Source organism: Serinus canaria, chromosome 1 (genome assembly GCF_022539315.1).
Source record: "Serinus canaria isolate serCan28SL12 chromosome 1, serCan2020, whole genome shotgun sequence".
NCBI lineage: Eukaryota > Metazoa > Chordata > Aves > Passeriformes > Fringillidae > Serinus > Serinus canaria.
In genome coordinates this window covers 109848098-109976577 of record NC_066313.1, presented here as the reverse complement: position 1 = coordinate 109976577, position 128480 = coordinate 109848098, and the positions used below count along the sequence as shown (strand labels likewise).

General features: G+C 43.9%; 3 protein-coding genes and 1 long non-coding RNA gene across 5 annotated transcripts; 3 read left to right on the top strand and 1 right to left on the bottom strand.

Annotated features, from left to right (window-relative positions):
• The first annotated feature begins 9408 nt into the window (after window positions 1-9408).
• LOC127059802 (putative protein TPRXL) lies at window positions 9409-11492 on the top strand. The gene is made up of 2 exons (XM_050976773.1): window positions 9409-10325; window positions 11453-11492. The coding sequence occupies exons 1-2, from the start codon at window positions 9409-9411 to the stop codon at window positions 11490-11492; spliced, it is 957 nt and encodes a 318-aa protein (XP_050832730.1).
• A 6309-nt stretch (window positions 11493-17801) lies between these two features.
• LOC127060812 (uncharacterized) lies at window positions 17802-21803 on the top strand. The gene is made up of 5 exons (XR_007780151.1): window positions 17802-18005; window positions 18416-18528; window positions 20598-20790; window positions 21295-21432; window positions 21666-21803. It is a non-coding gene; the product is annotated as an uncharacterized LOC127060812 (long non-coding RNA).
• Window positions 21804-43886: 22083 nt separating this feature from the next.
• Window positions 43887-102623, top strand: ABCG1 (ATP binding cassette subfamily G member 1). 2 transcript variants are annotated; one of them, XM_009089572.4, is made up of 15 exons: window positions 43887-44001; window positions 46907-47150; window positions 80472-80589; window positions 81344-81476; window positions 82871-82921; window positions 84934-85079; window positions 85765-85888; window positions 87192-87306; window positions 88051-88199; window positions 88358-88459; window positions 89563-89731; window positions 90509-90609; window positions 92147-92305; window positions 94175-94293; window positions 95656-102623. In XM_009089572.4, the coding sequence occupies exons 1-15, from the start codon at window positions 43960-43962 to the stop codon at window positions 95882-95884; spliced, it is 2001 nt and encodes a 666-aa protein (XP_009087820.1). In that variant the 5' UTR covers window positions 43887-43959; the 3' UTR covers window positions 95885-102623. The 2 variants fall into 2 exon arrangements, with proteins under 2 accessions (XP_009087820.1, XP_018768970.1); XM_018913425.3 differs by lacking the exons at window positions 43887-44001; window positions 46907-47150 and adding an exon at window positions 72855-72981.
• A 7992-nt stretch (window positions 102624-110615) lies between these two features.
• Window positions 110616-114365, bottom strand: LOC103815885 (trefoil factor 1-like). The gene is made up of 4 exons (XM_009089748.4): window positions 114281-114365; window positions 113215-113361; window positions 111792-111941; window positions 110616-110847 (listed from the first exon to the last, which is right to left on the bottom strand). The coding sequence occupies exons 1-4, from the start codon at window positions 114360-114362 to the stop codon at window positions 110840-110842; spliced, it is 387 nt and encodes a 128-aa protein (XP_009087996.1). The 5' UTR covers window positions 114363-114365; the 3' UTR covers window positions 110616-110839.
• Window positions 114366-128480: the final 14115 nt, after the last annotated feature.

Here is a 128480-nt window from a genome sequence, read left to right as displayed (position 1 = left end):
TGCCATGCCTGGTATACTGAGCACTCATTACAGGTAATTAATTCTTTTTTTTTTTTCAAAGTGCACAAAGGTTGAAGCTGTTTTTCACTGTGAGAAAAAAAACCCCAACAAAACAGCTAGAAGCTTTCAATAACCCACATACTCATGGAATTACCTTTGTAATTAATTGTAATTTAATTTAAAAAATTAAATTTTTTAATGGCACTGACATTCTGTTGTGGTGCTGAGGATGGGCAGAGAGTGGGAGAGTCAGGCTGGGTATTTTTAGGGATGGAAATTTCTGTAACTCTGTATCCAGGCTGGATGGGGCTCTGAGCAGCCTTGTACTGGGAGGTGTCCCTGCCCGTGGCAGGGGGTTGGAGTGAGATGATCTTTAAGGTCCCTCCCAAAACAAATCATCCTGTGACTCTGTGTTGTGCACACCCTCAGGGTAGTGTGTGTTATAATGGATCCAATATTTATATTTGTATAATTACATGAGTCACCTATTATCTCATTTTCATATCTGCTCGCTGCTTTGAAGATGTTCATTATATTGTCATTTACCTGATTCATACCTTCATTTATTAACTGTTTCTAATGATAAATACCAGGGTTTAAGGTGTTTGAGGATAAATCCCAGATTCTTGCTGGGATAATTCTACAGAAGGCATACCTGTCCAGAAAAACAGGTGATAACTGCCTTGCTGCTGGTGAGCAAAATCTCAATTCTTTGTGAGAGAAAAATTGACTTGGTGGAAGAAAATTTGACCTAACATTGCAGGGTCAGCCCCTCTGCCTGAATGTTTAGCAGGGAGCAGCTCCATTGCCCTTGTGCTGTTTGTGCAGTTTATCCAACCCAGACTGGATTCCAAGGCTGTTCAAGCATGGAATATTTGGCTGCTGCACACAGTTGGTTAAAGCAAACATATAGAGGGAATTGTTGGGAGGAAATCACTTCTTTAGCACAGCAACCAATTGATGGTCAACATTCAGTCCTCAGCCAAAAGAGATCCCCACAGCACATTTTCTTCATGATGCTCTCATCTTCTATTTTGGTCCTGAATCTTTGAGATCTTGCACCTGTCATTGAGACAATGAAAACTGAATGATTGGAGCCTTTCCTTGCAGAAAAAAAAAACCCACCCAAAACCCAGAGAAAAGCTTCCACAAAAGCCTTCTCTGAATAAGAAGAGGTAACACACTCTCCCAGTGACATTTATGCTTCTGACAAAGTGTGGGCCAGGGAGAGAGATGATGCACTGAACCTTTGATCTGTCACAGTGCTTGACTTTTAACCCACTCCCTGGTTCCCCCCAAGACAAAGCTGCTTTAAAGGGATGAGCTCTAAGCAGTGTCATTTTAGCCAACTTTTGTCCCTGGCCTTGGGGCCCAGGAGCAGTCCACAGCTCCTATTTAGGGATAGTTGTGTTGAGGATGATATTTTGGCACCTCCTTTTCTTTTTCACTTCCCATTTCTAGAAGAAAACTGATTTTTTTTTTTTAATTTTTTTAAACCACAACAATTTGAAAAAGGTGGTGGAAGTCTGGAACCCTGATCTTGGCTGTGGTGGTATTTTTCACATTGTGTTGAAGCAAAAGTAATGATTTAATATGAAAAGGGTGGAGGTATAAGACAGCCTAAGATGGAGCAAGGTTTTCTTGCACAATCATTACCTAAAGCATATCAAAGAAAATGATCAACACAGAGGAGTCACTGGCAAAAAAATTCTCCATTGAAAGGTCTTTAACTATGTTTTTTTTTTCCCCTGAGAGAACAGACTATTGAAAAACAAAACCTGTTTACATGAAAAGAAAATCTCCCTGAGAAGTAGATTGTTTTCACTGGAATTATCATGGAAAACTTCTCACAACAGTTCTTCCCAAGATGCTGTTAATAAGTTTTACTATGCCTTTATAATTGTGTAATTTTGGATAACATTGTCATTTCACAGAGCTGGGAAATCAAAGTGTTTAAATTCAGATAAGAGTCAAAACCAGACTGTTCAGCCTTCATGCAACCAAAACTTGCCTTCAGACTGAAAATCCTTTTTTCACAGCACCTTGCAGCTCTTTGGAGAGTGGTGACATTTTGAATCTTGAGGTTAAGGTTCAGAGCCTTGAACCAACAGTGATTCCTGTGGCTCTCACACCTCCTGCTGCTTTTGTTAATGCTGAGCCCAAATAATTTTCAAAATTTTGTGGCTCACTTCTGTGGACTAAGGCTGGGAAGGGGGAAAAGTGATTTATAAAATACCCTTCTCAAAAACATCCTGAAACACCTGTGGCAAAAAGGGGCTCATTGAATAGATTCTTTGTTCCAATATCAATAGGTGAAACAAAATAATTGATCACAAGGGTGGTTACAGAGCATCAGAGTTGTGTTTATTGAAGTTTTACTGCTGACAACAATCCCTGGCTCATTGCTCTTGAATTCTACCCTGGAACCCACAGGTAATTTCTTTTTCTCACCTGTGGTCTGTGATTGATGTGGGTATTTGTTCTCTGACAGTGGGGTATTTTAATGTGTTCTTGCAGCAGAAGTTGTGTTGGGGATGCTGCTTCGTAGAGAGCTGGATTCCTTCTCTGCAGGAATCTTCTCTTCATTTTCCTGTCCAGAATTATGGAGACAGGGTTATATACACAGCTTTATTCCCTGGCAGAGGGAATGCAAAGTACAGAAAGAAGTACAGAAATGCAGTCACAGAAGCAGCATGAGCCTACATCAAGATTATCAGAGTTTTTCTGATTCTGGCCCTGGAGCTGCCTTGGCTGCTCCAGTCTGAGTTATCCCTCTGGGCAGTGCTGCTGGGTGGGGCAGCAGCATCCTCTGATGGTGCTGTGCTTTTGGTTTGGTGCCCTGCCCAAATGCAGAACTTCCTTCCCCCCCTTCCAAACTCTTCTCCTGCACAGAAATTCTCCCTATTTTTGTTACCCTTATTTCCAGAGCATTTTGACAAATCCATGATTTGGAATCCTTGGGGATTCCAAGCTATGCTGTGACCTGTGGGCATTGATTTGTTTCAGCTGCATCTCTGGTTCTTCATCTGTGCTGTTTGTCCTGGTGTTTTGTACTTGATTCCTCTTCCATTTGCTCTTTTCAGGATAATAAAATGCAAGGCTGGGAAGGAAAATGTGGGTTTCATTTAGGCAGAGCTAGTCAGAGCCCACTCATCACCTTTGGGGCTCAGCACCATGCCTTGTCAGTCCTCCACAAAAGAATTCTGCTTTGCCAACTGCAAACAGCAATAGTTCATGAAGCATTAAAAAGTATCTCAACAGCAACTCCAAATCCCCCAAATCTTGGAGGCAAATAGAGCTACTTTTGTCTCTTATTTATTTCCTTTTAATTTTTTTTTTAAGAAAAAACCATGACTTTCCTTAGCCTGCTTGGGCTGAGCTTTGGACCGTGTTAGAAGAAGGTTTTCAGTGTGGTTGATATGGGGGAAGGGACACTATTGGAACATGTTGAGTTGTTAAATTGCCAAGGCAATTGGTACTTTTTGAATACCCACTGCCAATACCATCTAATTTCCTTATATCTGATTAAACTTTAATGCTTCTCAGAAATATTTTTTTTTTACCCTGTAACATTTTAAACCCTCATGACCTGTAAGTTTTGAGTGCTCATTTAAAGGCAAACACTTGGAATGTTTTGGGGCTTTTGGGATTTATCATATCTGTGCTGTTTGAAATCACACCAAATTAGAAATGCACAAATCAGTTGAAAATAAGAGAGTTGTTGAAAAAACAAACCCCACATTCTGTCTGGCACTGAAATGACAAAAGCATGGAAGCACTTTTAGACATGGGAGAATCTTGTGATTTATGACTGATGAGAGAGTAAACATCAAATAAAAACCTACAGTTCTGAGTTCATATGTGATAGGCTGATACAGAAACAAATCCAGTGCTTTCCTCTGAATAATGCAGCTCAGGGGTGCTGAGCCCTGTGCAATCACAATCACACACTAAGGAATTACAGAGAAAATTCAGTAGTAGGGCACTTCTTACAGAAGTGTGGCTGTAAAAAATGCAGAATGGCAGCTGGAAATGTCACTGACCCAGAGCTAGTATAAAAATTGTAATATTATTGTTATTGTTATTAATAATAATAATGAAACTAAAGAAAATTGCAACAGCAATAACAGTAATAATAATCTTGAGTGATTGTAGAAGGCAGGAGGGTTTGAATGTCTGAAATCCATATGGTGAGCACACTTTGTGACAGTGCAGGCACGTCCTGTTTCTAAGGCTGTTTCATCCATCAGCATTTCCTTATGGGAACAGGTTGGCTGCAGAGCCCTGTTTGTGCTCTTCTAACACAAATATTAAAATTTTGGGGTTGTTCACTAATAATAAAACACGTTTTGATTTTTACCAATGACAGGCATGTGAACTTACAGACATTTTTACACACATGGGAAGTACAGTTCTTACCTAAAAACCTCATTTTTCCTTTACTCCTGACACCCACAGAGCAATGCACATCCTCACTGACAGTGCTGACATGTTTCTGGAAGTTCTTGGACTTTGGTGTAAGTTTGGTACTACTGCAGGAGAAAAAAAGGTGAAAGCAGCATTAATAATTTCCCCCAAATTGTGATTTCTACAAGAAATTCCATCTCTGACTCTCAAAATGACAAGTGAGAGTCTGGAAGTGCTTGGGGATGGCTGTCAGGAGGGAAAATTAGAAAACTGAGTGCCTCCGAATGGGTTATTTATTTTTCAGCTGTCACTGAGAATTTCTCCCCAACATTTGCTGCTTCTAATTCAAGTTGGCTGAGGGGCTTGGAAGCCCACAAGAATTTTGTTTTTCTCCACATTGTATTCTTTGATTTAATACCAGAGTCTGCCTTCACCAATTCAGCTGCCCTCTGTATTTCTTTTAGCTTCATCATTCTTTTTTTGTTTGTTTTGAGAAGTTAAACCCTTGGTAAACACAGGCTTTTAACAAGGTGTTTTTAAGCAGATGGAAATTAGAATCTAAAGAGAGGGTTTTTTTTTCAAAGTCCTGAGTCTTTGATCACCCCAAAGGAATGACAAGGTTTTTTGCAGGTGAACTACATGTCATTTCATCTTGTTATTTCCTTGTGTATCTTCCTTCCAACTCTAGGTGAAACCTGAGTTTCTTCAGCATCTTTTAAAAAGAAATGTAAGAATTAAGTGATCATTTAAATCTTGAGTTTAAAGGTTGGTGAGATGAGTCACAAGGAACTTAAAATATTTGAGAAGGGTCACCAGTTTCATACTGGAAAGACTCTTACATGTAAGGCATGTGGCAAAACTTGTTCTGTGTTTACCAGAAAGCAACTTTTACTGTAAAGTACACGACAAGCTGAATGAAAAGTCGGTTTTGGGGCATTGTCAAGGTGAAAGAAGAGAAGCTGTGGAATTGAGGCTGCCTAAAAGAAGAGCTTATCTGAGCCTCAGCCCTGGGACAGGCTCTAATGCAACACCCAGCCCCTCTGCTGGAGCTATTTCCTGAGGAAAAAAAAAAAAAAAAAAGATTTTTGGAGTTTTTTAAATGCAATGTGTCATTTGCATATGTATTTTAGTAAAAATGGACTTATGCTGCTAAATCTGAACTTGGTTTCTTCTTTTGGTTCATAAGAGACTCCACACAAGACTCTACTAAAAAAGACTTCACTAAGAACCAGTGGTGCTTCTAAGATACTAAGAATTTGACTTAATGGGCTTTGCAGCCAAGTTTCCATGGATGTCATTTCAGAGCAAATCCTGGTTAAGAAAGTGGGGAGTGGCATTTTCCACCCTGTACTCCACAGTTTGCAATCTCATTAAAGCTTATTTGCACCTGAGTTGGACCTGCAGAGGTCAGGGGAGGGGCTGAGGGTCAAAAACTGCCCTGGTGTGTGGAATTGTACCACCATAGTCCCCATGGTGGCATAATCTTATCTTATTAGAGATAAGAATCTCAAATTCTTATACCATGAGCAAGAATTAGAGACTGGGTTTGGTCTTATGGAATTCCAAAAGAAAGAAGTCTGACAACATTCACCTAAGGAGAATGGAAAATGTGATTTCAATTATTGATGCAAGCAGAAATAGCTTGTTTTTGATCTTGAAGAGTTCCAGTTAGATCTGTAAACAAGTGGTTGCTAAGAAAAGATCTGACTGAGTCAGGAGTTTTTACATCAAACAAGGCACAAAGCTGAAATTGCTGCCTCACACCAGAGAACAATACTCTTCAGTTAATTTCAAGGAATATTTCTGTCTTACTTTCCTGTCAGAGTGAAACCAAAATGAAACCAATTTTAGAAAACAGCTGCAGAAGCAAAATCTGGAATTTATGCAGTTATAGATGTGCCAAGTCTTGCAGGTCTATAAAAACTTGGGGAAAAAAAATTTAAAAAAAGGTAAAAAATGATCTTCCCTCTTCAGGCCTTACTCTGCCCACTCCACCCCATCCCACCCTGCTCAGGACAGCATTCCTCTCACATAGTGTGGCTGGAAAAAAAAATCTCATTGCAAATGATTTAATGAAGACTTTTAGCAGCATAAACCTCAGGCAGGGTAGGGTATTAAAAACATGGCAAAATGTAAATGTTTAAATCATTGATGAGCCCCAGGCACACAGAGGCAGGTTTGACATCACTGAGTTGAAGTTGTGACCCAGATTTGGTGACTGTCCATGGCAGCTGCCTGTCGTTAGGAGGAGTTTACCTGCTAAGGAAAATGGGGATAAACTCAGTTCAGAATGACAAGCCTGGTCATCCAGTATTTTCCACCTGCTTCATCCAGTATTTTCCACCTGGTCATCCTTATTTTCCTCCTGCAAAGGAGTAAAATAATGGAGATTTACAACCACTTCAGTCTCTCTGCAGTATTGCAGAAGCAATGACTGGCATCTGTTTGGTGCATTTCCAGCAATTTGTTGTTCTAATACAGTAAACATGGTGGTTAGAACTGAATATTTAAACATTTGCTCCCAAATAATTAATAATACAGGGAAATATGGAGGGAAAAAAGGTGGATCTACACATTAGGGCAAAACTTGTGGACCCAAGGCTTCTTTTCTTGGTTTAATTAAAAAGAAACTTTTGTAACTGTGTCATTTATTAAATGTTTTGTGTTTTATAGCTTTACTAGAATATATTTGCTTATTACTTCCTTAAAGCACCTTTTTTGCTCATGTTAAGTTTTGCATTGCCGCTAAGTCATGCATTGCCCTGCCCCAAGGCTGTTAAAATATTTTACTTATTGCATACCCTGAACAAAAAGAGTCTTCAGATGTGTTGCACTGCTCACTAAATTCTTCCTGTCTTTGACTCACCTTTGGCTCACCACTCAGGCCTTGCTCCATGAAGGAAAAGCAAGCATGCTTGAACAGAAAACTGGGATTTATTACAGAGCAGGTCAGGTGTGAGGTTTTCGTTGCGTTGGCTGCGGTCCCGACGTGCAGAGGCTGGGAGGTGACACTGGCAGCCTCGCCCCTCTTTAAATTCCCCAAGTGTTCCATTCAAAATGCCACTCTCAGCCCTGCAAGAGGGGGACACTCAGCATGGGCACTCAGAATTACCTCTGGCATTTCATCCTCTCCGTTCTCCTCTGTGAGTAAATATTAATTTGTTTGTTTATGGTCACTGTGCATTTAGAGGATGTCATTGAGAAGCATTCAAAATGATGATCAGGGAAGGGGGGCTGCTAAAAATAAATATAAATCTAATAATGTGCAATATTTACAGGGTTATGGTTTGTTTGTTTGGGGTTTTTTTTTTGTTTAGCTTGCATCCATTGGATTTCAGCAGATTTTTTAGTAGGGACATAAAGCTGTAAGTAGGTAAAAGAATGAGAGCAAAGTATTCAGGAAACTCATCTAAAAGATCAAACGTGCAGTGTCTGACCAGATTTTTTGAGTTTTTTTATCCCTAAGCTTGTTTATGAATGATGCATTTTGCCAATTTTTCTCCTCCAAAAGACTCTTTAGTAAAAAACACATAAAAAAGCATGGATTAGGTTGTGTGAACTGGGCTGTGTTCTCACTGCACTGCAAGGGATTAAAAAAAAAATCTAGAAATTCAGAGGGCTGCATTATTTTATTCTTAATGTCTGGTTTCAAGACATTGAGTTGCAGATGAACACAAGTTTCTTGACTGATCAATACCTGCTGTTAAAAATCTGGGAGATACAAGCACAGGATCAAGCACAATTCAAACTGTATTTGGGTGTCAAAAGATATCAGTCTGTAGGAAGAATTTTGAGAAATATGAATTGTAACATTACAAGTTACTATGTAGACATTAAAACAATATGAAAATACCACTTTGATTTTACAGGTGAATACAGTCAAAAGCAGTTAATTAATGTGGTCCTTAAGAATTTGATAGAGTTGCTCCAGTACACCCTGTCTAAGAATCCTCTAAATTTCATTCAGCCAAACCCAAAGATCCAGGATAATAATTAAGTGTTGCTAAGGAGTAAAATTGCAGTAAGGCAGAAGGATATGTCTGGGTTTTCAACAGGAACAAAGCCACTCTTCAAAATCAAAGCTGAATTACCAGATTAAGTAAATTAAATAAACTCAAATTAGCCTGGTTGTTTAATCACAATGATAAAAGGGTTTGATTTTCCTCTTAAAGAAACTTTGAGAGTGTTAGAAATGTTGTCACCTTCACATTTGGGAGCTACAGGAGTTACGATTTATTTGTAGTTAGAAATAGAGGTAAACACAGGAAGGCAATGAATTCTCATCAGAATTAATATGAATTAGAACATCAACAGAAAGATATCCTCAGAAAAATTGTTCTCTCCTGCCTGACAGAAAGTAATTAGGAAATAAATAAATGCCTTGCAAAGCAAAGAAATTGAAGCAATAAAATATGCACAAACAGGTAAGAAGAAAATTGTGCTGAAAAACTCATTCTGCTAATTTTTAATTTTCCTGTTAATTCTCTAGGAATTTTACTTTAGAGCAATCAGAGGATCACAGAATCATTTAGGATGGAAAAGACCTTTAGGGTCGAGTCCAGCCTTAAACCTAACACTGATGAGCCCACCACCTAACCCTTTCCTTGCTGTAAATAAAATAATATTTACAGGAATAAAAATGCATAGAAAATTGAAAAAAATATGTAGAATAGGAATAGAAAGGTAATATAAATCTCTACATTAATACAGAATCAAAGTATTGCCAAGAAATTGGTTAAGATCTCCTCAAATTTATGCAAGTGGAAAAGGAAGTAACAGAGATTTCATGGTAGTTGAGGAATAGCAAAGAATATGAAAGTGGAAATGAGGGAGGAAAGGAATAACAATGAAGATGAGACTGTTGAGTGAATTTTTCACATAAGTACACAGTTACACTTGGTAACTATTAAAGTGCTTCACAGAATTTCAGGGCAACAATCCATAATCCACATTTCTGAAGTTCTGGCAGGTACCCTGATGGCATTAGAGGAAAGAGACACAATGACTGCTACCTCTGAGAGCCCTCTGAATGTCTCGAGGAGCACAAACAACAGCAGCACAACTGGCCCAGCTGCAAACAGCTCAGATGGCTCCGTGGCAGAGCCTGAAACCTCAACAGCCCATTCCCTCCTGGGCACAACCTCGCTGTCCAACACGACGATAATGAGTGCAGAAGGGACGATGAGCACCACACCCACAACAAAAATGCAGGAAGGTGGCTCCTGGGGGGTGTCTGCCAAGAGCTCAGCATCCCCAACAGCAGGAACTGGCACCACCACTGCCCCCAGCATGGGCACAGAGACTGGCACTGCTTCCTCCCCACCTCTCAGCTCAGCCACAAGGAGCCACTCCTCCTCCTCCTCCTCCTCCTCCTCCTCCTCCTCTTCTCCTGGGGGCTCATCACCTGTGCCTCCCAGCCCACAGCAGAGCAGCACCAGCAGCACCACCGGGATGCCCTCGGCCACCACATCCCACCCACCCACGACCCTGGCGCTCTCTCCATCCTCCACTGCTCAGTTCTCAGCTGGGACAGAGACAAAGGGCCCAACCACCCTCAGGCCTGTGGCTTCCACCTCTCCTGCCTCTGGTACCATCGAGGCCAGGCCTTCACCCACAGCAGGCAGCAGCACGGGGACAGCAACACCTCAGCTCAGCTCCACAGCCCAGCCCCAAGGACAGCCCTCGGTGCAGGTGACGGCCACCTCACCTCCCACGGGGAGCCCCTCGCCCTCCACAGCCACGGCCTCTGCAGGCAGCAGGGCCACGACTCCTCCTGGAGAAGGGGAAAGTTCCACCATGAATCAGGGGGACAGAGCAACAACTGAGACCTCCCACTCCCTCCCAGCCACATCCCTGGTGTCCACGATGATGACGGTGGGTGGAGAAGGGAGGATGGACACTGCACCCACAACAATAATGTCAGAAAGGGCCTCACTGGTGACGTCTCCTAGGAGTGCTGCAGTGAGCCCATCATTCCCAACAGCAGGAACTGGCACCACCACTGCCCCAGAGAGTGGCACTGCTTCTTCCCTGTCCTTCAGCTCAACAGTGATGAGCCACTCATCCTCCTCCTCTCCTGAGGGCTCCCCAGCTGTGCCTGCCAGCCCACAGCAGAGCAGCACCAGCAGCACCACCGGGATGCCCTTGGCCACCACATCCCACCCATCCACTGCCCAGGAGTTCTCCACTGCTCCTGTGACAGATGTGGGGTCAGACACTGTGACAGCAGAGCAGGTGACACTCAGCCCAGCTCCCAGCACAGCCAGCACTAACCCAGTGGCTCCTGCCTCAGAAACCACTGCACCCAGCCATTCACCCACAGCAGGCAGCGGCACGGGGACAGCAACACCTCAGCTCAGCTCCACAGCCCTGCCCCAGGGACAGCCCTCGGTGCAGGTGACGGCCACCTCACCTCCCACGGGGAGCCCCTCGCCCTCCACAGCCACGGCCTCTGCAGGCAGCAGGGCCACGACTCCTTCTGGAGAAGGGGAAAGTTCCACCATGAACCAGGGGGACAGAACAACTGAGCCCACTGCCAACACCTCCCACTCCCTCCCCGCCACATCCCTGGCAACCCCATCCATGACAAACCTCAGCACATCAACATCTGTTAATCCTTCTTTTACTATGACTTGCTGTGAGTATTTTAACACATGATACTAAACTTATTTTGCTCTTTTTTTGGAAGAATTGAGCATAATTTTCTTTCATTACTGTTTTTTTTCCTTTTGTTTTGGTTTGGTTTTTTTGTTGTGTTTTTTTTGTTTGTTTGTTTGTTTTTTTTTTGTTGGAATTTGAGCTCTTTACAATGTCTTTTTTAAGCTGGGAATTGAGCCCAGGAATATGAATCCATACATCTATCTATTTTCTGAAAAGCTGCAGTTCCTGTCTGGAGTTGTTTTTGAAATCACAGACCTTGTGTTAGGCAGTGCCACAGGGGTAAAATGCTTTATAGTTATGCTGCCTAGGCCAAGTTATATCAATAGGAACTTTTATTGGTTTTTATTGGTTTTGTTGATTTTGGTCTTGAAATTTCCCTTTACAGAATACTAGAGGCAGTTCCTTCATTGGGAGAATCCAACTGAATTTTTTTTTTGCTAACTTGATTCTTACTTGTTTCAATACTAATTCTTTTCTAGTGCATCTTCAATTTTTTGCCAAAGGGCTATCTGCCCATATTGAAAAAATATGCAGTAATGAACCTTTCATCATTTTTCAATGGGATAAAAAAGCAAAGCAAAGATGGAAAAGAGGAGAATGCAGCCTTTTTGTACTCTGCACCCAAAAAACAAAGGCAGCATGACTTCCATTTTTAGAGCATAATAGAGAATTAATAGAGCATAGAGTATTCTTCAGAGGGGTCCCAGGGGTTAATCTGTCATTTATCTGGAGTCACAGTGCTCATGGAGTACAGTAGGAGATATGCACACACACAGTAAGGTACAGCTTGGTCTTTGACAGTGGCTCCATGGCCAAGGACAGCCCAGTGGCCAGTGGCTCCTCAGGGGTCACTCCTGGGCCTGGCACCACTCAATGTCTTTGTGGGTGACACTGACAGAGGGATTGAGGGCACCCTCAGCAAATTTGCACTGTGTGGGGCAGTTGGCACTGTGGAGGGAAGGGATGGCATCCAGAGGGACCTGGACAGGCTTCAGAGGTGGCTCCCTGGGCACAAACACAGGCTGGGCATGAACAGACTGAGAGCAGCTCTGAGAAGAAAGACTTGGGGCTTTTGGTGGAGGAAAAGCTTGGCATGGCTTAGCCCTGTGCCCCCACAGCCCAAACAGCCAAAGGTGTCCTGGGCTGCATCCAAAGCATGGTGGGCAGCAGGGGAGAGGGGGATTCTGCCCTCTGCCCTGCTCAGGTGAGACCCCACCTGCAGAGCTGCCTCCAGCCCCAGAGCTCTCAACATGAGAAGGATGTGGAGCTGCTGGAGGAGGTCCAGAAGAGGTCACAAAGATGCTCAGAGGGCTGGGGTATCTCTACAATGGAGACAAGCTGAAAGAGTTGGTGTTGTTCAGCCTGGAGAAAGCTCTGGGGAGACCTTAGAACTCCCTTCCTAGGGGAACCTACAAGAAGGACTTTGTGCAGGGGCACGTGACAGGACAAACAGCTTTTAACTGAAATAGGGTAGGGCTAGAGTAAATAATAGGGAGAAATTCTTCCCTATGAGGGTGGGGAGGCCCTGGCACAGGGTGCCCAGAGAAATTGTGGGTGCCCCATCCCCGGAGGTATTCAAGGCCAGGTTGGACATAGAGACTTGGAACAACCTGGTTTGGTGGAAGGTGTCCCTGTCCATGGCAGGGGGTGGAATGAGATGATTTTTAAGGTTCCTTCCAATTCATTCTGTGATTTTGTGATACAATTCTATGTTTCATATCTTTATAAAAACGTTGCAGAGACTTCAACATTTCCCTAGACTGTCAGTTTCCCATTAACACTTTGCCCCTTAAAGACACATCGACTGTAACTACGTGTTTCACAGGAATTTCCTTTTTGCTTTTCAGCTCCCATCACTCTGTCCATCCAGCTGCAGAAGGTGACCAGCAGAACGATCCAGTTCAGCTGGAAACCTCAAGGTGGCAGAGCAGACAGTCCTTACACAGTGAGGCTGCTGGGAGAACAGAGAGAGGAGAAGGAAGAGAGGATCCTAAATGAAACAAGCACTGCCTTTGAAAATCTGCTTTCTGCTCGACGGTACCAAATATCCGTGAATGTTTTAACTTGCTCTAAGAATGTCAGCACCTCCTTGACAGTTCAGACAGGTATTTCCTCTGGAATTTTTTCTTTTTCTGTTAGCAAACCAACACATTCATGGCCTGAACATGAAGCTCTTTTACAATGAGCATCTACCTAGACATGAATAAGCTACATATTTAAATGAATAGGCAAAAGAAGGTCAAACTTTCAGAAATTTAAAGTCAGACTGCAATTTTTTTCAAGGGGAAAAAGAGATCCAGAGCCTCACTTGTCCTCTTGCCAAATCCAAAACTTTCCTGAGCTAGAACCACAGTGGTTCAGTGTTCTAGCCTCTCCCAGCTCCATGTACTCCCAAGCCTTACTTAGCTGAGAAACCAGTTTTAAACAATAACTTCATTTTTCCTGGTTATTCTTTCATATGTTCACAGCTGCTGAAGTCTACAGTGGAACCACTAGGATTACCAATGAAGTTTTCAAGGATGAATATCAGAATAAATCAAGTACAGAATTTAAGGAGTTTGAAAAGAAGTTCATTATGGAGGTATTTTGCTATAAATTCTAAACTAAAATTTTTATTTTCTGATAAGCTTTTCCTAATGTAAATAATCATGACGACCTAGGTATAAATACTTTAAATGGGGGTGGGAAAGATTATGTGATGATTAGAAATGAAGCAGAAGTAATTTTTCACTTATCTTGTCTTCAGAGGCCCTGATTTAAATGAAATTCTGTCTGGAAGTTATAGATATTGTCCTACTGTGAGAGCTGCTTTTATTTGAATCATGGCTAGCATATTGCTATATGTTAAAGAAGAAGAACAGGTACTAACTTAAACCTTTGACCTTGCAGATAACAAAACATCTGCCACCAAAGATACAAGAATTAAAAAATGGAACAAAAATACGTATTGTAATTAACAGCATCAAGGAAGGCAGTGTGATTGTGATCTTTAAGATTGTGTTGGATGTTGGACAAAATATAACAAAATCAGAGATTTCAGATGCTTTTACCAAGGCCCTTAACAGGAGCACAGTATTTCAAGTTGATCTTAAAAACACTTCTGTAGAAGGTATGGATTTGTTCATCACTCTGAACTTAAGCAGTGGTGTGTGTTTTTCACTGATGGTAACGTGGTGAAATGGGATTTGGGTGGGGAAAGGCAAATGGTACTTGGTTTATCTCTTTTTCCAATACTGACTTAAATCTTTGTTCTTCTTGTGTTTTGCTCAACTCCACTGTAGCTTGGAATAGCTGTGAGGCAGGTTCAAATGACTGTGGCCCAAATGCTACCTGCACTGCTGAAGGAGCCACTTATTCCTGTCAATGCAACAAAGGATTCACTGATACAAGTCCTAAAGTTCCAGGGAGAATCTGTCACCAGGATCAACCTCCACGTAACTGCTTTATATAAATTAAAAAACCCAACCCAAACCTTAAAATAATTGCATATAATGTCTTTTCTGACCTTGACCCTCCTTAATTGTTCTATAATTACGTACACTGGCCTTGGAGGGATTGGATTTTGGGTGGTACCACACTTAAATATTTAGGCGCACAATAGAAGAATGTTTTCTGGGCTTGTTTTTTGAAAGCTGTTTATGAAAATAAGAAGCATAAACTTGGTGAACATCAAGATAAATTCTACTCACTGCCTCCAAATTTCTGTTTCACAGAACACACAACTACAGTCTCTCCAAAAACCAATACAACTGGATTTACAGGAACTGCATCTAATTCCGTTTTCACTACCACATTTACGTCAGCACCTTGCAGTAAGTAAATATTTGATACTGAATACTAGAATGAAAATTATCCAATTAGACACAATATTCTTGTTCATTGGTCATATATACTGTGAGGTAAAATTCCTGGATATAATTTTAGAAAGGGAAGCCTGATAAAATCACTGAAAATGCAAATGTCAATCAAGGCAGTTCCTACACCTTGGTAAAACTCTCCTGGACCCAGTAAATATTCACTGGGTGTCTGCTTACAGGCATAAACCACGGTGATAGGTGAGTTTTCTTAACCCTGCTATGAAGCACATCTAATAAATGCCTCTCTACTGCTCTGAACTTAGAATTTTCTGGTGGCATTTTAAAAATCCATCCTCCTGAGGATATCAGGATGAGTCAAATATCAATCCACTTCAGAATGCTCATGTTTTCCTCAATCAGCCTCATCAATTCTCTATTATCCAAAAGCAACATTTTACAACTCTGACCATTTACCACACTTTGCCTGCAGTTGCAAAGGCAAGGAGCAAGCAGAATGTCCCTCATTTGTGTTTTGGAACCATCAAACAAAGTACATTAATGTATGGTTTCTGTCTGTAGAGCAAGTGGTTCACTTCTGCTCTTTTGGGAGAATGAGGTGGAAAACTGAAATTAGCTCCGAAAAAACACACAAGAGTTTATATTGGTTTAATTAATATTTTTCCTTCAATAATAAATGTGTAGAATTACAGATGTGAAATGGGCTGCTCTCAGCTGTTTGAAACTTTCACACTTTGCAGGGACAGTGTCCATCGAAGTTTTGAATGTGACTGGAGAAGAAATAGAGCTCAGCTGGAGCAGCAGCAGCACAGGCAGCCTCTACAACATCTCTGTCAGGGATGGAAAGGAGATTCATACAAGAACTACAAATGAGACAGAAGATGTGATTAAAGACCTGCTTCCTGGCCATGTGTACACCATTTCTGTGGCACTGTCATCTTGTGCTGAGAACAATCCTGCTTCAGTCACTGTCCGAACAGGTACCTCCTCCATCACCCTGGCACCTTTTTAATTCATAGAAACTCACAGTGTCTCGTTGCCATATGATCTGGATTTGATCTCACACACTTTTATTCCTGCAAGTTGACTCATCCCCTTATTTGGATGGGACTGCTTGAATTCAACAGGAGTTTGCAAGAGTAAGAGCTTGCTCTGTAAAATTTCTGATCCTGTTGGATTATTGAACCAGATAATTCTGTACAGAAGTCAGGATATTTTGGTTGTAAATTTACCAGATAATATTCTGGTAGTGTGAAGTTTAGGTTCTACATGCTCTTGTGAATGCAGGCAGTCCTTAATTGTCATTGTTACCTATTTCATTTCATCCTTGGTTATAGACATTAAGGTAAACAGTTTAATTGTGTCTCTGTATTAAAACTGATGCTGCAGGAACATGACACATAATATCCCTCTAAACCAAGGTTTCTCCTTTTAAAACTCCCCATTGGCATCTCCCCCTTAGCCAATCCCTTTAGAAAAAACTTTTGGCACTAAACAAATTACCACTTGGCACTGCATCCTGCTGCTTCTCCATCACTGGAAGAGATCTAAAAGTCAGCCTGTCAAAGGAAGTCACTGGTTTATTTTGGCATGATCCACGTTTGATAAAACTGTGCTGTACTTTATCATTCTTTCCCAGTGGCTGATAAAGTGCTCAGGATTTCTTTTTATATAACTTGAAAGATCTAACTTGACTTTTGGCAATTGTTACTTTCTTCCAGCATTTCTTGACCTCTAAAACATAAATGTCCTTGTTGCAATCATTTCTTGAGTTCTCTGATGGATTGTGTGATTATTCTCAAAACCTTTCTAGGGCAATTATTTTGGCAGTGGACTGTGGGGTTCCTTCTGATGGACTTACCCTCTCTCTTAGTCTTTAGGACCACAAAGCCAAGGAATTCTTATCATTATTTCCATTGAAATATTTCAATTCTTCAGTTCACTGGTTTTCATTTATTACTTTCTCTATTCAAGAAAAATAAAAAATTGTTTCTTTTTGCAATCTGGAGCCATCTGCCCTACCAGAAAATGGTTTGTAAGCTGATTAAAAAGAACAATAAATACCAAGTCATCCATATTTCATGTGAAATTAAAGATTATTTTCAATTCTATGAGAATAGGGATAAAATCCAATGAGCTAACCACATAAAACTTGCAATACCAGCCTTTAATGGGTTTTGACCCTTCATAAATAATTCAGATATTAGCAAGTCCAGACCAGCATACTGAGGTTTTGAGACTCCATGATGGATATCTTTTTGCAAAATAAATTGCAAGTGAATTTAACTTCTGAAAACTTCATCTAGCTTACCTGAGTTGTACAAGCACGTAATAGCACAACCTATATCTTTAGCTCTCATAAGAAATCAGAGTTCTCAGTGCTATTTTAGTGAGCTCTCAAATACCACCTACCCACCCACCACCTGCCTCTCTTTTGATATGCTCCAATTTTATCATTTGCAATTCTAAGTTCTCACTGGGCCAAAGGAACTGCTGCTTGGGTGACTCCTTGGCCATAATTAAAGACTTTCACCTATTCCATACTTTTTTTTATTAGCATTAATAATGCATGCACAGAAGTGATTACCTTGATTTTTACCTTTATTTTGCAGATTCTCGCTCCTGTTTCGAAAGAACTGAGTTTTGTTTAGCACAAAGTACTGGCTGTTCTGACTTAAAAGGCATTGTGTGCTCCAGTAAGTTTATAAACCTCAACATTTGTTTATCCATAACTACAGGGTATTATTTCACAAGATAGTATCTCCCAGGAGTATTTTGCCATCTGCTTTATGATGTCAGTTCACACAGCATCTGAAGTTCACACTTCTTTGGTGAAGAAGCTGCCTCCATCAAACTTCAGTGTCAGCTTCCAGCTCTATTTTAGTCTGGACTTTTCTATGTAAAGCTTTCTTCTTTTGGCTCAGGGCTCATCCACCTACTCAGGAGAATTTAAACTCACTCAGAGCCTTGCAGAGTCTAACAGACTGGTGTTACTTCTGCTGGAATCAATGGGAGAGTGGCTGTTGAATTAGGGAGTGGGATGCACCCTAAATAATACAGGAATGGTGAACAATTCGTGAGGATTGTGATGGCTGACAAACTTGGAGAGAATCAGCTCTGAAGGTTCCAAAGCCAGCCACTGCATTAGATACACATTATACACTTCATTATTATTCATTATTATTATTATTATTATTATTATTATTATTATTATTATTATTATTATTATTATTATTATTATATTATTATTATCTGGTTTCATCAATTCATATTATAAGATAATAAAGTTATTATCTTATAATATATAAAAGATATAAAATTTTATAAACACAAATAAATTTATAATTTTAAAATTAAAATTAAAAAATTTAGAATATATAAATATATAAAATTTTATATGAGATATAAAATTATATCTTATAAGATTATAAAATATAATTCATATTATGGGATAATAAAGTCCAAAGACCAAGTTTGGAGGTAATCCTGGGATTCACCTAATTTTTTCTTCTTTTTTTTTTTATATTTTCCAGATAACGAAGCATTTGCCTGCAGAGTTCGGTTGAAAAACCAGATATTTAATAATACGCTTTATAACTCTGATAGTGAAAGCTATGTAACAGTGTCTGAAAGTCTCAGAGCAGAGGTAAGTTGATACAATCTTTTTTGTCAATGAATGAACTGCAGAAAGGCTTGTGATTAGCAGCCTTAGTCTCCTGCATTCATTGTTAAATCAGGTGAAAAAGAAAAAAGCAGTACAGGAAGCACCAAATCTGCCCAGGACAGAGAGCTTGTTGTCCAGTGAGGAGGGCTACATTCCCTAAGCCATCCTCAAATATAAGTTATTTAGTGAAAGGCACTTTAAAATTCTATTTTTGTAAGGAACATCCCGTTCTGTTTATTTTTTCCCACTTCACTAAACTTATGCCTGTGGAGACAAAAAAAGGGAGTTACTCAAAACCAGCATTTTAGCACAGATTTGGAAACATGAAAGCTTTGTAAGTGAGTACTGTAATTGGCAATACATGGATTATTGGCAATTCACCTCATGGAAATGGCTGCAGGATTGGGCAAAGTATCAAGGGGTCCATCTCAGGGGGAAAATGAGGAGAGAAAGTGGAAGCTTTGAGCCAGTAATGCTGACAGGCAGAAGCATCAGTCTGCCACTCAACTGTCTTTAGCAGCATGTTAAAAAAAAAACCCCTAATAATTTCAACACCTCTCAGGAATCCTGATGTATATCAACCTGCTGAAAAGGTAAATCTACTGTGAGATTGGGGTAGACTGCTTTAAATAGCTAACACAACTATTTTTAGTGTGATGATCTTACCCTTTAGCTAAGAAACTCCACAGATTTCAAAAGCAGTAATTAATTTGTTCTCACCACGCCAACTCAGAGGTAACCTTGTCTTATGACTGCTAACATCTCCACTTCATGGATAGAAAATTTATTTTAGTGGATGCAAAAAGTTTCTTCCAACCTGACTGAATGCAGCAGGAATTGCTTTACTGGCTTTTAATAAGCTTTTACCTCATGCAAAGTGTCAGCTTTTCTTCAAAAAAATGGCAAAATCAAAGAGAGGCTGTACTAACATGATTGAAAATATAGACAATTTCTCTATTGGATTTTTTTCCCCCAGTTTGAATGTTGAACTATTTCCTTTATATTCCACAGTACTTCCACTCTGTAGTTGTAGCTTTGAAATGTTACAGTTTTGCCTGCATAAGTCAGGTTTCCTATCTAGACTGCTCATCAAGTTGAGGAAAAGAAAATAACTTTTGAAGCCTCTGTCCAAAGAACTTAAAGGGATATAAAGTTTAGTGGGGGGTTTATCCCATAGAAAAGATGGAGGCAGAAAACTGAGCAGTGACTCAGATCAAGGTTTGTGATCATCTATGAAAAATAGTAATCTTTCGGACTTTTCAGGTAGAATACCATATTTATCCACAGGGAGAAGATAACTTCTCTCAGTGGGTGGAATCAAATGCCTAATTATCTGAAAAGATTAGTCCCGACAAAAACATTTCAACCAGTCTTACTTAAAAAAGGGGACTGCTTGTTCTTGCTTTGTATCCATATGAAAGCACTAAGCAAAGCTCCACTTTTGGAGATATCAGTGTAATTAATTTGATTTTGATTGATGTCACAGGAGTACACTTGGTTTATGCCAGAATGATTGAGAGGCAAATCACACCCTTGTCTCTCTTTGCAAAGGTATTCTGTTACGTCATGACTTTAAAAATCTGGTGACAAAAATAAATTTTAAACTTCTCACATGAAGTTCTGTGCTGGTAGTGTGTGCAGGACCATGCTTGAAGTTTAGTTGCAGATGTTAAAAAAAGTCAGAGGACACTGAGCATAACTTTAGAAATATTGGGTGCTCTTTGTAGATTCCAAATTTTGTATAGTCAAGGTCCCATATGGGTTTGTGGAGGAGGACAACTTGTTTAAATGCATTATTCATTGATAACTAGCTAAACAGATTGGAGCTTTGGAAGTCAAACTCAGATTTCACATTTTCAATCACAGACAATGCATCACTTTGGAATCCTCTTCCAATGGGTTTTTCATTTGTTATCCCAAAGCAATTGCCTTGAAAGAGTAGTAAGTGAGGAAAATTTCATACCTTAATAAATTTAGTGCAGGATATGTGTGCTCCTGCTCTGCCTCAGCTGACTGACAAGTGGAATAAATATCAATTTCCCCTTGCACAGGTTGTTGAAGCAATGCATGCTGAACTGGGGAATGCCCACTCTGATATTTTGGTGCTGGGGCTAAGACCTGGCAGTGTGATCGCTGATTTTCTCTTCCTGCTGCCAAAAGAAGAAGCCAGGGATGTGGGTGATATAAAGACACTCCTGAGTAATGTATTAAGGAGCAAGTTTGGGAACCAAAGTGAAGTGCAAAGTAAGTGATGCTGAAAGAGCTTCTCATTAATGGTGTGGGGATTAAAGGGTCAGATCTACTGCTGTTAAATTAAGATGATAAATTAACTTCTTTCTTTTAAGAAATGCAAATATTTCAGGTAATCTATTTAAACATTCACTGAGCATATAGTGATTTAATACAGATTATGGACCTATTTTAAAGAGCCATTACACATACCCAGTTCCAGACTCAAAGGATGGGTTCTCTTCACACTAAAGGATCTAAAGATTCTCAAGTTATACCATCCATCCAGCAAATCCTCAGAGCAGCTGTTATGGGTGTCACCAAGAGATCACAAGGACCCTCAGAAAAGATTTCTAGTTAACAAATCTTCACCACATACAGAAACATTTTCAGTATTATTCAAAATTTCAAAGCTGCCAAGCAGTTAAACACAGCTGTCACTTAGGGCTCCAGGATTTTTTACACCCACTTCTTTACTTTTTGTAGCTAACATTCCTAAAATGTGCTTTAAATTTCCAGCTCTGTCTGTTCAGTCATCAACTGACAACAGCTCCTCCTGGAGAGTAGCAGTGATTGTCCTTGGAGTTTTACTTGGAGTTGCATTACTGCTGATTCTGCTGGCAGTACTGTTTTACATCTATGTGAGGAGAAGATCAGGTAAATACTTGGTTGAACCCTCAGGACTCATCGGAATGGTTGTCTACAAGCAATTATAAGATAAACCATCAGTTGCGCTTCAATGTTTTGGGCAAGGCAGAAAATTAATATATTTATCTTATAATTCAATGTTAATTGTGCATAATAACTTAGGATAATTCCACCCTTTCCTTCCCAATGTCCATTGCCAAACTCCTGAGCTTCTAACACCTAATGAATCTTCCTTTAAACAGGTATGGAATTTTCCCCATTGTACACACGGTAGAGTGAGGAACAGAGAAACTTCTCTTCAGCCTATCCTCTATAGGTACTGCAATGACTCCTAACACTGGCAATCTAGAGAGAAAAGACCCAAACTACTCAATACTGTATTTAGGTGACACTGAAAACAGGGTGACTGAGCTGTGGCAGGTCACCTGAATGCTCAACTGAGCCCAGAGTCATCCTGTTGAGTTTTGTGCACTTGCCCGAGGGTGATTCACCTCCCCTGAGACTTTTATCACTGTATAAAATTAGATAGATAGATAGATAGATAGATAGATAGATAGATAGATAGATAGATAGATAGATAGATAGATAGATAGATAGATGCCTTTTTCTCTCCTGTGACTGCAGAATGAGCCCAGGGTAATTAGCATTCCAGCATATGCAGCTTGATTAGGAGTTTGGAGAAAAATGGGATACATCTTAGTTAGGAGTCTAGTGGACCAGAAACTTGATTTGGAGGCTTCTGAATTCAAGGTTTCTTTAATTGCTGGGCTATGAAGAAATAACTGTTTGCAAGTGTCAAATGTGTAGCATGCTAAATTCAGCTGTGCTTTCACAGCATAGTCTCAGAGGTGGGGAAGGCAAACATTGGGTCAGTTTGAGCCAGAAGTATTTCACTCACCTATTTTTGCCTGTCAAAAATGGTTGGCTGATCAAGGACATGCCATATACTGCAGTTTTTTCCTGCTCTTGATAATGCCCAAGTAGAGTCCAGTCCAGTAGAAGCAACTCCTGTGGCATTGGAGCAGACCTTGCTTCAGATTTCTTCTAATTGCTTTAGAACAATTACAAGAAATGCCCTTTACCTTTTCCCACCACTCTTCAGTTCTGGTGAAGTTACATTCTGTTTCTATTGTGGTGCAGTTTTTTCTGCTTGGAATGTGCTGAACAGATGGCAAAGGGGCAGTTTACTGCTCCACATATTTCCAGCAGGATTTATGAGTTTCATTTCACACAAGCTCTCCCTGTATCTGTATATTTTGCCAGTCTGCCTACATTTGGAATTCCTGTTGAGGCACTGAGTATTAACCCATGATGTTGAGGCCCTGGCTCACAGCCCCTGAACACCCCTGGTTTTTGGGGTTAGGTTGTGGTTATTTGGCACACATTAGAGCACATTGGTGCTAGAACTGCAGCACAAGCAGAGTGGAAGTGCACAAGCAGCTCTGCTCTGCTCCCTGTGCAGCCAGCATTCATTCTTCTCATCCCTCCTTCCCTGTGCTGTAACACAGATCCTGGCACAGCCCTGCTGAGGACCCTGTCTGGAACATTATTTTTAGTAGCAGGGACCTATGAAACAGGGTCTTGCATGCCTTGCTCTCCCTTTCCTTCCATGTAGGGTCAACTTGTCTATCCTGATTAAGATCTGGGGTGTGGAGTCACAGACACCTCACTGGTGGGAAGAGAGTGATTAGTATTTAGTTAAACTTATATTATGTGACTTTTAAATATAGCTAGCTCTGGTGTTCCACTCACTGAGTAGTCACTCAACAATGCATTCTGTTAGTAAATACAAGTTCTCCAGGGAGCTCTGCTGAAAATACAAAGAGTGCTCTTGCTTCTGTTAATACTCTTTTATTTCTTTTTTTTTTGAGGGATCTACTTTGAATAGTAAATCCTCATTGTCAGTAAACCTTTCTCATGTCCTTGTAAATAGTGTTAAATAGAGACCATGTACAGCAGGCTTGAACAATGCTGGGACTGTTCATGCAAAATGTATTTAATGTCTTTGGGGGAAAAAAAGTGGTATTTTAAAATATTTTCTCAAAGATGCTTTACAAATAAAATCTTTATTTTTACAATTGTGCATTCTGAAGGAATCTGCTGTTCTTGTTTTGTCATGTAATTCAGAGCCTCTTCTACCTGCAGGGGGGGAGAGGGTGGCCAGTGCAGTCAACGACAGAGTTAACCTTGGTATGATTACATGGAAGGATGATCTCCTGGGGCTAAATTAAACAAGAGAGAAGATCTACTGAATCTATCCTTTTTTACTTTCTACTTCAATAAAAATCCCCCTACCACAACAGTGTGGAGTCTAGACTTGGGAGGAACTCTCTGAAAATGAGAGCAGGAGAAACCAGAGCTCCCCTTTCCGCAGAGGAGCATTTGGGAATGTTCCCTAACAGCATTCAGAGGGGCTCCTCATGCATCTTCCCTTCTCAGAGAGAGGCAAGAAAGTGGCACAGAGAAATAAATGGCTGAGGATAAGACACTCCATTTACTGAGGCAGCTGGCTCCTGTTGGAATCAGTGGGATTTAAGCAATTCCCCCATTTTTGTGTGTCAGGATGTCTGTAACTGAAAAAGGGCATTTTGCCTGTTTCAGACTTGCTTCTTCCCCCCCTGGAACTATGATCTAGAAAAACCTGAGCTACCAATGCCTCCCTGCATGCTGTGATCAAGGCCAAGGTCTTAGGAAATGATGTGTTCTGTTCCTATTGCAACTGAAGAGATGACACTCAAGTCTTCAGCTGACTTTTTTAAACAATTCCATTTTCCCACAATTTATTATTCCAGCTGATGTCAATATCCAAAAGCTTTTTCTTCACAAGTATCGGAAAATCATGGTGCTCTGGAACCAGGACCATGGCCAGTTGTTGCACTGCATTCCCAAGGGCACGGGCAGTTTGGGACTGGATAAAGCCAAGCTTGGGAAGAGAAGGTTGTGCACTTGCCATCTTCTATCCAACTGAGATTATTTAGGCTGGGGAGATGCCATCTTCTATCCAACTGAGATTATTTAGGCTGGGGAGATGCCATCTTCTATTTAACTGAGATTATTTAGGCTGGGGAGTTGCCATCTATCTAACTGAGATTATTTAGGCTGTGCTAGGAATTTCCCTTAGTGCCTCTGTTAATGTAGATTCATGATGGAACAACACCTTGAAAGGAAGAAAGCAACAGGACAAGCTCTCAGACTTACCCAAGTAGGGCTGGGGAACACTGGGAATGCCAAGTCTGTCCTGCTGTCCCCCAGCCTGTGACAAGCCAGGTGCCAGAGGAACAGAAGGAACTGGGGATCAACACAGGGAAGCCACAGGGCCAGAAGTTCCCTCTGCAGGGAGCTGGATCTGCCATGTGCTGGAAGAAAGACTGGAGTGAGACACTAAAGGGTCTGAAGACACTCAAGTGACACAAACCAGCAACAAGAAGGGTCCAAGTCTCAAAAAGCAGAGCAATGTGCCTTCCCCAAATTTAGCTGCTTGCTTCCCTCTCCTCAAACAGCAAGGAAGGGCTGTAGGACTTCAGGACATCCCAAGCACAGAATGAACTATAGCCTAAGGAGTGTTTGTGTGCCCCCAGCACGGCCTGGGAAAAGAAGCTGGGGGATTTGGGACTGGCAGCTGGTGCACGGAAACAGGCATGAGCTGCTGAGACATCAGCCAGCCCCCTCCTCAGGCCCACATTCCCTGCACTGGACACTGCAGGGCTTTACCACTGGCTGTGGTTGGTCCTCATGATTGACTTTGGAATAAAAAAACCTGCTGACATCAGCTTCTAACTGTACTAGTGTGGAAAAAACCCCCCAGAAGCAGAAGTATTACTGTTGGTAATCCAAGTAGACCTGTGTCATTTTAGTCACTTTTATGGGAGCTGGGCTGTCCAAGGGCATTGCATTCTGGGAACCTAAATCAATAACATCCCTGTTTAGCTACCATTAATTAGATCAAGCTGGTGTATCTGCCTGCTGGAAAGCCAGTTTTCCCTTTCTGAGCAGATCCAGACTGTGCTGCTGCTGAAAAGGAGTTAAACTTTTTTTTTCATGTATACACACCCACCTGCCAATTGTTTCCAGCTAACTGGTTCTTTAAAGGACTCTGTTTCTGAACAGTTAAAAAAAATTAGGGCTGTGCTCAACTTCTGGTCAGAAAGCTTGCTGTGGAAAACTGGGATTTGTCCAGCTCGCATCCACTTTGCTGTCCCGTGGCCCCACTTAAAATTTGTCCTGAGAAACTGAAGGTCTTTTGAGCTGTAGGTTAAACCTGTCTCCATTCCTCTTGCTGTGGGGGACAAATTTATTTTTCTTGAATAGAGAAAGTAATAAATGAAATATTGAATATTTGTGAAATTGGGCTAGAAACTATAGCAACAATTGATGTTTTAATTAAGGGATATTTAAGCTGTTGTTGCTGGTGTTGTACATGCCCTGTTCTAATCTCTCATGATCCTGTGCTGGCAGCACAGGTTAGGCAGGATTAGAAACGACTCAAAATGATTTTAGGATGGCTTGGTCCTGTCAGTGGTTGAGGCATTTCCTACACCAACAGCGGACTCACAGAAGACAAGTTCAGCTTCGTTTTCTGCACTCCTGTGCTCTCCCAGTTTGGCTGAGTTGCTGCAGTGAGTCAGTGCAGCTGTGGGATCCCACAGCAGATGTGCACAGCCAACAAAAAAAATTATTTAATGGATTAATTGGAAAAGGGGATATGTGTGAGTGGGCTGACTTCAAAGCTATCTCACTGCCAGTTATTCCTTCTCAAATTTCAGCTTCATAAAGAAACTTTTTTTTTTTAAATTAAATTTGAGGCTGAATGATTAAAACACCACATCTGAGCCCCCATAAATCCTGTCAACACCTTGACTGGACATGGAAAACGCTCCATCCAGGAAGGTGTGGGATCTGAAAGAGCTGCACTGTGCAGCAGGAGCCAGCAGATAGCGCTCCCTGTGCCAGCATCAGCTGCTCCAAGACCTGTTTGCACCAAAATCTTCACTAATTCACCCATTTTTCGCTCAGCTATAGGGCAGCCTGGAAACTCACTTCCTTCCAATGGCTTAAGTGCACTTCAGTTCTCTCTTCAAGCCGTGCCTTCTTCCCCAGCACGTGAAATGCCCTGAGTTTGGGGAATTAATAACTTTAATTGCTCTGGAGAGGTGGCACAGAGCAAGGAGAGGTTGGGTACACCTTTGGAGCTGCACATCCTGCAGGTGACCCTGGGCACACCAGGGGAGCACATCCTGCAGGTGACCCTGGGCACACCAGGGGAGCTGCACATCCTGCAGGTGACCCCTGGACACACCAGGGGAGATGCACATCCTGCAGGTGATCTTGGACACATCTTTGGAGGTACACATCCTGCAGGTGACCCTGGGCACACCAGGGGAGCTGCACATCCTGCAGGTGTGACCCTGGCTGTGCCCTGGCAGCAGCTCTGTGGTGGCACAGGCATAAGGAGCTATGCAGGTCGCACATGCTCTTAGGCTCCTGGGGGAATTACAGTCAAAAAGGAAGGGATAAAGGTGTCTGTGGGAATCTCAGCACGATCCTACCTGTCTCTCTGAGCATCTAAATACTAGCCTAAAGCACAGCCCTGAACCCTCAAAAATACTTGAAGAAAAAGGGGTTTTTTGCTCCACAAACTCTTCTTCCACCTTTTTACATTTTGGGGGGTTTTTTGCATTCTGGTTTGGTGTGAGGTGAAATGAGGACATCACAACTCAAGCTGTTAGTCACCTGCCTCCCCCTGAGGCACTGATGTGGTTGTTGGACACTACCAAAGCCACCTCATCGTCACTGTGGTCAGATATTGACAGCAGCTCCTAAACTTTTATTTGTCTCATAGCTACAGTAAACTATTCAACTCATTAAAAGGTTAATTGCCTATGAAATACATGTGAAATCCTAATTTGATTTCTCATAATCAGAAACCTTAAGCAGCCTATGGGCTCTTTATTTTTTCAGTTGTTCCTTGTGAAGATTTTCACATTGGATTCAGGGAACCAACAATTTAAGTAAATGAATATTACAAAAAGATATAATTTCATGACCATGGCCAAATTATCTGTGAAGAAAATACCCCATGAATCAAAAATGTAATTAAACATTAGCTTTTGGTAATTAAAAAATGAGATATTTCAACTGTCACTTTTCTTCACTGTCAGGTCATTTCCCATGTCTCATTATTCCCCTTGTTTAAGGACAGGGATAGCTGCAGAGAGCAGCTATTGAGTATCACATACAAAAGGCTGAATAGTGTGCCATTAGTTATTAAACCCTAATTAATGTTTAAGGAAAAGATCATTTTTTTTTCTTCCCTTCTGCTGGATGGTGCCTAAATCTGTGCCTGGTACTCACTGAATCAATGCCTGGAATAGGGAAATAGGAGCATGGATGGGCAACAGATGCCAGCAGGAGGCCACCAGGAGGGTCACTGCTGTGGTGCTCAGCTACAGGACACATCTTAGGTTGTAAGATGTGGTTGGGGGTGTGTATTCTATCAACATCCGTGAGAGCTGGGGCAGTTCTCTGCTGTTCATGGGGCAGGTTTTTCTTTATCCCCACAGCCAATCCTCCCTCCAGGAGATCTCTGCTGTCCATGGCCAGGGAGTGTCCCTGCAGGGCTGATCAAATTCCACCATCCCATGGGAGATGCTCTGCCCAGGGGAGGAGCCAAGCATTCCTACCTGGATCCAATCTGCCCTGGGAACAGCCCAGCAGCCTTTGCCCCCTGCATTCCCAGAGGAGCAGCTTTCTGCTGCCCTGCATTCCCAGAGGGAGAGCAGGCCCATCTCCAGCAGCCCTGGAGCTGCAGAGGAAAACTCCCCCCTTGTGCAGGATCCCTGCTCCAGCAGAGCCACAGCTGGCACTGCAGGAGGGCTGAGCCCCCCTGGGATGGGACTGTGCCACCAGCCTGAGCCCTCCTGGGATGGGACTGTGCCACCACCCTGACCCACAGGGGGCCAGGGCATGCTCTGACTCTGGCAGTGACTTTTTTTTTTTTGTACTATTACATTTGTATTTTTAAATTTTCCTATTAAAGAACTATAGGGATAGTTCTATAGGGATAGAACTCCTATTCCCTATCTTTACCTAAGAAACCTTTAATTTCAAAATTATGACAATTCAGAGGAGGGGGTTTGCATTTTCCATTTCAGGGGAGGCTCCTGCTTTCCTTAGCAGACACCTGTCTGTTCAAACCAAGACATGACACAGGTGTTGTGCCATAACCCTCCAGCCATGGGCTAGTGAACAGCCCTAAAGTTCCAAAGGGATAGGCAGAACAATCTCTTGTCTCTCCTTTCTGTCTTTCCAGAAGAAATGGACTTGGGAGGAGCAGCTTATCCTTGGCCTGGGGGCTGCCACCCAGCAGGGCTACCCAGGAGGAAGGAGACCTTGCAGGAATCACAGCTTTGAGTTCTCCCAGGGATGCAGGGATGTGTTTGCTGTGGGTGTGATGCTGTGGCAGGGATGAAGCTTCTGTCTTGCCTTGGGCTGGCCTCTGCTGTCAAAAGAGAAAAATGAGCACCTCCAGGGCATGATTCATGTGCCCTGTGTTGTGTGTCTACTTCAGAGGAGATGAAATCTCCCAGAAATGGCTGTTTCTCTCCCTTGTATCTGAAGGAAGCATACAGCAACATGATCTACATCATAGCACAGCTTCAGCAGCTCAGAAAAAGATTCCTTTCCCACCCTCCATGACTTGGAAGAAGGTACCAGCTTTGTCTGTCATGCCAACACCTGGTGAGGAGGGTCAGCAGATCTGTGGCATTATAGGCATAGGCAGAACATTATTTTGTTTCATGAAGAAAGAGCAGGAGATTTTGCAAGCAAGGGAAGTTCAGCAGCAGCAATCAGGGAGGCTGTGGCTCTGCAGGTACACAGGTGGCACTAGAATTTTTCTCTGTTTTCCAGGATTTTGCCAAAAGGGTCTATTTACCCCTTCTTCTTTCATAACTGGTGTTTTTCCTCCCCTCTTTGTTTTGAGTATCACAGAATCACAGAATAATTTAGATTGGAAAAGACCTCTAAGGTTGTTGAGTCCTGCCTGTGCCCAATCCCACCTTGTCAACAAGCCCAGAGCACTGAGTGCCACATCAAGTTGTTCCTCAAACATCTCCAGGGATAGTGACTCTACCACCTCCTGAACAGCCCTGACCAACCCTTTCCATGAAGAAATTTCTCCTATTGAGCAGCCTGAACTTTCCTGGTTCAGCCTGAGGCCTCTTCCTCTAGTTCTAAATAACTGTATAAATGGGATGGCTCTGACTAACAAGATTTTGGTCTTGTGTGGGATAGGATATAGATCCTTTACATCCCATATCCATCTCACCATGCCTGCTGAATGCATCTTGACCTCAACAAACACACATTACAGAAAATGCACTATTGCACATGCCCTCATCCTCCTTGCATGCAGAGCTGCAGCCTGATCTTGTGTTTTGGCAAAGACTGAGCAACTCAGGAGGAGAGGGGAAGACAGAAAAAAAAAAAAAGATTAAAGCAAGGATAAGCTGAAAAATTGTTTAATGCCAAATTAGTGTGTGCTGGCTGAACTAAGAAAATTTAGGAGGGCTGTGACTGCTTCCCTCTTCATGGCAGGTCAGTGCCCAGGCTCCTACACAGAGCCCTGGGAGCAGCAAGAAAACAGGGATGTGCTGTGACTGAGAGCCTGACAGGAGACACCTGCTCTGATTCTCACTGCCAGCAACCTGCCTGCCTCAGACAAGCAGCTGGCAGCAGGGTGGCTCAGCTGATACTGAGATGGAAACCAGATAAACCCCTCCTCTTCCTTTTTTAAAATATATTTTGTCTAGGTACAAAGGTTTGTGGTTGGCCTGTTGCTAACAATGAGTGTCCTCATTTCTAGTAAGAAGTGCTGAAAAGAGAATAGATCTGCAGTTTTACGCCATGCTTGAAAATGCCCTTTTCTTTGAGTTGTTCAGTCTCATGCCAGGAACTGGTTCCTGCTTTGTTGTAACTACTCTGTACTCGGGTTGTCCTTAATGCCTTTTGCAACATGAGGGTGCAAAGGCATGTCAGGTATTTACAGTTCTCTCACAGGAAAATATGCTCTAGGCTGTCACTGCCAAAAAAAAACACCAAAAAAAACCACAAGCAAAAACTTTAGCAAAGGAAGCTCTTGGGTCACTGTAAAGAGGAATCTGATTTTGTTCAGCATGTGTAATGGTAGAAGTGACTGATATCCTAAATATGAGGAAACTGAGATTTCTGCTGTGTCCTGCAACTTGTGTTGCAATTGTCTCTGTCTTGTTCTCTTTTATTAAATGATATCTCCAAGGGTAGCCAGAAACAGTTGCCCTTTTCATTCTCTACATTGCACAATGCAGTCTGTAATTATTTCACTATGACTTTAATAGTTTTTCTTACGTTAAGGATATAATCATCACATATCATGATTTATTTATTCATTTATTTATTTAATTGACTACTCAGTTCTTAAAAGAGCTGAAAGAATTGAGGGACTTAAAAGAGAGTGAAATTGCTATTCAGTTTCGGAATTACCTCTGACACGGACTCAAGATTACAGAACTAGGTGTCATTTTTTCTAGGCCAAAAACATGCCATTGGAAAACTGCCAAATTCAAATGGCTCTGCAGGATCCTGCTTGATTTCCTGTCAGCTCAGACTGGCCAGGGAGGCTGCAGGTGTCAGCCTCCAATCTGCTTCAAATAGGATGGTGGGGAGCTCAACAGTGAAAAGTTCCCTGAGGATCCTTCCTTCCCTAACCCTCTTCTCCTCCTCCCCTTACCTTCCCAAATAAAGGCTCTACAAAACTGGAAGAGTATCTTGAATAAAATTATGCTAGAGATGTTTCCATTAGTCTCTGGGGCTGTCATAGCAATCTGGCCTGTCCTACTTAAAACAGGTGTCTGAGCAAAGTCTGAAGAACTGCTGTGAAAATTTGGGATGCCCCGTGTGTGCTCCTGCCCTTAACAGCACACCCTGCTGCCATGGAACATTTGTTACACCATGAGCACGTACATGACTGGCTGCAAGGAGATTCTCACCACAGGTGCTACATCTGGAAACTCCAGATGTCCACAGAGCATGCACAGGTGAGGTAGAAAGTCGATCTAAATGGTTCAAAACAGAAAAAGGAAAGAGAGATGTTTGCTGTCCATGCACTGTGCAGAGTGCACCTTGCTGGAAATAAAAGGAGAAAGATTTTTAGCTGTTGTCTGCAGCTGTCAGTGCTGAACCCACACTGGAATTTTAAAAAGTATTGATTTGGTAACTTTTAAAAATGTTGTGCTCAACACAGGGTAGCTGTGTATTTTCTGTCTTACTAGATCAGAAGCCAGTGGCTGCAGAGGCACCACTGATGCCAGTTCTTTTCAGAGGATAGAATAGAATTCTATTTACATTTATATTCTATTTCTTTTGTATTCCAGAATAGAATAGAATAGAATAGAATAGAATAGAATAGAATAGAATAGAATAGAATAGAATAGAATAGAATAGAATAGTTTGGGCTGAAAGGGACATTAAAGATCATCCAGTTCCAACCCCCTGCCGTGGCCAGGGCCACCTTCCTCCAGACCAGCTTGCTCAGATCCCCATCCAACCCAGCCTTGAGCACTTTGAGGGATGGGGCATGCACACCTTTATATGTGACTCAGCTACATTCTTGGGAGGTTTGAATTAGTATCCTGTCCTAATCTGTCCCACACTGTACAGTATCATAAAATAACATAAATAGTTTAGCAACAGGTAAAATAACATCCCTCAAGGCATTTATGACTGGGAAAGCTTCTAATGGGCATGTTTTGATTAAGATTGCACTGGAGGCACTGTTAGGCCTGAAGAGATTAAATATTTGAATCAGTGATTTGGAAGTAAATATAACTCCTCTGCTGATTAAGGTGTGTGACTTATGCAGAATGGTAAACAAAGAGGCAAGAACGGCTGCAATGCAACAATCTTGACTTCTTGATAAGCTTGACTCACTTTAGTGAAAAGTATTTAAGCAGCTGAGTGCCCAAATGCACTTTTAAGAATCAGGAATGAAGGCCATGAGTCCAGAACAGGAGGCTGAATCTCCCATCAGGAATGGATTCAGCAAAGGATTTGGCAGTGGGAGGAAAAGCAGGTCAGCCTGAGCTCCCCCACAGTTACATTGTGGCCAAAAAAGGTTAATGGGATGCTTGGATTAACAGTGCACTAGCAGGGCAGGAGATGTTAACTCTGAATATGGCATTAGTGGGATCAGCACTGAAATGCTACATCAGGTTTTGGCACTGATTGCTAAAAAGAAAGGCTGGGAAGGTGCTAAAAACGAGCTTCAAATGATTGGATGGCTGGAGAAACTGCCACAAAGGGAGCCCTGAAGGGTTCTGTGCATTTTGTTTGTACTAAAAAAACCCCCAAAAAACCCACAAGAACAAAAGACTGGACACAACTTCATTATGTCTTCGCTGTTATTATGAGGTATTTACCTTCTTGGGACCAGGAGAGGAAAAAGCATCAACCTGCAAAGGGCTTTTAAACCTGGTTAAACACACATGTAACCAATTAACTGGAAATTGGGGTAGGTATGTAAATACTCTACAGGCTATTTTATAGCAAATGACAAACTGGGGGGGGGGGGGGGGGGGGAAACTGTTAAAGATAATCTTGCACTCCTTTGATTTGATACCTTCACATAAAGCCAGGAGAGAGAAGAGAGCTGAACATTGCTGACCCACAGGGAGTAACTGCATGGCTGAAGGACTGTGGGGATTCCAGGGAGCAGATCAGCAGCTATGGCCAGGCGTGACCTGTGAGGGAGCGGGGCTGTGCTCGGTGCATGAGGCGCTGGGGCTGCCCTGCTGAGGGAGCGGAGTCGTTGCCGCGCTGCAGCGGGGCCGCTGCGGCGGGCCATGGCTGTGTGCGAAGTTGTGTGTCGGGAGTGTCTGGGCAGGGAGAGTTGTGCAGGAATTGTGGGAGCGCGAGTGCAGGGCTGGGGCAGGAGTTGGGGGCAAGCGACGGAGCGCGTGTCGGTGTTGTTCGGGGTGCGGGGCGTGAGGGGCAGGCGGGTGCGGTGTGATTGTGTGAGGGGTGGTGGGTGTGAGCAGGAGAGGCGGTGCGGGGTGGAGCGGGGTGTGTGCGGGTGGTACGGGGTGTGTCGGGGGCGGTGTGGGGGCATGGAGGTGTGTGTGAGGGTTGTTGTGTGTGTGTGGTGGGCTTGGAGGCAGGCGGTGAGGGCTGCGGTGGGGCTTGGAGGCGTTGTAGCAGTGAGAACATGGGAGCGGTGTGGGAATAGTGGGGGAGACGGGAGAAAGGGGAAGATGCCGTCAAAGCCGGGCCTTGGGGCGAGGCCTTGGGGCAGGAACGAGTAGCCCGGCTGAGGAAGGCGGAGCGGTGCCAATGCTTGGCTCAGAGTCTTGCGGCGCTGCTCCGACAGCTTTAGTCGTCCACGCGTTCGAAACCAACCTCTGCCAGCTTCTAAAGCTCCGCTACGGCTTGCGCCGCCCCGTGGGGTAGCCGCACCTTGGCCCAGCTGCGCAACATCGCCTCCTTTAGCGGTTGAGGGCAGCCTTGTGCAGTGTCCTCTACGTGCGGAGAGACAGAACTGAGAACGCCGTGGTTGAATGAGCCTTCAATCCACAGCACCGCCGACAATCTCAGCAATGCAACACTGCAAACCAGCTCTGTGCCCCGCCCAAGCGGGAGCCGAAACTCACGCGGCTCCTGCAGCGGACGGGCTCTTCCAATCTACCACTATGGGAGACAAAAATCTCCCTTTTTCTTACGGTTCATTCTTCTCTTACACTATCCTACTCATGCTTGCCTTTTCTCTTCTCCCTTTTGCTCCACTGCACACTCACACCTACCCCATGACACAAACCCACAGGCTCACAATCAAGACTGCAATCAAACCAGCATTTTTTTTCCACAAGAGCCTCTTCAAAGCTGTGTCCTTTACACTTTTATTTCCTTAGAATAAGAATTGACAAGAGCCATAAGACTTTTTGATGGTGATTCCAACCCCCCCACCCCCTTTTATTTCCCTTGATGATAAATAAACCAACAAAAAAACTGGGGCTGGGCAGAAAAAAACCCAACAAACATACTCCACAAGCCATCCAAACCACCTTGTGTTTTCAAATGCCAAAATCATCCTCTGTCCACCACAAATTTCTTTTGTTGGAGTTTTGTTCCAGCAAATCATTGCATGAAAATTTCACAGTGGGCAGTTTTTGCTCTCAGCTTGACTCTTTAGGAAGATTTCTCCTAAAATCTTTTCCAGAAAACTCCTTCAACTCTGCCCATACCAGCTTACATTAACAGCAATTTGCAAATTGGTCAGCCTGGGGTACAGTTTGAGTGAAAATTCCATCTAAAATATTTTACCTTTTACAGTTCTAACTTTCTTTTTCCCATCTGCCTCCTCCACTCTCTTGCTGCACTTTTCCCACGTGTTGTATCCCAGCACTGAAGTCCACTGTGGCCTTTGCATTTCCTGAGGCTGCAGCACTTCTACACATGAACCAGTTCTTGCAGAGACACTCGAGCTAGCAGTGCTGCACTAAAATGCACTTCAAATAAAGCCAGGACAGGGAAGAGAGCTGAACATTGCTGATTCCCACAGGGAGTAACTGCATGGCTGAAGGACTGCTGGGATTCCATGGAGCAGAGTAGCAGCTATGGCCAGCTATGACAGGTTTGTGACACATGCCAGTCCATCAGTGGCCAAATGTGCAGGAATTAGGAGCAGCTCATTGTGAAAGGCTTTCATGTCATTTCTGTGCACTGACCAAGGAAGTCAGGCACTGACTGAATTCCAGCTGAGATGTTTGTGACGGTGCCAAAGAATTTGCAGGATTCCAAGCTCACCACTCTCCAGCCTTTCTTGGCTGTGCCAGGGACTCCAAGGAGCTCATCTCTCCAAACTGACACACTGTCACTCCAATAACCAGGACAAATCTGAGTGTGGTGCAGGGCCTGCACTTTGGCTCCCTCCTGGGCAATGACTGCTCTGCCTCCTTGGGAACCTCCCTGCTGAGCAGGCACCTTGTGCAGAGGGAATCACACTGGAAAATCTCAAATCTTCTGTTCTTCTGCTGCCAGTCATTTCCAAAAACACCTGAAGCAGACAGGCTGGAAAAGCACTCCTTTTCTCCTCATGTGGAGCATCAGAGGGCCCATGTGCCAGGCACAGCCACTGGTCCAGCCAACTTGCAGAAGGTGGGGTCATTCAGAGTCTCCTGCCTTTTGCAGAAGAGCTGCACATAGGTGAAACTGGGGATTTCGTGAAGCTGTTCCACTTCACACAGGAAAAAAGAGGAAGTTGGTATTCACATTTTTCCCCAGTTGGCATTTAGCTGCATTTTCAAAGCAAAAAAAAAAAACCCAAACTGTGAGGGGAAAGACACACAAAGCTTTCCCCACAGAATACTAAACAGCAGTGACTCAGGCACTGTCCTGTCCCATCAGGCATGTTCTGGCAGCAGAGGAGTGACTGAATTTGAAATTTATTTATTTTCATCTCTATGGTGAGTAGTCAGGGGCAGGGTGCTGTGGGAGAGGTGCTGCTTGTAGCTTTTGGTGAGAAAAACATGAGTTTTGGTCATGGATGAGAATTGCCTTTGAAAAGAGCTTTCAGGTGCTAAGTCCAAGGTAAATCCTCCAGGCATCAATCTTTCTCTTTCAGGCATTTCCTTCTGCCTAACCTTTCCTGGTGATGTGTGTGTGTGTCCCTTTGCCAGGTGCTTGACTCTATCCCTTGGCAGTGCAGAGGGAGGCTGAGCTAAAGGATTTCAGGAGATTGGAGCCATGGCTTATTTCCACCTTGCCCTGCAAATTGAGGCTGCAGCATTTTCATCAGACTGCAAGAATATTTCCTTCTCCTAACCTGCTCCCAACAGATTTGCTGAAGGTTTCCCTTGGCTGTCACTGTGTGAGTGCTCTCACTTTGTCCCCTGTGCCCAGACCCTAAGGCTGCAGTCTGGGGAGGTACAGTCCAGGGAGATGGGGTGCCTGAAACCCAGCTATGATTTCCAGCCATGAGCGTGAGCCATGTGTGCACATTTCTGCTTGTAACCAGGGCAGCATGATTTGAGGGGCACTGCACTGGAGGAATGCAGAAAGATGTCCAAAATAGCCTCTGTGCTGGGGGCCTTTTCCCTAGAGCCCTTGTCTTCTTCCAGCATGAAGCAAAATCTGCTGGTTCTTCCTTCATGATAGCTGAGGGAAAGGCTGCAAGCGTGCTCTGTTTACATCTGTTGAAAGCAATGAGTTCACAGAAATTCTGCCTTGTCTCTGACAAAATAACTCCATGTGTTCAAGCAGGAAGCCTGGGAGTGTGTTTTCTTGCCTTCTCCTAGCACATCTTGGGATCAGCTGGCAACTGAGGGCTACTTAGATACAAAGTAATGAACCACCAGCTCTTGCAGAGCTCAGCTAAGCCCCTGATGCGCATTTCTTCCCACTGCTACCCCCATTCATTTTGCTTGTTCCAAAAAAAACTTAAAAAACAACCAAAATATTCAGAAAAACGAAACCCTTACATCATAGGCAAGGCTGTACCCTGCTGATTACCTGGAGTGCCACAGGCAGCAGCCACAGAAATGAACTGCAGCTGAACTGCTCAGACACAGCTTGCTGTTCTGCCTTTCAGTTTCTTGCCTGTGCATCTCTGGAGGGGGATGCTCCAGTAGCCAGATGTAAAAATGCAGATAAAATCCGGTGTGAAATGAGCATGGGAAACCTCTTGTGTTATTCCTGGAAGTGTCAGCTGAAGACAAATATGTGGAAGACACAGCTCAGGTGGCATCCATGTCTGTAGCACTGGCCATGGCAGTTCCACCTCAGTGTCTAGAGCCTTCCCCTGGGGACAGGGAAGCCAAGATGGATCCAGAATCCACCCCAAATCAAGGTCAATATTGAAGAAGGTAAGCCAGAATGTTCTTCTTCTGGAGATGCCCATTTCTTTCCAATCTCTCAGAGATCCTCCCTCTTTTGAAAGAGAATCCCCATGGTTAGCTCAGATAGCAATTTCCCAGGCAGCTAAAATTAGAGATGGATCCCACCCATGACACAGAGTATGCCTAACCTGAAAGGAATGACTGATTATGTTCTTCAGTATTCAATAGATCTGAAGGCAGATCTGTTTCAGCTGATTGATCCCATTCTTCTCAAATGGCATGATGGGAGTATTTCCAGTATGGACAGGGAAGCATTAATGTCATGTACAGAAAAACATGAAAAAAATCAGTGGGTTGAGGACTGTTGTTCCAATAAACAGGGGAGGGGAGCAACAGGAAGGACCAGAGCTATGAAATCAAATCTTCAGGGGAGGGTAACTTTGAAGTCAGAACCAAAGCATCCTCAGGGTATTCAGTATATTTTAACAAGCCTTTATTAAAAATATGTGCAATTATACCTTCCCCTCCTTTTTTTTTTTTTTTACAACCTGAAAAATGATAATTTGGCCAAACTGCCTTAGGTTTAGCAAAATGCATAACCCAAGTTATACCACAGACAGTTATTCAAATGATTACTATGAAATATGAGGGGAAAAAACTATGCCTCTCCTTACATTTTGGTCTCCAATATGATTTTTCCCTGTCTGCAGATTCTTTCCCCAGAAAACCCAAGACAATTTCAGGTCTAGGGCTGAGGTGAAACAGGATCCAGGGGGTTCTGATCAGATACAGCACAGGCCCTGCTCTTCCTGGGGTCACCTGCTGAGATGACCCTGTCTGGATGCCAGACACCCATCACAGCCACTCTGTCACTGTCCCTTCACAGGGGAGAGAAAATATAATGCTCATGATTTAAGGGCAGAGAGAGAGACCCCTCACTAAACACAATCATGGGTAAAACAGACTCACTTGGGGCTATTAATTGAATTAATTAATTGAATTTATTGCCAAGAAAACCAGAGCAGGAAAAGAACTAAAACCAGAGTTAAAACCCCCTCCTATCCTGGGCAGCTGTGCCTCGTCCCCCCTTGCGGCCGGGAGCCGGGAGCGGGGCTGTGCTCGGTGCATGAGGCGCTGGGGCTGCCCTGCTGAGGGAGCGGAGTCGTTGCCGCGCTGCAGCGGGGCCCCTGTGTGCGAAGTTGTGTGTCGGGAGTGTCTGGGCCGGGAGAGTTGTGCAGGAATTGTGGGAGCGCGAGTGCAGGGCTGGGGGCAAGCGGCGGAGCGCGTGTCGGTGTTGTTCGGGGTGCGGGGCGTGAGGGGCAGGCGGGTGCGGTGTGATTGTGTGAGGGGTGGTGGGTGTGAGCAGGAGAGGCGGTGCGGGGTGGAGCGGGGTGTGTGCGGGTGGTACGGGGTGTGTCGGGGGCGGTGTGGGGGCATGGAGGTGTGTGTGAGGGTTGTTGTGTGTGTGTGGTGGGCTTGGAGGCAGGCGGTGAGGGCTGCGGTGGGGCTTGGAGGCGTTGGGTGCCCCATGGCAATGGGGAAAACAGCAGCGAAGGCAGGCCTTGGGGCAGGAATGAGTAGGCCGGCTGAGAACAGCAGAGCAAACCGAATATTTGGCTCAGAGCCTTAGGACCTGTCGGAGAATATTCCGCCAAGCTCGGGTTCGAGTCCCTCGGTACCGCCCATACATCGCGCCCTCCTGGAGCGATTCTGCATCTTCTGCTGTGGACACTGTGAGATCAGAGCAGTCCATGGAACATCCGGCTGCACGCGTTACCGTTTGTGGTGTCGTCAGGTGCTTGCGGCCTACATCGAGAGCACGAGGAAGGCACACTTCGGTCAACCCACCATACTGCTATCAATCTCAGCAACGCAGCACTGCAAACCATCTGTGCTCTGCCCAAGTGGGAGCTGAATACACAAGTGAAACGTACATGGCTCCTGCTGAGGGCAGGCACTCCCAATCTCACATCACGGGAGACAAAACCTCCCTTTTCTTCAAATTACTCTTACACTCATCTACTTACTTCTTACCCCAACCTCCCCCCATCCTTTCCTTGAAATTTCCTCTTCTCTCTTATTCTCCACTGCACACTCACACCTACCACCTGACACAAACTCAGGGGCTTAGAATCACACTATCACTTTTTTCCTTAACCTCATCTTTCTGTTGTTCAAGCCTGTCTTCTTTCCACTTTAATTTCCCCTAGAATAAGAACTGACAAGAGCCACAAGACTTTTTGCTGGTCTGCCCCCCCAACAGTTTTATTTCCCTAGATGATAAATAAATCTACAGAAATAAAGGTCACAGGGCATCAGAAGACAGCAGACATACTCCACAAGCCATCCCAACCACCTACTGATTTCAAATGCCAAAATCATCCTCTCGCGGCGGAGCGCGGGTCGGTGTTGTTCGGGGTGAGGGGCAGGCGGGTGCGGTGTGGGCGTGTGAGGGGTGGTGGGTGTGAGCAGGAGAGGCGGTGCGGGGTGGAGCGGGATGTGTGCGGGTGGTACGGGGTGTGTCGGGGGTGGTGTGGGGCATGGAGGTGTGTGTGAGGGCTGTTGTGTGTGTGTGGTGGGCTTGGAGGCAGGCGGTGAGGGCTGCGGTGGGGCTTGGAGGCATTGGGTGGCGCAGGGCAATGGGGAAGACGGCAGCCAGGGTGGGCCTTGGGGCAGGAACGAGTAGCCCCGTCGAGGAAGATAGCGTGGACTGAAGGCGTGGCTCAGAGCCTTGAGATACCGCCCGAGAATTCTCGCTTCGCTGAGCGCAGGTTCGAATCTGGCGATCGTGCAAGTGCAGCCTAGATTCGACCCTGAACAAGGCACTTCAAGCGGCAGTGTGCGTCCTTACGACTCCGTGGGCGTGTGCTCAGAGCAGTCCATGCAACGCCCCGCGGCGTCGAGGCGGAGAACCTCCTGTGACAGCAGCTTGGGATGTGGCCGGGCGACAAAGTCGCGCTTGAGAAGGTACACTTGGGATGATGGAGCTACTGCTAATCTCCGCAACGCAAGACTGCAAAGGATTAGTGCTCTGTATGAGCGGGAGCTGTTACAAGGCAAATGAATGTGGCTCCTGCTGAGGACAGGCACTCCATTCACTTCATGGGAGACAAAATCTCCCTTTTCCTTAAATTCATTCTTCTCTTACACTAGTCTACTTTAGTTCTTATACCCCCCCACCCCCCTTCCTTTCCTTGAAATTTCCTTTCCTCTTCTCTCTTATTCTCCACTGAGCACTCACACCTACCACCTGACACAAACTCAGGCTCTGTCCACCACAAACTGTTGTTGCAGTTTTGTTCCAGCAAATCATTGCATGAGCCTTTGTCAGTGGGCACTTCCTTTTTACTCTCAGCTTGATTCTTTAAGAAGATTTATCCTGAAATCTTTTCCAGAAAACTCCTTCAACTCTGCCCATACCAGCTTACATTAACAGCAACTTGCAAATTGGTCAGCCTGGGGTACAGTTTGAGTGAGAACGCCATCTAAAATATTTTGCCTGTTACTGCTCTTTCTTTTTCCCATCTGCCTCCTCCACTCTCTTGCTGCACTTTTCCCACGTGTTGTATCCCAGCACTGAAGTCCACTGTGGCCTTTGCATTTCCTGAGGCTGCAGCACTTCTACACATGAACCAGTTCTTGCAGAGACACCCGAGCTAGCAGTGCTGCACTAAAATGCCTCCTGTTGCTCTGCTGAACATCTGCCCTCTCTTGCCATCGGTGCATTTCCACTTTTCCTTGCCCTTCCCAGTGCATTTCTGCTTGCAATGTTCTTTTTATTTCCTGTGGGCTGCACCAGTCTAGTGTCTGTAATGCTTATCCTGCTTTAAAGCCTGGAAGCTACTACTATTTCCTCATCTATTTTAGTAGTCAGGGTTTTGTCCGTGCCTGCCTGTCCTCACCTTCATTTGTAACTTCCCTTTTCTTTTTTTTTGTCCTGGATTTTTTTAAACACAGTTTTAACTCTCTCCTTTTTTTTCCCCTTCTTCTTTTTTCCCCCTTCACACAGAGTTGTATTCTTTCTATTTTTTGTCTGCAGGGACCAGGGGATCACCTGTAAAGTTAATGGAAGAGTTAATGAGGGAATGTAGGAATGCAGGAGAATGCTATTTTTAGCATGCTTCATCTTATGTAATAATTTTTTTTTCCCCTGTGTGGTATCAAAATAGATACCAAAATACTAAATAGACCTTGGTTTCTGATAAACCTGTTTTATGTGTCAGTGTTTTACAAGAAACCCCTTTAGGTACTGATACTGCAGCCACCATGATAAAAATAAATCCCAGGGATCTGGTCATTTACACTTGCCCAGGAAAAACTCTTGTGGAAGGCAGCACCTTGGTACCACAAACTTCTCATGGACAGAGCTGAAACTTGGTTTGTGCAGCAGATTTCAGGACTGGACATTTCAGTTCTGCTACAGCTTTTATGCTGCTTTCCTTGCTTCTCTCTCAGCCTTTAGGAAGTTAAAACAGGATAGCAAACCTTGTGCTGGGTCTGCATCACACATTCACTAGGATCAGGGTATGGCTTCCTCTGTCTCTAGTTCCACCTCAAAGTTAAAATAGTGATATCTTTAAGTATTTTTTTTTTACCCTGTAAATGCCTTAAACACACAGAGTATTTCACAGCCCTTTTCAGCTCCTGTATGGTGATAATGCACCTTTTGCAATGTTCTAAGGGAAACTACAAGAGATGGGCTTGAATAAATTGTGGGTGCTACAAACACATGCTCCAAATCAAGTTAACTAAAACCCTGGGATCCTCACTGGAAGACTGTATCATAAATTCTTTTTATTCCTAATATTAGGTGATACTTGTCTTTAAAATGTCTACTCAAGCACAGTTTAAGCCTTCAGCGAGAACTTCCGGATGGGTCCATCCATGTTTGAGTTGTATTCCACATCAGGTAGATACTTCTTCCCCAATTAATGAGTTATACATAAATAACATTCTGCAACACCAAAGGACTGAATCCAAGGCTGAGCTTAGAGACTCCACACTCTTCCTTGCCAAGGATTGCAGTGGATGGTGAATTTTGCATGTTTCCAAGGAAGAGTCTTCCCTCATGGAAGAGATTCCCACTGAGGGTTATTAGCCCATTCTGGAGAGACAATCTCCCAATGAAATCCTTGAGCCAAGAACAGCTGTGGGCTGGGAAAGCATCAGGGAGACATTTGACAGAAGCCAACCCTGTGCTGAAGCACTTTTTTGTGCATCCACCTCGCAGCCACTGTCAGGAGGGAGGGCACTGCAGGGCAGGGACCACATCTGACCTGGCACAGATGTTCTGAGCAGCAGTTCCCTCCCTGCAGCGCCGTGCTGCCTGTGGTAAACACAGGAATAAAATACTTACCTGCTTCCCAGGGCTTTGTGAGGCTTATCCCGTGTCTGTACAATGCTACATGAGTTCCAACCACTCTGGGAAGCTCCCTGATTAGAAGATTTCTCTCAGATTATGAACTCCTGTATGTCATGTTTGGTAGTTGCTCTGAAACCAGTTCTCAGACCGCTGCTGTATTTTATCTCCATTTTCTGCTGTTTACAGGGGAATTGAGAGGGAGCCTCAACACACACCTAAAACAGTCCCAGCAGGAATGGGAACACGCAAATGGCTGGTGGGGTTTTCAGCATCTGGCTTCTTGGGGTAGATATTTTTGTCCCCAGGTGGCAGAGCCAATGAATCCACCTCCAAGCCTAGTCATGGATCCAGATCCAAGCCAGCAGAGCCAGCACAGCCCTAGTGCCATGTGAACACCACTCACTGCCCTTCACGTGCAGGACCTCAATGTCCAAAGGGAGGTGTCAGAGGATGGGCCAGGCTCTGCTCAGTGGTGCCCAGCAGTGGGACAAGAGGAATGGGCAGAAGCTGATGCCTAGGAAGATCCACCTGAACATGAGGAAGAACTTTCCTCAGCAGTGACTGAGCACTGAACAGATTGTCCAGAGAGGGTGTGGAGTGTCCTTCACTGGAGATATTCCAGAACCATCTGGACACAATCCTGTGCTGTGTGCTCTGGGATGACCCTACTGGAGCAGACCCTACTGTGGTCCCTCCCAGCCTGACAATTTCTGTGATTTTGTGATTGTGTGACCTCGCTGAAATACAGGTCTTTGGTGTGAGGAGAATGTAGAAATGAATGGAAAATGTAACTCAGTGACAACTTTCCTTCTTCTCCATTCCTGAACTACAATGGCTTGCTCACAAATCAGTGGGTAGGAGTCCCAGGGCCAGAAGAACTGCCTCGTCCTCACGAAGATGGAATGCACAAGGCGATATTGGATGGTGCTTCTACTCCCCATTTCCTCAGGGAAGGCCTCCGGGAGCTCTTTAGGAAGCTGTCGCTGCCTGGAGCGTGGGTACAATGCTGGCTGCCCTGTTCATTTTGTCCCGGCGAGCGACCTTCTGTGCCCCAGTCCTCAGGACAAGCGTCTGCCGCGTGCTTGGGCAGAGCGACAGCCACGGCCACCAGCGGCTTGGGGACACGCTGCCCACCTTCCCCAGTGCCGAGGGGTGCCCCGACCCCGCCGCTCTCCCCATCCCCGGTAGGGGCGGGCCGGGGCGGGGGCGGCCCCAGCTCCATCCCGGCCCGCCCGCCTTCCGCAGCCAGTCGGGGCGGAGAGGCGGCACTGGAGGGCTCCTCCGCCAGCAGCCGGGCGGGCAGCGGTGCACATGGCATGTCTGATGGCGGCTTTCTCCCTGGGCAGTGCTTTGGTAAGGCGCGCCTTGCCTTCCCTCCGCGGGGCTTCGGCCAGCGCCGGGCGAGGTGCGGGGCTGGGGGACGGAGATGGAGCCAGGGCTCGGGTCCCGAGACGCTTCCCGAGGGAAAAACAGGGTCGGAGGGTGCGCCCGGGGCTGCGGGGTGCAGGATGGGGGCTGAGGAATGCGAGATGCAGGGTTCAAGGTGAGGGATGCTGGATGAAGGATGCGGGATGAAGGATGAGAGTGTGCGAGCGGCTGGCGGCGCACGGCGGGACTTGACCGTTGGTTACCTCTGTCTGTAGCTAAGGCGGGGGGATTATCGCCGAGCATGCTCCCTGTGCCGCTGCGCCCCGCCGGCTTCCCGGCGGATTTGCGGAGGGACCGTAACCTTTGCATAACACCCGGGGCCGGCGGGGGACGGAGCGGGCAGAGCCCGCGGGACCGTCCTGCCGCTGCCACCGGGCGGGCGCTGCCGTCCCCGCCGGGCTCCGGGAGCGGCCCGGCTCCTCACCGGCTCCATCAAACTACATGGGAAATAGCCCAAAGTGTCCAAAAGCAGCTGAGAGGTGAGCGCGGTCCTGCGGAGCGGCCGGTCCTGCGAGCGCAGGGCTCGGGATGCGGGGCTGGGGCATCGCTGGGGGGTGGCAGCGGAGAGGAGAGCGCGCTGCAGGTGTTGGGGCGTACAGAGGGGGTTCAGGTGTGTCTGTGCCTTACACACGGCTTGGCTAAGCTGGGACTGCCCAGCTTTTTCCAAGCGAAGGTGATTCCAATACCAGGAGGCGTTTGGATCATCCCAGTTGCTTGGGGGGATCCTCACCCATAGCGGGTGGTCCCTGGAGGAGGAAGGTGTGTGAACAGGGAGTTCGGTCCACACAGTGACTGAAATTGTTTAATGTCCCAGTAACAAAAATCTTTGGCTTCATACTCTTGCATGATTGAGTAGTCAGAGGCAAGGGTCTTGTCCAAAGGATATTTCTTTTTGAATCGATCTAAACTGGGGAAGCTCTGACTGTCACCTAGATAATCAAGGTGACCTGCTCATTCAGAGTTCATTTTTGGATATTCCCTCTGATTGCTTGAAGGTGCCCAGTTGTTCCTCAGAACAAAAGAGATTATGAGTGCCAGAGTCAGCCTTGAAAACATTCAGGGAAGAATATTGTTAACTCGCCTTCTCTTAGTTTCTAGGGAAGTTCCCCTGCTTTAATTGTTGAGCTCTAAGATGTTTCACATTACTCTTGTTATGTTCAAATTACATACCATGGCAGTGAACTATTTAAGAATTTGACAGTAAGTGTTAGTGGATACCTGACCTCTAAGTAAGTTGAGAGCATGATTAAAATCTCTTTCTTGAGAAAATGTGGTGAGCAGAGCTGATTATTTTCATCCAGAACTTGGGGCTTATGCGTGAAGAATGTGGAGATGCCAGCTATGGAGTGGTTAAGCTGGAGTACTTTTTTTTCATCAGTGATTATGTAGCACTGGAGGTTGTTTAAATGTTTTTGTCAGCATTCATGACAAGTGACTGATCTGAGCTGGGCTGCTCTTACAGCAAAGATGGGAAGACCAGGAACCATGAAAGGGAAATGGATGTGGCACAGGCAAGAGGAGGCAGTGCCACTTCTTAGCTGAATTAGACAAATAGAGGGAAACAGTGGCAAGATCTGCAGCTCTGTTTGTGTTCATGCATTGAAAAGTAGTGCAGCACATCTGCTTTCCAGGAGATAACTTTGTATTATGTGTCAGCATGGAAAGCCTGGCACATCAGCCATCTACAGAAGCCCTTTCCAATACAAATCTGCATCAAAAATACTAAATTTCCTAATAGACAACTGTGCAGATGTTTGCCTCTGCTTGTGACATCCACCAAACAACAGATTACAGTGAACAACCTTTAAACAGAACTGTTCAAAATTCTGTTTAGCTGAAGAAAATTCATGACTGTTTTTCTTTTGAGCTTACACACATCCTGCTCATATTGGTGCAAGGCACCTGTGGTGGTAAAAGGAAACCAAAAAAATCCAAATTTTGTAGGCATAATTAAAAAAAAAAAAAAGTAGAAAAAGATGGGTGGAAGGCCACTGTCATGGCCAGGAGGGGAGGGGAAGGAGGTTTAGTCCAAAAAGTGCCAAGTGGAATTGCACAGAGTGCTGTGATAGGCAAAGTGTAGCAAGAAGGATGGCTGTGAGCACAGGCCATTGACCTTATTGACCTTAGAGTGTCACTGGTGCAAGAACTGGAGCAGGGTTTGTGTGCTCATGTAGCTGATAAGATTTCCATTAGTTATCACTATCAAGCATGGAAAACACTCAAGGATTTTGGGTGCAAAGCATTGTGCTTTGCTAAAAGACCAGCAGAAAAAAACTTGTATTGTCCAGGTTGCAAAGTCTCCAGATCTAGCAGTGCAGGGGAAAATAAGGCATGAAATAGTACATTTGAAAATTCTCAGAAATATTATTTCATCTTGACAGAAGCATAGGCTGATCCAGAGGAGTAAGAGCTCTTAGGCATTTTGAGTGGCTGTCTTTTGAAATGTCTGCACAAATAATTGTTCAGCCACCTCCTTTCCCCCTTCAGCTCTGTCCCAAGCCCTGGAATCAGAGTAACTAGAACTAAATTCCTTGAGTGCATGAGAAACCAAATACAATGGGGACTGAACTTATAAATGTATTAATCTGGTGCAAGATCTGAAAGAAGAACTAGTGCTAAAGGAACTGTATGTGCTGCAAGGGCTCCTTTACCTCTTCTGTCAAGGCTCAGGCAAAAGAACCAACAGAAGATTGCTTTATTTTACTCCTCTTTCACCTTTCAGCGCATTACAGCTGGATTTTTGTGCTATTTAAAGAACAATTCTGGTGCAGAAGGTTTTAAAATGTGTTCCTAAACAAAAGTCTGTGAACTCTCTCCACTTTCCCTGCAGGGTGGCAGCAGTTCTGGTTGCACCATGGCCGAGCCCAAGTCTGTGTGTGTTTCTGTGGACGAGGTGGTCTCCAATGGCACAGACACCCAGGACATTCACCTCATCAATGGACACTTAAAAAAAGTGGACAATGCTCTGACAGAAGCTCATAGGTTCTCCTACCTGCCCCGCAGGCCAGCTGTGAACATTGAGTTTAAAGAACTATCCTACTCTATCCAGGAAGGGCCATGGTGGAGAAAGAAAGGTGAGGAAAACAAGGTTTCATCCACAAGAGGCTGTAGAGGCAGCAGTTCATACAACTGCTCATTTCTGCCTCCCAATTCTTAAGGATCTGAAGTAAATATAGTATTGCTGTGCTGCCAAATATCTGTCCTGTGATCTTGCCTGTCTACAAATTATTGTTAAGGGTGGGTAGAGCATGCAGGAGTTTAAACATGGGGGTGGGGGAAGTGAGGAGGCTTTGTTTTTTTACTCCTGCAATTGGCTGTTTTGTGAAATGGTTGTTTTTTCAGTACTCTTTCAGAACAGTGACTATTTCAGAATTTGAGAAGGAATTTTACACCAGGAAAAAACCAGTTTTCTTTAAGGACTGTGTTTGGAAAGAAATGCTGTGAGCTCTAGGTTTCTCTACAGCTTAGATGGGTCTCTCAAAGCTTATAATTTCTGTGATGAAATCACTGGCTCTTGCTGGGACTGAATCCTGAGGTTCAGTCAAGGACCAGGATGCTCTTTGGGTAGCTCCTTTGCTGATACATGCTGCAAAGAGTTTACAGGGCACCTAAATGATAGATATTGGGCACTTCTCAAAGAAGAGAAGTTTGAGTAAGAAGAGATTATTCAGCTCTCTTCTCTATAGGTTCTTGGTTGATTCCAGTTATAAAAGGTTATTCTACCTTTTCTCCTCTGCTTGGCATCAATTCCTTTCCTGCCTTAATTTGCCTTGTGTAACCATGTGTTTCCTAGAGAGTTTTTGGGGTTTTCTTTTTTTTTTGTGGTGTGTGTGACTGGTCCTCTCTGAAAGGAAAACTAGGTCATGAAGTAAATTCCTGCTAGCAAAAAGTATGCCCAAGAGAAAAATATTGAAATCTTCAGGAGAAATTTGTGCAATAAATGACATAGTTGCCCTTCCTTGAGGAATTCTCTCCCAGTAATGTAAATTGGCATGGTTGTGTGCTTTAGTTCTTTTTAGAGATAAGGCCCTGCCAGTGCAGCCCTCACCTGAGCCATACTTGATACCTGCACTGGCCCTGAAACTACAAATCCACTGGCTTAAAAGTTCCACTTGAAATTGTTTCACCAAGTACTTGGCTGCTGTCTGTAAATTGTATCATTATCACAACACCAAGGCTTCAATAGTCTAAAAATGTGTGGTATGAAAAGCTCTGGAGCTGTTGCCATGAAAGTGCTACTGTATGCGGACAGGCTGTGCATACAATTATTCATTTGTTGAAAGATCTGCAGATTTCATGCTTTAATGGGTTTTTCAACATCAAAACTGTATGTAGACCCACTGGCCTTTTTTTAATTACTTGCTAAAATTGCATGGAGCCACATTGTCCATCGGAGAACAGCTTGGTTTGGCAGCAACTTTGGTACATTCAAAATTATTCTTTATCTTATCAGAATGAGCACAAAACACTGAAGGTTTTTTGTCCTCCAAGAAATGGAGCTATGCCAAAATGTCTCATTTAAAAGCTTGAGATTTCTAACTGAATCTCTTTCTCACTGGCCAGAATTGATTGAGGTATTCTATACCCAAAACCTCTGTTCAGATTTTCTGACATGCCTGGGTGACTTGGCTTGGACAAAACAATGTCCTGGCAAAACATCCTGCTGCTGAAAATGACCTGTGGAGGTATTTAGCTCTGGGATAGGGTTATGACTGTGTCACCACGTTTGGATTTGAAAGAGGAGATTGAACTTTCTTGGCTGTCTGTGTGGAGGTGTTCAGGTCCTCCTCAGCTGCTCTCACACCTCGTGTCACCCCTGGGACCACCAAGGACAGGCTCAGAGGGGCTGAGCTGCTGTCTGCCAGCAGGGCTTGGCTCTCCTCTGCTTGCCAAGGAGCTGACACAGACTTGGGAGGTCTGCACCCAGTGCCAAGTGCCGGTGAGCCAAAGAGTGCTCTCACAGCCAGGGAGGTGAATCACATCTTGTGGCTGAGGCCATTCCCAGCTGGAGACAAGCCCTTACCCTTCTCCTTCCTCATCACTGAGAGCACAGCTGGAATATTCTATCAGTTTAGGTGCTTCATATCAACAGAGATATGAAGCTGGAAAGGGTCTGTTAAAGGGGTAAAAAAATGGTTCAGGGGACCTACAAAGAGCAGCTGAGGAGTCTGGGCTGCTCCTGCCAATAGTGCCAGATGATAAATTACAAGAGCTCATGGTTACACGTTGCAGTTTGGGTGGTTCAGGGTGGACACCAGGAAATAAATTCCTGTTCCCCAGCTGCAGCACTGGGATGTGTCACCCAGGGACAGAGGGGGACCTGTGGGGACCTGTGGCTGAGCTGCTGATCTGATCTGGAGCCGATGGTTGTCTTGCTTTGAGTAGAAGGCTGGGCCAGGTGACCTCCACAGGTCTCTTCCTCCAGTGTTTCAGTGACTTGCTGGTCAGATTATAGAAACATTCTAGAACCAAACTTTCCTCCCAGCCATGTTCCCTTCTCCAGGGACTGGCTCAATATATCGGTTTTAAGAGAAAAGATTTTCCATTAGAGAAACAGAAAACCAAATTGCCTAAATAGTCCCCAGTGAAGGTAGGAACCAAACAGTTCAGATTATCTGAACAGTGGTTCTGCAAGTAGAAGATTTTTTGTGTGTATTTGGGATATCTCTGTTTAAATCTGGTGGATTTGTAGCTGAGTGCATTACATATAAAACTATTCTGAATACCTTATACAGGTATAAGGTATTCAGAATAGTTCCAGTGAGAAACTGGGACTTTGCAGTGCCCAAGAGAAGGGCAATATTGTGCCTCAAACACTGGTGGTTGCTTCAGTTCAGCACTCCTTGTGGGTTCCCTGTGCTAAAAGTCTCTCTCATTGCTGTAATGTGAAATATTTGAATTCACTTTTTATGAGAAGAGTAGCAGAAAACATACTGGGGAAAAAAAGAAAGGAGATGTCTCTCAGTTCACATTGTTCTTGGGTGCTGGTTGTGGTAAGAAGAGATAAGGAATGCTGTTTCAAAAATGTATTTTAATTAATGGTGTTTCTATTCTTAAATGGAGCTTGAAAAAGAAAATCTACTATTTCTACATCATTCTCTATGACTGTAATGCATTAGTTAAAACCTTTCAAGAGTGTTAGATCACAAAGGCAGAAGTACAGTTTCCTTGCAAAGACAATTTGTGCCAGCATGTTGGACAGGAATTCAGCTGAAGAGCAATTCCCTTCAGTAAAATGGCATTGCAAAGTAATGTTAAGGTTAGGCTCTAAATTAGCAGAAGGAGGAATAATTAATAGTGCTGCCATTGTGTTCTGTACTTAGCTTGATTGTTCAGACAATGCAACTCATGGTATGTCATGTCTTTTACTTTTCATTAAAAGCCCAAAGAAAGGTGAATTTGCATTGCTTGTCAACAACAAAGAAGCTAAATAAGCCACAGTAGACTTGAAATTGGAATTTTTCATGTATTTATGTCTCAGCCTTAAACTGCTTAATTAAACTATTAAATATCATTTTCTCTTTAAATATGAGGAGGGGCATTTTGATTCTAAGGTTTATATGATAAATGCTGCTCTCCTTATGAGGTTTTATCAGACTCATGGCAGAGATTGGTGTGACTCTGGAGCTGATTAATTCCTGCTGTGATTTCCCCTGAGGTTGGTGGGATTAACAGGGAAGGAATAGGGCAGGTCAGTCCTTGATCAAAGCTGCTCTCTCTGACCCATTCCATTCAGTAGGAGCTGTTGCCAATATGAGAATTTGGGAGAGGTTAAAGAGGTAAAAGTTTCAGAAGGTCTCAGATGACTTTGGCATTTTCCCCATAAAGCTTTTAGGGAATTGGTCAACAGGTAGAAACAGCTATTCCTTCAGGTTTGAAGGAAAGGAATTTCTGAGTGACTTGTGAGGTTAAGGATATTCCAGAACTGAAAATGTGTCTCAGTCTTTGAATCCAGGCCGTGTTCAAGCATGTCCTGGTGGTTTCCTGTGGGTTAGTGAGGTTCATGATATCAGAAAGCCCCAGGGCTCCTGGAGGAACTGCTGTGAGGTTAAGATGGACTGGCAAAACCAGAAAAAGGGAACTTCAGCACATTTAGTAAAAATAATAGGGTTGCTTAGTCAGGATACTTCTCCTTCCTTTTAGGATGAGGGACCCAGCTGGCTTGGAGGGAAAAAGAAAGAGTCCTGTGTTAGATCCAGTGTGGATCTTTAAATGTGAAAAGCAAAATCTGCAGAGTTTTGGAACAAAACATGGCCAAAATTTTATTGTCTTGTCACAAAGCCATTTATCTAAGAGTTGAGAAAGAGATGGAAGTGGGTCTTGGCTTCTGAGCTGTATGTTTAAACTGCAGTTTGAAATGGAAATCACAGGAACACAGAGATTGGTTTTACCAGTTCATAGAAAAATTACAGACATGTAGGTTTTCGTACTAGGACTCCTGAAAACTGTTCGAAAGAGGATTTGGTGGAAAAGTCAGTGCCTCGGGTTTCTGTCATTTTTGTTAAAAGTACCATGAAATAATCTGAATTGTGGTTTGGGGATGAATTATGTATAGTCCCCTATACAAAGGGGGCATGAAAAGTACTTTGGAGCTTTCTGTCTCAGTCAAAGGCATTCAGCTTTACTTGAAAAGATACATACTTTCTATATAGCCACAAAAGGACATTTTTTCTATTGTTTTTAGGTGGGTTTGCTATAATATAGGATGGAGATGGAAATATTCTGCCTATATAATTGAGTGCACCCAGCAAGAAAATAGTAATAAATTTGCTTGCAAAACACCACAACAACTCAGGGATTGCTTTGCTTTTTATTTTTTTTCCCCCTCCCCTCTCACACTTCTCAGTATTCATGGTTAATTAGGCAACGTTTTAGTTGGAAATTTCTCCGTTGTTATTTTTAGGACTGTAATGAGTCACTTGTGCTACGTTCGAGTGCGAGCTCTGCTAGGATTTGGTCTGGAGTAACCTCTGAGGGAACGGGCTCTGCCCGGGCACAATGCAGCCGGGGATTTTCACGACAGAAATTCATGCTCAGCAGAAAACGCCACATTTCTTGGTATTTCGGGTTTGTTCTGATGGCTCAAACCCCGTGGAAGCAAAGCGGAGAGGTGCTGCTGCCGTCTTTGCTGTCAAGGTTGTTGTTCCGCAGCTCTGGGCGGCGGGAGGGGAATGAAGTACCGGGCTCGTTCCGGATGGCTCCGAGGTGTCCGAGAGGGGAACACGGAGCCCTTGGCAGGTTGTTTGGTATTCATGGAAGGCCAGAAGTCGCCGTCACAGCCCGAGATAGTGTCCTCAGAACAGCGCGATCCCTGCCTGCCGGCTCCGAGCGCTGTGTGTGATGTTAATACCGTCCTCTGCATAAGATGGAAACTTCACCGCTGTCAAATCATCAGCAGAGATTTGAACAGGCTGAGCTTTGCTGATTTGCTTCGGTGCTGTCATAGGAATTAGCTCTGGTATACACAATCAGACAGACCCCTTTCTTTTTATTTAGCTGGGAGCTTTATTTATTTAATTTTTTTGCAGCATCCTCTCTATGACTTCACTGAAAAGATCTCACACCCCCCCCTCTCCCATCCCCTCCGGAGATACCCAAACGAAACACAGGAGAGGAGGGGGGACCGGCAGGGGAGGATTTGGCCTAAATGATGTGCTAATCCGTGCTGGGGGAGTCGGAAAAAGCCGGCGTTGCTGGGGCAGGTGCAGTGCGGTGGAGGTGCCGCATGCCCGCCCGGGCGCGCCCGGCGCGGTTACTGCCGGGCAATGCACTGCAGTAACCCGGGATGCGCCTGCCGGGCTGCTCCTGCCGCTGTTGCTAAGATGGGAAGGAGGGAGGGAAAGATGCAGAACAGGAACGAGCAAAAACCCACTTTCCGAGAGAGAATTTTCTCTTCTTTCTTTCTTTTTCCCCTCTCTTTTCCCCTCTCTTTTCCTCTCTCTTTTCCTCTCTCTTTTCCTCTCTCTCTCTTTCTTTCCTCCTTTCCCTATTTTCCTTCCTTCCTTCCTTCCTTCCTTCCTTCTCCTTCCTTCCTTCCTTCCTTCCTTCCTTCCTTCCTTCCTTCCTTCCTTCCTTCCTTCCTTCCTTCCTTCCTTCCTTCCTTCCTTCCTTCCTTCCTTCCTTCCTTCCTTCCTTCCTTCCTTCCTTCCTTCCTTCCTTCCTTCCTTCCTTCCTTCCTTCCTCCCTCCCTCCCTCCCTCCCTCCCTCCCTCCCTCCCTCCCTCCCTCCCTCCCTTCCTCCCAAACCTTCCCTTCCCAAACCTTCCCTTCCCCCCTCCTTTTTCCCTTGCCTCTCTCTGCCAGATGGGTTGTATTGTTCTCCACCATTTTTTTGCCTGCTTTTTCTGAGAGTTGTTTTCATCTCTTGTGCAAATTAAGATCCATATGTTAGGAAGAATAAACAAGTTAGGCTGGTTGAAACCAACTGCAATACTGGTAAAAGGCTGTTTTCAGGCAAATATTGTGTAGATTCCTTTTCAGTGGCTTAAAGTGTTGGCAAAATTGATTAAAACTAGGCATGATTTTTTAGCAGAGGGTTTCTAAGCACATGTTTTAACCTTGATAAAATCTGTGTAGTTTTTCTTTTAACACTTAAGCTGTGTCAAGATGGTAAAAATATATTGAGTAGTTGCTGTTACTGGAATAGTTCACAGTGTTTTATTAAGTGATAAATAACTCTTCCCAGTGTCATCTTGCATGTGTTCTTTAAAATAGAGGTTATTGGGAACAAATCTTGGTCAGCCCCTTTTTCTGATCCTTCTACTATTTCCCAGCTGAGTATGCCCTTACTTCAGCATTACTTGTTTTCCTTCAGGCAGAATCTATTGTTATTGTGGGTTTGTTTTTGTTGGGGTTTGGGATTTTTTTGTTTGTTTGGAGCTTTTTTGTTTCTGGGGCTTTTATAGAAATGTGCCCTGAGTTTGACTCAGTGTTTTGGTCACTGAGTCTTAAAGCAGAACATCTTCTTTCTCTTTGCTGTATTGTTTGTTAAACCTAAACATGACAATGACCTCACCATTTTTCATTCTAACTAATGTTTTGATACAATAAATTTTATTAACTGCTGCTGTGAAAACTTGTGGCTGAGGAAGGAGGTTTTAGAGAGTTACCAATTAAACATTTATAGGATTCATGTGCCAGGAAGTGGTCACAGTGAGTTGTTGGGAATCTGAGCTCTGGTCTTTGCTGTTTCCATCTCTCACAAAAAGTGTTGGGGGCTGGCTGTAGCTCACCCTGACACCCTTCCACTACAACTTGCTGTATGCTGAGTGGGATTTGATGAAATGATTTATCCTCTGCCCATAGGTGGTCTTGCCCTGCTTGAGGTGTTGAGGAGGTAGAGGCAACAAACACCAGCATCTGGGTGTACTTTTGTCACATTTCAAAGTAGACTTTGGTTTCTGTAGTCTGGAGATTCATCTGAAGGCTGAGGAAAGATGAAGCAAGGCAAGAGGCATTTTGCAATTGGAGACTTCAGACATCACATGGTTGATCAGGGTTTTCCACAACCTCACTAAAGGAAAGAGAAATCACAAGAGCAGACAAAAGCAGAAGCTAACTTGAGTAAAAATGCTGTTTAAGTTCATTTTTGTTCTGCACTTTCATACCATTTTGGAAAGTGCCTTCTGGAAGTCCTCGGGGTCTGAGCTTACCAGCTCTTTAGGGCAGATTTTTGTTCTATGGGGATTTAATATTTCAGAGTTCAGCTCTGTATCCTCTGAGAAATTATTTCCTTCTCACAATGTAGCATTTTTCTTGTAGGTAAACTGTGGAGACAGTCAGAGCATGACACTGCTCAGTACGTGGCAGGCCCTCACTCAACTCAGCTGCTTTATAATTCACATCTGCACCCTTTAAACTTTGGATGGATAACTTTGTCTTCTATTAGAAAACAGTGTTTGGTCTTATTATTAAAATAACAAGTCAAGACTTACAGGAAACAACATGCAAGTAGATCCCCAGCAAAATTTACATGATTGGCACGTGGGAATGAACTGATTTGGATTTTTAATTAAAGTGTTGCAAACTGAAAGGTGGGTGTTCATTCTCAAAATGAAAGTCATTGAGGCAAAGCCTAAATCAGCCAGTGATGCTTTAACCCCTTTGCAGAAGGACATGTATCTTACATAAGACTGAGGTTTTGTCAAAAATAAATTGGCAGTTTGGGTCATCATGCCCAGAGTCCCTTCCTTCACTGCAGGCATCTGAGACAACTGACCACCTACCTTCTTGTGGGATTCATTTATTTAAGAGCTTTAATAAAATACCTTGTTGAAACGTGACATCCCTGTCAGCTGACAAAATACCCCCCTTTTTTTAAGGTATTCCTTCTAAAGGAAATCACATGCAATTAATATTGCCAAATCTTATATCAGAAACTTCTGCACAAGGCCTTTTATCTGTTATCAAAAAGCCTTGGGTCAGTAAGAAGCTGAGGTGTTGGTGGTTCAGATTGCCTGCCCGCTGTGCTGGCTTTGGACCCAGCAATTTTTGCTTGGCACCATTGGTACATAAAGACTACAAATCCACAAGCTCTTACTTACCATGTGGAAAATGTAGTTTTCTTCTGTGAAAATAATTTACAAGCAGAGCTCTAGGCCCTGGTATTGGCAGAGTCTTCTTTATCAAGCCCAGGACCAAGCTTTAACAGACATCTTCTTCTTAATATCAAAGTCTATTAGGAAATGAAAAAACTGAGGGTCCTCAGATTGTCCAAATGTACTCACTTTTTCACCAGCTTCACCAGAGGAATACATAATACACCATGCATGGAAGAACTACTGCCCTTTTCAACCAATTCTTTAAATTGTTCATCCCCAGGTATGATGGAGAAGGGTAACAGCACAGACAGAGGCCAAACAGTTTTGGTTGTTTTCAGTAACTCTGAAGCTCAGTAACTTCCTACATGTAACTGCAAGGAGGCCTGCTGAAATATCCCACTAATGATTATTTTGAAAGCTGCTCCCTTGTGAATTCTGTGCTTTGGTGCAGATGTTTGAGTTTAATTTGGCTTGTGGACACTTTGTGGCTTAGAAAAGAAGATTTCAGAGAGAATATTTGATCTGAATGTGAGTGGTGGCATAAAATACAGCAGGACCAGTGCAGTGTAAGTGTCTCTGGAAGGAGGACAAAGCAGTTCTGTCTAGGAAATGGAAATGGTGTGGCTGGAGATGTGTGCTGCAATGTGGCTCGAGCCAGCCTGCAGGTCCTCACTGGACCTTCTTGTCACTGCTGGGCTTCTGTTCCCATTTGCAGCTCATTTAGGCTCTGCTGATTTGTGGGGGAAACAGATGCACTCTGCAGACTTAATTTTCTTCAGAAGGTACAGGGATAAATCCATCCAGATTCTTACCAGGCAGAACTACATGGAATTACATAATAGCTGTAGAGATAACCACTTGTTTGTTCAGGTTTCATTTTTTTGTTATGTATCTGTTCCAAATAAAAATAAAGGGCAGAGACCTTGGCTTTACAAGCTAATTTACCATCTGCCTCTCATCTAGTATGTACAGCCTGCATCTTTTGTGTAAGAATCATATTTCTTCCGGCTTCACATGTTTAGAGTAATGACAAATGTTGTTTATAATTGCAGAGCATCTGCTGCAAAAGAGAGGAGTAGATTGAATATGCAGTGGTCAGGTTCCTGGGTGAATGAGAATGGACCTGTGCTCTGTCTCCTGCTGAGCTTTAGAGGGTAGGCTTTTATGCCAGACAGAAGAAAGAAGTTTCAAATGAAGCCATGCACCTGGTTAATATAAAATTTAAAGGAAAAAAAACCACCACAAACTGAAGCTTTTAATATTCTTGTTAAGCACTGGAGTTAAATTCTGCCCTGTTGCATCTGTTTTGTGCTTTTGAAGCAGTCAAGTGGATGGGGCTGCACCAGCAGAGCCTGGCCAGTATAATTTTTTTTTTGGTCATGATGCAGTTATTACCTCAAGTGCTTTGAAAATTAAGCACTTTAATAACACCAGCATGGCAGGGCTGGAATGGGTAAATGAGTACCCAATTAAAAGAAAGGGGATTTGAGCTAAATATTTGCTATTAGAGGAAGAGCATTTTCTTTTTCTGGGTCAAAAAGCCACAAACTGCAGCCAGCTTATTGCATATGAATATCAAGGGCTGATGTCTAAAATGCTATTTGAGGCTCATGATGCTGAAGCCTGTGGGTGGCTGTCTGGGATGGAGTTCCATTTCCTTCTCCACTTGGAGAGGTGAAGCTCTGAAGCTGCCACCAGAAAAATGTGAGCCAGGAAGCCAAGGACAGTGCAGGGGGGCACATCTGTGCACAGCTGGCAGTGAAAAGTTACTCCCCTGGGTTTTCATCTTAACCCTGAGTCTTGGAAAACTGCTTGAAGAATTTTCCTCAGAGAAACAAATTGACAGTACATAAATACAGAGGTGACTGATGGGAGAGCTTTGAACAGTGAGTTGGGTCAGTCTGTTTTGTAACCAGAACTGCTGAGTTCTTCACAAGAGGTGTCCAATGATAATGACAATAATTAGAAAGTAATAAAAATTAAACTGTTAGGAGCAGCTGGAGCTGGGGGGGCTTTGAGACATGAGGAGATTCCTCCTGCCCTCGTGTATGGCAGCCTTGGTTCTGGAATTGCAAGTCCAGCTGGTGGTGAGGGAGGGCACCCAGGCAGCTGTATGGACCAGCAGGAGAACAGGGGTCTTCTCCAGCACCCTCCTGCTAAACACAGATGACACCTGGGCAAACCTGAGCAGCCCCAGTGCCTCACTGGCATCCCTCTTCTCTGGCTGGCTGTGGGTTGCACACACACACAGAGAAGATCTCTTCAACCGTGGGTTTTAGACATGTTGTCCATCCCATCAGTCCCTCAGACTTTGGTCTCCTTCAGTTGCTGGCACCTGGACCTACAGTAACCCCTCAGATTTGCAAACTCATTCTCCAGCAACTGGTGTGGAAAAATTTCTGCTACTGACCACTGGGTCCATGGTGGTGTCTCCTGCACATGAACTCACAGGGGTGAGGACATTCCTATCGTAGATATTTTTGCCTCTAATGAAGGGGAGAAATGATGAGGAGAACTCCATCTTATCAGAAGGCTAATTAATTACTTTATTATACTATATTATTCTATATTATGTTACACTATATTACATCACATCTAAACTGAATCTGCCAAGCACTCAACTGCTCTCCACTGCCCAGAATCTCGTGGCTGTCAGCCCACAGTCCCCACACACACAACTGGATTCAATTGGTCAGTGAATCAAAACACTCACAACAGAATCCAATTATCAGTTCCCTTCAGGTAAACAACCTTCCATGATGCATTCCACTTGTGAACAACACAGGAGCAGTAAATGGGATAAGCAGTGTTTTTCCTTTCTCTGAGGTTCAGAGAATGTGAATCTCAGAAATATTCTTGGGAAGAATTGTGCCTTGCTTTTCTCTGTGAAGAGAAATGTGGCGACACATTCCCACGTGAGAAATTTGGGAGCGGTGTTTAGCAGGAGTGCAGGCTGGGCTGCAGGGAGGAGGAGCTCTGTCAGACGGGGGAGTGCTCCTGACACGCCTCTGGCCCCTTTAATCCCCATTTCCATCTGCTTTCTCAGGCCTGTTCCTCCTCAGTCCTTGATCCATCCCTTTCCCTGCCTTTGGCAAGTCCCCTATGTGTGCTGTGATGGATGTTTGTCCCTCTGTAATTCCCATGGACACCCCATGGCTGGTTTTACACCACCCCAAACTCCTGTTCTCCCTGCATGGCATGGTAAAGTTCAGCATTCCACTGAGACACTTTCCCTGGGGACACATCTTGGAGGGCTTTCCTCCAGGAACAGCAGTCCTATCCTTTCTATTTTAGCATCTTGAGAGTGCCCAATTCAGGGGGCTGTGTCCTCTGAGCCTCACCTCAGTCTCTGTGCTCACTCTGCCTGGCCTTTTATCACATAACTGAGCAGACCATTGCTAGACCTTCTCAGCTGGTTTGATTTTTCTAAGCTTTGTATTTAAATAGAAATGAAATAATATGGCTGGCCAGTTGTTTGTTTAAGCCCATGGAAAGTTTCCCTGTGATGTAAATCATCACTGAAGTGGAACTCACTTTAGGCACATTTTTACCCTCTCCTGTGAAAGTTTCAGGAAAGTTGTGAGTGACTGCAAATAGGGAATGGAGCTGCTGCACTTGTGATTATAATAAATCAGGTCCTGCTGTCTTACAGGCTGAGTTATGACAATATGTGTGAGCTGCTATATCACAAACAGTCAGAGGAGCTTGACAGACAGCCCTGAGGGAGGATTTGATACTTGATTTCTTGCCTGGGAGAACGATGATGTAAACCTGAAGGAGAAATACATTAAACCTGAAGGAGAAATTCATAACCTGAAGGAGAAATACATTAAACCTGAAGGAGAAATTCATAACCTGAAGGAGAAATAGATTACACCTGAAGGAGAAATTCATAACCTGAAGTATTCACCAGTCCCTGAGCCCTGGGGTCGCTGTCAGACTTGGTGTTCATGGAGGATGATTGTGCCTTGTGCAGTAGTCTGACATCTGGGGACACCAAGAAAAAGATGAAATTTCTGAATGTACATGATAATACTAAACAGATTTACTCTTTAGTATCCTGGCAGAAATATGGGCCTCAGTCTCCTGAATCCCATACATCCTTTTTGCATTATAAAATCAACCAAACAAATAAAAATAAAGCGGGCCTTCCCATATAGGGCATGGCTGTGACATTTTAGCACTCATCTTTTGATTCTTATTGACAGGCAGTAAAAATAAGCTCCTCCAGCAAAGTGAATTGGGACAAAGGGAGGCACATGTTTTACAGTAAATAAAAATAACTTCAAAGCCAACCTACAATTCTTCTTGGATGCTCAAACTGTTCTGCTCTAAAAGTACAGGCCCAAAGGAATGTTGGAATCACTGCAATGACACATTGGGCAGAGTTTAGCCAAGGAACAGGTATCAGCATTCTGCCAGGGCTGTTGTCTTATGATAGAACATTTTGGACAAAATTAACAAAAAGTAATAAAGTTTGATGAAGGAAGAGTATGGCCTAGTACCCGGAAGGAACTTTTTCACTTATTTGTATGTTTCACTGCTAAAACTACATTCTAAAAAGTATAGAAGCCAATGAAATTCATTTTAAATGTCAGTGTTGAATGTCACCAACATTCACGGCATGTTTACATGGTGGTGGAATGTGTCAGCAGAAACCACCCCATACAGATGTGTCTGAAAGCATCAGAGGACCTCCCTTCAGAGCCCTGAAAGCAATATATCCCAAGTATATTGTATGTGCATTGTCTTTCTAGATATAAATACGTTCAATATATGTACATTTAATTTACCTGTAGAGATACCTGTAAATATGAGTGAGTATATATATATAAACACAGGCCATATATATATATATAGGGGTTATATAGATATTTATAGATTATCTCTGCTTCCATATTTAAATATATGTATGCACATACACTCAGGTATATTTATTTATGTACTAAAACTGGCTGCATATCACTGCAGCAAACACTTTGAAGGTAACATTTTAATCGAGGTGTATATTCCTCCTCCTCCTCCTTTGTAGTGACAAGATGATGTAATTATGGAAAAGCAGCAGCAACCTGATTTTGGTTTTTTTTTTAATGAAAAGCAAGAGAGTAGCAGTTGCTTAGAAGTGGTTCAGGTCTGTTGCTACTGGATTAACAGCATAGCAGGCTAAAATAGCAGGAAAAATGAATGTAAAATGGAAACTGTTTTATCTGAGTGTCAGTGGTGAAAAGAATGGCATGAAGAAATGGCAGCATTTTGCAGATGCTTTTCAGTAGGGACTTATTACATTACATAAGTTGAGTAATTTTCTGCTCCCAGTCATTTCTCTGGTAATCAGATTGTTTGTGCTTTGTTCTTGTTTCCTTTAGAAGTTGTAGGAATTGGTTGGAGCTCTCATGTGTAGCAGTGGTGGGTCCAATTCAGACCTGTTTGGGTTATTTTGCTTGCTTATAGCTGCAAACAACATCATTGTCTGAATTTCCTCATTAGCTGAGCATCTTTGGAGCTTGCTTTCCTGCTGGGTGTAAAGGAGGGTATGTTTATGTGCCTGACAAATGGCTGCTACTTCTGTTTGTTTCAACAGTGGTTTGCTGGTGAAACCCGGGGGGAGTTGTGTATCTTGGATTTCAGAAGGAAAATACGGAGGTTTTAAGTAGAATAATGTGTTTTGATTTGCAAGAGCCACCAAGAGAGCGGTGCAGAGAACAGGGAAATGGTGGAGATGTTCTTCTGGCTGATTTTTCTGGGGACTAGAAACATTCCTTAACTGCACCAGGAAGGCCAAAAACAGCACTGCAGATGCACAGCTGGAGGGCACTTCCCAGGAAGAGCTCTGTGCACGTGGTGGGTGTCCACATTCCCCTGTGGCTGCTTCTGCCTTCCCTGAGCACCTCTGATGTGGGAAAGGGAATGGGCTAGGGGGGGAATTCTCTGTTTGTGGTCAGCCTGGAGAGGATCCACACTGTGTATCCCTGCCACATCTCAGAGCTGTGAGCAGAGTGCTCTGCAGTGAGCAGAGTGGGATAGGGATGACAAGAGCTGTAAGGGCATTTTAGCTGGCCATACTGGCACTGCCACACCTCGGGATTGGTGTGAATTGCCCATTCAGAACACACAGTCCCGCCTGTCCCTCCTCCGGCTCCCCCACCCACAGCAGCAGCCATTCTGTGCAAGTGCTGACCCTAAAACCACAGAGGAAGAGGTGGCTCCAAATGCTTCCAGGGTGTTTACAGCTGTACACAAGGAAAGGAGATTGGGGATATAGTCAAGATTAACCTCTCCTTTCGTATTGCAGTATCATTATCTAATGAGATCAGGAGCAAAGCCCAGCAGCTTAGTCAGTATTAGAGCGTAGGCACCCATTTCAGGAGGGAGCCTTTGAGAAGAGCAATCCTGAGCCATCCTCCTACACCATTTTCTTTGCAGCTTTGCAAGATGGAAAAAGTGACAGCTGCAAACCTCCCCAAAGGCAGTTGCATGTTCTCCTCATGTGAATTGCCTCCAGACACTTCTGCCCCCCTGCACCATCATGGGTGATCTCCAGGAGTGACCCCTGCTCTGCTGTCCCTGCTCTGCTGGGACAGAAACAGAACAGCTCTGTTGGAATTCATGGGTACAAGGTCTGTTTGTGAGCCATCCATGCTATTTCTACTAGACCAGGTCCCATTCTTGGGGTTTATGTACTTTGGGACTCATGCCCTGTTCTCTGCCCTTGCTTCTTCATCAATTCTGAAAGTACGTTCTGGTTTAAGTTCAGCAAACACCCCTCCACCAGAGCATGCCTTGTGCAGTTTCCCCAAGCATTATTTTAACATAACAGATGATGGGATTTTTGTGGGCAAAGCCAAATTTTAATTTTTATTCTGTTTAGAATGAACCACTCTATGTAACCTTTGCCTTACTGACATATGAGTGTGGTGTTTGTGAGGATCCCCAGGACGAGGTGAGAGATAAGAATTTGACTCCACGTTCTCAGAAGGCTGATTTATTATTTTATGATATGATATTATATTAAAGAATAATATACTGTACTAAAACGATAGTAAAGGAAGAGAAAGGATACTTCAGAAAGGTTAATAAGAATGAATAATAAAAACTCGTGACTGACTCCTCAGAGTCCAACACAGCTGATGGTAATTGGTCATTAATTAAAACAATTCACATGGAGCCAATCAGACATTCACCTGTTGGTAAACAATGTCCAAGCCACAGTCCAAAGCAGCAAACACAGGAGCAGCAATCAGATAATTTTTGTTTTCATTCCTCTCTGAGGCTTCTCAGCTTCCCAGAAGAAAATCCTGGGGAAAGAGGATTTTTCAGAAAATATCATGGTGACATATGAGGGACTGAAGAGCAGTGCTGTGGGAGCTGCAGCAAATCCTTCAGTTGTATAAGGACAATTTATCATCAACAAATAAATGGAGAGTGTGGGAGACAGGAATTGAGTAGGTAAGATCCTGTCCCTGCTCCAAGATCTTGAGCTTAATATTTGGTGTCAGTAGACTTAAGAACATGGGACCAGGGAATGTGGAGGCTGCTGTGCTAACAGTGATATCAGCTGGAAATGCACAGGAACTGTTACAGATATCACAAGTACAGAGGTAGAAGCTCATCTGTTGGGGGCAGAGAGCAGAGCTTAAAAGCAGAGTGTTGGGTTCCACTCAGGTCTTCTTTGGAAGTGGAGCAGTGACTCAGTTTTAACACATACACACAGGAATTTAAAAACATGGCAATATTTTGAAAATGTTGTGATCTGGCAACAGAGCAATGTTCTGTACTTGTGCCATTACCCAGCTTGCTGCAGCCCCTGTCAGAATAAGGTAATCTCACCTGTTGGCACAAGGACAAAAAAAGACACAGGTGGTGCAGTCATCACTTGCACACAATGATCAAAAGCATTTAGCCAGCACTGAAATGAAAACCAACTATATTAGAGGTGCTTATTTTTACATTTGCATGCAGGCTACAGCTGTTATTGCTGTGCCTTGTTCTGTCACATACACTTAGGAAAAATTGCTTCAAAACTCGGAACTTGTGCATTGCCCATATGGGGCTGAACATGCTGCCCTGAGAATTGTCAGTAGCCTGGCAGACTACAATGGCTTTACCACTGTGTGTAATTCATGTGACAATGAGATTTGAAATGATTTTAAGGTATTGTTTATTTTTAAAGTATTTTAAAAAAGCATGCATTGCATGAGCTGTTGTATCTATAAGCAGTGGAGCAAATTTTTCCTCAGGTGTCTCACAGCAGTGAGAAACAGGGCTGGACACATTCCTGGAATCACAGAATGGTTTGGGTTAGAAGGAAACTGAGAGATCATCTTGTTCCAATCCCCTGCCACGGGCATGGTCACCTTCCACCAGACCAGGCTGCTCCAAGCCCCAGTGTCCAACCTGGCCTTGGACACTTCCAGGGATGGGACAGCCACAACTTCTCTGGGCACCCTGTGCCAGGGCCTCCCCACCCTCACAGGGCAGAATTTTTTATAATATCTAATCTCAGTCTACTCTGTTTTGATTTGAAGCCAATTTCCCCTTGTCCTGTCACTCCACCCCTTTTAAATAAACCCTCTCCATCTTTCTTGTTGGCTCCCTTCAGGCACTGGAAGCCACAGTCAGGTGGCCAAAAGCTTCTCCTTGCTAGGCTGAATCAGCCCAGTTCTCCAGACCTTTCCTCACAGCAGAGGTGCCACTCCTTTGAATCCATGCAGGCTCCTGCTGTGTAAGAGCACAGGGACAAATTAGACATCAACCTGACTCCTTTAATTGGCAAAAGATTTCATTGATGGTCAGCAGACTGTTCGTACTGTGAATTTCATCCAAAAGATGAAAGACAAGTGAGTCTCCACATTTCCTAGGGGAAATAGCTGTGGTGGGGTGGCTCTGGTCTGTGGCTGAGCATCCTCTCAGCCTCTCCCTCAGTGTCTCCTCCATGCCCCCAGAACAGGGCAGAGCAAAAGCTGAAAATTATGAAGATGAAGATCAGGGCAGTTTAATTAGTGAAGCCAAGCTGCCTGTGTCCCCTCCCAGCTTCTGGCACACCCCAGGCCACTCTAAGAAAAGAAAGCCTTGACTTGGTGCAATCCCTGCCCAGCAATAGCCAAAACTCAGTGTGTGACCAATTCTGCTCCAGAACTGCTCCCTGGGGGCTGCTCTGCAGGAAATTCACTCTGTCCCAGCCAGACCCAGCAGAACAGCTCACTTTTAATGTTTACATCAAAGGTGTTTGCAGCTGGTTTTTTAAAAAAACCCCACATTGATATTCTGAGTTCCTGATACATCAGTGTTACTACATGGAAGGTTTCCATCTTCTCTAGGCTGTCATGAATCCCTGCTTTTGATCCCTGAGCCTGTGGCAGCTTCTGAACCAACACAACTCTGTGCCACAGTATTGATTTTAGTGGTGCTGTGTTGTTTGGCAGGAGCTGGGTGTGGAGAGAGCCTGTGATTTTTAGGATCAAAGCAGGTTTTGAGGTGGCACGGATATTCTTCTGGCTGTGTCCCTTCATTATTTCATTTTAAATTACAGTATTTTTGGGGAGAACTGTGTAAAGAGCCTGGAATCTTTATCTCCTCTTTATTTTCTGTGTGTGCTGATGTGTTAATAGGTAGCAGAGATAAACAACTTACAAAAGGAGGAAAGTATAGGTGGGCCAGTGATACAAAGTTATAATAAGGGAATAAAGAAACCTCGAGTGACAAGTTGAATTTTCTGGTAGTGCATCCAACCAACACTTTTCTGAAATGTCCTTGTCAGTTTAGTTGGTGGTCAGGAAAAAATGGAAACATGACTTTGGGAGGAAAGATGCGCACTGGAACATGGTTTACAGAGATATCTAATTAAAAGGGTTTGAGAAGACCAGCACTTCTCAAGTGTCTCTCTCTTGCTAATGATATACATGAGTCTTCAGGCCATTAAAACAGCTCATTTCTTTTGATGGACTTCCAGTTTGTGGAGGATGCAGCTGCTTTTACTACCAAATTTCTCCTGTCTAATTAGACCAGTTGAGTCAGCCAGCTTAAATCAGCCCAAGCTTACCCTTTGCCTCTTCACTGAAGAGCTGAATAACCTAATTGTAAAGAAGGACAGAAAATGTCAAAAGAAGTTACAGTTGTTACTGGGAAATGAACCAGTGCAGAGTAAAAAATACAAGGGGAAAAGAGGCTGTTAACACAGAGGGCCTCCTGATGAGCCTGTAATGAAAATCCCTCTGGAAATTCTCAATATCCTCTCTTTGCTGGAAAATGACAGTGCAGCAGAGTAGAAACTTGTTGTTTGTTCACTGAGTTTTCCTCTGGCTATATTTTCATGCAGGAGATTTTTTAGGTGGAGGACTTTAATAGTTAAGAAGAGGGAAAGCCCAGCTGAGTGGTGACCAGGGCACTTGAAACTCTGTGAGACCCAAGCTGAAGTTCTCGATCCAACTCAAGGGCTTGGGCTTGGATCATCCTCGGCTCAGTGAGTTCCACTGGCCTCTGGAGTGACTTCTTGCTGCTTTGCCAAGAACATAACCAAGCAAAAAAAAAAAAAAAAATCCAGCTCCAAAACTCAGGGTTGAGTTTTCTCTCTGCCACAGAATAAGGTGGAAAACCTGTAGTGGAAGTCATGCTTTTGTGATATCAGTTACTGCTTCCTACCTTGCCTCAATAATAATTATGTAGATAATTCCAAAAATACAGGATTCCCAAAATGCTGAATGACTCTAATGCCTTATTTTAGTATGTCCTGAAAATGTGAATCAAAGTTCATCCTTTTTTTTTTAAACTTCAAATCATTTTAATGTGTACATTTGATTTTTTTTTTTAGTCTGTGAAATCAAAATTATTCAAATGGATGGTATTTATACTCCAATTAAAGTGTGTATATAAATGTTTTTTTCTGGTTTGTGTGTAGAGTTTTTCTCTTAAAAACTCTTGATTTTTCCATGGGACAAGTTATTGATTTACATTTATTGATGAAACATTTAATTGCTTATGATATGTAGTTAGCAGCAAGACTCCTGCTTTGCTCATGCTACTCTATAAGCTTCAACTAATCCATAACATAAAATGTAGGTCAGCTGGAGCTTTTGAAAACAGATGGAAATTCAGGAGTTTATGGTAGTGCAATGGATGTATGTCTCTGTGAGGCTGCCAACTTCTCCAAATGCAAAAAAAAAGCAGAAATCAGAGGGATGAAAGGTGCTCATTCTACCTCATTTCTATTCCAGAACCAACAATGCCCTGTGCAGTGGCTTTTGTTTGTAAGGTATTCAACACTGACATGCTACAGAAGATGATAATTAATTCTGAGGTGTTTAAAGGTTATTATATTTACTTTGTTGACAACAAAAAGTATTTTCATTTGGGCAGCTTCATTAGTGGAAATATTCTAGAAGAGAGAGGTAAAACCACAATTGTTCTAAGTAAAATGTGAGAAGTGGAAGTAATCCAGGGTTTATTTCTGCACACACTTCAGGTTTTCCTTGGTTTTTACATTCAGAATCATAGGTTGTAGCTTTTACCAGATTAGTGTGGAAAAACTAAACACATTACCCTATGTTTCTGTTTCAATAAAGTCTTGAGTGTTTGGAGGAGCAATGATGAGAACCAGAGTATTTCTGGAAACAGAAGCCTCCCAGGACACGTGCTGCAGCTGTCCCCATGGCAGGGAGCAGGGATGTCCTGCTGCCATCGGGGCTGCTCTCCCAAAGACAACTCCTGCTCCCTCTGACAGAGCTTTTCCAGGTCTGGAGGCCCATCAGGAGCTTCCTGTCCATGTCTCTGCTCCTGGGTGTGGATAGCAGTGTGAAAAACGCCAATCACTTGTTTTTAAGATTTTGAAAGTTTAATAATAATAAAATGGTTATAAAAATAGCAATCTAATTACAGTAATAAAAATTTGGACAATTTGGATTTAGGACAATATGAAACAATAAAAACAAAGAGTTATGAATGGTCAGGGTACCTCTTTCTGGGCAAAATAAGCCCGAAAAAGGACCCACGTTAACAGAGGATTAACCCTTAAAAGCAACAGCCTGTTGCATATTCATACACCTCATAGATGATGCATAAATTCCATTCAAACACAGGATTCTGTCTGGTCAGTGTCAGCTTCTTCCTCTGAATCCTGGTGGCTCTTCAGGGCTGAGCAAGGCAGGAAGAAGTTCATTTCTTCTGATAATGGGGCAATCAATTCTCTTTCTCTGAAAGATTTGGGTGTCCTGTGGCTGCTGTCTCACTGTGAGTCCTTTTTTTAAAAAAATTATCTCACATAGCATAGTTTCTATTTTAGCATTATGTTATAACCTAAAACTATATTTAACCCACTAGTTAAGAAAATTAATACAGCATAACTTTCTAACATGATACACATAGTATTCATTTTAATATTTGTGAAAAGCCAATCATAAAATACCCATTTTTCACAGTAGGGTTAAAGACTCGGTGCATGAGCTTAAAATTTACTTTTTAAAACAGCTCTGATGTTTGCCCTGAGTGTGTTTCAAAGGGTCCTGTTGGCTCTGAGTGCTCCTCACCTTCTTTGTGGGAGAGGATGGGGCAGGAGCAGTGGGAATGTGAGGGGATGGAAGTGCATCTTGCAGTTTGCAGTGCAGAATTGGTTTGGGAGGGTGGGAGAGGCAGGGCAGGGATGTGCAGGGGGTGTTCAGAGGCAGAGATCACCTGTACTTCAGAGGAAAGTTCCTGTCATCACTAGTGCAGCTCAGCTAGACTGCTGTGAAAAAATGGAATTTGTTTGGAGTCAGATGTAACATTTTGAGTTTCCAAAGCTGACTAATGATCTGTGATTTTTTTCTTGATATCAGACTCTCTGTCAGCTTTTAAATTGCAGTGACTGGGGCTGAAAACATTTTTCAAAATCTAGGAAATGGTTCTCCTCATGTCTGAAGGCTGGGGACAAAGTGTTGTCTTGTGAGGGTGTGAACCATGGCAGAAGTCTGTTTTAGACAAAACTCTGTTTCTAATAGTCTGAAAAAGGTTTTTTCCCTCTATAGCTTACAGGAGACATCTCATCACATTCCAGTTTAACCTAGAGTGTGTGATGCAGATCACAGAAGGCTTTCCTTTGTACACCAAGCTCTTTGGGCCAGATATTGCCATGAGGCCCAGTGTGCAGGAAAGAGATGCTAAATACCTTCAGCTGCTTCTGCTGTAACTCTGGAAAGCCCCAGGGCTCCCCTCTAACCCTCACACAGCTGGACAGGAGGAAAGAGCCAAAGTTTTACTTTATCCCCTTCCCTCCTTCTTGCTCTGGGTACATCTGAGTGAGGAAGGGAGAGGTTCACAGTGAGAGGGGACTCTGAGCAGCAGCACAGGAGAGCCAGAGCAGTGTTCTCTGATGGAGGAAGGCTTTCTGTCTGCAGGGTGACCCAGCTGCATCCACGCTTGGCAGGGAAGGCAGATGGGGCAGTTCAGTTCAGAACAGCTGCTGGGATAGTTCAGAATATCTCCCACTTGAAGATTTTTATTTTTTTTTCCAAAAGGAAGGGGCTGTAGTGAAGGATTCTGGTTTTATTTGTTTGTAAGACTGTGAATAACGCTGTTTGTACCTTGATGTATGAAGGTGCTGCAATTATGAGAAATTGCTTTCTGCCTGATTGTCACACATAAACAGCTTTCATCTCACAGTGCATCAGGCTCGTGACTCCAGTTTGTCATTCCCGGGAATGTGTCAGCCTTTCATTTCAAACTGGCTTGGCTTTTCTTTTGTCAGGAAAGACCTTTCCTGTGCACTGAAGTAATAGAAACAAAGGCAATTAACAAAAAAGAAAAGGCAGCAAAAAAACAATTATCAAACGAAGATTAGGCTGTGGGTATTGCTTGGAAAAGACAATTCTACTCGATTCAGAGGAAAGATGAAGCTGTGCGTCATTCATACTTTTTTTTTTCTCCTTTCATATTTCCTAAGGGTTGAAGATAAATTAGGGTAGCTATTTTCTGTACAGGCAAAGTACAAGCTATGCCCCAGATCTCCAAAATGCTTCAACATGTAAATAACTGCTTCTGGAGCCATCAGGTCCTGCTGCAAGCAGAGATTTATTTGCATTCATGTTTGAGGGTTACTTTCGTTCATTGACCTATTTAATTGTCATTCTCTATCCCTGGCTGCAGGCATATGGCTCCATGTGCCTGTGGAGGGAGAGGAGCAGCTTTAACTCTCTCAGGCAGAAACATTCCACAGGGAAAAAAACCCAGAACTGAATCTTAACATGGATGTAGCATGGTGATAATAAAAATAATAACAATAATAAAACCAATAACAATAATAGCAATATATGAATGAGAATAAAAGAATGAGAATAAGAATGAGAATAAGAATAAGAATAAAAATAAGAATAAGAATAAGAATAAGAATAAGAATAAGAATAAGAATAAGAATAAGAATAAGAATAAGAATAAGAATAAGAATAAGACCCCTGGGCTCACATGCAATGGTAATCCTCCTGTAAACCTCACTAGAACGCTGCAGAACCAAATAAAAGGGAGGCAGAAAAAGTGAATGCAAGGAGACACAGGTGGCTTAGATGCTTCTGCTCTGGTCATAACCATAAAAAACATGGAATTAAGGGGGGCTGGCACAAACCCATCTATCTCCCAGCACAGTGGGGAGGTGTAAGCAGTAGAAGCAGGGGCAAGGAGGTTTGCCACGATATTGGTGACATTTTGTTCCTCTCCTCTGTTGCTGGAACGTTTGTCAAGAAAACCAGAATTCTGTATCCACCTCTGGTTTTTGTCCCTTGGAGGTGTGGGTTCTCCAAATAAGGGGAGAGTGGTTGTATAGTCTATTAAACCTTCAAACTCAAAATTAGGGGGCTTGCAAGCCCAACAGAGTGTCATAACTAATTAGTTTTTCTGAGGAAGAGCAGCATTCAGATACTAAAGTAATGTGATGAGCAGCCAGGATAACAGAGAAAGAGCATGGTGCTCATAACTCCTATTTCAGAGTTTCAAAGGAGTGGAATCTTTACTTAGTCAGGGCTTTTTTTGTTTGACTGCACAATGTGAACTGTCACATCCAGTGTCTTGCATAAGTTTAATATCTAGTCCATGGATCTGAGAGAACAATGAAGTTAAAGGACTTTGCAGATTCTTTATAATCTACAGCTTGGTTTAAGATTCTCTCTCTGCTGGAACTTGGTTTCTTGCCTGATTGGCCTTCTTCTCATTCTCTTTTATTATACAACATGACCTACAGTTACTGGGGATTTTGTGTTGTAAATCTTGGGGTCTCACAGTCACTCTTTAGGCTCCAATTTATTGTGTTTCTCTGACTTGCCACAGAAGGAAGTTACTGTTCAGCACAGAGGAAGTGGTGTCTAACCTTAGGCATTCACACAAACCAAATCCAAAAACTGCTTTTAAGTTTGTCCTTAAATATTTTGCTTTTGATTAACATCTTCCAAAGCTCATTTGGGTTTTTCAGGCTCTGAGATGTTCTGGTGAAGTCTAAACCCAGTGCTACCAGCACAGGGCTGTGTGCTGGAGCTAGGGGATAGCTTGAAGAAAAAAATGTGTGAACTGCCCCCAGATATCAGAGTGAAAACAGCATCTGATACCTTTGTACATCCTGAGCATGGCCTCTTCTTGATGAGTGCCCAGGGAGCCTCTGAAGGTGTGGAGCTCCCATCCAGCCTGAAGATTGGGAGTGTGCAATTGCTGTGCTCAAGTGCTTTGATGGTGCAAGCAAATGAGGGACCACAATCAAACTGGCATTTCAACCCACAAAAAAGATGCTAAAGTCAGCCATCATTTTCTTGGCAGTGGATGGGATTTCTCACAGCATCAAGAGGCTCACCTAAGCTAATTGTCCTAAACTCCCACTGCAGTGAAGAGAGGGGCACTTTCACAGGGTTATTTATCCCTTGCCAGAGCAGGAACGCAAAATAAGTAGAATTAATCACCACCTCAGTGTGCCAGTTCCTATGCACTGATAATTTATGGGCCCTAGAAGTGAATTTGAATTAAGCATCAAACATTTTGATGTGTCAGATTAGGTAGATTGAGCACCCCAAGCCTTGCTGTGAGCAGGGGCTAAGCCCTGCATCTGAGCCAGGACTAATCCACCTCATGACCACTAAGTGGGAAATCGGCTGTGGATCAAGAGCAATATGTTTGACAAGGCCTGGCTGGGGGCTATATTAAGAAATGCAGTTTAGTCCACTACAAAGAAAGAGCTTTGCTGCCCACAGGGGGATTTCTTTTCTTTTTTTAAAGCTTGAAAGACTTATTCGTTTAGGTTGGGAGGAGCAAATTCCTCCTTTCTGAGCTGGAACTTGGTTACTTCAAGCACTCACTTGCTTCTCTGCCCTTGCTGTCCTGATGTTTTGGTGCCTGGTTGCTGTTTTAGAGACATTTACATAACGAAGGTCGTTTCTCTGAGGCGAGGTACAAGAATACATTACAATTGCAAATTCCCTTAATTGTCCTAAAGCAGGGCTCAGGGCTTAGACAATGGAGAATCCTATTGTTCAGTGTCCCTGAGAGACTGTGTGAACTGAGCAGAAATAAATCTGTGGATGGGTTGATTCTAAAGTTTTAGAGTGAGAAAATGATTAGTGGAAAAGGTTTGCTCACTTTTGATACACAGTGGATGGCAGAAATGATGAACCAATGACATATAAGTTCACAGATGGGTTTTATTTAGTAGGCTTAAACATGTTTATTATTTCTAGTGTGAGTTTGCCCCTCCAGGCTTTGCAGAGGTACAGTTCTAACCAGTATAGAATTAGGAAGATGCCTTTTATTAAAGCAATATATTTTTTCACTCTGTTTGTCAAGAAAGCTGTTTCTGTCCCCTGGATTTTCTGGGAATTAAAAGATGCTTTTTTTCTTCCCAAGTATTTGTACCTGTAATTCACTTTAACTTAAGTTTGTTTGAACTCAGTGTGGAGCTTGGGAAAGGAACCTCCATTTAAATAATCCCCATCAAGAGGGTTTTTAAAATCCAAATTATTTAAATAATCATCAACTGATACAGATAATCCCTTTCAAGTGAGAATTTACAAACTGAAACACCTACAAACCCTGTTGAGAGCAGGGAGAAGAAAATGCTCTGTACTCAAGTAGTGGGTGGGGAACACAGTGCCCTGGCTGGTTAAAGCAGAATTAGAAATATATGGCAAACTATATTCCAGCTTAGGGAAACACCCTGCCTTTGATCTAATGTTGGTTTAGATGAAAAATCACTGGATGAAGCAGATTGGTGTGGTCCCTTCTAGTACACACAAAGATGTTTTCTGTGAGGGTGGCTTCTCAGGAGTGAGGAAAGGGCTGACATGCAGAAAGTGAGTAATAGATTGAGAAGGAGCAGGCAAGGGGATTTATTTCTGGCATATTCCCACCTGGAAAAGGGTGATGTAAAAATGGTAAGGAAAAATGTTTCCTAACTAATATTTCATTGCATCTCCAAATGTAAATCTGAGCTGTTATCTCTGTGTGTGGTTCTCATCTTGTGCTTCTCCACAGACTTTCTGCCAGTATTTCCCAGCTGTTCAGTTTTCTGATAGAAATCTGAAGAGTCTGTAAATTAAATTCCTGCCAGGTCACCTGAGGATGTTTCCAGAGTCTGGGTGGACTTCTGCAAGCTCCCTCTCTCAGCCATAAGTCACTAACTCCAACTTCAGTGTGACATGGGACCAAGTTATCCTGCTTTTCCCTTACTTGAGCAGTTCCAGTTCCTAATCCAGGGAATGGCCTTTGGCCATCAGGGTGGGACTCTGGTGGATCTCAGGGGCAGCAGCAAACTCATGAATTCTCCAGGAGTGTTTTGCCTCAAGGGGAAAGATGGGACAGCTTGGTCCCATGTCCCCTTATTTCAGTTTTGTGCTGCAGAATTCCCTGGACGTCTGCATAGGTTTGGGGATTTTTTAATTGATGTAAGAGGAGGTGAGGGCTGAGCTGACAAACTTTAGAATAGGAAAATACAATGGGGATTCTTTAATGGGTCAATATACAGTGCCAAGAAATTCCCTGGACTTCTACATAAGTTTGGGGATTTTTTAATTGATGTAAGAGGAAGTGAGGGCTGAGCTGACAAACTTTAGAATAGGAAAATACAATAGGGATTCTTTAATGGGTCAATATAGAGTGCCAAGAAATTGCTGTGGTTTCTTGTCACAGTTTAGAAAACAATTTGGAGGATAGTACAGTAAGAGAACAAATCTGTGGATTGAAATTTAAACTGCTGTTTAAAAAGCATGTTTCTTGTTGAAAGCATTAAAGGAAGGCACGTAAGTAATACAGTAGTTGCCAGAGCTGTATTCTGAATTTCTAGCTGGGTATTTCTCAGCAGAAATGCATCCTATCCAAAAAAACCACCACAAAACTATGCAGAAATATAGTCCTTGTACAATTATTTAATTTTTAATAAAGGAATGCTTCATTTCTGCCTGGCAGGGAGTGTGGAAAGGGCAGGTTATGATGTCTCTGGTTTTGATTTTTAAGTGACAAATGCTGATTTCTTTGTGGCTCAGTTTCCAGTTGTTTGTGGCTTTGCCCAACTCGAGTTGAAATTTCCCCTGATCCCTTTTACTTCAGTCAGTGCTCTGAGAAAGCTTTGAGCAGTTTCAGGCCAGTGGCACTTGCAGGGCTCCAGCAGTGATTTCCTGCCTCCAGAAGAGCTTGTGAGGAAAGAGAAGCAGTTCAGATACATTGGGAAGGGCGAATCCTGCTCTAATTGCAGCAGGGGAAGCCTGCTGTGCTCACCTGGGACCTGAGATGGGGTCTGTGTGCCCACTGATGGAGGCAGAAATAGGTTACAGCCCCTAGAAACTTCCATGAGCCTCTGTGACATTTCCCTGAGTAACAAATGAGGATTACTGACAATGAAATGCAAATGAATGAAGCACTTCAGTCAAAAACCTAGAGGTGGTGTTTACCTGAGGAAGTTCACTGTGGGGTAGGAGTGGGTTTTGGTTATAATTGGTGCTGACTCAGACACATCCTGAAGCATTATTCCTGCCCTGAGGATGGGGAGGGGATGGCTTGCTTCTTTCCAGATTAATCATAATTTCTATGGGAATGGTAAAACCAGATCTCCCCATCAATCTCTGTAGAATCCACGAGGAAGCAGATAAAACTATCAACATGTTTCTCCCTTGCTGATTCCAGTAGTAAAAAAATTTTGTTGACTTGAGCAAGGAGAGCTCCTTTAGTGTCTTCATCAGAGACACGAGGTCACCTCTGTCCTTTCATTGAAAAAGGGACTTTTGTGGGCTCTGTGCTGCTGCCAGGCAGGGAGGGAATCCCACCCCTGGAAGGGAGGTCTGCTCAGGCCAGGCAGGTGGTGCAGCTGTGGATCTGCTCAAATATCTCAGTGCCTCACGTTTGATTTCATGGGAAATCCTAACATGGGAAAACAAAACACATTCTGCTTCTCTGGAGAAGCATTTGGACCCCAGAATGTAATGTGAGGTGAAATTAAGACAAAAAAAGTTTTGTGTCACTAGAAAATTTTCTGTTTCGGTTTTGATTTGTGTCTGCTCTGTTCTATTTTTAGGGGGTTGGGCTGAGACATTTGCTGAGGGATTGTTCTGGTTCATGATGGTGTGTTAATGTCAAATTTGTATTTTAAGTAGTTCTTGAAAACATAATAAAATTCCCATGGGTTTCATCCCCTAAATATATATTGGTAATCATCCTGTAAACCTCACTAGAAGTCTGTGAGGTTGTGTCACAGTAACTTCAGGAGGGGACATAGGAAAACTGAAGGATCCAGGCTGATTTCCATTGGAAATTGAAACAATTTTAGGAGAAGTGAAAAAAGAGAAAGTCACAATTCTACACTTTCTCTTGGTGTAAGTTGAGTCCAAAGGGAGTGTGAAAAACACCAAACACTTGTTTTTAAAATTTTAAAAGTTTAATAGTAATAAAATGGTTATAAAAATAGTAATGCAATTAGAGTAATAATAATTTGGACAATTTGGATTAGGACAATATGAGGCAATAAAAACAAAGAGTTACAGACAGTCTGGGTACCTCTTTCTGGGCAAAATAAGGCCCAGAAAGGACGCATGTTAACAGAGGATTAACCCTTAAAAACAACAGCCTGTTGCATATTCATACACCTCATACATGATGCATAAATTCCATTCAAACAAAGGATTCTCTCTGGTCAGTGTCAGCTTCTTCCTCTGAATCCTGGTGGCTCTTCAGGACTGAGTGAGGCAGGAAGAAGTTCATTTCTTCTGATAAGAGGGCAATAAATTCTCTTTCTCTGAAAGATTTGGGTGTCCTGTGGCTGCTATCAGGTGCAAGTACCTCATTCCTTTATTAAAAAAATATCCCACATACATAATTCCTATTTTAACTATAAAAGTTACCTTTTAATTACAAAACTACATTTATCATACTATTAAAATGTTGATACAGCACCATTAGTCAATACAACAAAATACATATAGTAAATGCCTGCCTAGAGCCATATAATATGCACTTTTCACAGGGAGAGAACTGGAACTGAACAGCCCAAGGTGTGCACCCACCCTGGAGTGAGCTGGCTTTGAGGCCCAGCCTCCCATTAAACTCTGCCATATCCAAATTGTGCCATATCCCATCTCTGCCATATCCCAGCTCTGCCATATCCCAGCTCTGCCATATCCCAGCTCTGCCATATCCCAGCTCTGCCATATCCCATCTCTGCCATATCCCAGCTCTGCCATATCCCAGCTCTGCCATATCCCATCTCTGCCATATCCCATCTCTGCCATATCCCAGCTCTGCCATATCCCAGCTCTGCCATATCCCAGCTCTGCCATATCTAAACTCTGCCATATCCCAGCTCTGCCATATCCAAACTGTGCCATATCCCAGCTCTGCCATATCCCAGCTCTGCCATATCCAAACTCTGCCATATCCAAACTCTGCCATATCCCAGCTCTGCCATATCCCAGCTCTGCCATATCCAAACTCTGCCATATCCCAGCTCTGCCATATCTAAACTCTGCCATATCCCAGCTGTGCCATATCTAAACTCTGCCATATCCCAGCTCTGCCATATCCCATCTCTGCCATATCCCAGCTCTGCCATATCTAAACTCTGCCATATCCCAGTTGTGCCATATCCAACCTGTGCCATATCCAACCTGTGCCATGTCCAAACTCTGCATATCCAAACTCTGCCATATCCCAGCTCTGCCACATCCCAGCTCTGCCACATCCCAGCTCTGCCATATCCCAGCTCTGCCATATCCCAGCTCTGCCATATCTAAACTCTGCCATATCCCAGCTGTGCCATATCCAACCTGTGCCATATCCAACCTGTGCCATGTCCAAACTCTGCCATATCCCAGCTCTGCCATATCCCAGCTCTGCCATATCCAAACTCTGTCATATCTCAGCTCTGCCATATCCAAACTCTGCTATATCCAAACTCTGTCATATCCCAGCTCCTTGCTGCAGGGACTGAGGAAAATGAGGTGGCTGTGTCACAATATGACACAAAATGAATAACATTCACATGCTGAGATGTTTAAGGCAAAAAAAGGCACATTTATTTCTGGACTTCATATTTACAGAATTCCAAAAGTGACCATGCCTTGGAGGATGAAATTGCCGCCTCTCCAACCACACTGGTCAAACCAACAGTCCTTCAATTCTCTCCTCCTCCAGAAAGGAATGCAAACCAACTATTATTTACATGAAAAGTGTGTGAGAAACTCCATTACAAAAACGTAAACATCAGAAGGCTTAGAAGAACTTTGGAAGAACATGGTGACAGGGCTGGGGTTGCAGGCAGTGAGAAATTCCTGATGTATGGATGTGGAACAGGCCCTCAGTGAGAACACAATCCCCTCCAAATGCATAATCTGTTTCTTGTGAAACACACGTGGCCCCGTATAGAAGTTTTAGGTCAACTGATTCAGTTGAAGATTAGCCTCAATATTCTGAAAGTGGAGACTGTGGTTGCTTAGGGGACTTTAATTCCTCATGAAGGATTATACTGGGGCACCACACTGCTGCCACAGTGTCAAATCTTTTTGTGGGTTTGATAAATTAACCTTTGTAATGGAAAAGCCTATTATGCACTTCCAGACAAAGGAGGAGACGAGTTTGAGTTTGTAGCACTTAAAATGCCAGTGATTAGGATCCTAATCTAATATTCATACTTTTAGGACTTTTATTTCTTCTTAAAGCATATTTCTCCACTGTACTGCAAATGACTTGCTGAGAATTTCAGGAAGGATTTCTCCATGGAAAGGGTGGTCAGGCATGGGAAGGGGCTGCTCAGGGAGGTGGTGGAACCCCCACCCCTGGAGGTGTCCAAGGGATGACTGGATGTGGCACTCAGTGCTCTGTGCTGGTTGACAGGGGGATGATCAGTCAGAGCTTGGACCTGATGATCTTGGAGGTCTTTTTCAAGCTGATTCAGTGTCTCTGTGATGAGTCCTGCTCTGATTTAACATTGAGTGCAGGATACTTAAAATGGAAAACTCTATCAGAGGGACAGGAACACGTGAAGGTCATGAGGGGGAAAATACTGCAGTTAAAGATAAACCAATCATCACTTGTGAAACTCTGGAAAAGTGACTTTAATGTGTGCAATGGTAAATCTCACAGTCCTATGGAGGGAGAGGAAAGCTTTCAGTTTTAGGCAGTGATATCTGAGCCTGTATTTTAGGTTTCATGTCCCTCATTGATGGCAGTGCACATTTTTTATCCTCCCTCACAAGTCAGTGCAATATTTACTGCCTGGTGCATAATGCAAATAATTGGTGGTGCATTCTGATATTTAAGTCTCTTACAGGTTTAACAGGGTTGGGAGGGAGCAGGTTCTCATTACACTGAGGAGGGAGAATGAAGGACTTTGTTCCTGCAGATCCAGTTTATTAAATATTGCCATGTCTGAAAGGCCTGATTGTTCCTTGCCCTTTGCCTTCAGCTGCTGCTGTGGATGGGGGCCTTGGTGTGAAGGACAAGCTGCTTGACCTTGTGGGGGTGCCATGGATTTCTCTCTTCAGAGCTGCTGCTCCTTTGGATTGATTGTCCTTCTCTCCTTTTCAGGACTGGTGCCATAAACAGGCTGTGTGGATGCTGGGCTATTTTTGTACCTGTGACCCTTTTGTGGCTTCCAAACAAGTTGTTTCCTCTAGGTCCAGGGCAAGATTTATAGTGAAAAATTACTGGCCTGTTAAAAAAACACAAAAAACCCACTCAAAGACATGGTCGTTTTGATCCATTTAGTCAGCTACATTTTCTAGGACATCTGCCATGAAAACTGTAGGATCAGATGTTTCTAGAGAGGTTTTGGGGCTCCTGCATTGCCCTGGGCTGGAGTGTGCTGGGGAAGAGGATTTGCTGTGGATTTGGGAGACCCCACGGCAGCATGACAATGGTTTTGGTGCAGAGTTTGCTCTCTTGTGGCACAGGAGGAGTGTGAATAGAGAATGGTGACAAGAAGAAAATTTAAAGAGAATAAGTGGAGATGAAAACAAATCATGATGTTAGGAAGAAAGAGAAATAAGAAGATAACCCACAATTCTTTTTTTCTTGGAGCTTGCAGACAATGTGGGGCTTTTTGCAGCATTTCCATGTTCCAGCTACAGCCTGTGCTGATCATCAGAGCTCTGGGATAGTTTTCATGTGGAATTTACATTCTGCCTGCATGTCCACCAGGGTGGCAAAATGGATTGCCAAACCCTGACTCTGCATTTAAATGGATTTTCCACCCTTCTGTTTTAGTTTTAATTAAACCACATAAACATTGTCAACGTATAAGTTTGTTTTTTCACACCTTACTTAGCATTTATTTATTATTAAAAGCTTTAGCTAGAAGCACTGGTAATTAAAATAAAGTAAGCAAAAAAAAAAAAAAAAAGACAAAAGAGAAAGAGATCCTGAGAAATTTAAATGCTGGTCAGGGCTCTCTCCACCTTCCTTACAGTTTTTAGGTCTTTACATGGAAATCCTGCAGGGCAAGGTGGATACAATTGGTCCAAATCTGGAATTCTCATTGCAGCACAGTTTGCTTACACTTAGAACAACATGGAGTAAAGGCTTCTAATAAAGGTTTACTGGCAAAGATAATTAACTCAGAAATAAGTTGAAATGCTTGAAGGAAGTGGTGTTGTCTCTCTAGAACATCATTGCCTGGGGATGTAATTATAGTGGCATGAAGTTTTGGAATGGATTAATCTAAAGGAGAAAAACACTCTGCATGTTCTTAACTAGAAATTTTCCCTAGAAACTGTTTTTACAGTTACTGTGGTCAGTCTCCCTGTCTAGAAAAGCCTTTAAAGTTCCTCTGGTAAAAGAGTTCTTGTGGCAAGAGAATGAGGAAGTTTGTGTGTCTCCTTTTGTTGAGTTTCTTGTCATAAAGGACATTTTTTCCATTTTTTTAATGGAAAAAGGCAAAGGTCTTTGAGATCTCAGCTGTTGCTCTCTCTAAAAAGTTGCTGTTTTGATGAGAGGGCAGAATTTTGGCCCTGAAACTGCAGTGATTGGAGGTCAGCCTGCTCCAAGACTGTTAGCTGTGGAGTGTTGAATATTTTAACAGCATCCTGGTAAAATACTCTGAGAGGACTCAGAGTATTTATGGTATTATAGCATTTTAGTATTTTATATTGCTGTCACTTAGAGAATGGCAGCAAGGCTTCAGAGCCGTGTTTAAAAACCATCCTGCAGCGAGGCAAGAGTGTGAGACCCTGTAATCTCATTTGTGTCATGGCAGGAACTGCTGCTCCCACTCACAATTTGGCTTTTGATAGTTATTTTTGATACTGCAGCGTGCTGATGTTGGCAGCAACCTCTCAGGAGGTGGCTGTTAATGGCTGGTTTCCATCAATATTCCATGGAAATGAACTTTCATTGCTCCCCAGATGTGATTAAGGGTTCAGTGAACTTTTCTTTCTTCTTCCAGGTTATAAGACCCTTTTGAAAGGAATTTCAGGGAAGTTCAGCAGTGGAGAACTCGTTGCAATTATGGGACCTTCAGGAGCTGGGAAGTCAACACTTATGAATATTCTGGCAGGATACAGGTCAGTACCAATGAAAATCCCAAGTTAAGATCACTGAGGCTGAGGGCTCCTTGGAGACAACAGAAGAAGAAATTTTGGCCTAGAGTTTGTCAAAAACAGGCACTTCAAAGATTTTGAATTAGATTCTTTTTGCTTATCTTTTTTCCTCTGTGTCCTGTTTTGGTCACTTGGGATTTATCTCTTAACAGGTCTGATCCAAAAATAAAAAGCAATTTAAAATCCAGAAAACACACATATAAAGAAAACCTCTTTTTTTGGCTGCGTAACAAATCTGACTCAGTGTCTCTTATGTTTTTTAAAATCACAGTGTGATGTTTTTTAAAATCACATAAACACTTGAAAAATCTACTCTTTTTAGTCACCACTTCATAATGTTGATGTCTTCCTCACCAAAGTGCAGTGACTGTGCTTCTTTTTCCTAAACCCCCTCTTGTGTGGCCATACAAGGTGTCTCTGTCTTGTCATTTGGGGCATAAGGAACAGGATAGAGAAACCTGAAAAAAACCCCACCTTTAGTTTCTTGATAGTTTTTCAGACTTATATACAACAGCACACATTTGAGTAAAATTTTCAGCATCGTGGCAAGAAGCTCTAGATGAAAGAAAGCCGAATCAGGAAATAATTTCATTTCTATCCAGTCTACCAAATTTATTTCACGGTGGCAACAACTGCCTAAGACTTCCAGGTGCTCAGTCATTTGGCAGCACAAGTGATGGTGAGATTGACCTCTGGCTGTTTTGTTTTTTGGTTGCAGAGAGACAGGGATGAAGGGAGAAATCCTCATCAACGGGCAGCCCCGCGACCTGCGCTCCTTCCGCAAGGTCTCCTGCTACATCATGCAGGATGACATGCTCCTTCCTCACCTCACTGTCCAGGAAGCTATGATGGTGAGCTTTGTTCCTTGCTCTCATTTATCTGAGCAGGGGGAAATGGAGAATGGTTTGTGTTGTGCCCTTGGTCCTACCCCTGGCAGTGCCACAAGATGTGATCCCTGTCCGGTCCCGCTCAGTGAGAGTCCTTGGGATTTGATGATGCCTTCAATTCCATTTCAGGCTCATCCTTCTTTGGCTTTATGATTTCCAGTTTGTGCCCAGTGTTATGATTTGGAAGGAGATCTAAGTGTCTGCTCCTTGGATCTAGAGAATAGAACCTGAAATTCTTCACAAATGAGCCTTGGTGGGGACCATCTGTTTGCTTGGGTGGTGGATGAGTAACCTCATCTCTCTCTCTTTCTCCCCATCTTTCATCTGCTGACTGAAAACTGGTGTTTACACTTCAGTGTGATCTCTCTTCCACTTCTACAATTTTGTGCTTTTTCAAAAACAAAGGCATTTTATAAAATGTCTTTCATTTCTTCATGGGGAAAAAGCCAGGAACAGAAGAAGTCCAAGATCCATGGGCAGTGTTAATTCTTCTCATTGTTTTGCACCACATCAGCAAGTTTATGAATTGCCAGCATGACCAGTTAGTCTGGAAGTGTCTGCAGCTCAGCTTGAGAAATGAGCCAGTTTTTCTCAGAAATTGTTATCAAAACAAGGCTCAGGTTGCTCACACTGTACCAGCTCAATTCACAAATTTTAAGGCCAGAAGAAATCACTCCAGTTTTTATGTGGCTAATTTTTTGTAAAGGCTCTTTTTTGTGGAGAAGTTTTTTTGTCTCTTTTGTTTACTTGAGTGTTTTCATCAGAATCCCAGGGGATCACTTTTGCAGAATTTGGCCCAGATTATAGTTGCTGTCTAAAATTAATCAATCAAGGCTCTGACAAAAAATAATTACCTAACAGTATAATTGCTTTTAATAAAGGTTAATCATGATGTTTCGTGGAGCTGCCTTTCAGGACAGCAGATGACATCTTTCACAAGATTATTTATTTCTGTGCTCACTTGTTTGCATGCTGGAGAATGGCAGAGTTCAGTTATCCTTAGTGAGAATGAAGCACAAATAAACTGTGTTTCTAGCATTACCTGGGAAATTTTGGATGTGAAAAATATGTCACTTTCCCATCCTCCTGTAAAGCTCTTTGACTTGCAGTGTGTCCTGTTTTTCTAATACAGTTTCTGGCAGGTGCTTTGCCTAAGTCAAATTAAACTCAGTTATTTACTGCACAGAAAAATGTGCTGTTTGTGACTGGAGCATTGTAGTTCAAGTTCAGATTTTCTGACTGGGTTAAAAGGAGTTGTTTAAGTGGTACCTTGGAGTGCTGTGCCTGAGACATCTGCTCTAAGTGGTGGCTGTGCTTCAGGCCAGCAGAAAATCAAACTGCAGTGTTTTGCATTCCAGGTATCTGCTCATCTGAAACTTCAAGAGAAAGATGAAGGGAGGAGAGAAATGGTATGTACACTGCCCATCAAAGTAGAATTTGGGGGATGCCTAGAAGTGAGCTCTGTAAAGCAGGCATTTTTTATCTAACACTGAGCTGCACTGGACTTGCAGTGACAGAATAATTCATATTCTCTATGCTGACATGTGTCATTAGGACAGAAGGTTCACTGCAGTCTCCAGGAAAGCTGCTTTCAGTACAAGACTGGAAAATTGTAAAAGGTTTACTGAAACAAATCCACAGGTTCTGCAGGATCCCTGTTAATGCACCTTGGGTTCTCCAATGTGCATCTCCTGTGGGGTGAGATAAATCACCCAGCTGGACCTGCACCAGGACCTGCACTCCTATAACCCATCCATGGGGAAAAGCACAACTTCTCTTGGAATATGTGGCAACTGTGGCAACTTCCTAGGTAGATCAGCTGGTTTTGTGACTGTCCTTTCTCTGTGTTTATTTCCAAATTGGAGCAATGGGCATTTCTTCAGACTCAAAAGAATCCTTGACAATCAGAAAGGGAAACTTACAGGAATCAGATTGTTGTGAAGAAAACAAACACAAGTTGTTTTTTTATTGGAAAGTAAATTTATATAGAAACAGCTGTTAACTTAATTGCACTTTGGAAGCCTCATTTACACTTTAGTGAAGTTAGGCCAAGCAAGTTAATTCACTTGTTCACACTGTCACTGTAATTACAAGCAGCTCTTGGAGTTAAAATCTGTGCTGTGTTTATCCAACACATGTTAGAAGAATTCTCTACTTCGTGTTACTGGCCTGTGCAGAGAAGATAATTCATTTTATTGTTGTAAATTGGAGTGTAAATGTTTATCACAGATAAATGTTATGAATTTATACCCTTGTGCTAGCAGGATTGCAGACTCCTGTTTAAAGCAGGGACAAGTGAAAATCCTCAGCTGAACCACAGGTTATGTTTCCAGTTGTCCTTGCTTGTGCTGCCTGAGTCCTGTTTACCCTTCCCAGAGATAAAGGGAACGAGGTAGTTGGGCTTTTTTCTCTAAAAAACAAGGCTTAGTGGGTTTTGTTATTTTTTACTCCCCCTTACTGGGAGAGGGAGCTCCTGGAAATCAAAATCAGGGCAAGCAAAGGGTCAGGCTGTGGTTGGTCTCACCAATTTTCACCAGGGCAGGCACTCTTTCTGGAAAACTCTCTCCATCCAAGCAGTTGATGCTTTGAAAAATGGTGGGCTCTGTTTTCTAAACTTCAGTGAAGTATTAAATGTCTGGGCTGCTTTCTGCCTTTGAAGTGGTGGAGTTTGTTAATTGAATGAGCAATGTAGCTCATGGATTCACTCATTTTTGTGCCCATGCTTTTATTGAAGCCAAAGAGTTATTTCCCTTATATAGGAATACCAGCCCAGACCTACAGTCTCTGAAACAGAAGAAATCCTAGAGCCTGGGATTGTTCTCCTTTTGCTCCAAAAGCCCTGGGATGAGCTGTGCCCTCCTGAGGCTGTGCCTTGAGGAAACCCCAAACACCTGTGACAGCTGCATTGACTCTGAGTGGAATGAAAACACTTGAAATCAATGGCTGCACTTGAAAGAGGAGACTGTGGAGAACAGATGAGATAAAGCAGGTCACTGCTCTGCAGAAACCATTGGGTTTTGTTACAGATCCTTGCAGGGACAGCCCCAGAGTTGTGTTGAAAGAAGCTTCTTGGTTTCACTGTGTAAGAGCCTCTCACATGCTGCAAACCTCTTTTGATGTCAGTGCCATACCCATAAATACACAGCTACAGAAGAACTGATTTCCACTCCTTTTTCACCTCTTTGCTGAGTGAGGTCATGCAGGACAAACAAGCAGAATTTGGGTCAAAACAGTAAATGGCAGAAAAAACCTGTTAACACTGAGTCTAATAAATGACTAACAAATACATGAGATGGAAAAGGCTTTTAGTGTGTGGGTGATGGAACAAAGCTGTGAGCTGGTCTGCAACCTCCATGGAAATCAGTGAAGGGGCTGGAGGTTTTTCATGTTCCCACAACCTGGAATGTTCTGCTCCCTCCAGGTGAAGGAAATCCTGACAGCCCTTGGTTTGCTGACGTGTGCCAACACGAGGACTGGGAGTCTCTCTGGGGGCCAGAGGAAACGCCTGGCCATTGCTCTGGAGCTGGTGAACAACCCCCCTGTCATGTTCTTTGATGAACCCACCAGGTACTTCAAGGCCAAAAATCAAACAGAGGCCAAGATGGTTTTGCATAGTAGAACAGGGCTACAGAAAAGCTATTCCCCTCTAAATCCTTGGAAAAGGCTCATTTGGTGTTGTCTGCAAGCACTGAATTAGGCCAAGAAATAATTTGATTTGGGTTCTTGGTGCCTTGGATCACTGCTGGAACTGCAGGGCTGTGGGGCTGTAAGTAATATTTAAAGCATTCACAAACTGCCTGTAACTAATACTTAAAGCATTCACAAACTGCAGGAGGAAGGAAAAGAGAGAGGAAAATATTGTGGCATGGATTTTCTTTTTCCAGCAAAGACTGCTTGAATATAAACATTTTAAAATGTGACTTTTGGTAATGAATGTGATCAGTCTGGGAGGAGGCTGGCAAAGCTATGAATATGTATCTATTCATTAAAGCTGGGAGCATTTAAATCTGCAGCCCTAAAATGCAGAAGTCCCTTAAGGCAGCTTTGAGAATACTCCTTTTCATTCTCAGGCATGCTTCCAACTTAATTAAAAGCCTGATGGAGAAGTACAAGCTTAAGGTTGGCATATGATAGAATGAAACTGCTACAGAGAAAATGTGTAAAAGGATAATAATGGGATACCTGGAGCAAATGCATGTGCTGGTTTTGGGTGGTGCCTGTGGATAACAAACTTGTTTGGGTTTTTTTTCAGTGGCTTGGACAGTGCATCGTGTTTCCAGGTGGTCTCTCTGATGAAGGCTTTGGCCCAGGGTGGCAGATCCATCATCTGCACAATTCACCAGCCCAGTGCAAAACTGTTTGAGCTCTTTGACCAGGTACTGCTCTCAGACTTTCCCTTCATGTGTAGTTCAGGGTGCTTATGCTTTCAAGGCATAACCACCTCTTAATCAAAAAACCATCAAAACACAAAAAAACATCAAAAAGTCACAACCATCTCTTTAATCAAAAAACATTAATAATTCTATTTGATGGCTACAAATCATATAAAGAAATTAAATAAATAACAGCAAAACATACTTTTTGATTATGTTTTTTTCCTTCTTCTCCGCCTGTTTCCTTTATTTATGAGTAATGTTTGAATCTTGCTGTTAGGTTTGTGAAATCAAGACTATTGCACTGGTGATTATCATGCCTCCAGCCAGCCCTGCTCCTGTGCACAGGGCTGTCACTGAAGTAAATCAGAGCCACATAAAAGCAGGAGAGCTGCAGTGTCAATGTCTGCAATATTTCTGTGTATCCTGGATACACAGTCTAGATTGAGAAGAGTTAATTCACATGAAATAATAATAACTGAATTTAGCATGGAAAATTAATTGGAATTAAGTCGGTGAGAGAACTTCTCTCCAAGCCAACAATGGCATGTGGACCCCGTGTGTTTAGATTAGATAAAAAATGTATTTTAGTCTTGTTAGAGGATTTAGATTAGTCCTGTGAGAGCTGAGAGAAAACCTCCACCACCACAGGTGAACAAACCCTTGCAGATTGCCAGTCTGGCAGGGAGGTTTATTTAAAGTCAAAATCGTGGCTAAAAGTGAGAGTGATGGAGATGTTTGCTGTTGCTGTGCTGTCCCAGCTCTCCTTCCATCCCAGCCCAAAATATCCATCATGTGTGGAAATTAGATGGCTTGGCTCTCCAGCTCCTTGCCTATTTTCAGCATGTGCCAAAGGCTGGAATGAGTGTGTTTCTGTGTTAATGTGTTTGAAGTCCTGCAGGCAATGTGTGCAGAATTCCAATTCCAGGCATTAAATTTTCCATTAGTTGTGATTCCATGCAAAGTTAATTTCGAGTGGTGACAGATCTCCCCAAAGTGTTCTTCCCACAGGGACAAGGAGATGTTATCAGGCAACAGGTTCAAATGTTTTGATGCTTTTTCACATTTTGTCTTATTTCTTTTTCTTCTATTTTCTTTTCTTTTTCTTCTTTTTTCTTTTCACTGTTGAGACTATGAACCAATCTACTCAGATGATCTGAACCTCCCTTAAAGAGGATTTTTCAATTAAAAGTGGTGTCAAACCTGAAAGAACTTGGTTATTCTTGGTTGAGACTATTTCACGTTTTTTCTTATTTCTTTTTCTTCTATTTTCTTTTTTTTTTCTCCTTTTCTTTTTGTTTTCCAGCTCTATGTTCTAAGTCAAGGTCAGTGCATTTACCGTGGGAAGGTAACAAACCTTGTCCCCTACTTGAGAGATCTGGGGCTGAATTGTCCAACCTACCACAACCCAGCAGATTTTGGTAAGGACAGCTTGAATACTTTATTTAATTTCTTTTTTTATTTTATCATTTTGTTTTTTATAATTTTATCACCTTCAGGGTAAGGGGAATCATGGTGTGATTTATACTTCTGTACATATATTCTTATGTGCTTTGTCCATATATGAACCAAAATTCAAAATAAAACTAATCAGATATTTTTTTTCTCCCAAAGTAATTTGAATGCCACCTAGTGGTACAATTTAGTGAATATTTCTCTCCGTTAAAAGTCCAGGTTCAGGAAATGAAAGATAAAGTGTATTCTTTAGTGTTTCATAGTAACTTGTGTTAGTGACTTTTTAAAGTGGCTCCAGTATTCTGCTTGCTTTCTTTTTATCTTGGGCAGCCACTGTGGTATTGTACAGCTTAGAGCATTGAGGGTTTTTTCAGTGTTGTTTCTTAAATTAAAAAAAAATGGAAAGTGCCACACAGATAGACTTTTATCTATTTTCTGTATTCACTGCCTTTCCTCTGAACTGCTTCATTTAACTTCCAGGATGAAGAGATCTCTCTGAAGATTTATGGAAAGATGCATTTAAATGTTGGTTTTGTAGAGATATGAATTTCCATGTGGCACTTTAAACCCTGTACTAAAAAATAAAAAAAAAATTAAAATCTGTTTTTGTCAGTGCTGCAGCACCAAGGGGATTTAACAGCAAGGCTTGTACCTGGTCAGCAGTAACTTCAGCCTTTGCAAAGCAGTAACTGGGAATTCTGTTTTTGCAGTGATGGAAGTGGCCTCGGGTGAGTACGGGGACCAGAGCGGCCGCCTGGTCAGGGCGGTCAGGGAGAGGATTTGTGACTCAGACTACAAGAGAGACGTGCCTGGGGAGCACGAGCTGAACCCCTTCCTCTGGCACCGGCCCTCTGAAGAGGTACTGTGTGCATCTCTGCAGGGGCAGGGAGGCAATTCAAATCCTCCCTCGGTGGAGGAGTCTCTGGGCACACTCAGCTGATGTGAGTGGGCTTTTGTGAATGAAAAGCAAAGCAGGTACTGCAGAGGAAGGGGTTTATTCTGGGTGTGTTTCTGCAGGACTCCTCCTCCACTGAAGGCTGCCACAGCTTCTCTGCCAGCTGCCTAACCCAGTTCTGCATCCTCTTCAAAAGAACTTTCCTCACCATCATGAGGGACTCGGTAAGAATGGCTTGATAATAATTTTGTGGCCAAAAGTTCTGTGCAGCTGCAGTACACCTCAGAGGTCCTGTCCAGCAGCCCATCTGTGGATTATCACAGAATTCCAGAGGGAAGAGGCTGATCTCTCTCTCTTGCTGTTAACTCCACCATCTTCATTGGCAATGACAGCTTTCTACACAGCACTCAGAAGCACCTGGCCTAAAAACCCAAAGTTTAAATTCCCCTCTGTGCTGGCAGGTCCCTTATACAGTTATTAATCCAGCTGAAAAGTGAGTGGGAAGTCGTAGTGCTGTGTCACAAAATTAGGTTTTCCAGAAAATTCAGGATGGTGGGGTTTTTTTCAGTGTGATTTAATGTTACCACTTAAAATCTTCATTTTTGGAAATAGAAAATTGGTAGATAAAAAGTTTCTGCTTCTTTGCCATAATTTGTTCTCCCTTTCTGATTTTTATAAGTGCATTTGTCAACAAGGATTAATTAAATTAATGGATTAAGATCAGGAGAAACTGTAACTGATTTGCTGATGCATAGATTGAAGGACAATGTTGTTTTTAATATATTTTTTTCCTGCTCCGCTCTAAAGGCTTGAAGTTGTTCCCAATGTTATTATTTCTTTTGTTCTTCCAAGCCTCTTGTGGGAATACTGTGTTGCAGAGAAGTCACAGAAAGCTGATTTATTCCTGATGAAGTTACTTGGGTCTACACAAGCCTGAAATGCCTTTTCTGCTTCTCTTCTGCTCTGGGGAAATGTATCTTTTAGTCAGAAAGTCTCTTTCCCCTGATGGGTAAGAGCCAGTGGCTCCATGATATTGTCAGTCAGTGAGATTTCAGCTTGCAGCATTTGCAGTTCCTGCCTGTATTATCTGGAAGAAATTTTCATGGGAAGCTCATCATTTTTGTCACCCAGTAGGAAATTAACATTTCTTATGGCGGGGCGTTGACCTTGGTGATCTTTAACCTTCCAACCCAAACCACTCAATGGTTTCTAGACAAGATTTTCTGGGCATAAGTGCTCCTTTCCTGCAATCTACCCAATTTCAGCCACACTGTCACTGTTTTTGAGCCCAAGCTTCCTGATAAATGCCACTCTTTGCTTACCACAGGTCCTGACACACCTGAGGATCACCTCACACATTGGCATTGGGCTCCTCATCGGATTGCTCTACTTGGGCATTGGCAATGAAGCCAAGAAAGTCCTCAGCAACTCGGGGTTCCTCTTCTTCTCCATGCTGTTCCTCATGTTTGCTGCTCTCATGCCCACTGTCCTCACCTGTGAGTGCTGGGTGCTGTGTCACAGCACAAGGGAGGGGGTGCTGCAATGCTGGGATGGGTCTGGTTTGGTGTAGGACAGCAGCTGACTTGGGGTTCTACCTCTGAGGCAGGTGTGGGGATAAACCTTGCACCCCCAGAAGCACTGCTGTGCAAGCAGAAACAGGCTGGGCCCGTGGCACTTCTCCCTGCCCAGGTTTCCCAGTGTTTTCCAGCACAGACAGTTCAGTGTTACAGTCCTGGACTGGAGTTTCTCCTTATTCCAGTGCATCTCAGCCGTGCCCTGAACTCGTGGTTGGACTTGGGGAGGATGGAATAATTTCTCTGGGGCTTCCAAGTTATGATTCCTGCATAAAGTCAGCTTATTCATGTGGAGTCAGAAGCAAACTCCTGCAGAATGGACTGCTTCATGCTTGCTCTGGGAGTGCTGTTACTGTGGATTCCCTGTTGGACCACAAAGAATAACAAAGTTCTTTAAGTTTTGACACCACTTTTAATTGAAAAATCCTCTTTAAGAGAGGTTCAGGTCATCTGAGTAGGCTGGTCCATGGTCTCAGCAGTGAGCAGCTCTAGGGGCTGACCTTTTATATTCCATTACAAATCACTGAAACTTTTGCTGCTCTGTCAAAGACCTGGGAGTTCCCACCCTGGGACTGCAGCTGTGCAGGATTAGACATGGATGAGTCTTGATTTTATGTTTAACAACAACATTCGTGTTGTTTTTATGTGAAGCTGTGTTGCACCCTGCCAATCTGACTGAATAATCTGTGTTCTCTGCAGTTCCCCTTGAGATGGGAGTATTTCTCAGAGAGCATCTGAACTACTGGTACAGCCTGAAAGCCTATTACCTGGCCAAGACCATGGCTGATGTTCCTTTTCAGGTACATGCTCTACTCTTCAATGAAACAGAACCATTTCAGTTCATGAATGACAAGCCCACTTGCCAAGAAGATTAGTACTGGTATTTTATCCATTGGAAAAGTGGGGAAAATGTCCACATGTGTCTGGTGGAGCTTCAGAATCAGAATTCACAGAACCCCTGGGTTGGAAGAGACCTTCAAGACCATTGAGTCCAACCCAGCCCCAGCCTCTCAACTAAACCCTGGCACCCAGTGCCACATCCAGGCTTTGTTAAACACACCCAGGGATGGGGACTCCGTCACCTCCCTGGGCAGCCATGCCAGAACTTTATCACTCTTTCCATAAAAAACTTCTCCCTAATATCCAACCTGTATTTCCCTTGGTGCAGCTCCAGGCTGTGAGCTCTGGTTGTGTCAGTGCTGCTGGAGAAAGAGCCCAGCCCCAGCTGAGCACAGGCACCTTTCAGGAGCTGTGAGAGTGATGAGGGCACTCCTGAGTCACTCCAAGCCATGCCCCATTCCAGGCAGTCCCTTCCCTGCTCCAGCACAGAGGTCATTCCAGAGCCTCCCAGCCCATGGATCAATATTCAAAGCTGTGGAAACACGGCCAGCCAGGCAGGATGGGCTGGAAAGGCTTAGGAGGGCTCATTCCCAGCTTTTCCTTGCTCTCAGGGCACCTCCCTCCACTCCAGCTGCAGAGCTGCTGCTCCAGGCACAACGAGGTCCCTGGGAATTCTTTTTCCACAGAATGACTTCCCTGCTTCTTCTCACTTGCTTGGGATGCACGGCTAGCGATGGAGCTGGGATTGTGTGGGACTGACTCCCCAGCCAGGCCCTGGGGATCTCAATTCCCATTTCTGGGTGCTGGGATCAGAAGCACCCTGAGAGTGCAGGACTTCACAAAAGCTGAGACCTGACCCAACATTCTTTTATTAAACACATGACCAACTTTGCTTATTTGCAGGAGTGTGGTGGTGCTCACAGGGGTCTCAGGATGAAGGAAGAGATGAGAACCTTGGCTCCATGTTTCAGAAGGCTGATTTATTATTTTGTGATATATATTATATTAAAAGAAAATGATATATTAAAACTCTACTAAAAAATAGAAGAACGGATTTCATCAGAAGGCTAGCAAAGAATAGAAAAGAATGGAATGATAATAAAATCTTGTGATTGACCAGAGAGCCTGAGACAGCTGGACTGTGATTGGCCATTAATTAGAAACAAGCACATGAGCCCAATCACAGATGCACCTGGTGCATTCCACGGCAGCAGAGAGTAATTGTTTTTCTTTTCCTCTGAGGCTTCTCAACTGCTGAGGAGAAAAAATGCTGGCAAAAGGATTTTTCATAAAATATATCTGTGACACAGGAGGGTGAAAGGTTGGGAGTGGAATCCCTTTTTAAATGCCATCAGAAAGACAGCTATCCTCCCTCTGTCATGTAATGGAAAGGCTGAGAGCTGTGGATCAGTGGGAACCCCCCCAGGTTCTTGTCTCACCCAGAGTGGCCGTGAGTGTCTGGCTGTCAGGGGCTCACTCCCAGTGTTTTCCTTGCAGATCATGTTCCCTGTGGCCTACTGCAGCATCGTGTACTGGATGACCTCCCAGCCCTCCGACGCGCTGCGCTTCGTCCTCTTCGCCGCCCTGGGCACCATGACATCCCTGGTGGCTCAGTCCCTGGGCCTGCTCATAGGGGCAGCCTCCACATCCCTCCAGGTACTTCTCCTGGTTTGAACAGCCAGGTGTCTCCTAAGGAAGGCAGGAGCCTCCCCTGAAATGGAAAATGTGAACACCCTCCCTCCAAATTATTACAATTTTGAAATTAAGAGGCTCTCAGGAAAAGATATGGGAATAGGTATAACAGTTCTTTACTAGGAAAACTAAAAATGCAAATGCAATAGTACAAACAAAAAAAACCCTGACAGAGTCTGAACTTGCTCTGACACCCTGCGGGCCAGGGTGTGGCACAGTCCCATTCCATAGTGGCTCAGCCCTCCTGCCTCCCTTGAAATGGAGAATGCAAACTCCCTCCCTCCAAATTATTATAATTTTGAAATTAAGGGGCTCTCAGGCAAAGATATGGGAGTAGAAATAACACTTCTTTACTAGGAAAATTGAAAATTCAAATGCAATAGTACAAACAAAAAGGAAACAACACTGCCACAGTCAGAGCATGCCCTGTCCCCTGTGTGTCAGGCTGGTGGCACAGTCCCATCCCAGGGGGGCTCAGGGTGGTGGCACAGTCCCATCCCAGGGGGGCTCAGGGTGGTGGCACAGTCCCATCCCAGGGGGCTCAGGGTGGTGGCACAGTCCCATCCCAGGGGGGCTCAGGGTGGTGGCACAGTCCCATCCCAGGGGGGCTCAGCCCTCCTGCAGTGCCAGCTGTGGCTCTGCTGGAGCAGGGATCCTGCACAAGGGGGGAGTTTTCCTCTGCAGCTCCAGGGCTGCTGGAGATGGGCCTGCTCTCCCTCTGGGAATGCAGGGCAGCAGAAAGCTGCTCCTCTGGGAATGCAGGGGGCAAAGGCTGCTGGGCTGTTCCCAGGGCAGATTGGATCCAGGTAGGAATGCTTGGCTCCTCCCCTGGGCGCAGCATCTCCCCATGGGATGGTGGAATTTGATCAGCCCTGCAGGGACACTCCCTGGCCATGGACAGCAGAGATCTCCTGGAGGGAGGATGGGCTGTGGGAGAGAGATAAAGAACAAACTGCCCCAGGAACAGCAGAGAACTGTCCCAGCTCTGACAGATGTTGATAGAATACACATCCCTAGCTACATTTTACAACTTAAAACAGTACTGATGGTGTTTTGTGTCTCACAGGAGCTCTGCTCTGTTCTAACTCTGCTCCCTGTCACGGCTGCTGTGTCCCCAGGATGTTTGTTGAGGTGACAGGCAGAAAGTTTCTTGCTGTAGCAGAGTTCTTGCTGCTCCCTCCTAACCCCAGAGCACAGACATGCCCTGGATGTGATGCTCTGAAGTTCCTGCCTCACCTGAAGGGGCTGTGCCTGCCCCTGCTTGGGTGGATTGTCACTTGCTGTTCATCCCAGACTGGGCAGGTCCTGGGAACTGCAGGACTGATGTGTTTCTGCATCCCCACAAACTGGAAATTTTCCACAGTAGCTCAGGAGAAGGTTCTTCCATGCGTGTCCAGAAAAGCTGTAGAAAGAAAGGTAGGAAAAGGCTTGCCCACACCCCAAATTTCCAGAAAGGAAGGGAGAGTGGCAGCTGTTGGCATGACTGGAAGCTGGCCACGTTACTCCTGGCAGGAGATGTGCTGAGGTGACCATTCCACAGCAGAACAGATGATTCTGACCTCAATATGCATTGATGCTGTCAAGACCTCTGCAGCAGAACACTTGATTCCCTCTCTGTGCCACCCTGTGGAGACCAGCATAGCCTTACTGCATGATCCCTGTGCTTCTGCTCTTCCCCTCACAAGAAAAAAAAAAAATCATCAATTTTCTAGTATTTCAAACTGTGATAATTTGGGGCAGTAGAATTATTCCTAGGAGTCATAGAAGAGCAAGTTCATTTTCACTTTTTCTATGTCTTTCTGACAAGAGACACTCTGTTCCTTCTCTGCACAGGTGGCAACTTTTGTGGGCCCAGTTACTGCCATCCCAGTCCTCCTGTTCTCTGGGTTCTTTGTCAGCTTTGATACCATCCCAACATACCTCCAGTGGATGTCCTACATTTCCTATGTCAGGTACTGCTGGGGAGGCCTTCACCCTCCCATCTGGACACGCTGTTTGTTTGCCTTTGCTTGCTTGGGTGGTTGGTTATTTTGGGTGCCAGAGGGACTGTTCACAGCATGTTCTTTTAGAGTATAAACATACTCAACACATGTGATGTAAACCACATTATCTCTCTGCATTTTAAGTTGTTGATGTTGTGAAATAAATAGGAACAGGTTGCTGGCCACAATTCCATGTCAGTCCCTTTGAATTCAGTGGGAATGCGCAGCATGAAAATCTTCCTGGATTTTGCAGTAGTGGATGTAAGAAATAATGGAGACATCACCAACTGAGAAGTTGATGCCAGCACCTCATTTTGGAAGAAAATGTATAATTCACTATATATATCACTATGTATAATGTAGAAAATGTGTAATTCACTAATTCACCATATCCTAGATAGGTTTGTTGGATAAAGGCCTGTTTTAAAGTTTTGCAGTAGCACTGCCACAAGAGGCATAGGATTTGTGTCACCTCTAATTTAAACTGCTGCTTTAAGATCCTTAGGCACCTTGTCTGCTGTCTGTGTCTGACTCAGCTGTCTTAGGATGGGGCAATTCCCACCAGGAAATAGGGAGGGATAGTTTAGACAAGAGGCTGAAATGTTTTTAGCTGAAGTTAGGAGAGGGGAATTTTCCCATTCCCCATTTCCCCACCCTGCACTATTAATGAGAAATCCCAGGCAAAAAAAAATCCTCTTTGCTGCCAAGTGAGGTCCTACACAGATTCTTGTCAAAGATAATGAGACTGCACCCCCTGAATTAATACTTAGAATTCAAGGTGAGGCCTTAAATCATTGCCTGGCTCATGTGAGGTCTCCTGAAGCCAGAGGGAGCTTTCATAGGCAGGAGATCCATGATGGTTTATCTCCTTACAAAAGCAAATACTGGGAATATTATCAGTGAAACTGCAAATGTACAGAGGGAAGGAGAAGGGACATTCTAGATTGATGCTGGTTTTAACATTTTTCTGACTTCAAGCCATAATTTATCCCTGTTTCTTGTTTAAAAAAAAAGGCAAAATAATGATGTCACTTTTAAATGGGGAATTTCTGAATAAGAGCTGAAATCACGCTGCTTTCTGATTTAACATTTTTCTTTTGGAGAAATTGCTCTGTGCACTAACTGGAAGCATGAAAGGCAAAACTCCTGCCCTTGCTCCCTCTTCCATAAAGTGCCCGTGACACGTGATGTGCCTGATTGCAGCAGGGATAGAACTCGCCCCAAGACAGATGTGTCAGAGCAATATTGAACCCCTCAGCCTTTCAGGGATTGTGCTGCACTTCTAACCAGACCACCAGGATTTTCCTTGTCATCCCTCCTTCCTCTTCCCAGGTATGGGTTCGAAGGCGTCATCCTCTCCATCTACGGACTGGATCGAGAAGATCTGCATTGTGACAAAGATGACACCTGCCACTTCCAAAAATCAGAGGCCATCCTGAAAGAACTGGATGTAGAAAATGCCAAACTTTACCTGGACTTCATTGTTCTTGGGATTTTCTTCTTCTCTCTGCGCCTGATTGCCTATTTTGTCCTCAGATACAAAATCCGAGCGGAGAGGTAAAGGAGAAGCAGCTGAACCAAGGCAGTAGGAGAACTTTAGACATCAAATAGAGGGCACTTGACATTGTCTCACTGTGGCAGGCTGGTCCCCAGTGGGGACAGCCAGATGCTGTCCTGACCGAGCCCATGGAGAGCCACAATGGGATAGTGGACGCCCAGTGTTAAGCCAATCAGTCCAGTTGGGTTGGGTCATGTTTTCATTACACTTTCTAGCTTTAACTAGGAAGAAGAACTATAGAAGGGAATTTTACACCACAGGATATCAATACCGAGGCAGTGTAACTGTAACAAGAAACCTGGCTGCAGGAGCTTTCCTTATGAAAACCAATTTTGGGATAAGGTCACCAGGATCCCAGTCCTGGTGGCCAGAATAGTATAAATGTCATCTCTAGTTGACAAGGTAGTGAGATGCAAAATGAGGTATGCAAAGAAAATAGGATTCTCTCATATTTTTAAATTTCATCTTTGCAGTTTTCTATGTATTATTTTGCAATTTTTTCCACAGAATTACCCCCTTCTGGCTAAAAGTCTGTAAATGTATTAATAAGGTAAAGATATCTTTTTAATATGGATACTTTTTTAAAAGAAACCTAAAGTGATTCAAGTAATTATTTTTGTTTCTGTCTGAATTTAGAATTCTGGTGCTTTACTTGTCGAGCTGGTCTCATATCTGAAAACTGTAATGATAGGAGGAAAAGGCAGATTCTCAATCTGCACTGTGGTCCCATTTGGAAGCAGCACTGGATAGCACATGCAGTTAGACATGGTCAAGCTGTCACTGAATGGTATGAAAAAAATATTATTTTGCAGTGTCTTTAAATCCTTAGTGTTTGTGATATTTTGGGATACTAGCTCTGTTCATTATCTGTTTGATCTACCTCCTGCCACTGAAAAAATCAAGGCACTCCAAGGCTTATTTTTATTTAAATTGTGAAAGCAGGATCTGTCCCTAAAGTGATTGTTAAAGGAGTGCTCGAGCTGTCCACAGATCAGAGCTTGGGCTGCTGTGTTAAAAGACCTGTGACTGCCTCATCCAGAGGTGTTCATTGTATCTGCAGCACCCTCTGTGTGGGACCCTCCCAAAAACACACACACATGACCTTGAAACACTGCAGCTCTAACTCTGCCAGGCAGTTTTGTTCTCTTCCCTAAGTCTACATGCACAACATGAGAATCAATTGCTCTGAACACCAATGAAACTGTTATGTTGGCTGTCTCACCTCTGTAAATCTGGCAGGGGGAATTCTGGTTCCAAGCTGATGTGAATTTTCATGGGTTTGGATTTTCAACCCAAAATGAACCCACCATCCTCACGCTGGACACCTTGGTGAGCTTTGGTGTAAATTGCAGAGCCTTCTGCCACAACTGTGAATTTATCTGGGTGTCCCAGACCCCTGAGTGAGGCCTGAATGTTCTGTAAATGCATTATTCCCATCAGGATGATGCACTCTTGCAGCTTGGAGGCAGCACAATGTCAGCAAACCCTTGAGGAGCCCAGCAGCTCGTGGCAGCAGGGTAGATAAGAGGGACCTGATGCATTTTCTGGCCCCTAGCTGTCAAAAATCCACAAACTTTTCCAAGACTCTGTGGCTGTGTCTCTCCTATGATATAAATAGTGCCAGGCCCAGCTTTGTTAGTCCTCAGACAGCTGGGGTTAACAGGAATGGCCCCTGTACTGACTTTTACTCAGCCCAAACACTGTCTGCCAAAGCTTTGGCTCTGCTGGTTGCAGCTCTGCCATTTAGCAGGGGAGAAAATTGTTTCCCAGTTTTCCTGGCCCATGCCCAGGCTCTGTTTGATTTACCAATACAGACACAGACTGCATGTATCTGTTAAACTCAGGACATCTGAACTAAGCCTGGGGTCTGGAAGGCTTTAAATCAATTCACATATTTTAGGAAGGCTACCTGAACTTTCCCTGAAAATAAGGGTTACCTGTGAAAGCAAAATCAATCTTTACTGTAGAAGAAAACCCGAATTCCTTGCACAGCCCCTTTGTAAAATTTTTGTTGCTGTTCTTTCTCAAAAAGCTTTTGTGCAGCTATGCAGCTTTTCCAGGCATAATCACGAGCAGGTACAAACCTCTATGGCTGTCAGATTTGAGAAATTAAGAATTTGAGCTATTCCAAATAAAACTCATAGCTGTGAGCAGTTTTTAAACAAGGCACAAGCTGAAATCTCTTTAGCACAACGTGCTTTGATTATTTCAAGACTCTCAACGTATTTGTGACTATCACAGGCAGTTCCAACACTTTTTGCAAGCAGACAAAGGACTTCATTTGCCAAATTCCTCTTGGCTTGCAGACTTGTGGTCCAAGCTGAGGTCAGAGCGTGTGACGTCCCTGGCACTGAGTCCCTTCAGGGTTGATGTTTTGTGTTTACCAGACCATTTACCAAATGCACCCTGGCAATGCCCTGCAGTGCTCCAGAGGAGGTGACTTTGCTGCCATTCCCACACTGGCATCCTGCAGGATGCTGTTCTCTCCCATCTAGACCAGTTTAGCTGTATGAATTCCTTGGATACTGTCTTGTTGTCTGTGCCTGTTCCTCTGGTTTTAGACTGTCTCATTTTATGTTTTTAGCCTCCAGCATGTCCTCCTGTACTGTAACTTTGTTTTGTGTTATGGTAGCCAAAAATCTGGTCCTCCACGGGTGTTCCTGAGAAAATTCCTGCTCTGGGAATATTTTTTGTCACTCCTTTTTTTGTTAGATATGCCTTTTCCAGACTTCTGCTGGCAGCATTTAGCTGGAAGTTACTATTCTTAGGAATGATTTCAGACTGTAGTATCCCAGTAAAGAGGTAATTCTCTGGAGACTCAGTGACACACAGATGAGATAATAATTGTTTCTCTCCCTAGCTCACAAATTAACTGATGATCTCTCTTTTGTCACTGCTTTGGGACAGAAGCATTTAAAATCCATCCTAATTATGTCTTCATCTACTGCAAAGACTTTTAATGTAGTCTTAGGTTGGCTTTTTTTCTCTTTACTGGAGATAAATTCCAACAGGCTGGTCCAAAACACACTCCCAGGTTAATGGGCTGAGCATGCAGGTGCTCCTGTGTTGAGCAGCACTTTGTGAAGCTCTGGAGGCTTCACTTGGAGGAAAAATAAGGCCAGCAAGGTTCTGAAGGCTTCTAATGCTCAATTTTCAAATCCTCAGTTTTATAGCCATATATAAAGAGCCATAAACTCTCTGAAATCAATGCCACTACCAGTTACCATTTGAACCAGTCACAGCCTGGCTGAAAGTTATGTAAGAGGCTGAAGGTTTCACTTGAAAACTGAATGTATGATTTTGTTGGGATTGCAGGAAGACTTTAGTGTCCTGCTGGCCTCCTTGTCCTGTTTTGACTTGTTTTGAGATGTTGCTTTGGTTACTGTGTGCATTAGTTAAGACTTTAGGTCCTTCACGCTTCTTTTGTTGTTTTACTTTGTGGAAACTTGCATATGATTAAAAATAACTTGAAGCATTATTATTTACAATTAAATAAAAGATTTAGAAAGCAGATTCTACTCTTCAGAAATTGAGAAGGTTCCATTGTTACAGGTCAAAATCAGAGGCCACCCTGAAAGAACTGGATGTAGAAAATGCCAAACTTTACCTGGTCAAAGGGAGTGGAAAGAGACTGGTGCTGAAATCCTTTCCAGCTCTTGGAATTTGGAGTACAAAGTAGCTATTTGAATTAAAAGAGAGGAATATGTGCACATGGAACAGGGAGAGCTGGTTATGTAAGTGGGAGATAATGAACTTGAGTCCAAGAACTGGATGTCTCAGGTGATTGACAGCTCTATCCACACTTCTGTGTCAGACTCTGTGTTCTCAGCAGAAAGGAATGTTTTATTAAACACTTGTTTCTGGGAGGAAGTGTGGTACATGCTGACCTGTGCCACCCCAGTGATCCCCACACAGGAGATCCTGCCTGACCCATTTACACAGTGCTGGGTGGATTTTGGGGTTCTGGGAACTGGGGAAGGCCAGCAAAGCAGATATCCTGGTGGGAATCTGTTACAGACCACCCAGCCAGGATGAGGAGGCAGGTGCAATGTTCCATGGGAAGTCTTGTGGTCTTGTGACCAATGCCCCTTCTCCTGTGGGAGACTTTAACTTGCCAGATGTCTGCTGGAAATACAACACAGCAGAGAGGAAACAGTCCAGGAGGTTCCTGGAGTGTGTGGGGGTAATTCCTGACACAGCTGGGCAGGGAACCAGGCCCTGGTGATGCCCCACTGGCCCTGTTTGTGAGCAGAGGGTGGGTGGTGGGTGATGGGGTTGTGGGAGATCCTCTTGGGCACAGTGAACGTGAAGTGGGAGGTTCTGGTTCTTGGGGAGATGGAGGGGTGGCAGCAGAACTTCTGCAGGGCGGACTGTGCTTGAGAGCTGGGCTGGCAGAGTCCCTTGGGAGGCAGCCCTGAAGGGCTGGGAAGTGCAGGAAGGCTGGGGATGCTGCAGAAGGAACTCCTAAAGGCACAGCAGGAGCAGGCCATCCATGCCCTTGTGCCAGGGGATCAGCCAGAGGGGCAGGAGGACTGGCCTGGCTGAGCAGAGAGCTTTGGCTGGAACTCAGGGAACAAAACAGGGTGTGTGACCTTTGGAAGAAAGGGCAGGCAGCCCAGCAGGACTACAGGGACACTGTGAGGTTATTCAAGGAGAAATTAGAAGGGCCAAAGCCCAACTAGAACTTAATCTGGCTACTGCTGCAAAAGACAATAAAAAATATTTCTGTAAATACAGCACTAAGGAGAGTTTCCATCCTTCCTTGGATGCCATCCTTTATTTCCTACCAGAACAGCCCCATGGGGTGCAACTGCTCAGGAATTTCTGTGTGCACATCCATTTATAATGTATGATCATGTGAAAAGCTGTTGGGAGCTTGAAGTAGGCAGAAAATGACACCATGTCATGTCCTCTGTGACAGCTTGTGACAGGCTGATCACTGCAGTGCCACACAGCACTGGTGAGTGCATTAATTAAGTGCTGAGTGCCACTGGAGTTAATCAGGAGCTGTGCCATTTGTGAACAGGGGCAGTGGCATTTTCAGGGATCGACTCCTCTCAAATTCCTGTTCCTATAATACACAGAGGGGTTGGTGTGGGGCATCCCACTGAGTGATTTTTGTCAGCCCACATAGCACTCTTCATACTCCATGTCTAAAAGTTTCAGGTTTGAGCCTGCAAACACAGCAAGTTTCATTTTAATTCTGTTTAATGCTTTATTTCTGTTTCTGTGCATATTTCACATAGAGTTTCTGAAGGAGTAATTGTACAAAATTTAGCAGCAGTCTTTTTGTTATTTTGAAATCTTACAAAGAATGATAATTTTATGCACTTGTCAGCTGTAGAACCTTTCTTTAAGAGATTTAGGTTTCTGTTGGGACCTGTGAAACCAAGGGTGACCAGCCAGGATGTGTCTCCTGTGACACAAACGTGGCCATGGCTCAGCCTGCATTCTCTGCACTGGTTGTGCCTTCAGGACACATCCAGCTTTGGCTGGTTCTTTTTTTTCCCCCCCTGGGGGTTCCCCTGCAGCTCAGCCCATGCCCATCAATTGCTGGTGTCCCTTTTTTCTGGCTATCCATGGCTGCTGTCCAGCTGGGCTGTGAGAACGAGCTGCTTGGGAAGAGTGCAGGATGGGTCAAGGTGGAGGGATGGCTTTGAGGCTTCTCTGAGCTACCAAAACCCCAATGTGCTGGATCAATGTGCTATCAAAACCCCAATGTGCTGGATCTCTGGGTGTGCTTCACTCAAAATAATTTAAAAATGTCTTTTCCAGCAGATTGCAAGGCCACATGGAAGCTTCTACTTTTAAAGGTTGACGGGGTTTTCTACTTCAGTGGCATCTGTGATGTCTCTTTTTCTGACCCTGTTGTAGCTTATTTTAGTGGCCCATTTAGGGTAATCATTATACAAACTCCTTTCTGTCACTTCCAGAAACAAACTTTCCTGGCCTCAGTGATAATTACACCAACCTTTCCAAATGTGAATTAGTTGTTGAACATTTTTTTAATATGGGAAAAAAATCTCTTAAATTATGGCAAAGGAAAATTAAAATTGAGACTATTACACTGATATACCTTAAAAGAAGAAGATAACAAGTCCTGCAGTGGGGCCAAGCCTTCACCTGTGTCAGTGAAGATTTATCAAATACCTTTTCTGAGTCAGTTGACCTTATTGTGAGATTCTGCCCTTGAACCTGTTACTGAATTATTTAACATTTGGTTCTTTTGTTTTTCAAAGCAAGAGTCAATGCAAGGTATGATTTAAAATCAGCGTGCTAAAGTGTGCATACTCTGAATATCTAATATGTCATTGTTGTCTCTTGTTTCTGTAATGCATTTGCATTACTATGAATCAATTTTATTCTGCTTCTCTAGAGACTATTGCTGCCTGCACGCTGTGATATATTTGCACTGTTGTAGATATATATATATACATATATTGTAATTATATTATACAAACCATGTCTTTTTCAGGTTGCTTGTTACCTTTGTAGTTTATGCTTCCTGGTACAGTGGACCTGAGTAAAAATGTGGGATGTGGGGCATTCTGATGATATATTACAGTAATAGAGAAATCTTTGTATATTTCTGTATACTTAATACCTGTAAGAAGAGATTTGTATGTGCATTATTTTCCAGACTTAGGGCTTTGTTTTCTGAGACTAGAGAACATTTATGATAATGTAACACACACACACACACACACAGAAAAAAATCAAATAAAGTGTTATTATTTTCAGACAGATGCCTTTGTTCCTGTTCTCACTCTGAGGGAAGATGTGTTGGTAGTGACACATTTTCACTGCCTGCTCCTTGATCCTGGCAGCCAGCAAGGACATGGAATTACCTGTTTCCAATTGTGGTGGTTTCAGGTAACCCCCAATTACAGGTGTGTCACTGACATGGTTCTATGAAAAATCCTTTCCTTAGGATTTTTCCCTCCTGAGAAGCTGAGAGGCCTCAGGAACAAACTGTAAACAATTTTATCTGCTGCTGTGGGATGCACTAGGTGGATCTGGGATTGGTCTCACCTGGTTGTTTCTCATTAATGGCCAATCCCAGTCTGGCTGTCCAGACTGTCTCGGTCAGAGACAAACCTTTGTTATTGATTCCTTTTTTATCCTTAGCCAGCCTTCTGATGCAATCCTTTATTCTATTCTTTTAGTATAGTTTTAATATGATATATATTATAAAATAATAAATCAGCCTTCTGAAACAGGGAGTCAACTTTCTCATCTCTTCCCTCATCCTGGGACACCTGTGAACATTGTCACACAGGTGGGTTACAGAAATATCCAGCAAACATTCATGAATTGCTGTTCCAACTCTGGGGGTTGGAGCTAGAGGATATTTAAGGTCCCTTCCAACCCAAACAAGGCTTTTGACACCCCCAAATCAGGGGGTGCTTCTCTGAGAAACCCTGCACAACTGAAGGACTTCCTGAACCAGTGGAATTAATTACCTTTGTATTTTCATCCAGTTTTGATGAATTTTTCTTCCACAGCCTAACCTGTTCATCTTGCCCTTGCTACCTGCAAGAGACAGATGTTCTCTGTGCTGCTTCATTGCAAGAAGCAGGAAAGGATCATTCCCTGTTTGCCTTCTGCTTGGCACTCTGGAATGGGTGCATTTCTTCCTCCCTTCTTCCCAGATGAACAAAAACTCAGTTTCATCCTGCCAGTCCCACCTGTCCATTTCCCATTTTAGCAAACACCCTCTCCCTCATTCTGCCACAGCTCCTGTGTGATGTTCTGCAGCCCTCAGGGCATTTCTGGCACCACGAAAGTCTTCAGTTGGTTTAGAAAGTCAATATTTTCATTTCTTGCGTTTCTCCTGAAGATCCACATTGGCCATGAAGTGACACTGACCAAGAAGTGACATTACTGTTCCTGCTGCTGCCTTCTGCACTGGCAGGAAACCCTTGGGCAGAAATCCTGACCTTGTAGGGCAATGCCAGTGCCAGGAGGAGGGTTCAGGGCTGGTGTTCTGTGCTTTGGCAAACACTCACTTTGCCTGGCTGGTTTTTCAGGCATTTTTAAGGCTCTTTCATGGTGTTTGTGTGTTGGACTTGAGGCCAAGCCTAGACAACATCACTGTCTTTGTGCCACCCATCCAGACCACCCCAGCAACCAAATTACTGCCTTGCTCACCACAGCTCAAACAAAACTGCCCTAACTTTTACAAGTACCCACTCAAAAATACCATGAGCTGTGATGCTTGAAGCATGGGTTGCCCTAAGGATGCAATAGGATTACACTTTCAGCACAGATTTCTCATAATGACAGAGATCATACTTTATGTTATGTTTCATAGCCCTGGAAAGAATATTAAATTGAAGGAATTATGTTCCCAAAAACTTGATGCCTCCCAGTGCCAATTTTTGTCCACAGATCAGGAGGGGAAGAGGGGGAACAGGAGTCCTTCATAGCCTGAGTGGCAACATAAATTACTTTAAGCATTTTATGTGGCAGTTAATGCTATTAAACAACCCAACCATAAACTTCTCATTAGCAGCACTGCAAAAATTAATATACCTTACATGCAATTCCCATCCACTGTGCTCTCCAAATGGATTCCTAAAATAAAGAGTGTTTGAAACTAAAGGAAACATTATTTTCTAACAGTTATCCATTGAAATCCTGCTTTGGAATGCAAAGCTGGAAAGCATGGGAAGCCAAGGAGGTGGGTAGAGAAATTTCATAGCCTCGTTTGGTTCTGTGTCTTTTTTTTTTGTTCCCTTTCTGTGCCTTGTAGATTTTTTCAAGATCTGTGAATTTTATTATGCACTGTTAACTCTGTTTGATGGCTTTTCTGGATTCCTGACATTCCTGTCCAAGCCTGTGCCTGCACACACATGGGAAGGCTGACAAAAAAGTCAATGCTCTCTCTTCCACAGACAGAAAACATTATCAAGACATGAAGCCAATCCATTGTCAGCTTCTGACAGCTAAAACACCCCTCAGAGTTTGCATTGTTTCCCCCAAATCTTTCTAGCAGAGTCATTCTCTTGTCCCACTGCCTGTTTTGCCCTGCTGGCAGACAGAATGAGGCTCCACCTGTTCCTGGGACCTTTCTTCTTATCCCCATGGCATCAGTACAATCAAATGTGAAGCAGATTTTGTGGCTTCATCAAGAGTCTTGCAGGTGCTTTTTGTCTTTCTCCTGTGTAAGAATCAGACAGTAACCCCAAAGTACTTAAAGAAACAACAAAAGTGAAAGTAAACCTTTTGATTTTTCTCCTTCTGTTCATTGAAACTCAGTTCTGTGTCTTGGTGCAGCCTCCCTTGGATGGGGAATGATGCCAAGTCTCAAGAAGGGTAAGAAGCAGGGAAAATCTCATTTTGTGGCAGAAGGAGCTGGGTTTTACTTACCAAATGTACTTCTCATGCAGCTTTCTGAAAACACCAGACTGGAGTGGCAGTCCACACTGGTGGCAAGTCAGACCCCTGGGAATTTCCTGGAATTTCTGCAACAGTTACTGCAGGAACATCTCTCTGCAATTCAGATATTTGGCTCAGCTGCAGTGAAATATTTCAATTCAAGACTTCCAGCTTCTCATTTCAATGGTTGTGTCCTAGTGGTGAATCCCTCAAAACTGCTGTTCACCAAAACAACCTTCTGTAATGCTCTGAGACAGGAGCACATGTTGAAGGAACCCTGAGGACCCTACAAGGACCCTACAAGGGCCTCTCTTTTTCTGGTGGCTTTTTTGAGGGGGATCTCTGGGTGCCACAGTGGGTGTGCAAAAGGGGATCACAAAGCACAAGGTGAACAGAAACTCTGCTCTCCAGCAGAAAAGCACTTTGTTTTCTTTCCCCATGGTACATGGAAATTTTATGAAATGAAGTTTTATGAAGTGGAAAATGGGAAAATTTCACCATTCACTGGTAGGGGAAGGAGCACCCAAGGATGGCAAACACTGGAAAAAAGGAGCATCCTCTTCCACAGCCCCTGAGTGCCACCCAGCTGCTTCTGGAGCCTGAATGCATTCTGTTGTATCACAAATATTTTACAGCAAAGCCTGTTTGTCTGGCTGTTTTTTTCTAGTACTGAGGAGACATTTTTGGTCTCATTGTGTACCAGGTGAATGTGATGGGGCAGAGACCATCCATGGATGGGAGTTGGGCAGCTCACGTTCATATACCAGCACTGGCAGCTTTCAAATGCTTCAGAAGAAGGCTCAGATGAGGGGGAAAAGCCTGCAGAGTAGTAATGGACTCTTCTGCCCTGAGAGGACTGTTGTTTCTGGCAGAGAGCTGCTTGGAAAAATCACCTGAGAGCTTCTGAAACTCTCACCTGAATTTTTTCCTAAGGAAGGTTTAGCAGCCATCACCCCAGAGTAGTGAATTTTGATTTTTGGGCTCAGTCTGGCAGTGAGGGCAACCTTGGAAACTGAATCTGGGTCTGGAGCTCATCATTCTGTGTGGGTCAACACAGGGAGCCAGGCTTGGCTCTTGTGTTTTATTTTCTGTTCTCCAAGCTGTTGAATGGCATCATGGTTGAGTTTTCACTCTTTAGCAAAGCCAGTAGCTCACACAGACCCGAGGCAGCACCGTGTGTGACTGAGCTGCTCTCAGCACAGGAAGATTTCAGTTCCCATATTCTTTTCCACTTCATTTTATCACATTGTCTGAAATCTTTCTTTTGAACTCGAGCTTTGCCACAGGAGGTGTGTGACACTGCAGCAGGATCCGTGCCCTGGGGTCATTTGGGAATGGCACCTGAAGGAAGTGTTACATTAAAAAACACACCTTTTTTGGAGGTGTTTGCAGTGAAATCCCGTGTTCACAGGGCTACAGGTTTGTTCTTTGTTGCTAGCACCCACCTGCTCTGAGCTCCTTGTCTGTCCCAGTTTTAGTTTTCTCCCATTAGTTCTCCCTGACAGCCAAACACAGCTTTCCTGATTACCTCAAAATGAACCATGTCCCAGACCTTTCCCTTGGTGACAATTGCTTTAAAAGCCAGCAGAAGATCTTCACTCGCTGCAGCACCATTGCAATCAATCTGCAATGTCAAACCTGCTCTGCTCAGCCTTTATTAGAAGCTGGAGCTGTGGTGGCACTCAGCTGCCATGGTTGGAGTATTTGGGATTGGGACTGTTGGGTATTTGGGACTGTTGGGTATTTGGGATTTTCAGCGTCACTCACTGTGTAAATGGCTCCATCAGCACAAAGCCTTTGTGCCACAAATTGACACAAATGGGCTCCTGCAGAACCTTGGCTGACGAAAATCACAACACTGACTCAATTTTTGCCCCTTCATAAAAATATTCAGAACTTTGTTTACTTATTGTGAAAAACACCAATCACTTGTTTTTAAATTTTTAAAAGTTTAATAGTAATAAAATGGTTATAAAATAGCAATATAACTACAGTGATAATAATTTGGACAATTTGGATTAGGACAATATGAGACAATAAAAACAAAGAGTTACAGACAGTCCAGGTACATCTTTCTGGGCAAAATAAGCCTGAAAAAGGACCCACATTAACAGAGGATTAGCCCTTAAAAGCAACAGCCTGTTGCATATTCATACACCTCATAGATGATGCATAAATTCCATTCAAACACAGGATTCTGTCTGGTCAGTGTCAGCTTCTTCATCTTAATCCTGACGGCGTCTTCATCACTGAGTGAGGCAGGAAGAAGTCCATTTCTTCTGATAATGGGGCAATAAATTCTCTTTCTCTGAAAGATTTGGGTGTCCTGTGGCTGCTGTCTCACTGCAAGTCCTTTCATTAAATAAAGTATCTTACATAGCATAGTTTCTATTTTAACCTTATGTTATAACCTAAAACTAGTTTTAACCCACTACTTAAGAAAATTAATGCAGCATAACTTTCTAACATAACACACATAATATTAATTTGAATATTTGCCAGAAGCCAATCATAAAACACGCACTTCTCACAATTACTCATCACTCACTGCATGGCAATGGGGCTGTGCAGGGCTGTAGATACAAAGGGTGAGTTCATTCAAGGCCTTTTCTCTCTGAGGCTGTAAATGAGGCCCATGGACACTGACCCAGGTGAGGGCAGCCCTCGGGAGAGGGAGGTCCCTCCTTTTGTAGGACCCACATCTCTGCACACTTCTCTTTGGTGTGCACTCCTGTTTTGGGATCTCACCTCGCTCTGCCTTGGCTCTGCCTGTCATCTTCAAACCCTCAGCAGCTGCAGCTTCCACTCTGTTTCTGCCAGCTTTATTTTCTCACCAAAAATGTTCCTCTTTAGAATTCTAGGCAAGTTTTTTCAGGTTCATTTTTGTGGGTGTTGAGAACAGTCTACCTAGAGAGACCTCGAGCTCTTCCTGTGAGAAACAGCTACTCACTTTTCATAGTTTAGGAAGGTTTATTAAACCTTATCAAAAATCAACAGAAGACTGAATAAAGAAAAAAGTTACGGTGCTGGGAGCAAAAGATTTTCCCTGCCATGTGCTCAGCCCCCTCATAATGGAGGTTTTTTCCTTTTTAACCCTTTAACCCCTCCCAAAGTTCTGTCCATCAACCCCTTCTTCACTGTCCAGTGGTGGAGATCTCCTCCTCAAATCCAGACTGGAGCTCAGATGTCACCATAGTGACAAGCCAGCCCTCCCAGATGTCCCAAACCCAGCTGTCCCTTGATAACCTCATGAGGGGGTACAACAACACCATAAATCTATAAAACTTTTCTTAACCTATATACATGATATTTGTCTGTAAATTGTGAGAGTCAGTCATTGCATTACTCATCTATCACATTCCTGAAGGTAAATTCCCAGAACTGACATCATCCCTTTGGACTGAGAGATGATGGCAGATCCTTAGGTAATGATCATTGGTGCTGTGAGCAGCTAACTCTGATTTATAACCCTACCCCAGTGCTGGCTGAGCTCTTGGGAGTTCTGGTTCATGGCTCTTGAACGTGGTTCATGGCTTTTGCAGGTGACATCATGTCCAGGGATGATGCTGGGGGCACTTGGTCTGCTCAGCCTGGAGAAGGGGAGGCTCAGGGGAGACCTCACTGCAGTCACAGCTTCCTCACAGGGGCAGAGGAGGGGCAGGCTCTGATCTCTGCTCTGTGGTGACACTGACAGGACTTGGGGAAATGGCCTGAAGTTGTCTCAGGGCAGGTTTAGGTTGGGTATTAGGAAAAGGTTCCTCCCCCAGAGGATGGCTGGGCACTGAGCAGGCTCCCCAGGTTCTGGTCACAGCACCAGCCTGGCAGAGCTCAAGGAATGTTTGAACAACTCTCAGGCACAGGGATTCTGGGGGCTGTGCAGGGCCAGGAGTTGGATTTGATTTTTGTGGGTCCCTCCCAGCTCAGCATTTTCTGTGATTCTTTGGAACACCTCCAAAGACCTTCAGCACACTGCCCTGTTCATGGCTTATATTACAACAGGTGATGTTGGGTAATATGGGCAGCATGAATATGGACCATATTCAAATCATCTTATTGAGTCTGTCACACATGGTTTATGAATGACTCATTTTTTACCTGCCTGGATAAACTTACTCACCACTAAACTGTGCAGGGGTAAATCAAACCTCCAAGGAGGCAGGGAAAAGAGGAAGGTTTGTACAGTGGGGGTGGTGAAAGGCTGCAACAGGTTGCTCAGAGAGGTGAAAAACCCCTGGAAAACTTCAAGGACAGATTGGATGGGGCTAGGAGCAATGTGATCCAGTAGAAGATGTCCTTGCTCACTGCAGGGGGGTTGGATTAGATGAGCTTTAAGGTCCCTGCAAATAAACCATTCTATGGCTCTGTGATTCAGTGTTCCCATCTTTTCCTCTCTCCTTGCAGCACAGCCCTGGACTGTGGGATTCACACTCTCCAAACCTGAGAGAAGAGAATTACCAAATCCCTTCAGGTAAACAATCTTCCATAATGCATTCCACTTGTGCACAAACACAGGAGCAGCAAATGAGATAAGAATTGTTTTGATCATTCTCTTCCCTGCTTCTCTCAGGCTCAGAGAATGTGAATCCCACACTGTACAGCTGCTCTTCCCTGCTGAGCCCTGAGCACAGTTTGCTGCTGCAGCACTCTCAGGGTCCCCACTTTGTTCCCAGCACTGTTCTCAGAGGCTCTTTATTGAGCTCCCACTCAGCTGAAGCAGGGAAGCACTCGAGTCTGTGCTGAGCATTAAACACTCCCAGGAGAAAGCAGCTACACTCAACAGGAGCTTCTCCTGTGTCTGGTGAGACACAGCAGCTCCACTTCAGGTTTAGGCCAGGGCTGGGTGCTTTTAGTTTTTATTATTTTATATTTTATTTTATTTTATTTTATTTTATTTTATTGTATTTTATTTTATTTTATTTTCAAATGCAGCCTCTGTGCTGCAGAGACATTTCCTGAGTGTGACCCGTGGGACCTGCTTGTGGTGAGCCCCAGGGACAGGGAGATGCAGAGAGCAGGAGGTGTTTGAGTCAGACCAGCTATCAAAGGCACCCTTCCCTATGTCTCAAGGGGAAATTAAAGCCCAAACCCACAACTAAATCTATATAAAGGCAAACTCTGAATATTTCCAGCATTCAGAAGGATGGGTGGCCGGTGTGATGCCAGCTGACAAATTCAAGCAGTCACTTGCAAGTGTGAAGAGTAACACAAAAAGCTGAGTGCTGTGTTCCTTTTGGAAGCACTGGTGCCTGCTCCCTCATCAGCAGGTTGCTGACATGCCAAATTTCCTGGGAAACGGAGAAATGCACAGCTTTTAAATAGAAACAGAAAAAAACCCACAAAAACCCCTCACAAGTTGAGTTGTACTTGTTTTATTACAGTGAAAAACTGTGCAGTGCTAGTCTACAGAGAGAATAAAAGCTACCAGTAACTTTTCATCAGAAAGGAGTCGATCCCAGATAAAAAACCAGCCTAGAAATCATGGCTGTTGCAAAATATAAAGTCTGAGCTGGGCCCTCCATCTGTCCTTCCGTTGGAGTAGATCCAAAGATTGCAAAGTTCTCGATGGAAGTTTCTCCTTTAACAAGCTGGGGAGGAAAGGGGGAGAAGCAGATTAAGGGGCATATTTTCTCCATAAATCACACAAGATGCTAGGAAGAGTTTTGCCTCAATGTAGGACATCCAAAAGACAATTTTTTAGCCATCTTGACCGACCCCCATACATAGATATATTTGCCAATTATGATCCAGTAAAACCAAATGATGGTGACTTGTGTGTAGTACAGGACACAATGTGGCTGAGGCTATTGGTTATTAAATATGCTGAAAGGTCAATCCCAACTAAAACAAAGTTAGCTGGGGATCAGAAATTTCTGTAAGTTTCTCCCCACATTTCTAAAACAAAGCCTTTCATCTCTCATGATAGGTGGATGTGAGCTGGGTGGCTGCACCTCTCTTCTGGAATAAGCTGGGGTCTTAAGCTTACATTGCCCACCAAACCCTAGCTCAGATGCATCAGCAGCAGCCCACCCTCTGTACAAGAAGCTGGTTTTTAGGGTTTATCCACCTTCTCGTGCTCACACTCTTAGAATTCCCTGGCTGGCACAGCATTTCTGTAAGTTTCAGTCCACATTTCCACAGCAAAACCTTTTATCTCTCATGATAAAGTGGTTATGACTGCACCTCTATTCTGGGATTAGCTGGGGTCTTAAGCTCACATTGCCCACCAAACCCTGGCTCAGATGCATCAGCAGCACCCCATCCTCTGTACAAGAAGCTGTTTTTTAGGGTTTAGGCCCCTTTTTGTGCTCACACTCTTAGGATTCCCTGGTTGTCACAGCACACCAAGCCTGGGCAGAGCAGGGACACTGCCCCTCCCTGTACAAGAAGGTGTTTTTTAGGGTTTAGCCCCCTTTTTGTGCTCACACCCTTAGGATTCTCTGTCTGGTACAGCACACCAGGCCTGGGCAGAGCAGGGACACTGCCAGAGCACCCAGAGGGCACACTGGGGACATCTCCAGAGGGACATTACCTTCCTCCACGACACGGTGGTAGAAGCACCAGGGGACACCGGCGGGGTGTGCCTTGAAGCAGCAGCCCTTCCTCGTGCAATCCCTGGCTTTGATGCCAGGGTAGCCACAGTTTATCCTGGTGTAGGGATCATTGGGACACACTTTCTTCACTGTGTAAAGTAAAAAAACCCAGCAAAACAAAGGAAGGAAGTTGTGTTACTTCGTGCTCTGTCAGCCCGGTGACATAATTCAAAATAAAAGGCAGGACAAAAAGATGAGGTCACTGGGAAGATGGGATGGCCAAGATGACCTCCTCTGAAACAATTTCAACCAGCAGATTCACCCAAATCCTCACCCAGCCTCCTAGGCAAATTAAATTCCAAAGGGCAATGAGTTGCTGCTGTGCCCCAGGGATAAGGGGAGGCAAAATTCACCCCTGGAAGTGTCTGGCAGCAGCCCATCCTAAATGCAGCACTGGGGTGAAAAGTCCTGTGTCTCCTGCAGTGGTAACACTCACACTGGCCTCAGAGCAGATATGCCCATGACCTGATCCCATGCTAACCCCAGAGCAGCCTGGCTAACCCAGGGAAAGGACCACCCAGCCCTCCCTGCATGCCAGCTGAAGGTACAGAAAGGAAATAAGTGTTTTAGGAGGAAATCACAGCTCTTCCAGGCACTTAAAGCTAAAATCCCAAGTAAAGAGATTATACCACCCAGCTTGAATACTTCAGTTTTCCTCTCCTGGATCAGTTCTGCTCAGAAAAGCAATTCTATGAGAATGCCACCCTAAGTTGCTGCAGCTTGTTTTTTAAGGTTTACAAGAATTGCAAGCAGTGCTCAAAAGCCATTTTTTTTCCTACTGTAATTCTGATCCCTGTTGACTAATTCCATTTCATTTCAGGTTCTTCTGTTGGGTAACATTGCCTTTGCACCCTCATTTCCTTTCATGTCACCTGTGCAGCTGCTGAGACTGTGCAGTCAGTCCAGCAAATGCAGCTTACACTGAGTTAATTAACACAGCTAATTACACTCCATTACATAACACAGTTATGTAAAATATACAGCTAATCCTAGAAAGACTAAGAGAGCAGCTGTTATCCTCTCTGAGAAAATAAGGGTAAAAAATAGCAGCAGGATGCTGACAGGTGTAACCACACAGCAAACCCACTCAAATAAGTGCTGAGTGCCCCTTGCTCTGCCCATGGACAAGGCCACAAATGACACTGAAATGTCTCTAATGAATCAGCACAGGCTGTTTGATAACTAAGAAGCCTGAAGGAAGAGGAAATAAATTGTGTGAAGCATTTTGCTGCCCCTGGTCTCCTAGAAGAGGTTTGTGCCCACGTTTCTTGCCTAAGGAGAAAAGCAGAACTGCTCCATGGCTGTACCCATTTCTGGGTAATCAAACACGAGGTAAATCAGTGATTCTGGCAGAGATATTACCTTTCTTTGGTTTGGGGTTGAAGCACCAGGGCACGTTGGGGACTGAGGCGTTGAAGCAGCACCCAATTTTCTTGCACTCTGCTGCTGAGATCCCTGGGTAGCCACAGTTTGTCCTCTCCCTGGGAAGCATTTTACACTGGCATTTTGCTGTTCAGGACAGAAGGATCAAGTTACAGGTGTCAGTTTGCACACTTGTCATGGAGGGGTGTTTATCAAATGCTCTTCCCCTAGATGCTTTCCATCATTTCAGTCCCCTGCTAAGACCACAACCTGAGTGCTTTAAAAGTTGCTTTCATACCACTACCAGCTTTGGTCAAGGCTGTACATCCCATTTTGAGAGTCTGTGGTCTGCCTTGCAGCCAAGCCAGCCCAGCACAGTGTGGTTTGTGGGCTTCAAATCGACCACATCAAATGGGAAATCCCCGAAACTACAAATATTAGGCTATTCAATCTTTGCTGCTTTGCCCATCTCATATGAAGAGGAAAAAACTTAAAGGTCCAGTGGATATTCAAACAGGTGGAAAGATACAAAATCTTTGCAATAATTTAAGACATAGGATGATGTGCAAATAGCTGCAGCTATGCTTCTAACATTTTAAGTCATTTGCACAGTCAGCCACAACCAAGAAATTCTGGAGCTGTCCTCCAGCTGTCATTGAGTGACTTGCTTTCCACTTCTGGGGCTGTCTACACGACTTGCCTTTAATGAGGAGGCAGATAGACTCCTTTAAAACTGCATTCACGAGGCAAAGCAGCATAAACCAAACGTCAGAAGAAAATTTGGACAGAGCTGGCTCCAGTTCCAGCCCTGGTCCTGTCCTAGTGACCACCTCTGCCTTTGCAGCGGGCTCCTGGTTATCCCAACAACCCAAGAGTCCAGCTGCAGTCTTTCTTTGCTATTGATCTCTCTGATAAAAACCAAAAAGTAGGCTCCACTTTGGGGATAAGCAGCAGCATGGAAAGCCATTTGCTGTCTGCTCTGCCAAAGCTGGCAGGCTCTGGCTGCACTCAGTGGGATGAGAGTCCCACACGTACCTGGAGGGCAGCAGCACATGGAGGTACTTACTTGGAGGTGCAACTCCCTCTGCCAGGCTGCTGAGGGCTATGATGAGGGTGATGGAGAGTGCACAGAGCACCTTGAGATCCATGGCTCTTGCAGGAGGAGAGGTGCTGCCTTCCCTGGAAACCCTGGGTTTTATGCACTCCTGGTGTTTGCCCAGCCAGCTCTGATAACATTGTTCCCTCTGAAGCTTCACCCAGAAGGTTGGGTTTTCTTTTGTTTGCTTAGGAAGTGTTGCCATGCATATTTTGATATCCCAGAGATAAATTTCTGGGCTGCCATGAGCTATTGATCACATATCTGTTACGTGCCTATAGATCCATATTTATTTCGTGATCCCATAATCAAATGGATGCTGCTGGTTGCCTCTGGCTGCCAGAGGCTCTGGCTCTGAGTGCCAGACTTCATTGTTCTCTGTTTTCATTGCCTTAAGAGTATTTTAAGTCTCTAGGCAGGTTTTTTTTGCCAGTCACTACTGAAAAACAGGTACATATATTTTCTACTCAGTGTATCTTTTCTGCCTTGATTTTCCCCTGCCCTTAAGGTTTTGGTTATGCTTGTTCTGAATCAGGGGAGGGAGGAGGGCTGGAGCTCTGATACCTCCAAGCTTCAGGAGAGCCCTGTGCACCTGAAAAAATACATAAACATGGAAAATGGAAGGTGTGGCAGAGAAATACTGAGCACATAAGGCCACTGTTGGGGATTTAGGAAAAGAAGGTAAGAGCAGGGAAAAAACCAAACCCCAAAAGCCCCAGAGGTCCAACAGCAAAAGACTGTTGGACAAGAGAAGATATGAGAGCTTCTTCATGATCTCAGCCTGCCCCACGGGTGCTGTGCTCACCCAGGCATCAGTCCTGAGTGTCCAAGCTTTCTTTTATATCTTTATTTTATATCTTATTTTATATCTTGCTGCCCTGTGCAAGATCCTGTTCCAGAGGTGCCACCACAGGGGCTGTCCCCACCCCCTCTGCTGATCCCCAGAGCAAAGCAGCACTTCCCCAACCATCCAACACCACCTGCCATATGTTTTGCCAGAACCAAACTTCTGAAGCACCGTGTTTGACCTAATAATTTCCTGATTGCTTTTTTCCTGGTTTCAAAGGGGGCCTCCCAGGCAGCCTTTGGGTTGTTTTGGCACAACAGGCCTTGGAACTTGAACTGCTGAAGGCTTTTATCTTCCTTTTGGACAATTTCCTACCATTTACTGTAACACTTCTTAACTTCTAGGTACTTGTCAACTATTAAAAACCATCAGAGCAGGGCCAGGGAGGGAAGAAGCAGTGGGATGGTGGAATCATCTCCCCACAAGAGGCACCTGCAGAGCAGGCAGGGCAGGCTGCAGCCCCTTGGGTGCTCTGCAGCATCACTTTTCCTATGGGAAAACCACAGGTGACCCTTCCTGTTCATCACCAAAATAAAGACATCCAATACACTTTATGCATCTTTGACTATTATATATGAATTAGTTTTGTGCATCTTTCCATTACAAAGCTCAAAGTGAGAACTTTCAGCCTCTATGGTTGTGTGTTGGAGGAAGTTTATTTGTTGAAAAGTATTTCCAGCAAAGTGGGAGGGATTTGGTCCTACAAGGGAAAAAAATAATAAGGTTCTTTTCCTTAAAGGTGAACTTATTCAATACTTTATGAACTCTATTTATAGCCATCCCTATTTAAGCCGTGGGAGGCGTTTCTCATTGACAGCCACAATTGATAAATTAGATATTTTGCAGTGATGGCAAATCAGATATTTTGTGTGTCCTCCATGTCACAAGAGCCCAGGCTGCAGGCAGGAGAGGGAGATGGAGCAGAAGAGGCAGAAGAGGCAGAGGGAGCTGCTGCAGCTCCATCACTCAGATCATACTTCTCACCTCCATCACTTAGAGAAAACGGACTGAAAACTTTAAAATCCAGTTTTTCCCCGATGTGCAAAGGTCCACCACAATGCCTTGTGCAGAGAAATCATGGGGAGCTTTTCCAGAACCTGGGAGATGGGCAGTGAGGGTGGCTGCAGGAGGAAAGCAGCAATCCCAAGGGGGACCATGGAATTCTCAGTAGACTATCAGCCCATCGTGTGAGTCAGCTGAAACTGCAGATAAGGTTTGTCCCTCCTGCTCCTTTCTGGACATTAATTAAGCCCTTATCTGCTGGCTGTCACCCCTTGGGCCCGATCCCAGCTGTGGGCACAAAGGCAAACCTGGCCCCGAGCTCTCGCTGCGGAAAGAGCGTTTGATTGGCATCTCAGAGCAAACACAGCACAGGGAATGAGCTGCCTGCTTTCTGCCAGGGGGTTACTTAAAGATCTTTAATATGTGTATATAGCAAAGCCTTGAAATTATCTGGGGTTTCCCTGTAAATGTGTTTCCTTCTGTGAGGCCGGCACCAGCCTGAAGCTTTCAGTAACTCTGTGAGGGATCTCAGGCTCATGGCCAGGAGGGGTTTGAAGGGTTCCTTCCTCCTCTCCAGGCTCCTTCCTCTTCTCCAGGCTCCTCCCTCCTCTCCAGGCTCCGTGTCCTCCTGTCAATACCCAAAACATTCCTCTGGCTGCCCTAGAAGGCCCGAGACCCCAGCAGGAAGCTCAAAGACCTTAGCACAAAGACACCTGTGCCTTCGATTTGAACCCATGGAAACAATTACCAGCTTTGTGTGAAGAGTTGCAAACCACAAAAGTTTGAAGAGAATGTGAGTGAATTATCACAAAGTAAAAATGTAGAATTTTGAACTTTTAGAATGGGGGTTCAAGAAGCAAAATAAAAGAACCTAAGCGTGTTCTGTCCTTCTTCTTCTTCTTCTTCTTCTTCTTCGTCTTCTTCTTCTTCGTCTTCTTCTTCTTCTTCTTCGTCTTTTTCTTCTTCTTCGTCTTCTTCTTCTTCTTCTTCTTCTTCTTCGTCTTCTTCTTCTTCGTCTTCTTCTTCTTCGTCTTCTTCTTCTTCGTCTTTGTCTTCTTCTTCTTCTTCCTCTTGTCTTAGTCTTCTTCTTCATCATCTTCTTTTTCTTCTTCTTCTTCTTCTTCTCCTCTTCTTCTTCTTTGTCTTAGTATTCTTCTTCGTCTTCTTCTTCTTCTTTCTTCTTCTTCATCTTAGTATTCTTCTTGTCTTCTTCTTCTTCTTCTTCTTCATCTTCTTCTTCTTCTTCTCGTCTTCTTCATTTTTGTCTTCGTCTTCTTCTTAGTCTTCTTCTTAGTCTTCTTCTTCGTCGTCGTCGTCTTCTTCTTCTTCTTCTTGTCCTCCATCTTCTGTGGTGGTGCTCATAGGGGTCCCAGGACAAGTGAAGAGATGAGAATCCTGACTCCATGTTTCAGAAGGCTGATTTATTATTTTATGATATATATTATATTAAAACTATACTAAAAGAATAGAAGAAAGGATTTCATCAGAAGGCTAGCAAGGAATAGGAAAGAATGGAATGATAATAAAATCTTGTGACTGACCAGAGAGTCTGACACAGCTGGACTGCAATTGTCCATTAATTAGAAACAAGCACATGAGCCCAATCACAAATGCACATTTTGCATTCCACAGCAGCAGATAGTAATTGTTTACATTTCATTTCTGAGGTCTCTCAGCTTCTCAGGAGAAAAATCCTAGCAAAAAGATTCTTCATAAAATATGTTCATGACAATCTTCTGCTGTGATGGTGACACTTTTAGATTAGTTTAAAGTAGAGACAAACTGCCTAACATAAATAATAATATTAGAAAATGATTGTAAATAAAGTACACGTTGTTTTTAGTATAAAAAGCTAACAGCACCCCAAGGGCAACCAGTGTGCCTCAACCCAACCTGCTGGACAGACCTCATTGAGTCAAAAAAAAAAATGTATTAGATGAAAAAATAAACAACCTTAAAAACCAAAGCTGAAGAATCTTGACTTCTTCTTCAGTGGCAGAGCTGGGAAAAAAGACTCTTTAATACCTCAAAAGCCATTCCAGCAACACCAAACCCAAGATCCTCTTTCCTCATCCTCCCTGGTCCCTTTCAGCTGCACTGTGGTGCTCTCATTTCCTTCCCAGCAAGGAGAAACCACAGCTGGGCCTTGCTGTGGACTGGTAGCAGCCTGCAACTCTTTATTCTCCTAATCCAGAATTTTTGAAGGATAAGGGTGGGGGTTTTTTTTTATCTCTTTTCACTTAAAATAACAAGCAAACAGTACAACTTTGATTTTCATCCTAAAGGGAGTGTTTTGCCCTGAAGGGAATTTCTGTTTGTGGTAACTCTTAGTTTGGGTGCTGAAGAAATCTGTCACTGGGCCAACATCACTGCTTGTGAGCCCACAAAGTCAATCCCAAGTTTTTAGAGGTCTCTAAAATAAATCATCATAACAGAGAAAAAGATCAGTGGCAAAGGAGAGGGGTGTGTGCAATTTGCTCCTTCCAGCTGTGTGAGCATGGAAAAGTATTGAGTTGGCACAGGAAATTCCTCAAACCAGGACAATATCTGTCTGTCTGAGGGGTCAAAACCAGAGAAAACATCTTCATTTTGGAAATGGACAGTTCAAAGTAACCCCTGAGACCCATGGCTTTGACAAAGTTCCCTACCACAGATGTATTCGTGCAGTTGTCAAAATCAACTTGAACTTTGTGAGTTCAAACTCCTTCAGGGGAATTTTTTAAAGGAATATGTCATTTCTGCAAACCACAGACAGTGCTGGAAGAGGACTTTTGTCACATTTCTGTGGCAAACATCCTTGCCCAAGGTGAAAAGAAAGATTTAATTACTGAAGTGAATCCAATGTGTAACTCAGAGCTGAGTCAGATCCAAAAGCCTGAATTTCAGCATCTGATACACCACAAAAGGTCTGATTGTGACTGCAGAGCCCAGTGCCAGTTCAGAAATACTGATCTGAGCCAGCAATTCTCCCTAATGCTTCTGGGATCTCCAAGCAGTCCATGATCTCAGCATTGCCATCATTTTCTGCGAGCACCAAAATAACCTGAGAAAATCCTTATCATTCCTGAAATGAGGTGGGGATGAGCCTGTGGAGAAGAGGACACACTGGATGGAGCTAGCAAAGCAGGGAAATATGTATTTTGTTTCTTTTCTAGACCCCATCAGATATGTAATGAAAGGAAGAAACCCCTGAGAAATGCAGATCTGGTTCAAAAAGTGGCCACTGAAAGGTCTTGTTATGATAATGGTTATGATGCATTCCAGTTTGCCATGACACAGGAAATGAGGGAGCCCAAATCTTGACCTAAAACCTTCTAAAAAGGGAAAAACAAATCAATTTAATTGGGCTTAAAGGGAGAGTAAAATGTGTGAGATGTTGGCAAACAGCAGGGTGCTATTGAAAGACACAATACGAAAAACTCAGTAAATATTTACCATCGAGCCCAAAAATATGAAAGGGATGTCCTCAGGCACTCATATAGACCCAGAATGATTAAATGAGAGAGTAAAGGAAGCTACTAGAAGAAAAAAAAACACCTTTTTTTTCAAAGTAAAATAAAGAAAATAGAAAAAAATACTGTAGGGAAGTAAATTCAGAAAGAGGTAAACAATTTCAGAGAGGAGACAAAGGTCAGAAATCACAGAGGAGAGGAGAGGATTTTTGCTCAACATACTCATAAATGATCAGGAGAGCTTGGTGAATAATGAAGCAATGAATATGCTGATGATTCAGAATTATTTTTCATATTTTTTTTGAAGTGCAGCTAGCTGAACAGGGGTGGAAATATTTTACAAGATTGACTGGGTGATAAATGGTAAATGAAATAAAAAGTAAAGTGCAAGGAGGAAGAGTAACCTAAGTGTATAATCACCAAGATGGGCTGCAAATCAGCTGCTGTCACTCACAGAGCTTCCCATCCCTGTGCATGTGCCAGCTGAATATTCAGAGTGAAAAAAAGGCAAATTGCTTTCAGCAGTTGTTAGGAAGGGAGTACAAAGGCGAAAACACAATTCTGGTTCAGTCCCAGTCCCTTTGTGACGTTCTGGCTGCCCTGGGTTAAAAAGGAGACAGGAATTAGAGAGATGCTGAGAAAAGCCCTCTGGCTCATGAGAGCAGTGAGCTATGGAAAAATGTTTTGAAGAGAGTTGGGATCTCAGAAACTCAGTCATCCCAGGCCAGATGGGGAAATTTTCTCCAGGATAAAAACAAGCAGAGGACAGGGTGGTTTTCACTGCAGGGAGAGGTCATGAGAGGGCTCCTGCAGAGAGTTATGCTGAGACCTTTGCAGCCCAATGGGCTCCCAAACCATCTGAAAGAGGAGGTGAGAGGGTAAAATCTGTTGGTGACACAGAATTTCAGTGGCAGTGAAAATATGAGGCAGCTGCTCTGATGGATTGTGCAAAATGGAATGACTGCAGGGTTGGATGTGTGTGAAACAACTGCTCACTTTGAAAATTTAAAGAGTTTTAATAAACCTAAACAAAAATACAACAAAGGACTACATAAGGAAAAAGCTGCAGTGCTGGGAGCTGCCCCTCATGCACACCACATGGCCAGTTCATCTTCAAGCTGGATGCTCAGTCTTTTACACCCCTGGGGTTGCATCAGCCAGCCCTGGCCCCTCCCAAAGTCTGTCAGTCAGCTCTGCTTTGCCATTTATCAGTGCAAACTGCTTTCTTGTCACTGGATTGGAGGTCAGGTGTTGCCATGCCTCACCCCCCAAGCACCCCCTGAGCTTTTCCATTCCCACCTGCCCCAGGTAAGGGACACCTGTGCAGCTTCTTTGTACCTGTCCTGGACAGCCCTGGCTGTCTGCTGGCAACAATACAGGGGGAAAGGGAACTGTGGGGAGAGCAGAGGGCATCTAAACTACAATAACATCACTGTACATCACTAAAGCTTTTCTTAATATTGACACAACAGTTATCTTTTAACTGTGAGAGCCAATCACCTCATTATCCATCTATAACAGGTGGCATGTGAGGCATCATATCTGGAGATGTGGACAGATGCACACCTGGAAAAGGAGCAATCCCACCTTTTCAGCCCCAACAAAGGACCCTGGGCTGGTGGTGCTCACTCAGGCCCCTGTGAGTGCAGGGGGAGGATGGCAGGAGCATGTGGAGGATAACACAGTTTGGAGAAAACACCAGCTCAGTGCTTAGCAACCAGGACAAAAGCAAGTGACAGATTAACAATTCTTAGGCAAGGAATTGAGAATCACAGATTTACAAAGTTTTTCCATTTTATAAACCCACTCTGTGTCTACATTTCATGCTGTGCTCTCAATCTCCAGCCTGTAAAAGGTCCCTGACAGCAGGGTGGGACAGCATTCCCATCAGGAAGATTTGTGTACACCAGGTCTCTCCAGGTCCAGACAGGTCACAGAGGCACAGCCCGTGGTCTCATCTAACATAAAAGTCTCAGTGGTAAGTTAGAAGCACATGAAGGAAGATGGGCTCTTCACCAACACAGGGATATGATGCAGTTCAGCTGTGGATGCTAAAACTTCCCACAAGTCTGAAAAGCACCTGGATGAATTCATTGAACAGATACTGTTTGGGGCTGTAAAATCCCCAACCTGCACATGCATCTCAGGAAATGTCTAAGCTGCAAATCCTTGGAGGCTGGAAGGGTATTTTTGGGAAAGTATCACTGCCTCTGCCTGGCTGGACTTGAGCAAAAGTTACCCTTCATTTCTCAGAATAAAACAACCAGAAAGCATTCAATAAAATGATGGAGCAGGACTGGGAAATGAGATTCATGTGGTGTATGACTGGATTATCTTTGCTCCTTGTTGAAGTTTTCCTGTGAGCACCTGTAAGTGGGTCAGGAAACTGGGCTAGGGAGAGGTTAATTTAGTTTGGCCAATCCCAGGATTTTATCATTGCATCTTTTGATTTTCATCATTTCTCAGGGACATCTTTTTAAATCATCTAGTGAAAGTTTCAAGCTCAAAGCCAAGATAATCTAGTTTGGGTTTAATACTGAATCTGGTAAAAATGTCCTGGTTTGGAGAGTGGAAAATGCTGATGGGTGAAGCTTCACAGATTACTCAGAAACTCACCAAAACCTGAAGCAAACCCACACCTGTGGAGTGGCTGTGATTCCCAGAAGGAAAGCCCAAATCCAGCACCAATTGTGACGTGGAGAAGGTTTTGGGGTCTTTTCCCTCCCACAGTGACTGGTGGGAGGGAGGGAGGGAGGGAGGGATTCTTGCAGTGAAAGAGCAGCACCAGCCAGGGCTGAGCCAGCACCTCTCACTGCACACAGGGACAGGGGTCACTGAGGTCACCCAGCAGCCCCTAACACTGATGTTCTGAGGGCAATGGCATGGAACAGCTGATATTGCCCATATTGCATCTGGGAAAAATGCCTATTTTATGATTGGCTTTTCTCGAATATTAAAATGAATATTATCTGTGTTGTGTTAGAAAGTGTTGCTGTATTAATTTGCTTAAGTAATGTGTTAAATATAGTTTTAGGTTATAACATTAGGTTTAAATAGAAACTATGCTATGTAAGATACTTTTTTTAAAGAAAGGACTTGCAGTCAGACAGCAGCCACAGGACACCTAATTAAGAGAAAAATAATTTTTTGCCCTCTTATCAGAAGAAATGAACTTCTTCCTGCCTCACTCAGCCCTGAAGAGCCACCAGGATTCAGAGGAAGAAGCTGACACTGACCAGACAGAATCCTTTGTTTGAATGGAATTTATGCATCATGTATGAGGTGTATGAATATGCAACAGGCTGTTGCTTTTAAGGGTTGATCCTCTGTTAACGTGGGTCCTTTTTCGGGCTTATTTTGCCCAGAAAAGGTACCCAGACTGTCTGTAACTCTTTGTTCTTATTGTCTCATATTGTCCTAATCCAAATTGTCCAAATTATTATTACTGTAGTTATACTGCTATTTTATAACCATTTTATTACTATTAAACTTTTAAAACTTTAAAAACAAGTGATTGGCGTTTTTCACACATCACTTTAACATAATTCATTCATTAATGTCAGAGCAATTAGCAGTGTAAACTGGAGCAGGCAGGGGTCAGCAGCCATTCACCCTGCAAGCTAAAGGGAAATGTTACCCCTTTCATTTTCTGGCAGTTTCTTAGAGCAGATTGAGATCTCTGGGTTTCACCTCACATGTCAAGGACTGAATATTATTTGGGACACATGAGATTTAAAAAAAAAGAAAAGAATCCATGGCTCTCATTTGCCACTGTGGGAACAATGATCAAAACTTGGAAAACCAGGCAATGCAGGCAAAGGGCTGCAAGGTTATTTCTGACACAAATAGCCAAAGAAATACAAATGAGAAATGCCTGAAATAGGAGAAGCAGGAGACTTGGGAAATAATAAGTGAGCCTAAGACCCTGTGTGGGAGTAAAAGGTTATTTCAGAGAAGTTTTGCCCTAGTGGTTTAAAAAGTGGGCAGTAAAAAGATATTGCCTGAACTGCTGCTGGTGAGGACTGGGAAGGCTGAGAGGGATGTGCAGTGTGACAGGGTCTGTGGAAGAATTGAGGTCAGAAAGTGACCTGGGCTGGCTCAGCTGAGCTGATAGCAAAAATTACCTACAGAGCTGGCAGAGTGGAGTCGAGATTATTGCTGTTTTTAGCAAGTTTCACTTACTGCTCTTTTCATTGATGACTGTGAAGGGAGGACATATTGGCTAGGAAGTGTTTTTCTGCATCAATTAAATGTGGTTAAAAATAGAGGGAGAAATATTAAGCTCCAGTGTTAGCAAGAGTTGATATATGATGATTAGTGGGAGAGCTACTTCAGGGAAAACTGGGTCTCTATTCAGTTCAGTTCTTCAAGGGGTTTAACAAAATAATGATAGAGAAAAGTAGAAAGTAGAGAGAAAAGAAGCAGAAATTTCAACAGAAAAAAGAAAGGCTAGCTATGAAATTCCTTTGAAATTCCCATTTTAAAGATTTTAAAGAGACTGGGCATACAAAATGAACTGTAAAGTTCTGGCAAGAATCAGAAAAGAAAGAAAAATTCTCTTGAGACAGGAAAATCTTAACAAGAATGTGAAAAAAAAAAAAAAAAAGGTAAAATAAGACAAAGAGCTACTGCAGGCGAGAGCATTGCAGAAGGCAGAGCTCAGCCTAGAGGAGCACACTGGAGGTTTCCAGCTGGGATGAAGGATGCGACAGCACAAGCAGTGGCACCTGAGGCTGCCCTGGCTGTGTCCTGCTTACCTGGAGTGACCCCAGGAAAAGTGCTGCAGCCACTCTCTGATCTACAGCTGAGGAGCAAGAGCTGGATCAAACGCACCCAGCAGGATCCAAACACAGCTGCTAGAGCTGGCTGGGATCTCTCCAACACAAAGTTTTGTCAGGAGGAGTGGATTGAGGCAGAACCTTGATGCCTGCAAGGATTGCATTGGCAGAACAGTGCTGTGACAGCCCTTCCCCACCTGAAGGGGTTTTGGGATGGGACAAGCAAGAGAGGTCCTTGTCACCTCTACAAAATTCCATTTGCAACAACAAAATTTGCATCAAAAATACCACACCTGGTTCATGAATTCCCTGAGTCTGGAAGAGCCAGCAGCTGGGAGGACACGAGAAGGGGACACTTCCCCTCTTTTTGTGGCCAAAAGTGTGTCCAGGGCCCAAGGCAGCAAAGCTTTGCCCTTCTTGCTGTAAGAGCTGAAATGAGGTGTAGCCTCTCTCCTGTGGCCTCGGGGCTGTACGGGAGCCCGGCTGGGTGCTCCCGGCCCGGCCGAAGATGCCACACCAAGTGCCACTCCCGGATTCCCTCGGGAACCCTGGGCAGTGGTTACCGTCTGCGGCGTGGGTGGCACAGGCAGGATCTCGGCTACGAGGTACCAAAGCAAAGGAAGGAGGAACAGACACCTGTAAAAGAACCAAGAAACCTTTACTGCTCCCCACCGCGGATAGGGACGGGCAACAAGGACGAGGTTTTGGGAGGGCGCTGATAAAGGGCGTGGGTGCGATGGGAGGAGACACAAAGTTTACCAATAAGGAGGACCCAGGGAGGAGCGTGGGTTACAGCTAAGCCACTGAGGATCACACAGGGGAGGGGAAAAACCCCAGGGGCAAATCATACATCGAATAAGGAATGGCAGACACAGAGAAATCTCGAGATAAGGGGGGTGGTTACCATGACAGGCAGGGGAGGGGGCTGCAGGGCAGCTCCAAAAGGGAGGAAATAGGGAGAAACCATTGTGAGGGAAGTACATGGGGGGAACCGAGGACCGAACCATTATTGAGTTACAAAAGGAATAACCGATTCTAAAAACACACAATGGCACAATGAGGGATGTGGGACTCCAGGCTGCTCTCCAAAATGCAGTTTATTGTATCCAAGAGTTACAGCAGCCCAGGGTGGTGGGTGACAGAGCTGTGCCCACAGCTGTCAGCTCCAGCTGTAGGCAGGCCTGGACACCCTTAGTTTAGGTTACAATGCATTATTTACTTTTCTTTGCTGAGCATCTTCACACAGTAGAACCAATCTATACCTTAACTTTTACCTATAGCCTATCATAACTCCTGTAATTACCATATTCATGTCACTGCTCTCTAATCACTTACAGTCAGTACATTACAGTTTAAGCTAGAAGTTGTTTTTCAGTTTTCTTGCAGTGGAAAATTCTGAGAACTTTTTTCTACTTGCCACATTTGCTGACTTGTTTGCCTGTGCTCTCTTCCTGCTTGGTAAAAAACATTTTCTTGTTTGGGGTGGGTAAGTCATAAAAACCCCTTCTAACTAACACATCCTTTGCCTCCTTGGCTATCCAGTCAGACTGGCTCAGCAATTCTTTTCTTCTATATCAAAACTTGCTTCCATCTCTATTCCTTCTTCAGACTCCACATTCAAAATTCTTTCTGCTAAACATACATAGCTGTGAGACTTTCTTGCCAAACTTTCATCCTTCCTAACAACTTGCCAAGGATGTGGCACTGCCTCAATCTTCCCCACTCTCATATGAAGTCCTAGCTCAGATCTTCAGGGCAAAGTGCAAGCCAGAAAACCTCTTTGTTAATGAGAACACAAAGCTAGCCTGGTGCAAATAGCAGAGCAATCCACTGTTGATGATGAAAGATTTTGCTCACATTTTCTTTATATGTTAAACAAACAATGCAGTAGCCCAGGAGGGCTCTCACGTTGGATCACTGGGTTAAATCTGTCATTTGTAGCACAATAAAATGAATTGAAACATATTCAATGTGAATTCAAACATATTTCTATCCACAGCAGCAAAACAGCAATTAATCCATGCCCATAAATACAAGGGGGGGAATGCTAATACTGCAGTAAACCAAGCAGCTTCCCTCTCTAATATATTGTGCTTTTCATAAATGAGACCTGAATTCCCAATGTCTCTCTGCTAATGGGAAAATTCTTAAAATCTAATTAAAAGGTCTCTATTCAATGGGCTGTGGAGAATTTATGGCAGTGGAACTGCCTGTGTCAGACAGATATGCTACTGATAGTCCTGTGGGAGATAATGATGAAGGGCTGCAAGGCAGAATGGAGAGGAAAAGGACCTGGGAGAGCAAAAATAACTGGGCAGCAGGCTGGGCATGGTTTCAGACAGCTGTGGTGGTGTGCAGGGAGGTTGGGGAATGGACAGGGCTGGTGTGAGAAACAGCTACTCACTTTAAATTAGAAAGGTTTATTAAACCTTATCAAAAATACAACAGAAGACTGAATAGAGAAAATGGTTGTGGTGCTGGGAGCAAAGGATTTTCCCCAAGATATGCTCACCCACACAATGGAGGTTTTGCCTTTTTAACCCTTTAACCCCTCCCAAAATTCTGCCCATTGACTCCTTCTTTGCTGTCCAGTGGTGGAGATCTCTTCCTCAAATTCTGACTGGAGTTCAGATGTCACCATAGTGACAAGCCAGCCCTCCCAAATGTCCCAACCCTGGCTGTCCCTTGATAACAACACAAGGGGTAAAAAACCCACTTTCTTAACCTGTATACCTGATACTTGTCTGTAAATTGTGAGAGTCAATCATCACATTACTCATCTATCACAGCTGGGGACATGCTGGTGTCAGCCCTAAAAATGTGCTGGTGACATCCAGAGGCTGTGGGAAAAGCCACTGAAGCTTCTGGAAGGGCAAAGCAGCAGCAACATCTGAGAGGAAAAACAGATGTGCTGAGAGCAGGCTTTGCCACTGGTGAGCTGCATGGAAACCTGCTGGATTCAGGGGAGCTCACAGCTCTTCTCATTTCACCAGCCACACAACAAACACTGCTTTTCTCCCAGAGTTACACCAGCTTGCCCAAAGCTGGAACAGGCTCTGGCCCAGCATTACAGCATGTTCATGCCAGGCAGGTAAACAAAGGAAAGGAGCCCAGCTCTTTCACCAGCCCTGCCCCACTGGAAATGCTGAGCTGGTGGCAAATGTCCCCCTCGTGCACCTTTAGAGAGCCACTGTGTTACATTCTGAGCTGGTCACCAGTGCAGAGCACAGGCCACAGCACTTTGCAGCCAAGGGTCTCTCCCTGGAGATATTCCAGAGACACCTGGAGACAGTTCTGTGCTCTGGGATGCCCTTGCTTGGGCAGGGAGGAGGGACCAGGTGAGCCTGACCCATCCTGTGAAGGGCTTTGCACTGGCAGCACCCACTGAGGCCAGTGGGGTTTAATGACTAATGAACTGAACTAAGAGTTTCTGCTTGTTGGAACCCACTGTTCCTCTGCTGTACAAATGCTCTTTCTGGGTTTTGGTCCCAGCCTGGTTGGACTTTGTTTGGAGTGGTTCAAAACCTCTTTATTCACCTCCTCGATAACAAAGGAGAGGTTGGGAAATGTGGAGAACATGAGGCCCCTGGAAAAATAGGGGACTGATTTCTGAAGAACCCTTCCCTGCCTGCTGAATGTCCTCCTCCTTTGGCAACAGGAGCAGCCACTTCCACCTAATGCCCATTTAATTGTTTGCATTAAGAGGGTGAGAAGCTGAGATGGGAATTGTGTAAGCCAGAATGAAGCCTTGGAAGTTGGGAGCCCCAGCCAGCTGCTCTCACCTGCAGGTTTCAGGATTGGGGCTTTTCCCCCCAGTCTCTCCTCCAGCCTGGACTGGAGGTAAATCCCTGGCTCAGTCCCTTTGCCCCTTAAAGATATTTTTACTTAATAAAATAACATTAGCAGTAAGAAAAAAGTCCTGCCAATGATTTAAATTATTTGTTGCCATCTCTACAAGCCCTGCTGTTTGTGCTGGGATCTGTTCAGAGGAGCTGTTATTTAGTAAATGCTTTGTTTGCTATTCCTAAGGGTAGTTCTATACAAACTTTGATTAGAACGTTCCCTACCAGTTATGGGAGTGAACACACTGG

Bases quoted from the DNA above. Each gene is read 5' to 3' on its own strand.
- LOC127059802 (XM_050976773.1), top strand. From the start codon at position 9,409: ATGACTGCTACCTCTGAGAGCCCTCTGAATGTCTCGAGGAGCACAAAC. The intron at 10,326-11,452 runs GTCAGAAAGGGC...TTCCCTTTACAG, and splicing joins ACTGCACCCACAACAATAAT to AATACTAGAGGCAGTTCCTT.
- ABCG1 (XM_009089572.4), top strand. From the start codon at position 43,960: ATGGCATGTCTGATGGCGGCTTTCTCCCTGGGCAGTGCTTTG. The intron at 80,590-81,343 runs GTCAGTACCAAT...TTTTGGTTGCAG, and splicing joins AATATTCTGGCAGGATACAG to AGAGACAGGGATGAAGGGAG. The intron at 92,306-94,174 runs GTACTTCTCCTG...TTCTCTGCACAG, and splicing joins CAGCCTCCACATCCCTCCAG to GTGGCAACTTTTGTGGGCCC.
- LOC103815885 (XM_009089748.4), bottom strand. From the start codon at position 114,362: ATGGATCTCAAGGTGCTCTGTGCACTCTCCATCACCCTCATCATAGCC. The intron at 113,362-114,280 runs GTAAGTACCTCC...TGTCCTGAACAG, and splicing joins AGAGGGAGTTGCACCTCCAA to CAAAATGCCAGTGTAAAATG. The intron at 111,942-113,214 runs GTAATATCTCTG...TACTTTACACAG, and splicing joins CAACCCCAAACCAAAGAAAG to TGAAGAAAGTGTGTCCCAAT.